Source organism: Vipera berus, assembly GCF_964194415.1.
Source record: "Vipera berus genome assembly, chromosome: 7".
NCBI lineage: Eukaryota > Metazoa > Chordata > Lepidosauria > Squamata > Viperidae > Vipera > Vipera berus.
The window spans coordinates 19243125-19354145 of record NC_138209.1 but is presented as its reverse complement, the minus strand read 5'-3'; the positions used below and the strand labels follow the sequence as shown (position 1 = coordinate 19354145).

The 111021-nt window shown below is 40.5% G+C and overlaps 1 protein-coding gene across 3 annotated transcripts; it reads right to left on the bottom strand.

Annotated features, from left to right (window-relative positions):
- Positions 1 to 6492: 6492 nt before the first annotated feature.
- RAP1GDS1 (Rap1 GTPase-GDP dissociation stimulator 1) lies at positions 6493 to 110715 on the bottom strand. 3 transcript variants are annotated; one of them, XM_081332420.1, is made up of 15 exons: positions 109517 to 110715; positions 67870 to 67980; positions 58492 to 58614; positions 57357 to 57482; positions 44231 to 44377; positions 34929 to 35057; positions 33241 to 33366; positions 29778 to 29921; positions 28751 to 28882; positions 27148 to 27282; positions 23918 to 24043; positions 21854 to 21993; positions 18472 to 18598; positions 16277 to 16405; positions 6493 to 7142 (listed from the first exon to the last, which is right to left on the bottom strand). In XM_081332420.1, exons 1-15 carry the CDS (start codon positions 109518 to 109520, stop codon positions 7015 to 7017), a joined length of 1827 nt encoding a protein of 608 aa, XP_081188546.1. In that variant the 5' UTR covers positions 109521 to 110715; the 3' UTR covers positions 6493 to 7014. The 3 variants fall into 3 exon arrangements, with proteins under 3 accessions (XP_081188546.1, XP_081188547.1, XP_081188548.1); XM_081332421.1 differs by having other exon boundaries at positions 67870 to 67977; positions 109517 to 110360; XM_081332422.1 differs by lacking the exon at positions 44231 to 44377 and having other exon boundaries at positions 109517 to 110359.
- Between the last annotated feature and the right edge of the window lie 306 nt (positions 110716 to 111021).

The window sequence follows — 111021 nt, the reverse complement described above, 5'->3', positions numbered from 1 at the left end:
TCTCGTACCCCCAGTTAAACATTAATCTCAGAGGCTCTATCTGGCAAATAGAGTTTAATTACTAATAGGCCCTAACTAATGAAAAGCTACAATCTTTGTACCATAGAAATTTTACAGCTGGAAGGTGAAGCTTTTTGAAGTAATAAAATAGGTGCCAATTATATCTGTATAGTGTTGAAATACTATAGGTAGTCCTCGAGATATGACAGAAGGTGAAACGTCTCACCTAATGACCCCCCCACCCCTGCTGTCCCCAATGACTCATTAAATGAACGTGTGGGTCGTTAAGTGGAGTGTTGGGTGGGGGAAGCCATTGTAGGCCTAGCACAGGGCCAGTCCTACCTGCCGTGGCCCTCCAAAGGCTCCCCTCACTTCCAAGACGCCCCATGCTCCACTATGTCCCAACAGGCCTTTCCCCATTCCCACTGGGTACTCCCAGACCTTAGGTCTGACCTGCCCCCCCCCCGGGGCCAAATACTTTTCTCCTTTTGAAGTACTACGAGGCCTTCCAGAGTACCGAAATGACTACCTCCTTTGCATGACCACATGGCACGGTTGTGAAAGCTTTTGTCATTTTCTCTAGTTGCGAAAGCTTTTGTCAATTTCTCCAGTTGTGAAAGCTTTTGTCATTTTCTCCTACCACAAAAGTGGCAGCCACATTTAGGTCGCCACTGCAGTGTCCGGGGACACACTGCTTTGTTTTGCTGCCTTAAAAAAAAAAGCTTCTGCAGCACTATGCAGACCTGGCTAAGGCAGCAAAATGAAGCAGTTTTTCTGGCAGCTGCCATTTTGTCCCTGGCCACAATTTGGATCATTGCCACACAACCTGGGTACACACAGCCTGTCTTCCTTTCGCAATGTGAGCCTTGGAGAGCTTCAGAAGATAAGTGTGGGGCACGTGGAATAGACCCAAGCACTGCAGGGTTCCAGCAGGGTGGGATGGGAGACATGGAAGGGTGCTGCAGGGACCCTGTGGTGGGTTGTCAAGGAAAATGATTGCAGGGCTGCTATTACTACAGTTACATTTGCATTGGGAGCACCATAGCCCAGGGCTGCTGCAACCATTGTAACTTTGGCATGGGGTCATATATAGCTTTTGGAATGGGGGTGGGTCTGTAGTAACTTGGAACATTTGTTAAATGAACGCTCTTTTAACTGGCTCAGTAATTGGATCTTTACAGTATTTTATTTATGCCTTTTAGGTTTTGTGGCTTTTATTTGTTTACGATTGTAAGCCACCCAGAGCTACCCTGTGGTAAGATGGGTGGCCAATAAAATTTACAAACAAATAAATGGCCTGTCGTATCTTGAGGACTACCTGTATTTTGTAGCTTTCTTTTCAAATTTATATTAACTCTCACAAGGAAAAAACAAGTACATATAAGCATGTTTGCAACAGGGAATTTTCTGACCAAGCCCCACAATAAAACATGATATATTGGTGAATTTGGGTTATAGTCTGCTTTCTCAATTGAAATAAGCTGGTCTCAAAACGATACACTGTAAAATAGCGAGCGATGGAGAAATCAACAAACTGGAATAAAGGCAGCAGTCATTGCCATTAAACCAGGGGTATTCAACCTTGGCATCTTTTAAGACTTGTGGACTTCATTTCCCAGAATTTCCCAGCTAGCATGGCTGGCTGAGGAATTCTGGGAGTTTGACACCCCTGCACTAAATAGATGTACAGTACTCATGTTTTCAGGTGCCCCTTTTCTTCTTCGAAAGGATGAAGGGGTTTTTAAAGAGCAAGAGAATTCAATATCAAATGACAGCAGTTTTCAGATGCTTATTAAGAGTGGGGAGAAGGAATTTAGAGGAGTTTCCAGCAACCAGCACCATGCAAATATTTGGGAACAGAAAATGCTTGAATGCAGCAACTCTTCAGCGTAAGCTTTGCCAAGTTTTAGTATGTGTCAGTTTGGATGTAAATGCTTAATGTTGAATGTTAATGGTTAAATGTTAAGAAGTTAAAGTTTGTAGCTGCTGTTCATGTCTTCTCTCCACATTTTTTCTAATTGTACTAAATAGTACTATAGTTTTTGACAAGAAGAGTCAAAAGAACCCCTTCAAATGATAGCAGTACACACGTCAAGCAAGTTTGTGCTTCATGCCCAGCTAACAAATTGCACATATGTTATGGATTATGTTTTAAAGAATGTGTGTATCAATGTGTTTGCTTGATGCTAGATCTCCCTACGTATCACATCATGACATTTGTATAGTAGTGGCTTAATCCTGTGTTACAGAAACAACTTTGGGGAGTGGCTTTGCTAGAAAATTCTGTAATTTTTTTTCCTGAAAGATTGTTGACTATTTTGATTTTTATTATTGGTCTAAGCTTTTTCTAAAGAAATGGCAGTGTCTAGAAACTCTCTTGTGTTGCCAAATCCACCTTGGTTGAAATGTGCTAACTCCTGTCCTAACTACTGGTCTGAATCTCTGGAAATCCATTTGCTTTGTCATTATTTTCGAGCCAATTCCTGTTTCTTTAAATTAGGTAGTCTTTATATAGTCCAGTGGTGTGTACATCTCTGAAATGTAAATAATAGCACAACTGTGGAATCATTCCTATACAGGTTTGCACATATTAATATGTATTTTGAGAAAATTGAAAAATCCCATCCATTTAAATAATAATAGAGTTGGAAGGGACCTTGGAGGTCATCTAGTCCAACCCCGTTCAAGCAGGAAACGCTATAACATTTCAGGCAAATGGTTGTCCAGTCTCTTCTTAAAAACCTCCAGTCTTGAAGCATTCACAGCTTCTGGAGGCAGGTTGTTCCACTGATTAATTGTTCTAACTGTCAGGAAATTTCCCCTTACTTCTAGGTTGCTTCTCTCTTTTGGTTAGTTTCCATTAGTTGCTTCTTGTCCTGCCTTCAGGTATTCTCCAAAGCACCTGAAGGCATAAAATACGTATCTATTTGTTGAAACTTAAAAGTGCTTTAATAGCCTGCCATCTAGTGTTTGCTGGGCATTTCTGCAATTTAATAAATTAAGATTTTTTTTAAAAAAATTCTTACTTTAATTCAGTACCTTTGAATATTTACATTTTACTTTTTTTTGCAATGAATATAACTAAACTGGTACAAATACAGTGGTTTCTGTTCTTAATCAATAACCCAGAAAAAAAAATGTTCACGTCACCATTATAAAAAAAAAAAGGATGTGAATGAGGGTATTCAGGGCATATTGTCTTCAATTGCTTGCTTAGTGATACACTTGAGAAAATATATTGGATGGCTGAATAAGCCTGCTGTCTTTGTTCTGAACTGATTACATATCCATGTATCCTATTCCCATACTTTAGTTTTTTTTACTGTGGCTGCTTTCCTGAGAAACAGAATGGCAACTTAAAACATGCCAAAGTGGTGTTTTTACCTTCTTTCTGCCCCCTTCAGTAATCTTGTCCAGCAAGGAGAAATTCAGCTTTGAAATAATGGAGGCCTAAAATTTTATATCTGCCTAGCCACAAGCTCGTCTTGGGCTACATGATATTTTGCTGGAGTTGCTTATTGTGCCTTTTATCTTTCCCATTGATGATACAACTTAGTTCTGTAAGACCCCCAAAGTCTCTCAAGTCTTACGTTGTGGATGTAGATTTCTCTTGATAATATGCTGTTTCAGTTTCTTCACTGGTTCACTGTCAACTATTGATGCTTGTAGGCGCGTTATAATTCTCTCTTAGTCTTTTAAAGTGAAGTGTCTTTATGTTTTCACATTTCTGCCTTGGCTTATTTTGGCACATAACCCTTGCATGTGCATTTTATGGCTGAGAAAGTCACAGGGAAGGCAACTTGCTTGATTCATGAAGACAGGTAGAAAACATCACACCATCTTTTCAAAACACAGGGCAAATGCATTTTAAGGCAGACTGACCTTTATTCCACAATCCTGCCCACTTCTTTTAAACACGAATGAACTTTTTAATGGACTTACTCTGTCGAAATTGTTCCCTCCATTTTCATTCGGAAGACTAATTCCTGAACCTGACACAATCTAAAGGAAGAATGAGGTGTTATTATACCTGAAAAGAAGGATTGGGAGCAAAACAGCCCATTTTAATATGTTTATTCCCAATGGTGTTGTATTAAATTAAGATGACATATGAACATCTGTAACTGGATTGTAGGCCTCAGGTTCTGTCTCCTGAACATTGCAGGGGAAAAAATTAGGCCCTCTACAGACATTTAATCCAGTTTGAAGATGCTGTTCCTATATTCCTGTGCTTTTTTTCAACACTGTAAGCTACATCATGGATGAGAACACATGGAATTTTCAGTATGGGTATACACTGTTTTTGCCCTTACTCATGTATAACTGTTTTCTTCTTTGATGCCTGTTAATTGCGTATCTCGCAGAAAGAGGAGATGCACCCTTAAGTATTGTACAGGATATTCCAGATTCACCTTGTCAGAATGGAAATGTTAATGTAGCTATTTGTGCAGTGATAGAGCAAAAAATGCAGAAAGACCTGCCTAGGGAACATAATTTAAACCTCAAAATCAGTCCTATGAAATCAATTTAGATAAAAATAGAAAACAGCCTTCCCCAGCAAGTCTTTAAACTCTCAGGATTCCTTTCCAACATTCCCAGAGGTATCCCAATTGGAAACTTAATTCAGCATGTAAATGACCATAAAAGTTAGAACTGCCATGCATAGCAGAAGTCTACCTGCAACAAGTATTTACGTTTTATTTTCTGAAGATTGGGGATGACTTAAGTCAGGTTTAGGGATGCTGCATTAACTTCCAACCTTTTCTTTTCTAAAGCATTGCATGTCACAATGAAGGCAATGACTGTAGTTACCACTGTGGTTCTCCCTACTCTTTTGACTATATTTGAATGTACTTTACCTGTGTGGAAAGTCTTGTGCATTGCTGAATTGATTGTAAATGCCAATTACACTTACTGATAATGGAAAGTATTGTTACAAGGAAAGTGCATGCCTGTACAGCTTGACTGAGATTGTGTCATCTCACTCCCACATGCTCCTATTTCATCTCTAAGTGAATATATTTACCTAATTTATCATTTCTTTCACAGTAGAATATGCTATATAGTAGCCATCAGCTTTCAGTGGACAAAATTGAACTTTTACATGAAATTAACACTACTATTTTGTGTTAATTTTTAAGGTATTGAAACAGATTCATCATGCTCTGTCTTTTTTTTAATAGAAGCAAATTTTCAGAATGTTTTAATACATTTATGAACATAGTTTTACTAGTTGTGCAGTATTCTGTATTTTACTTGAAATAAATCATTTTATATGCAATTTGTTAGTATGATTAGTTTTACAAATAAAATGGAGTGACACTTTGGCTCTGTTCCTTGTTCTCATGTATATAAGTTTCACTTAAACATTTCACTGGATGTGTGAGAAAATAAACAGATGCTGAGATGGAATGTGATAAAATACTGCATTTGTGATTTATGAATCTCTGATGGGCATCCTCCTTTGTAAATAATAGCTCCTTGTAAAGAAAAAGTCATATAATTTAGATCCAAGAATCTTTGTTTTCATTTGCAATACATATAAATTATATTCCATTAGATCTCTGGATCAGAACTCCCAGAAATCTTTTGTTAGTTGTTTTGTTGCCTGAGACCTACCAAAACTGAAGTTCAAACAATTTGGCAGATGTTAGATCACCTGCTTTTTGAGATACTAGATGTATAAATAGGCAAAAGAAAATATGTCTGTTGAAAACTTGGAAACCAGATAAATTGAAGAACTGGGTTACTGTTGATGCAGAATTAAGGCACTTTAGGAAAATACAATTGTTCATGATTCTTCCATAAATCCCTAACATTTAAATGCACTCCAGAATAGAACACCTGGTCAGGTTTCAAATTTTGTAATTATGAATGTACATTCTTATAGTTTCTCCGTCAAACCAAAAAGATTGAGTTAGTGGAAGTATTCCCACCATTTGACTGAAAAGAGCTCTTGCATAGGTAGAAAAGCAATTAAGGATACTTAGATAGAACCTATTGATGTAGCATGCTTCCTTTTTGCAGGATCTGGTATAAATATGTTGTTTAAATTATTGCTTTGCCTCTTGATTATGAAATCATTTGAGGTTTACTTAATAGCTTTTTTAAAAGATATTTTAATCCCAACCTGAGGTTGCTGCAGCACTCAAACCAAGTGGCTGTTGCTTAGATTAGTCCAAAGTGAATTAAAATTACTGGCAGACTTCAGCCTCATTTCAAAAGCTTGGAGACAATCCCCAGTGCTCTGCCTTTATGTAGAACAAGAGCAAAACAGACAAGGTGTGGCACAAGAAAATGGAAGTTTTAGAAGGAGAGCAGTGTATTTTGTGTATTTGTTCAAATACTGGCAGAGAGAAGTTAGGCAACAGTACATAGGATGCACACGTACCCTACTGGTACAGCTTACCACAACACACAGCAAGTTTTTGAAGGCTCCGTGAAAATAAACCAGGATACAAAGACAAACCACAGGGGAAAGTGTGAGAGCACTGGATTTTATTGATTTTATCTCTAGGTACCACAGGATTGACATTAGTAGGCAAGACCAGTGAATGAGCAGCAAAATTTCATTTCCCTCTTTCATATCTAAAGCAGCAAAAAGAGGGGTGCTCCCAAGCCTTATCTCAACCGTCTTGCTGCCTCTACTGAGGAAGTAGGGAGTCTGAGGGGAGGTGTCATCACGGTTGTACCACTTTTACATTATTATAGGACTACAACATGCACATTCTAGTATGTGGCCCAAGCAACAAGAATACAAGGAGAACGACAACAAGGCTGCAGATTGCATGTATGCGTCTGCCGTGTGGATAAGAAAGACAGGATCCTATGACAATTGGCTATGGGTGTTTTAGAAATCTTAATTTAGAGAGGTACCTATAACAGTGTGGTGTGGGGATGTTACACGCATGCATTAGTGATGGTGGAAAAAACACGGCTGGGGTAACAGCAGCAGGACAGGACAAGAGGTGAGGTCAGTGACATGATGCTAATGTGGAAGTGGCGCCCCCTTCCTCAGCTTTCCACAGCGAGTCTCTGCTCTGTGAGGGAAGCCTGCTGGGCGACCGTTTTGTTCTCGTGGCTGCGGAGTTTTGATACGACGTCTAGGAAAGTCAGGCTTTGCACTTCCTTGTGAAGAGATTCTGTTAAACAGAGGTAAGATTGTTAACTTCCCTGTTGGGCCTTTCTGGGAACAGCTGCTCTTTTGTCTGCATTTGCTATGAAGCTGAAATGAATGCAGACATTATCAAACCACCACTTGGCTGGTAGAGAAAACGGGAGGGAGCAAAAAGTGGCATCTTTCAAGCAGCTCAATGCAAATTGCTCTTTCCAATTCCTTAAATTGTATAGACAGGGAAGTAAACGAACAATCTGAGAAAAAAAGAAGCGCTTCCATTCCAGAAGCCTACTAAGAATGTACACAAGCTTGTGTTCTAGGAGCTATTATTGCCAGAATAGACAGAAAAACAAAACCCATTTCTTACAATCTATCTTTGGCCTGAATCAGAGTCTACCAGAGCTGGTTATCTTCTTGATGTGTGGGCTTCAGTTTTCCCAATCAGTCTTGCCTGTACCAGATAGAGCAGGTGTTTGGAGCTGCTGTCTTGAGAAAATGTAGCTCGTGTTATGCTAGTCTCGGCTTCATTTAGCCACAAATTCCATTTGCAGGCTGTGTTGTATGGCAGACTAGGATAAAAGCTCACTTTTATTGCCAGGAAGACATGACTTTAGATGGTGATTTCAATTTGACTGGACTGGAATCCATTTGACAGCTTTCTGTAATTCTTGCTTCCCCTGCCTGCCTTTTGGCTCTTGATTTCCTGCCAATCTTCATATTCACCTTTTTCAATCAGTCTCCATATACTAATTCTTTCCTGCGTCACCATGGCAGGAAGAAACCAGCTTAGATTCAAAAGCCTTTTGGTTTACCCAAGAGTTGAATGGAAGGTCTTTTTTTGGCCTAGACTATTTAGCCACATCAAGATATGCCTCTTGTTCTCAGGACAGTTTAATATTCACTGCAGGTGTTCCTTTGACAGCATAAACAGGTTCCAGCAGCAAACCACTTTGCTGCATGAAAGATTTGAGCCTTTTCTTTCATTTTTATATGCAGCATTGATTACAAAGGCTATGAATTGAATGCTCCACTTCCTCCTACTTATTTTAATCTTATTTATTTATCAAATTTAGAGACTGCCCATCTCACAGGGTGACTCTGGGCAGTGTAACTTTATGCTAAATTTACCATTAGATTATCTTTTTCAAACCTAAGGTGCCTGTTGGGAAGAGGAACAGCACAGGCAATAGTATCATCACCGCTGAATCCTGTAGCCCAGAAAGATAAAATAGCAGCAGCAGCTGTTGAAATCGACACATCCGCCAGGATTGAAAGACTGTCTAAAATTCTCCGTATGTTTCTATAGATACACACGTGATATTATAAAGATAACAGAAAAAAGAACTCTGCTAATTATTTTGACAAAAAGGTGGTAGGTCAAGAGGCAACTAATATTTGCCCATTTTGTGGAGAGTGTAAGGAGACAAATTTTCCTTCCTGAACTGCATAGCCACGAAAGCTGCAGGCTTAGAAAAGTCTGGCTAGGAAAAAAAAGTGCTTTAATTTCATCCCTAGGAAGGAGAAAGTGAAGATGACAAAAATAGGAGGGGGTGGAGGGGGCTTTTAAAATGTCAGTGGCTGCTCTGTTTCAGTCCTATGTCGTTTCTTCATAAGGACATTATACTGGGTCCGAGCGTTAACATGAAACTGCACATAGGATGGCAGTCTCCTCTAATACATGGACAATTTACAACTAGATTTCAGTTCTTTGCTATTATGGACATATCAGATAAGTAGTTTAGAAAGACGATTGTCAATAATCCTGTGCTGAAATCTTCTTTTATTCCCAGGAGCCCTGAGCATTTCTTTCAATTTCTCTTGCAATTGTGTTGGAGCTTGACTCTTAGAGGTGACAGATCTCTAGCTTTTGGGATTGCCCACGTTTTCCAGTAAGAAATGTCTAATGGGAAAATGTGGGAAGCTACCCAGGCTACAGACTGCTAGCAAGTGAAATGGAAGACAAGAAATGGGGCGTTGTCTTACCTGAACGCCTTTTCTCAGCATGACGATGGAGAATCCACAACAGAATGGGTTTATCCTTGTCTTCCTGCCCTGAGACCAAGTTAATAAAACTTTTGCCCCGCCTCTTCCTCTGGCCAGTATCCCAGTCTTGACAGAGGCGGAGTCGTTGATGACCTCACAATATGGTGGCTCAAAAAAAGAAAAAAAATAAGTCCCTGAACACAGGACCCGATGGACCTAATGGGTGGGAGTGGATTCTCCATCGTCATGCTGAGAAAAGGCGTTCAGGTAAGACAACGCCCCTTCTCCAGCATGATCGATGGAGAATCCACAACAGAATGGGACATACCAAAGCCTCACTGTCCCTATGGGTGGAAAGCAGTCTGGGCCTGTGTTCCACCATCTGACACTACTCCCTGGAGAACTCCCCTACCAAACAAGGCATCTGCTGAGGCAAATCGATTTAGCTTATAATGCCTCACAAAAGGAGAAGGCGATGACCACGTCGCTGCCCTACAAATCTCCTCGATCGACGCTTGCGTTGCCCACGCCGCTGAAGTCGCCGCACTGTGAGTGGAGTGCTCGGTGATCCGACTAGGAACTGGTGAGGACTGTGCCTTATACGCCTCTGCTATACATGCCCTAATCCATCTGCCAATGGTAGAGGCAGACACTTTCTGGCCCCTTGAAGAAGGTTGGAACGAAACAAAGAGGGCCTCAGATTTGCAGAAGCTGTTCGCTTAATGTAACGACATAAGGCTCTGCGGACGTCCAGGGTGTGCCATTTACGTTCCAAGTCATGAAATGGCTGGAGACAAAAATCTGGCAGCAAAACCTCTTGCGACCTGTGAAATAAGGAATTGATCTTGGGAACGAAAGACGGAGCCAACCGCAGGACCACCCTGTCGGCATGAAAGATGCACAAGTCGTCCCTGATAGATAGGGCTGCCAGCTCAGAAATACGCCTAGCTATGTGACGGCCACTAGGAAGGCCAACTTAAGTGTCAGGAACCCCAGGGGACAGGTTCTGATGGGCTCAAACGGAAGAGAAGTGAGAGCCTGTAGGACCTTGGACAGATCCCTGCACCACGGGCAGCTTGATGTTAGTCGCTCCCTTAACAAAGGAACACACCATGGGATGCTGAGCCAAGGGCGCTGAATTGCCACATGTACTCATTGTGGACAGAGCAGCCACTTGCCTACATATTGTATTGGTTGACAGCCCCTTCCTAAGACCTTCCATCAAATAGTCCAAAATCTGTGGGATGGTAATCAATGCTGGGCTTAGCTGTTGCTGCATACACCAGGTGCAGAAATTTTTCCATATGGAATCATAGATCCTGTTAGTAGAGGGTCTCCGAGATGCCTGCATCACAGTAATGACGTCTGAAGAGTAGGACGCCTGCGAAAGGAGTCGCCACTCAAATGCCAGGCAGTTAACTAGAGCCACTGGGGCTCTGGGTGATGTAGGATTCCCCTGGCTGAGTGATATTTGGTCTGGAGGAATCCTCCATGGAGGAGAGACTGATAGGCCCACGAGGTCGGCAAACCACGGCCGTCTTAGCCAGTGTGGAGCAACTAGTATTACCTCCGCCTGTTCCTGCAATATCTTCTGGATAACTGCCGGGATCAGGGGTAAAGGAGGAAAGGCGTATAGCAGACTTCCGGGTCACGGGCTGCGGACAGCATCTAACCTTTCCGCCCCTGGAGACGGGAACCGGGAAAAGAACCTCGGGAGCTGGGAGTTCGCTGGAGTAGCGAATAGGTCCAACACCAGAAGACCCAACCTCTCCGATATCTTTTTGAAGATAGCTGGATGCAGGCGCCACTCGGAGGGATCCACTGTCACCCTGCTCAAGAAATCCGCCTGATGATTCGCCTGTCCCGAGATATGTTCGGCCTTGAGGGAGGAGAGGTTGGTTTCTGCTCAGGATCCCAACAACTGAGCCTCAGCCATCAGGGACTTGGAATCGGTACCCCCTTGGTGGTTTACGTGGGCTTTTGCCGCCACGCTGTCCGTGAGGACTAGCATGTGTTGACCCTCCACTGCGCAGTGGAAGTGGCGTAGAGCCAGGTGTATGGCCCTGAGCTCCAATCAATTTATATTGTGCCGTAAATCCGACCGGGACCACTGGCCCTGAGCCATCTGAGATTGTAGGTACGCTCCCCAGCCCAACAGGCTGGCGTCTGAAGTCAGGGTGAGCCTGATGGGTTCCTTAAACAAGGTCCCCTTGGCCATCGCAGGGGAAATCCACCACTGGAGGAATGTTAGGACCCGTGACGGAATCCGCACCCTCTGGTTGGAAGAACTGGTGCCCAGTCTCTGAAACGGAAGCAGGAACCATTGCAAGGGCCTGGAGTGTAGTCTGGCCCAAGGAACAATTGCTATGCAGGAAATCATTTTGCCCAACAGTTGAGAAAGCAACGCCAGGGCGACTACACACTCCCTTTGGACCTTGAGAATCAGGGACCGGATGCTGTCCTGACATTCCTGAGAGAGGAAAACCTCGCATTACCTTGTATCTATTACCGCCCCCAAGTGAAGAAGGCGGGTGGAGGGAACTGTCTGGCTCTTCTCGAAATTGTCAGAAAAACCGTGGTCTTGAAGAGTATTGAGAACCAAATCCAGGTCCGCATGAGCCTACTGAACCAAGGATTGAATGAGGATGTCGTCCAGATAACATTGGATATGAACCGGAATGGATCGCAAATGTGCGGCTATCGCTGCCAGGACCTTTGTGAACACCCTGGGAGCCGATGATAGACTGAAGGGTAGGGCCCTCTACTGAAAATGGCAGCCTGCATAACAGAACCTGAGAAATTTTCGGTGAGCAGGGAGGATGGGGATGTGTAAATATGCCTCTGTGAGATGGATGGATGTCAGGAGGTCTCCCTTTCTGATGCCGGCCAATATGGATTGTAGCGTCTGCATCTTGAACCTCCTGCATGTCAAGTGTGTGTTTCGAGGATTGCTCTCCATCCCCTCGAGGTCTTGGGAACTACGAACAGAATGGAGTAGAAGCCCGTCCCTTTTGCACCACTGGTACCGGTTCTATGGCCTGGATGTCCAAAAGATGTTGGATGGCCTCCCTCATGAGACCAATTTTTACTGGACTTTTGGATAATGGACACTGGACGAAATGTCTCTGAATTCCAGAGACAGGCTGAATCTGATGGTGTTGAGGACCCAGAGGTCCGTGGTGGTGGTCTCCCATATGTGTGAGAAGACGGCCAACCTGCCCCCTATGGGAGAGCCCGCCCTGTAGTCACTTGTACCGCCGGAAGGGACGGCCTGTTGCGCCACGAAAGGACCGTTTGGTCTGTAATTGCTGTCTAGCCCTGTCCCTATTTCTGGACTTGTCAAATTGACGTTCTGGCCTGTGAGGAAAAGAACGGGAGGACTGGCCAAACATGGATCTGGACCCTGATCGAAAGGAATACCCACGGTTATAAGTGGTAGCCCTCCTATCCGCTCTTTTGAAAGGGTGAGATAATACCTTGCGTTTCTCCCTACTTTCTGTCAGATAAGGATTCAGCACCTCCCCATATAGCTGACCAGCACGGTATAGGGCAGCCGCTAAGCACCACTTGGACCGGACATCAGCCCGCCAATGCTTAAGCCACAAAAGTCTGCGAGCGGTGACATTGGATGCCAAGGATCGAGACGAAAATCTGGCAGCATGTAGTGACGCATCCGCTGTGTATTCTGAGGCCGCCACTAATTTGCTCAAATCCTGGTGCAAGCGTACCTCCTCCGGTGGAATTCTGGCCTATAGTTGACTGAGCTAGAGAATGGAGGATCTGGCGAAAAAGGAGGCGGAAGTAGCCGCTCTTATGGCCCATGCAGTGGCCTGGTGAATTCTGCGAAGTGAACTCTGATTTCCTGTCTTCTGCCTTCAGGGCCTCAGCCATATCTCCTGACACCGCAGAGGAAGAGAACAATGACATTAATGGATCATCCACAGCAGGAACATCTAACACTGTAGAAGTGTGGGATCCACATTAAATAACCTCTTATCTGTTCCCCCCAGTGGGGGAAATGTGCCTGGTGTCCCCCATTGAGCCTGTATTGTGTCCAAGAACAGGGGAGAAGGGATGTGCTGTTGGATAAAGGCAGGTTGTGAAAAAACCAAACTTGTGTCCTGGCTGGTGGAGGGCCCTTCCTGGAAACTAGAGCCAATTTTTGTAACACCGCTGGCCTTGTGGAACATTGATTTAAAGAGAGATGGATTAAAAAGTCCTATGAAGGGAGGAGGATCAGGAGACATGTCCTCATCCTCCAACAACCCCTGTTCCATCCGATCATAATCTCCTGTAAGTGAGAATCAGCTCCTGAAAGATCTAGAAGGGGAGATCAGCCACTTCTGCCTGGGAGAGGAAAGAAGGAGCCCCTGACAATACCGACTCGGGTCTGGTTCAATGGTGAATCGAAGAAGCTATGCCCTGGATCAGGGCCTGCAATTGCTCTTGCGACAAGACATGAGGTTCTGAGGACCAAGACCCAGACGCTCTGGGCGTGCATGTCTCCTCAGGTCTGGGATGTGTGAGCTTCGATGTTGACAGGGGAATCTGGAAGTCAGATGTCTCATTACAAGGAACCATTTCCACCTGTGCTGTCCCAGTAAATGGAGATAACGTTGATTCTCCTCCTGGGGACACAGCCCCTGGGACAGTTGAGGTAGAAGGAGCAAGCTGTGGACCAAAGACTGAGGTCTCCATGGGAGCAGGAAATGACATTCCAGAAGCCTCAGCACCATGTCACTTTTGTGCCCTGGAGAATTGTCTCTCTAAGGTCTGGTGCCTCCTGCTGGCCTCCCTCTCAGCCGCCTTAGAAGATTTCTTGGCAGAAATAGCCTTGGCCTGTAGTTTGCCGGTCACCTCCTGAGTGGAGGATTTAAACTTCCTTTTCTTGGAAGTGCTGGGGGTGTCTGGAGAAGTTTGAGATGTCAAGTTGTCTGCCATTGTAATCAGAGATATCTCAGTGGTATGCTGAGGGATCTCAAAAACAGATATACAGTCAGTGGTGTACTGAGAGTAATCTCAATAGTAAGGAGCAGAGTACTAAAAGGAAGCAGAGTCCCTCAAGGTAGTAAGCTGCCTACTCGAGGGTCAATCGTGGCTGCAGAACCAAACTAATGGTACTGCCCTCACACACTCAATGCTCCTGATGGCAGCAGGCCAAATAGCTCACTTAGTGACTGTAAGACCAACTCAATGGTGACAGCCAATCCACGTTTCACTTAGTGACGTGTTCTACTTAGTGATGGTCAGACCAAATTAATGGTAACAGCCAGTGCACGTGCAGGTCACTTAGAGACGGCAAGACCAGTTCAATGGTAACGGCCGACACACGTTTCACTTAGTGACGTGTTTCACTTGGTGACGGACAGACCAAAACAATGGTAACAGCCAGTGCTCTTGTAGATGGCAAGACACGCAATGGTAACAAGCAACCCACACGTGATTCACTTAGTGGCGGTAGGCCGATTTGATGGTACATTCAGGCATGTGCAGTATGTTACTTCCTGTGGTTCGACTAATCAGAGTAGTAACAGAATACTTTGAAACTGAATCAGGTTGCTATGCCGTAATGGCTCCAAGTGCAGGGAATGAGCCTGCAGGTTGCATCGATGTTAGGTCCGATTGTTAGTTGCTTCGGATCTAAAACCTTGGTCCGAGTTGCAGCCATTGCTGCCTTCCACTAGTGTCCCAAAACCTTAGGTTCAACAAGCAAAAAACAAGGAAACCTTGTTACTAAAACAAAAGCTGCCCTTCATGTGGCGCTCAAAATGGCGACCGCCGCCTGCAAAATCTAAAAGGCTGCTCCAGCTAGGAAAAGAAAACAAAATAACTGAAATCGCTTGAAAGCCTGGCAAAAAACAAACAAACAAAAAACCAGGCTCTCCCACTCTGCCTAACTCTTCATCTCAACATCACAGTCAGAAGAGAAAAAGAAAGCGGGAAAAGGGAATGAATGAACTACCACGTGGCCTTAGCTTAGGCCTGCAAAGCAGGCTGCCTAAGATTCAAAGCCCCCTTAGCCAGGCAGTCTGAAGTTCCACTAGTGATCACAACCACCTGAAACCACAACAGCTGAAACAAACTATAGAGAGAAAGGGAAAAAAAGGAAAGGAAATAATAATAATAATAATAATAATAATAATAATAATAATAATAATAATAATAATAATAATAATAATAATAATAATAATAATAACAACAACAACAACAACAACAACAACAACAACAACAACAACAACAACAACAATAATAATAATAATAATAATAATAATAATAATAATAATAATGCGACCTGATTTGCCTAAGTACTGAGCCAAGCTTTAAATGTCTGTCAAGATTGGGATACTGGCCAGAGGAACAGGTGGGGCAAAAGTTTGATTGACTTGGTCTCAGGGCAGGAAGACAAGGATAAACCCATTGTGTTGTGGATTCTCCATCGATCATGCTGGAGAATAACATGTTTTCCCTAGGCAACTTTTAATAAAATACTTAGAACTTCCTTGTCTCCTTTGCACCAAATTTCAAAACTAAACGAATGTGAAGTAATTGGAAAAAATTCCAAATGATTTTTCATGGTATGAATTCTTATCACATATTTAAATAACGAGTGTGATTTGTTCACATAATGTTTTGCTTTTATCTTCTGTTCAAACATGACAAGCTTAAAAGTTTAACTATTTCTTTTCCCTTTTTGTCACTGGCAATGACCTTCAGAAGTGGCAATGACCTTCAGAAAAGTATCCTTCCATGTCAAGAACTGTACCCATTCAACTTCATGCTACAGGTTTTTTACTGCAGACAGAAAACACTTACAAGGGCAATGCTGGTAAATCTCCCCCCCCTGGCCTCCTGAATATGTTAGGCTTCTAGTGTTAGAGAAGTCCTGCCTGGAGAGATTTTTTGCCCAGAGAGGGTGTGTGTGTGTGTGCACACACACACACACAGAGAACTTTACATGAGCTGTTTAATTGCCATAGAGTTGATTTCCCCATTATTGCACTTTCAATTCAATAAACTTTAACAAAATTTAAACTGTCACAGAAACTGCCACTAACCCCGGTTTGTCAAAAGGAATATTCCGTGTGTATATTTATGTGTGCAGTTAGCTGTATGTACCCATTCTTGCTCTTAAGACTGAAACAAAACAAACATGAAACAAAACTTGGGAAAACTCACCTGACCCCATAAGTGCACAGATCAGCACCATGGAATTGTACTTGATTTCTGGTGCGCTTCTCTCATCTGATAAGAGCCGGTGTAGAATCTGCACTAACTGTGCACTTTCAAGATCTTTCTCTGCTGTGGCTGTGAATTCAAACAGAGGAGAACTGTAAATCAGACACTGTAGATCAGGGGTGTCAAACTCAATTTCATTGAGGGCCGCATCAGCATTGTGGTTGCCCTCAGGGGGCCGGGTGGGTGTGGCCTGAGTGGGCATGGCCTACTGGGTGGGCGTGGCTAGAGTGCGTATGGCCTACTGGGTGGGCATGGCCAGCTTTACATCGTTCGCATCAAGGGTGCCTACGGGGGCCTGGGCAGGAGTGGGACAGATCTGAGGGTCTCTGGCAGGAGGAGGGTCTCTGGGCCAGGGCCAAGGCAGTGGGGGCCCTTCCCTCACTGTTTCCAGGATGGCTTCGCGGGCCACATGAAACCACTACACGGGCCGGATCTGGCCCCCGGGCCTTGTGTTTGACATGCCTGCTGTAGATGTATTGCTTTCTTCAATTTAGTGTCTCTGTGTGTTGAGAGGGAACATGATATTCTCATTAAGAAGTTAGTTAAGTATGGACTGGATGGTGTATCTTCTTAGATGGCTTCACAGATGGCTAAGAAAATGTACTCACACTACTGAACATTACTTCATTTGTTCCTTATTAAACTGGGATAAAATATGTACCACAGGACTGGCCTGTGTTCATTTTTAGAAATGAATTGGAGAAGAGATAAAAGAAATGCTTACTAAATTTGAATTTGCAAAAGGTGCAATACTAGGTAGGATAGCTCACATTTTAGAACAATGCTTTTCAACTCAAGATACTCAGAAACAGGCCAGGTGGCACAAACTCTCCTCCACAAACTGGCAAAGAGAAATTTTAGCTGTAGGACTCCAGCTAGCACATGGAAGCAACCAAAATATTTTATGGACTCCATGATTGGTTGGAAATCTTGAAGTCCAAGATTGATACAACTTCTGAAAAGTTAGGGTTTAGTAACTGATTTTATTATAGATAGATGATAGACAAATAAACAGAGAGATGATAGAGATAGTGATAATATTAGTTGTCCTATATTAGGAAACAATGTCAATACAAGTCCCACGTTTTGAAAGTGTGCCACATGTGCACAAAGGGGTACAACATACATCATGGCACTCTGCCCATCTTGCAAATATTGACAGACAAACAAGATACTGTTGCTTCAACTCCCAATACCTGCCTATGCATAACATAAGATAGTAAAAACTAATTGCTGGATCACAGTTTTACATCTCATTATAAATGGTAAACAAAATAACTGTGGAAATATGTACTTCTTTTTCTGTAAGTATTGGGTTTTATCTGTTTTCTTCAACAGAGTGACTGTTGAAACTTGAGATGAAAGGAAACAAATTCAAAGTGATCTTGATAGGCTGGAGATCTGGGTTGACAAAAACAGGATGTTATTGAACAGAGACAAATGCACAATTCTATGCTTGTAAAAAGGAAATGCAATATACAGGAATAGAAATGTGCAACAACACCTAGCTTTTTAATAACACATAAGGACCTTAGAATTGTAATTCATTACAATCTGAATATTTCTATAGGAGAAGGAATGGCAGAGCCAGGAGGAGGAGTAAAAAGAGGGATTAGTTTAAAGTCCTCATGCAGCCACAAAGTTGAGTTCCCCTTGACTGCAGCTGACTCTTATTTAACCAGGTGCTGACCATTGAGAAGATTCATGTGCATAGGCTTTTAGCAATAAATCAGTTAAACTGAACCTTCACATGTGGACCTGTTTTTTTGTGTCTGATAAATTTTAGCTGTATGAAATGGTTGATTAAAAGACAACTGAAATTTTGCATCAGTCAATGTAATAATTCCACTGTATTTTACAATAGACGGACTATACTTTGATTACTCTGTAATGTTCTGAGCAGATGTTTTTAAGAAAAATTCAGAGAAACTAAGGCAGGCTCAAAGAATGGAACTGAAGATGAGTGGCAGAGTGGAAGATAAATTCTAGCAAAGATTTAAAGCTATGTATAGGGCCACATCTTCCCACCCATTGGAATATATGTGTACGTGATACTCAGTGACATAATATCATGGCTTAGCATGCACCACTGAAGATGAGATAAATTACGAAATGTTAACCATTGGAATACTTACCTAATTCTAGAGCTGCTATTAATGCCAGAGCAACGAGAGCTTCATTCTGCATTATTACATGTTCACTAGTTGCCATGGTAACTAAGTGTTTAATGCCACCACTCTGAACAATGGTCCTAATTACATCCTTAAACAAAAATAACAGAATATGAAGCAAGATTGAAGTGCTTTACAGGTAAATACAACAGGCCAATTTGTTAATTTTTCATTCTTTACCTCCCGTCGATAGGGCTCGCAACTTGGGCGTCCTCAGTTTTGAAGACCATATAGGAGCCGTGACCAGGGGGGCCTTTGCCCAGGTTCGCCTGGTGCGCCAGTTGCGGCCCTACCTGGAACGAGATGCCCTGCACACAGTCACTCATGCGCTCGTGACCCCCCTGATTGGACTACTGCAACGCTCTCTACATGGGGCTGCCCTTGAGGACCACTCGGAGGCTTCAGCTGGTGCAGAATACAGCCGCGTGGGTTGTGATGGGGGTTTCCCGATACTCCCATGTAACACCTCTGCTCTGCGAGCTGCATTGGCTTCCGGTTGCCCTCCGGGTGAGATTCAAGGTGCTGGCGATGACCTATAAAGCCCTAAATGGCTTGGGTCCGGGATATCTGAGGGAACACCTGCTGCCGGCATCAAGCTCCCTTCGTCCTGTGCGCTCCCACAGGGTCTTCTCAGGGTACCGCCAGTAAAAGATTGCCGGCGGATAACACCCAGGGGGAGGGCCTTCTCTGTGGGTGCACCTGCCCTTTGGAACCAGCTGCCCGTAGAGCTTAGGACTGCCCGACCTTCGCTCATTCCGCCGGGACCTGAAGACTTGGCTCTTTGAGCTTTCTGGCCTGGACTGAGAGTATTAATTGGGGTTTTAATTGGATTTTAATTGGGGTTTTATATTTATTCAACGTCTAAATGTAATTATTTTAACTGTTCTTAATTTTTGTAATTGTTGTATTGTTATTTTAAAAACCTTGTGAACCGCCCTGAGTCCTATCTAATAAAGATAAAGAAGATAAAGATTCTATTTTTGTAAGTTGATTATAATAAACTGCTGTAATAAACAAAGGGAGTGTTACTTAGCCTTTGCCACTAAATACTGGAAAAGATGCCCATGCCCGCAGGTGATCCTTTTATCAGTTTGGTGTCTTCTATTCTACCCTGACCATTAGTAGAGAGTTGCTAGATCTTATGGAATCAGCTTGCCTATTGTCAGATTAATTATCACGGGCCATCTCACTATTCCGGGAAGTGAAAAATTCAATGCACGTGTAGCCACACAATAAGCAACTGTGTGCCTGTATACAGGTGGTCCTCAACTCTTGACCACAATTGAGCCCAAAATTTCTGTTACTAAGTGAAATATTTGTTAAGTGAATTTTGTCCCATTTCACGACTTTTCTTGTCATAGTTGTTAAGTGAATCACTGCAGTTGGTAAAGTAGGGTTAAGTGAAAACTGGATTCCCCAATTGATTTTGCTTGTCAGAAGGTTGCAAAAGATAATCACATGACCCCTGGACACTTCAGCCATCATAAACATGAGTTAGTTGTCAAATGTCTGAATTTTGATCAGGGGGATGCCTCAATGGTCATAAGTGTGAAAAGCAGTCCTAAGTCACTTTTTCCAGTGCTGTTATAGCTTTGAACAGTCAGTAAACAAACTGTTGTAATTTGAGGACTACCTGTACAGGGAAAGGACACTAATTTATTTGTGATTTGCTGTCAAGCTTACAATGCTTGCTTGCCTTGCTTAAGAAAACTTCTTGAGTTCTTCATAACAATATCCTTAAAATTTAATTTTTAATTATTAAGTAATGAGATCAACAACCAATAATGAAGAGAGCAACATAATTGACTATTTATGTTGTGGACCAGGTAGATTCTGCCTGAATTATTGCAATAGATTTTTGTTGTTGTTGTGTTCAGTTCCTAAGTTGTGCCCAACACTTTGAATCCCATGGACTATAGCACGCCAGCCCCCCTGCCCTCCACTATTTCCCTGAGTCTGCCCCTGCATGTCACTCAAGACCATGAGACCTCTTTGCTCAAAAAGATTATAATCATAATCACAATACTAAAGTTGGAAGGGACCTTGGAGGTCATCTAGTCCAACCCCTTGCTCAGGCAGGAAAACCTATACCATTTCAGACAAATGGCTGTCCTGTCTCTTCTTAAAAACTTCCAGTGTTGGAGCATTCACAGCTTCTGGAGGCAGGTTGTTCCACTGGTTAATTGTTCTAACTGTCAGGAAGTTTCTGCTTCTCTCCTTGATTAGTTTCCATCCATTGCTTCTTGTCCTGCCTTCGGGCCCTTTGGAGAATAGCTTGACTCCCTCTTCTTTGTGGCAGCCCCTGAGATATTGGAACACTACTATCATGTCAACCCTAGTCCTTCTCTTCATTAAACATTAATTCCAGCAGCTGTTCCTTATATGTTTAGCCTACAGACCTCTAATCATCGTTGTTGCTCTTCTCTGTACTCTTTGCAGTCTCAACATTTTTTTTACATCATGGTGACCAAAATTGGATGCAGTATTCCAAGTGTGGCCTTACCAAGACATTGTAAAGTGGTATTAATACTTCTTGTGATCTTGATTCTATCCCTCTGTCAAAGCAGCCTAGCACTGTGTTGGCTTTTTTGGCAGCTGCAACACACTGCTGGCTCATATTTAAGTAATTGTCCACTAGGACTCCGAGATCCCTCTCACAGTTACTACTATTGAGCAAGGTACCCCGTATACTATACCTGTACATTTCGTTTTTCTTACTTTTTTCACCACTGAATTTCATTTGGTTAGATAGCACCCAGTGTTCAAGTCTGCCCAGATCCTCCTGTATCTTACGCCTGTCTTCTGGAGTGTTGGCTATTCCTGCCAGCTTGGTGTTGTCTGCAAATTTGATGAGTTCCCCATCTATCCCCTCGTCCAAATCGTTGATGAAGATGTTGAAGAGCACTGGGCCCAGAACAGAGCCCTGGGGCACCCCACTACACACTTCCTTCCATGTAGATGCAGTTCCATTGAGGACCACACACTGAGTACGGCTGATCAGCCAGCTACAAATCCATCTGGTGGTGATGCTGTCTAACCCACATTTTTCTATCTTATCAAGTAGTAGTTTGTGATCTACTTTATCAAATGCCTTACTGAAGTCCAAGTAAATTATATCCACAGCATTCCTCTGATCCACTAATTTTGTCACTTGGTGAAAGAATACAATAAGATTTGTCTGGCATGAACTGTTTTTGACAAACTCATGTTGGCTTTTAGTAATTATGCATCCCTCATCTGGACCAACATAAGAATATAGTCATGAAACCAAGGAGCTCACTGGACAGGCATCACGCTGTTACGTAAGGAAACCTCAAGCAATTCAGTTTTTGCACAAGTCACTTACTTTGGACTTGCTGTGTCGTATAAGAGCAGACAGTAGTCTGTTGGATTCTCCCATCACACCTGCATGATCCTTGGCTTCACACCATTCCACTAGTCTTTCAACCAGCTTGACATTCTTTCCCAACTGCTCGGCAGCTTCTGCTGCATGGATTACAAAGTCAAAATTAATTTTAAAAAGAAAATAAACAAGAAGAGCTCCTTCCTCCCTTGAGATGCTACTTATGCTTCTTTTCGTAAATATAAGAAAGCACTTGGAAGTAGTAGTATTCACCTTTTTTCTCAAATGGCACTTTGTACTTACCTCGGTGAGAATCGGTGCCTGAAGAGTCGGTGTCTTTATCTACAGAAATATGGCTGCTTTACTGATTTAGAGGAACTTGGGATACATTTGTAAAGGGCTGTGAGAATAATCTTGAGGAACTGTAGGAAGGGAGGGGGAGGCAATTGCAGACTTGCAAGATTGATGTCAGACCTTCAGGTGGACAAGATTAGGAGACCAAAATTATAAATACTAACAGTACTTTTATTATAGTTTTACAGTAACATAATCTTGCAAGTGGAAGAGCCTCCCCCTCCTTGCCTTTATCTACAAGATAACTATGGAAGGTGAATTCTGAGACATTTTCTCAAATTACATTTCTGCTTTGGATTCCAATTTCTTTTATCTGACCACTGTCCTGATTGTGTCACTTCTTTCTGTTCTTCAAGGTTATTCCCATAGCTGATTACAGAATTGCATACTATGGACAAATGTCCTTTAATGGCTTTACTGTGAGCCAGTGGTCTAGTGGTTAAGGCATCAAGCTAGAAATTGGGAGACTGTGAGTGCTAGTCCAACATTAGGTGCAAGGCTGGCTGGATGTAATGAAATGTGCGGATGACTTTAGACTAGGGGTGTCAATCTTCCGGCCTGTGGGCCGGCCGCATCATCCAGAAGCCACACCCACCCCACTGCCAGCAATAGCAAAACAGTCCCAATATGTCATGTGACGTCACGAGTTTGACATGGCTGCTTTAGACGATGAGGGAGAGAAGGAGGAGCTCACTGTCACTCAACGATCAGAGAAAGACATTTCAAAGGACCCACCCTAGTTGATCAGACAGTTAAAAGTGGTAAAAAAAACCCTGTACCTTCAGACATGCAAGGTTGAGCCCTCCCAGGTAAAAAACAGAGGAAACTTGAATCTACTTTGCAGTAAGGCTACATTAATAGAATTTTGCAAGCCTGAAAGATACAAACTTCCCACCATTGAAATCTTGCTAGAAAAACTGCAAAGACTTGTCTGGCAGTCACCACACTCAAAGGCCCACACATACAAAAAGGCTTCACTAGATTGTTAGGTAATGCTTGGAGGTAAAAGGAGCTCAGTGTTTAAGCTGAGGATGGTGAATCTGGTCTGAGTTTATATGTAGAAACTTGGCCTAATTTTAAAGTCCACTGACCTAACCACTTTTTTGTGAGGGGCTTAAATTGTAAAGTGTAAACTTAGAAGAACACAGATGGCAATCTTTTCAAGCAAAATATATCTTTTCAAACAAAATATAAACACTGACATCTTACAAGTCTTGCTTATGGGTTTTGGACCATTTTGGATCATTGGAAGACCTGATAGACTGTTCTACAGAAACTGTATCCATGTGATCGTTAAGAGTTGACACTAACTTGTTAACACATAACCAAAGAAATCATCAAAAGGACAGAAATATTAAAGAACTCTGTATGTATTACTTGCGGGAGTTCAAATCACTTTGTTGTAATTAAAGAAATTGTTCCCAGTTTTGCTGAGGTATTTAAAACGAAAAGATGGTTTTGTAGAAGTATATCATAACGCATATATAATGCATATATGACATTCCATGTCATACAATTGCTAAATCTACAGATGAGTCAAGCTTTTAAATGTTGTGCTATACACAACACGGGGCCTTGAAGCAGTTCATTAACTGTCCTCCCTTTGCATATGCATTCAGTTTATTTGAGTTTTCTTTAAATCCTTTTCTTCTCCTGGAGAGAAAAGAAGTAGCAACTGATCAAAAGTTCAACAAAGAAAACAGCTTATTTTACCTTGTGCATCTATTAGCATTCTTAATGTGCCCAGCAGCTTGAACTGAACAGGCGGCATTTCGGATCTGAGAAATTTCAATACTGCTTCTGCCACACCAGCTGACAGCATTTTTGCCTTATTTACAACTGTGGAATAAAAAACAGATATTATCCCAGAAGAATGCAGAGACAATGCATTTAAACTACAGCTGGAAGGTTATTTTGCAGGGAGTTCTCTTCTTTCCTAAAACAATTGAGGATGAGAGTTGGTGAAGATGTTCAAATTGAGATCCAGACTGATTGCCACTTCTTTGATTGAGCAGTGGAAGCGTACATCAGCCACAGGAACCCACATGCATATCCAGAGAGCCTTTATATATAACCTGTATTAAATTAAAAGCTGACCTGCATTCAACTTAATTGTAAAAACGATGAAAAAATTAAGAAAAATAATTGTTAGTGTACATTTCAAAGCCATCCAAATAAATCACATTTTTTCCACGAATGTTAATTACGGTAATACAGTTTTGCGTTGACTGGTGTTCTTGAACTAGGGTCGTGTGTTGGAAAATATGCTTCTTCATATGGATGACAGTCCTAGCAAGTGTAGAATAAAGGAATCACTTTTGACTGCGAATTGGGACAGAAAGAGAACTGAAGCCAAATCTACTAACTTCCCAGCTAACTAGTTAGAACAGTTGTTTCACTGCAGCTAAAGAGCACAGCTCTGGTACAGGACCCTAACACCTGATTTAACTACATTTCTGACTACCGTACTTGCTGTCTGGCAATTCTTGCTATATTAACATCAATAGTAAATGTAAACGTATGTTCACAGTTGCTGAGCTCTCCTGCATACAGTAGCAGCAGTGGCTTGTGTTAACATAGCTTGGCCACATATTATCCTAATATGTAAGATTCGGCTCTTCTGTGTTTCTTTAAGAATGACTTACGTGTGCTCTGCCTTAATGGGACCCAATGGGGGAATATCACAGTGGAGGTAGCTAGTAGATTGATAGCAAACCCTACCTTCCCCCTTCGCTCCTCCCTGCTTCCCCACCCACTCATCTTCTATTCTGACATTGATGTATCATTGTTTTTTCATGTTTTATTCTAGTGTTTCATGACTTTACTACTGTTATGCTTACACTTCTTTTTCATTTCTCCTTTTTCATTGTAAGCTGCCTAAAGTAGACCCACGGTGAGAGAGGCAGCAAATAAATTTAACAAATAAATAGAATAATACATAGCAAATGGCTGTATACTTGTCTCTTGGAATAGTTAAATGTGTGCAAGAATTCCACTTTGTGGTCAAGAATCCAGCCTTTGGAGATTTCTACCTGTCATACTTACATTATGAACTATATTTTGCAATTACCCCACAGATGATACTGTGAAGACTCTGGGCTTCTTCCCCTTGTCTCACAGTGCTTCTCTTCCTCTGCTCATGGTAACCACACCTGTTCTGTTTCTGCACAAGATTCCACCCCCACGTGCAAAGCAGGAGACAGACACTGCTTCATAGCGCATTGTAATTAAAAGTGAGAAGCGAACTGGCATTTAAAATACAGACTAACAAGATGCTGCTCGTTCTGGTGGAGTGTTTCTAGAATCGAAGCTTATGTTTGATTTTTAAGAGAGATTCAGAAGGAATTTTAATACTGCATTTACATTTCTTCTCAGTTATGTTGCTGTTTTGAAAAACTGTGTTAAGTGCAATGAAGATTGAAAACAAAATGTGAACAAAATATTTGCTTATATGCCTGCCATTCTAACAGACCTTAAGATTCCCTAGAAAGTATAAAAATAATCCTAGAAATTATATAATTCCTCAGAGCTAAATAAGAAGAATCTGAGAAGAAATAAAAACATTAGGGTATGCATTTGGCATAAGAGAGAAAAAAACCCTGAAAGAATCCTTCTTCCTTATTAGATCTGGTTAATATTCAAATGAACATACTAAATTCTGTGCCAAGCTTTTACATCATACTAAACCACAGTTTGGTTAACTGTCATTTATTGAATAAGCTGCAATTGGTTGAGTTCACGCAATGCACCAAACTAAGGAAACAATGCCATAGTATTTATATCATACTGTATCAGTTTATATCATATATCAATAATAACAGCCAATATTTAATAATTATCTGGCATTTCCCCACTGTATTTAAAATAGGTTGATGCCATAGGAAGTTCGTCCCTGGAGGCTGAGTGAGTTTGGATAGGAGAATCTTAGCAAGATGAGTTACTATTTCTCCATCAGGATCTCTCTGTGTGTTCCACTGATGTCTCCCGATGAGGAATTACTGCTCCACAAATGGGAGTACATTATACCTCTGCTGTGGGCCAGCACAGGTTACCAACAGATTTCCAGATGCAGTTTAAAATGCTGGGGTTGACTTATAAAGTCCTCCAAAGCTTGGTGCCAGATTATCCATAGGAGTGCATTTTCCTGTTACAATCAACCTGGTCAATTCAGTCTTGACAGAAGAAGCTGATGATGATTCTCTATTTAGGGAGGTGAGGATGGTCAAGGGTCAGGGGTGCTGCTGTCCTTTAAAGTGGTCTCCAAAGGAAGATCTATGGTACATTTTAGGCTTCTTCTAGAAAACGACAAAATGAGAACCAGCATAAGTGGAAATTATGATAGTTCTCATTTTGTTGTTTTCCAGAAGAAGTCTAAAATGTACTTTAGATCTTCCAGAAGGCATTTGGGCAGTGACATCCTCTTGCTAGAGATTTCTGTATTAGCTCTTGTTGGGGCTTGTGTTTATATATTCCTATATTTTATGTTTTAATCTCTTAACTGTACATCTTTGTGAACTGGTAAGGTTGCTTCAGGATTATAGTGGGGTAGAAACATCATCAACACTGAGGTCAGACAATATTTTTATTCTTGTTTTACAAATGCCAACACAAAATATTTAAACAGCTAAGCTCAACCTTTTCCAATCTGGCACTTCTGGTTTGGCCTCCTGGGAGTTGTTGCAATACACATGGTGGCCACCAGGTTCCTAAAGGTGGTAGCTTGTAAGTAACTATTCTCCCACTGTAGCTCTTTGATTTCATTATTATATAATTTATTAGAAAAATGAAGATAAGATTTCAGCCATGAAGAATAATAATGTCCCAAAATAAGGTGGGATTTTCTTTTCAGTAAATAGATACAGATGGTAAACATGATATTTATAGATCAAAGCATCATCCCACTAACTTTGGAATCACTAAGAATGTTGCTGTAATCTGCTTACCAGGAATTGCAAGATTTCGGAGAGCACTCAGTGCCGCATGCTGCACGGTCACATTTCCATCTTCCACATGCCTGTCCAATAAGTCCATCAATTTCTGGACAATGCCATTATCCACCATATGGATACAGTTTCCATCTGCAGAGGAAGGCAGACCATCATCAATTCATGTTTCTTTAAGTAGCATGGCTATTTCTGTACCATGGATTTATCCGATGGCAGAATAGCATTTAATTTAAAAGTATAGTTTGGACGTTATTAATTTAGAAAAGGTTTGCAATCTTTTGTCAAGTCTACCATTGAACCCAAATATATTTACACCCAAAGATTTTACATTTAGAAAAACTTCACTCAATGAGCTTTTTCAGTTGGGGAAACATTAAAAAGGTAAAGGTAAAGGTTCCCCCGCACATGCGTGCTAGTCGTTTCCGACTCTAGGGGCCGGTGCTCATCTCCGTTTCAAAGCCGAAGAGCCAGCACTTGTCCGAGGACGTCTCCGTGGTCATGTGGCTGGCGTGACTAGACGCCAAAGGCGCACGGAACGCTGTTACCTTCCCACCGCAGTGGTCCCTATTTTTCTACTTGCATTTTTACGTGCTTTCGAACTGCTAGGTTGGCAGAAGCTGGGACGAGTAACAGGCGCTCACTCTGCTACGCGGCACTCGGGATTCGACCCGCCAAACTGCCGACCTTCTGATCGACAAGCTCAGCGTCCTAACCCACTGAGCCACCGCGTCCCTGGGGAAACATTAGAAGGGTGGAAAAAGGTGTAACAGGAAGGACTAGCTGTCCACCACCTTCAACAAAATAAGCTCAATATCTCCAAGAAAAAATGGAAACAAATCCTTAATTTCTTCTACTAATGAGGTAGAAAAATTGAAGACTCTTTGAAAGGGGAGGTAAACTATTGAAAAACTAAGCAATTTTGGAATAGTATTCTATGTATTTATCTATGTACCTCTTTAAATCTGCCTTCACACTTATTTCTCTAATGAATTTTATGTTCAGATGTTACTTCTTTAAATATACAGCCAATCTCACCCAGCCTTTGCATAGCTTGCTTTTTGGAAGTATCTCTTCTTTAGTGAAAATATATCCCTTTCTCTCCTTTAACCAAAGATGTACAGAAAGTTCTAAGTTACGTTCTTCTCTAAAAGGTATCACCGTTTTGATAGTTGGGGGACAGCTGGTAGAAAAGAACAGTTATTAAATCCATCTGAGTAATCATCCTAATATTATGAAGTCATTTTACATTTATTGACTGCATTTGAACTGCATCCTAGCATGCCGTTCAAAGGTTAAACGCAGCACTGAGTGGAAATAGATTGTTCCCCATCTAAAACATTAAAGTACTTTTAATAAAACATGTCCTGAAAGCAAAATTTCAACTGGCATTCTGCCTGCCCCTTTACTTAACGGTACCATTTCACCTTTCATTTTATATTTAGAAGACTTCACATTTCATCATGTGCTGTGTAAGTTCTAAGGTAGGAAAACAAATCTTTACATAAGACAGGCTGGTATATGACTCTTTTAAATGCAGCTAGATACACAAATACACAGAGCAACACATTTGTGCTTTAGTTTTAAGTACTAATATTCTCACCATTTCTGGCAAAATTTGCAACTGCCAATGCTCCCGCCAGTTGAAGTTGATGGCTATTAGAAGGGATCCATAAAAGCACTCTCTGGAACACACTGCCTTTTCCTCCTTCAAATAATTTTTGCATTGATTCATCTAGAAGAAAAGCATATGTAGCCAGAAAGAGGGGGAAAAAACCCACATTGCCCATGGTTCATCTCTTAAGTTCTCATCTATAAACCAGACATTGCTTTTGGTATCTTGCAGCTACTTTACTGCGCAGTGATCCCAGAGTCAAGACAAGCTTATAAGAGCCTTGGTGGAGCAGTGGGCTAATGCCTCCTTAAGTAACACCAGCTGCCTGCATTTATTGCAGGTTCGCATCCCACCAGGCTCAAGGTTGACTCAGCCTTCCATCCTTCCGAGGTAGGTAAAATGAGGACCCAGATTGTTGGGGGCAATAAGCTGACTTTGTAATAATGCCGCTTGGGGGTGTGTGTGAAAGCCCTAATAAGCAGGCATATACATAGAATGAAGGCTACTGCTAAGCTTGTAAGCCGCCCTGAGTCTTCGGAGAAGGGCGGGATATAAATGGAATTAATAAATAATAAATAAATAAATAAATAAGCTACATTCACTTCTTTTTCCAAGCTAGCAACATAAAAGTTGCCACACTCTTAACAAACCTAGAAATATTTTCTTGTGTTTTTGATAAACATCTGCATGTTTTAATCTTTTAAATGCACTGTATTTTTATTTTTTGTTGTGTCTGGTAGAAGTTCAGTATTGTTTTTAAGTAGAAAACTGTATTAATTATAATTTTCACTAACACAAATAAAACCAGCAGAGTAAGCCCTCATATCAAGAAAAAGGTTTTAAAAAGTATTTGTTTATGGGAAAAAATGAGCCCATGTTTTTTTTGGACATGGAAGAAATGTTAGGGTTTTCATATTTTTTGGCTTCTCTGCACTCACATGTCCCCTCCCCCCAAATGTAACGTAATAACTGGCCTATAACTGATATGGGATGGAGTGACCCACATCAAACTTACCTCCCAAAAGTAGAAGAACCATGAGATCAGAAGCAGTTTTAAGCTCAGTAACGTCATCTTCTTTGTCACTGTCTACTGTCTTTTGGACTATTTCAAGTAAACACTCTACAAGGCCTGCTTCAACCAGCTGCAGTTTAATGATATCTAAATGATGAATGAGAAAATCCCAACATCCTCATGAAACAACATGTTTTACTACAATATTGGTGCAGACACTATCTATTCATTCAGTTTATTTGGATACTGTTAAAAGTTCTTTAACGACTAAATGAGTGCAGCTGTATAGTTGGAATGAAAAATGAATGAATACATAAAATGTTTTCTTTTCACCACCCCTATGGGTAGTATATGCGTCGGGATCTCTGATGTCGTTCCTGGGATCTGTTGATCCCAGCTTAGGAATTACATCCCTCAGTGTTCCTACCACCACTGGGACCATTTTGACATTTACTTTCCACATCTTCTCCAGTTCCTCCTTCAGGGCCTGGTATTCTCCAGCTTCTCACAGTTCTTCTTCCTGATATTGCTGTCATTTGGCATGTTACATCTACTCCTGTGTTCTGGTCCTCATCTACTACCGCAATGTCTGATTGATTAGCTGGTACCTGCCTATCTTCTGTATCTGGAAGTCCCACAGGATCTTAGTCCTTTTATTCTCTATGGCCTTCTATGATCTCTCATTTGGATTTTGGAGAGTCTAGCCCATATACTGTAAATAGATGTTTTTGTAAACAATGCCATCTACTTGGCTGTGCCATTCAAGATAGTATTCCTGCTTGCATCTGACACCCTCCTACTATGTGATAAACTATCCCTGGGGTCTCTCTGCACCTTGAGTCCTGCCTAGTGTGGTAGACTCAGGCTTTTGTGGATTTGGCATTTAGTGCCTGTTCTTGTGCTGCTATGATCAATGCCTCAGTTCTGCCTTTTAGTCTAGCCCATGGGTAGGCAACCTTGGCTCTTTTATGACTCATGGACTTCAACTCCCAGAATTCCTGAGCCAGCTTCTTCCACCTTGGCTCTTTTATGCTGGCTCAGGAATTCTGGGAGTTGAAGTACATGAGTCATAAAAGAGCCAAGGTTGCCTGCCCCTGGTCTAGCCCTTTCCAGCCACTTGGGAGTATTTCCCAATGTCTGCCAGTTCAGGTATCTGTCATTGGTCGATTCCATGCAGGCTGTTGTCTTGCCAAGGCACTTCCTCTGCCTCATTTACCTCCCAAATCTGATGCTGCCTCAGGTATTCTCTCAGCAGCAATCTTTGGATGTCGTCCTATTGATGTATTCCTTTATGCTCTGGGTTTTGTCCAGGACAGTGGCTTTGCCATTTTATATTGTATCTGTCTCTACCTCTAGGTAGATGATAGTTAGATAGATAGATAGATAGATAGATAGATAGACAGACAGACAGACAGACAGACAGATAGATGATAGGTAGGTAGGTAGACAGATGATAGATGATATAAAGGTAGATAAAATTACTTCACTTAAGGCAATACCTAAATTCCATTACCAACAAACAGGCACTTCGGCAACAATCAGTTGCATAAGATTCTCACAAATAGTTATAGAATTTATTTTTCTGTTAAATGCTTTGCAGGAGAGTTTTCAAAATAATAAGATTACCTCCAAGGTACTTTTTAATAATGCAAAAGCATCTTGGGTGAATTATGGTAATACAAACAGAAACAGATGTTCTGAGCATCTTCCTATTTCTATAGATACAAGTCCTGAATATCAAGTACCTGAGAAATCAATAAGGAGCAAATAATTCCCCCCTGTTTTATTTGGCTCACTGAGCTCCATCAGTCATACTGTTCAAGAAAGAACCACCTCAAAATAAACCCACCAACTTCTGCTCTGTGAAACAGGAGGCCTTGGAAACACGGAGGCCAAGCTTTTCTATTTTTCTCGGATCGGGAGAGAATTTTAATTTTTTTTAAAAAAAAAACCCCTAAATTTTTAAAATATAAATCCGATTTTAGCCTTTTTTTTTATTTTCCACTGTATTACTGGCAATTGTGGTAGGAGAGGAATCTGGGATGCACAAATGAGGAGCAGGTACCCAGATAGAGTACCTGGAGCCTGTCCACATTCATCATACGGTGAAGGGATCAAGTTTTTATTGAGTTCCTATTCTGATTTTAAGGGAAGTTAGTCGTTTTCATTTTTTGCGAGCTATTCGAGGTTTACAATAAGCTATACCGCTTACAGCTGTTGCTTATTATGGCTATAAAAGTCTTTAAAAATCAGTCAACAAATCAATCAATCAGGATTCATATCAGTAAATTGCGGTCTCTTCCATAGAACCAAAGAGCCGGAACAAATCTGGTAGCACTCTGGGAAACTCCTTGTATAATACAGAAAATGCTGTTTTAGGTGGCTTTTTACCCCCATCTTGAAGATCCACAGACAGGGAAAGTGCATTATCACTTTCAGTAATAGATGGCTCTTTTCGAATAGTTTTATACAAAACTGTTCAACTGTGTGGTCAACATTCTGATTCTTAAGATCCAAGTTATCATGTATGGTACACAATGTGTTAAATTACAACATCATCGTGTAGATTTTTTCTTCAATAAAAATACAAGTAGAGTAGTCCTCAACTTATGATCACAGCTGAGCCCAACGTTTCTGTTGTTATATGAGCCATTTGTTAAGCGAATTTTGCCCCATTTTGCCACCTTTCTTGCTTCAGTTGTTAAGTAAATCATTGCAGTTGATAAGTTAGTAACCTGGTTGTTAAGTGAATCTGGCTTCCCCATTGGCTTTACTTGTCAGAAAGATGCAAAAGGAGATCACGTGATCTTGGGACACAGCAACAGTCATAGATATAAACCAGTTGCCAAGCATCTGAATTTTGATCACGTGACTATGGGGATGCTGCAAAGGTCTTAAGTGTGAAAAATGGTCATAAGTCACTTTTTCCATTGCCGCTGTAACTTTGAATGGTCACCACGCGAACTGTTGTAAGTCGAGGACTATCTGTACATAAAACTAATGAGAGTAAGCTTTTATAAGTGCTCAGTTGCACTTTTTACTTTTCAATCTTTTCTGCAAATAAATGTATTGATCAACAAAATAAATAAAAAGAATTAATGAATAAATAAGATTTCAGTCCTACACAACTTGGTAAGATTAAGTTTTATCATAACAACAGATTTCATCCAACTTCTTAAATTTAAGATAAAGCAAGCCTTACAAATTTAAGTTTAAAAGCGTTCTTTCAGTCTCATATACGTAACTATACCAAAAATCATTTCCACTGCATGCCAAACCCATCCCTTTTTCCTTAAATCACTGAATTAAAGTATATATTTGTGTGTATGCACATTCATGTGTAGCTAAATAAATAAAGGGTGTTCAAGCTTCCATAATGAGATGCCTCACCAGCCAGCTTCACAAATATCAATAAAGGAAATATCAATAAATCACTCAGAAATAAAACTGGTACTCAAAATCTCACCATTTTCAGCCAAGGGAGCCAAAACTTCAAATATCATCTCCTTCTTATCATGTTCTATTTGCTTTTTAAAGAGCTTCACAAGTTCTTCTGCAATATTTGTGTAGGCAAACTGTTCTTTACTCGATTCTGTGCAATTAAAAAGCAAGAAGCTAACCACATAAAGGAACAAAAATCAAATGGCAGAATTATTTTCTTTTCAGTTTCTTAAAACAGGTCACACAATGCAGTGATTAATGGAGTTAACTGACTATACTGTCAGGAATAATACACTCCTCTTCTTAAAACTGTCACTAAATGAAAAGAAAAATGACTAGGAAATTTAAGACCTACTGACCTGAATTATTAACAACTGTTTGAAACTGCACTCAGTAAAAGGTGATTAAACCCACAGACATAGCAAATTAGCCTTTGGCTGCCTTCAGACAAATAAGGAAAACTACCCAATGGGTGTATTAGATCACCAAATGCTAAAATTAAAGGTCAGGTCTGCTGCCTTAGTATTTTCATGGCTATAAACTGGTGAAATTTGTTCCATTTCAAAACAGCAAGATCTGCTGTAGGTATTCTGCTCAAACTGCTTTGTCTGCTAACCTAAGGGACAGAGGTAATATTTGGGCTTACTGGACCTCTCACACCTTTTCGGGAGGTAAGGCAACCAAGGTTAAGTTGGCAAATATTTCCACCACCATAGATGGTGTTAATATTTTGTGGACTAAATTTTTTAAAGCCTAGACAGAAGATGACTGAAGCAAAGGAAAAGATTTGAGCAACAGATTGAATTCATTCGTCAGACTCATATTACAATTTACATGGGGAACTCCCTCATTTTTATCCCTACAACACCTCTCCTGTCAAGAAAGGCTGGGTTGGGAGCAAGGAACTCATTCCTATGCTTAAGGGTAGACTTTGATCCGGATCAGGGGTAGGCAACCTTGGCTTTTTTATGACTCATGGACTATGCTGGCTCAGGAATTCTGGGAGTTGAAGTCCATGAGCCATAAAAGAGCCAAGGTTGCCTACCCCTAATCTGGATCTTTTCAATCCCAAACTAGTATCTTAAATACTGCATCACACTGGCTACCATTTTGCTGTGAATGAGGAATTCAAGAATGTTGCAACCACAGGAGAGATAATTACAAAGTAAGGGAGACATCAGTGCCCTGCAATTTAATAAATGCAGGGATATCAGAATTTAATTTCACCAAAATTTTCTTCTTTGAAAGAAATTTCATAAACAACTTCTCTTTCATCACACAGAATGTGAGTCAATGCAACAAGTAACAGTGAGGAATTTGATCCCCTTGCCCACTGCAATACTCTGAAATGTCTTTTCACTTGCAATTTCCTCAAGTTTTTCTATCAAACATCGTTCCATTGACTGAAGAAGGTTGATGACTGTCTCATTCTACGTTTGCATGCAATGCACTTTTAAGTGTCTTATATCATTGTACAAACATGTAAATTCCCAATCGGACAAATCTGCACTGCAGCTTTTTCTTTAGGACATTGTTCTTTTATCCAGTGTACAATAGTTTTTACTGAACAGTGAATAGAATAGGAATGTCAGTAGCAAGGAAGCAGTAAAAAAAATGGGTTTGCTAGAGAAAAACACAAATGACAACAGTAGCACTATTTTTTCCATCCATCCATCCCCATTAAAAATACTTAAAATGTTGCAATAAACTTACCAAGTTCTGCTAGATTTCCAAAGGCAACAAGGCACATTTCAGTCAAAGCCGAATTTTGGCAATGGATGCCCAACAACTTCACTAATGTAGGAATAACTCCCATGTTGATGAGCTGAGACTGCAGAGTATCTAAAGATAAGACAAACAAAAAAGACAAACACATTTAAGAGTTTCACTTTGCAATATAACCTCCAATAACTGGCTCCTTAATTATTGTCCAGTACCAGCAACATGTCATTGAGGCAACTGCAATTGTACAACACAATTATTTATCTTCCTTGTTCTTCAGATGTCTGCTTAGCATTCAGAGCTATCATGGAAAGAAAGAGTTCTATGCATGAGAGAAACTACCTCACAGCATTTTTAGCTAATGACGTTAGTTTTATATAATTTTAATTACATAGTGAAAAAATGTTCCCAAAGCCTAGAAAAAGTAGTTTATGGAGGTTGTCCTTGGTTTTTTTTATTACAAAAGTGCAAGTATTGTGGTCATTTGCGAAATACTATACATTTTAGAGCCCTAGGCATCAGATCTATTAACAAGAAGGTAAGTAGAATTTTTTGCTGTCAACAATCCACCAGTTTTTGCACATTCAAGTTTTTAAGTATTGTATACTAACACTAGGGACGCGGTGGCTCAGTGGGTTGGGACACTGAGCTTGTCGATCAGAAGGTCGGCAGTTTGGCAGGTCGAATCCCGAGTGCCGCGTGACAGAGTGAGCGCCTGTTACTCGTCCCAGCTTCTGCCAACCTAGCAGTTCGAAAAGCACGTAAAAATGCAAGTAGAAAAATAGGGACCACTACAGTGGGAAGGTAACAGCGTTCCGTGCGCCTTTGGCATCTAGTCATGCCGGCCACATGACCACAGAGACGTCCTCGGACAAGCGCTGGCTCTTCAGCTTTGAAACGGAGATGAGCACCGGCCCCTAGAGTTGGAAACGACTAGCACGCATGTGCGGGGGAACCTTTACCTTTACCTTTATAGTAACACTGGGTTGGATCTAGATTTAACTATTTTTGAGCAGGTTCAGTGAAATCAGTGGAATAACACAAACCACTTCCTACTGATGGCAATTATATAAACAACTAAATCCAACCACAATTGGATTCAATTCCTCATTTATTTTTTAAGTTGCTATGATCCTGAGCAAAACTATTATTGGTGCAGGTGAAAAATTTAATCCTTTGCAATTTAGATATGAGATGAATCTATCTCCACATGTATACCGAAATATAACAGAGATGAGAAGTGTGATATTTTATTACCTATTTTCCCACCAGCTGAATGCCTGCATACAGTATGTGGGTGACCTTGTGAAAGATCACAGTATTTGATAGAGATGAACTTTGTCGTAAACAAAACAAGCAAGGTATCAATTTCCAAGTTTGGGTAAACTATTATCTCCTAGTGACATGAGAACTGCTGTTCAGCAAATGTCTATTTAGGAGTCTCCAAATCTCTTTTAAAACTATTGAAAATATATATCTCAGCATTTCACATAACTACATGTGAACCTTTAGCACAATGAAATAAGAATCACATTAACCTTTTGACAAAAAAATATGTTATCCATCATGACATACTTTTTGAAGAATTATGTATAAGGGAGTTTGTTTATTAAAAATTAATACCCATAGGAAGCAGTCTTTTCCCAAACAAATTTTTCTTAAAAAGAATAGCTGGGATTAGAAAACTAATCTGAAAATAATGTTAGATTTCAAACATTATTTGCAGATTACAAATTTAGTCAATGGCCATGGATAATAAGAGTGATGTACGAAGAGTAAATATAGAATTCAACTTTCACCTACAGCAAAGGCAAATATTTTTATGGACAAACAATCACTACACAAATTGCAAGCCATTCAAGAAAAAAGTTCATCGAAGAATAGAAGATGCAAGGAAAAGTACCACTGGGGTGAGGCTACTGTTTGGCAAATTTATAATTAGAAATATATATGTTTACTTCACATTTTTGTAGATATTATCAGTTGAGATATACCATTCAATTTTTAAAAGTTAAAACAAAGATTACAGTCCAAGATGTTGGGGAACACCAATTTAGGATAATATAATTTTCTTATTATTTTCTAAATATGAACACTTTTGTGTTGGACAGCCTTACCTTTTCAATAAATAGAAATGTTGAAATGGGGTTTTTTTTTGAACCAGTTGAAATTATACGTACGGGACATTAAAAAGCACCACCATTAACTACTCGTAATCTATACATCCCTAAATTAATGAACAGTCCAAGAATCCAGAAGAGATGTAAAATACAAGGTCTATATAACACATTGGCTTCCTTCTGGCCTGAACTTTTGAAAAACTTAAAAGAGTGAGTTAAACTCAAGTGGGAACTATGCTGTTGACTCCCAGCTTAGATTGCACTTTTTTTTCCTATTCAATCAGGTCCAGTTCTTGGAGACTGCTTAGACAATCCCCAGAAGTTTCTTTGGCTCCTTGGAAATGGTTGCAGCTGGCTCCTTCTAAGGGCCGAGAGAAAGTAACTGGCCTAAGGTCACACAACTGGCTTGCACCTAAGATGGGCCTAGAAATCATGGCTTCCTAGTTTCTAGCCTGATACCTTACCCTGTACACAAAACTGGCACTCATATTGCATTTATATCAGTCTAATTCATATACTTAATAATCCCTTATTATTAATTCTGGCTGACAGAAGCTTTTGATAGGCAGATTCTTACAATTCAGAGTATAGTCAGTGGAGCTTGCTTCCGAGAAGTCATATTTATTTATTTTTTTAATTTATTTTATTTAGATTTATATACCGCCCTTTCCCGAAGGACTCAGGGCGGTTTACAGGGCATTTAAAAAACAGTCAATACAAACGTTAAAACAAAATTAAAAGAGATTAAATAGAACCCTGAGAAAATTAAAACCCAGTTAAAATTAAAATTAAAAATATTCTCAGCCTGGGCCAGAGAGCTCGAAGAGCCAGGTCTTCAGGTCCCGGCGGAATGAACGGAGGTTGGGGGCAGTCCTAAGCTCCGCAGGCAGCTGGTTCCACAGGGCAGGCGCACCCACTGAGAAGGCCCTACCCCTGGGTGTTACCCGCCGGCAATCTTTAACCGGCGGCACCCTGAGGAGACCCTCCCTGTGGGAGCGCACTGGACGAAGGGAACTTGATGCTGGCAGCAGGTGTTCCCTCAAATATCCCAGACCCTCGCCATTTAGGGCTTTATAGGTCATCACCAGCACCTTGAATCTCACCCGAAGGGCAACTGGAAGCCAATGCAGCTCGCGGAGTAGAGGTGTTACATGGGAGTATCGGGAGACCCCCATCACGACTCGCGCGGCCGCATTCTGCACCAGTTGAAGCCTCCGGGTGGTCCTCAAGGGCAGCCCCATGTAGAGAGCGTTGCAGTAGTCTAAACGGGAGGTCACGAGTGCATGAGTGACTGTGCGTAGGGCATCTCGGTCCAGGTAGGGTCGCAACTGGCGCACCAGGCGAACCTGGGCAAAAGCCCCCCTGGTCACAGCTCCTATATGGTCTTCAAAAGTGAGCTGCGAATCCAGGAGGACGCCCAAGTTGCGAGCCCTATCAACGGGGGGTAACACCTCACCCCCCATCGTTAGAGATGGAATAGTCTGGTTGACCCGAGATGCCGGTATGCACAGCCACTCAGTCTTGGCAGGATTGAGACGAAGCCTGTTTCTCCCCATCCAGACCCGGACCGCTTCCAGGCAACGGGACATCATGGCGAGGGCATCGCTGGGTTGGTTTGGGGTGGAGAAAAAAAGTTGGGTATCATCAGCGTACTGATGATACCCCACCCCAAAACCACGAATGATCTCGCCCAGCGGCTTCATATAGATGTTGAACAGGAGGGGCGAGAGAACCGACCCCTGAGGAACTCCACAAACAAGAGGCCTCGGGGCGGACCTCTGCCCTCCCGTCAACACCGACTGCGAGCGGCCCAGGAGATAGGAGAACCACCGCAAAACAGTGCCTCCCACTCCCAACCCCCTGAGACGCCGCAGTAGGATACCATGGTCGATGGTATCGAAAGCCGCTGAGAGGTCTAATAGGACTAGGACAGAGGAACAACCCCTGTCCCGAGCCCGCCAGAGATCATTCACCAGCGCGACCAATGCCGTCTCCGTGCTGTACCCAGGCCTGAAACCCGATTGGTACGGGTCCAGACAATCAGTTTCATCCAGGAAGCTGATGGGCCACCACACTCTCAACAACCTTCGCCAGAAAGCGGAGGTTGGAGACCGGACGATAGTTATTTAAAACAGCTGGGTCCAGGGCAGACTTCTTGAGGAGGGGTCTCACCACCGCCTCCTTCAGGGAGGCGGGGAAGACACCCTCCTTCAAGGAAGCAGTTATTACTGCCTGGAACCAGCCTCGTGTCTCCTCCCAAGCCGCATAAACCAGCCAGGAGGGGCACGGGTCCAACAAACAGGTGGTGGAGCTCAGCCTCCTCATCATCCTGTCCACATCATCAGGGGAAACAGGATCGAACTCAGTCCAGATAACATGCTCAAGACCGTCCGATTCCTCCACATCAGACTCTGCCCAGTCAGAGTCCAAACCGGCCCGGATCTGAGCGATTTTGTCCGTCAGATGATGACTAAACTTCTCGGCCCACCCCTGCAAGGGATCCTCCCTCACCTCCTGGTTAAGAAGGGAGCGAGTCACCCTAAACAGGGCGGCCGGGCGATTATCTGCGGACGCGATAAGGGCAGAGAAGTAATTAGCCTTCGCCGTCCTCATCGCCGCAAGATAAGACAAATTGCATTGTAAAAATAATTTGTGTTCCTATTATAGGCTCACCTTAAATTATCTGGATTAAGAGAAGTAGTTCTTTTATTTTTTAAAAATGGCAATGATAGTTTTTGCCAACAGCAGGCAAATACAAGCATGATTTAAGTGTTTGGTTCAGCTCTAGAAAATCAACATGAAAAGCCACTCACTGGGATTATTTATGAGTAGGCCTTCTATAGACCTCACCATTACAAAGCTGACAAAGTATAATTTTAGGCAAGGAAACAATCTATTTTAAAGATAACTGTATTTCTACTGTACATGTTTAGGTAAATCAAAATCCATTCTCCTTTAATTTGAAATGCTTCATGTAAATTTGGGATTATAAATTATGGTTCTGTGATAAAGAAAGAAATGGCAGAAAACATAATGTATAGCAAGCAGGATGAATAAGGAATTTCTTTTATAGCAGTTTTCATACTGCCAGGGAAGGCAATTTACAATTTGTAGGATTGGGGAGAGGGAGGGAGAGGGGTGATGAAATTTGTGTCACAATGTTGTGTGCAAACCTTATGTAATGCCACAATGCAAATACAAAAAAGCACAGCTTATATTGTGATATCAGCATGCATGTTTAATATTTTTAGGATCATCATGTAAGAACAGAGACCCATATTTTCAAGATTCGGGATTTTTGTGATGATCAAAGATCAAGAACTGTGTTACTAAAATGTTATATCATTGTACCTACAATGAAGGTGTAATTTCATACTATATAAAAAAGATGGGAAAACGTTAGAAATGCACAACACATCTAAAAAATGTCCTTCCATCCATTGTTTATCCACTCACATAGCTTCATTTATTTGTAGTATTAGAAGTATTAGAAGAGCAACAAAGATGATTGGGGGACTGGAGGTTAAAACATATAGGGAACGGTTGCTGGAATTGGGTATGTGTAGTTTAATGAAGAGAAGGGTGAGGGGTGACATGATAGCAGTGTTCCAATATCTCAGGGGCTGCCACAAAGAAGAGGGAGTCAAGCTATTCTCTAAAGCACCTGAAAGCAGGACAAGAAGCAACGGATGGAAACTAGTCAAGGAGAGAAGCAACCTAGAACTAAGGAGAAACTTCCTGACAGTTAGAACAACTAACCAGTGGAACAACCTGCCTCCAGAAGTGGTGAATGCTCCAACACTGGAAGTTTTTAAGAAGAGACTGGACAGCCCTTTGTCTGAAATGGTACAGGGTTTCCTGCCTTAGCCGGGGGTTGGACTAGATGACCTCCAAGGTCCCTTCCAACTTATTATTATTATTATATCATGTGGCCCTTAATTGGAAGAAAAATGTTTCATTCACCATCTAAGTATTAAGCTCAGATCCATATTTTTTTAATAAAACAGAAGCTGTTTGATACTGCTTTTTTCCAGGATTTTTTAAAACTTCCAGGTCTAATCAACAGTACAGAGGTTTTTCTACTACTTTTCTATTCAAATACAACTAGGTCCAAGACCACTTAATTTTTTTTAAGATTAGCTGGGTATTGCAGCATAACTGCTTAAAATAGGATCTATGTATTATAAAGTTCCAGGAGTATTACTTCATTAGGTGAATTAAGTCTTCACTGTAATTAAAGTAATGCTGTAATATAAAATATTATGACCAATCAAACAAATACAGCATTACTTTAACATCAAGTTTCATTAAAAAGTCAAACCTAGGCCACTTCTTAATTTCAATGGTTCCATATTCTTCATGTCTCACACAAAAGAAAATGTGAAATTCAATTTAAGACGCTGTTGTAAATACAAGTATTTTTCATTTAACAAATACGAAAAGGACTGGCTATTCTGTCACTAAGTAATGCAGTTGTTAAGTGAAACATAATGTGACCATGCTGGACTTACAGTATGGCATAAGTTCCTCTGAGGTCAAGCGAATCACTATGGGTCATAAAGTGCTCTGTGACTATGATTTGCAAGATCCTGCTGGCTTCCACATTGACCTTGCTTACCGGAAACACCGCAATCATCCTAAATGCATGCCAGTTTCCAAGTGCCCAAATCATGATCACTATGGGGATGCTATAACTGCCACAAGTTCTGAGTATGGGTTGTAAAACTACTTTTTCAGTACCATCATAATTTTCAGGCAAATGGTATGTGAGGACTACCTACACTAACTTTACCCTGTGCTACTACATCAGTAACTTTTGAATATCAAGTAACAGAATAATACAAAGGATAACTAAATATACAAATTCCATATAAATGTTTTGAACCTCAATAATACTCATTAGGTCATATTACATAATCCTAGCTGTCATTAGAAACAGCTTTCAAGCAGCCTTGGTAGATAAAATAATTATCAAAGTAGAATGTTGATTATCTTTCTCTTTTTCGCTTATTTTAGATTTCAAAGAACAAAGAGAAATGTAAAAAGGTAAAATATAAACCAATCAAGGCAACATATATTTTCTATATGCGGAGATAATGTGAGTCAAAATCAGCTCTTGAAGAACATTCAATAGCCCAAGTGTATTGCAGAATTCTTCTGCACCAGATAGGCAATGAAGCATCTTAAGAAGGGATCCTTCTGCAGCAGCATACATACACAGAGCTCCAAGATTTTTAAGGCCTGAAATAGTAATATAAATACAAACATATCTACCTTAAATTATGCTCAAGTAGCACTCCACAATCAGGGCAAACCTTCTGGATCCCTGTATCTTGTACAGGTTAGTAGTCTAGTTTTGATGTTTCACATCAAATGCAAATTCCAGACACATTTCAAAGGACACCTTATGAATAGCTTTCTTGTGAGATGACCAGCTTAAAAGATTAGATATAACCATGGATTGCTGTTGCCAAATCTGACCAGTTCAGGAAGAATCAGAGCTGGCATGCCAGCCATAATTGTGTGTAGTCTACTTCTTTGCCATGGTTGTGACACATGACTCCTAGGACAGCTGGTGTTGATTAGATAGAGCTTCCAGATTGTGGAGCTGCTGCAGAAATGGGAGAAGGTTCCAAGTTTGGAAGTCACATTGGTTGCTAACATTGCAATACATAACTGTACGAAAATAAAGCAGTACACCCCAAGTAAAAGGAGAAACCATGAGCAGTATTTTCAGACTCAAATTTTCTAAGTGTGCCTTGCCACATAAACATTAAGAAAACATACACAGTCAAGTGCAGATTTTATTAACTATAATAATTCAGTTGGAAACCTGGCATCCACTAGAGGACTTTCTTTGAAATGTTTCTCTTGGATGGAATTAGTAGTTCATTTAGCGTTATTTTGTGAGGACTGCAATTTCTTTGGGAATTTATATTATAAATCACTTCATTCAAAAAAGCTCTCATAGATAACTAAATGAAATGAATATAATGATCATCCTCAGGTTTGGGATGAGATGAAAAGCAAATTTATTTGGGCCATCTAATCAACTATTAGTTGGAAATAATGACTCCCTCATTCAAGAGAAGTTCAAGAAAATCCAGTAAGTTATTTCAGGGCGCGCGCGCGCACGCGCACACACACACACACACACACACACACACACACACACAAATATTTAAATTGAAACAATGTTACAGGTAAAAACATGTGAATGAGAAGAGTTAACAGAGTGAGAGATGGCAGATTGGCAGATGACACCTACAAGAAAGGGTATAGAAGTTTAATATAAGTTTCTTAAGGAGAAAACAATGTATTATTATAAATATTCACCTTTGTGTTTCCATATAAGCAAGTTCCCAATACATAAGACACCAGTCAGGTTCTTAATGATTCCTGGCATCTATGAAACTGAGAAAGAGTATCGAAAATGTGTATCTGTCCTTTATTTCTCTTCTTCTCAAGTGCCAATTTTGGCACAAGTGCCTTTTAAAAACCACCCCTTGCCCTCGCTTTTGCCTGGAACAAGGACTCTATATATAGATCCTTGTGTACCAAAAAACAGGGAAGGGAAGAATGAACAAAACTTATGTTTGCTCATCTAACACTTTGAGGCTTATGAAGTTTGGAATCTAAGCGCAACATAGGCAGAGTTTTAAAGGAATGTAAAATTATAGTCACCACCATAAAACATGAAAGTTCTTTCTCATGTTTTGTGGTGGTAGTGTGTAGAAGGACAATTACTGTTGGACAAACCACTGCACAAGCAAAAAGCTCACTTGGCGATGTACATTATCCTAGCAATTAGAAGCTGCTATAAAATCTTTCTCCCATTCACTCAAGCTGTCACTTCCATTAAAAAGAATGGGAGTACCTACTTTTCTAGAAACTCCCAGCACACAGAGAAGGACATGGAAGTTTGAATTGGACATGTATGCATTGACTTTTTTGACGATACATATCAATGTTGCAGTAATTTAATTAATAAAATCAAAAACACCATTTCACTTAAAATCAAGGTAATTTCTTTTGGTTTTTATTAATTTATTTATAAAATTAATTGGCCGCCCATCTTTGTTTTTCAGTTTATAAACCCTACACTTATTTTTCTAATAGGTGTCTAGATAGATAAAGGTATAGGTAAGACAGTTTTTTAGCATATTTGTTTACCATTCTCATTGCTATAGTTCACCAGCATGCCACAAAAGACAGTCAAGAGCTTCTCATTGGCTGGATCTGTTTTACTGCCCAGTGACCTTAAATGGTCTATTACAATCTGTGCCCCACCTGCATGGTCAACAGCACTTCTGCCCTCATCTGTAAAACAAAGAGTCAAATTAAGAAATAAAATTAAAAAGGCACTTAAGAGTTCCAAACATAACAATAATCATAAAGAAAATAAAGGTCTTGGATTATTAGTGCTATTGTAAATGTGTTGTGCAAGAACGTTTCAGTAGGATTTCACATAATTTATCTATGACAGAGATGCTTAGGATAACGTCAGGGACTATAATATCATGGGAAAACACTTATCTGTTCCAACAGTTTGTGTTCTTTTCTTTCTGAGCAAATACTCATTTATTAGATTTATATGCTGAGTTTTGTTCATGATTTTCAGTCACAGCACCTTCCTCCCATTCTCCCCCCCCCCCAAGAAGTACTCTGTGAGCTAAATGAAAATTATTTGATCTGATCCAGGAAGTCCATGGGTGAGAGCAGAATCTAGGTCTCTCTGCCGCCAATCCAACAATTTAATCAATACATCTCAATGGCACTCTGAAGGTAGGGAGTCAGGAAAGGGAATGTCTTCTTTACAAGGAAACAAAATATTAATCAATACGTCTCAATGGCACTCTGAAGGTAGGGAGTCAAGAAGGGGAATTTCTTTTTCACAAGGAAACAAAATATGAAGAATTAAATCTCCTGAAAGGCATATATTTTCCTTAGGTCACCTTGCATAACTCCTATTTTATCACAGATATATCACAGGGCATATCTCTGGATTTTGGGAAGTCAATTTTACTCAAATAATATTAACATTTTACAAAATCCACCTAGCCAATAAAAAAGGTAGGTCAATCAAGAAGAAAATTCCTGCAAAATCAGATAAGTTTATCTGTAGATAAAACATTTTGAAATATTGTTTCCTTTAACAATTCCTGATGGACTACATGTGTTTGGACATACATACATACATAAGCAGCTGCTTGCACCTGTATGCCTGTTATGTGAAAAAAATGCTGATGAGCTCCATCGCCAGATCAGATGACCAGTGTTTCTAATGATTAGCAGCTAAAGGGCAAAGACTGTTTTAATGGTATTTATTTGACAACATTTATATACATCCCCAATTTAAAAGACTCTGATCAATATACAAAATCACAATACATTAAAAACGCTTTCCAATAAACATAAAAACTAGATGATTGCCATACCACCTCACAAAACAGTGAAGATCTGTTAAGGCAAAACGATTGTTCAAAGCACACCAAACTGTCAGAAGTAAAAATGATGTCTTTCTGGGACAGCGCTTTTCATCATGAAAAATCCAATTCTGAGAAGGTTTGTTTTCTAACTTATACTTCTCTTAACTCCAGGAGCATGGGGAGAGGGGTAATAATTAAGCTCTCTCTAGAAGTTCAGATAAGACAACTAAGATCATGCTCAATATGGTGGCCCCTGATGTATTCTGACATTATGCTATATAGGACTTTATACATTATAACTAGAACTCTGAAATGGTCTTGGAGTCCTCTTCCAAAGAAAATGCAAAATAAAGCAACTGCAAAAGTGCATTTCTTCTACCAACAGTCTGGTCACTGTTTTTTGAACTCACTGTCACTTTGGGATTGCCTTCAAAATGTAGAACATACTGCAACAATCAAATTACATGATGACCAAAGAATGAGCTACCATTGCCAGAAATTCTCAAAGTTGTGTATGCACAGTGGTAGTGCTGGAGGCTACATCCAGATTCAGAAGTTAATGCTTCTCTACAGAAGGACAAAATTCTACCACCTTCCACCTTGAAGGTAGTATATTGCCGCTCAAGATGCTATCCCTCAATTCAGCCATATTAAACAACTTCAACCCAGTTTCCAACCTTCCCTCTTTAGGGAAGGTGGTTGAGAAGGTGGTTGGGAATTCAAGATACAGGATCTTAGAAGGTGTAGACTATTTAGATCCCTGTCACAGCACAGAAACAGAATAGGTCGTTCTGGAAGATGACTTTAGTCAGGAACTACATGACTATATAGTCATGAACTTCTTTGTAGGCCTATAAGAGGTGTTGGTGGCATTTGACAATGCTGATCATGGTATCTTTCTGGCATTCAGCATAATCTGAAGTCCAACTGTCATGTTTTCCAAAAGATAAGCAAATTATACTTTAGAATGCTTTGTTTTCTGCTTTATTTATCCAATCAGCTGTTATTTACAACTGCCTGCATTTGCTTGCCACCTACTCAATCCTTTATTCTATGGTATAAAGAAATCTAGCAGCAGAGCAAAGGTATTAGTCATTGTTTGCCAGTTCAGCCATTGTACCATAACATAATTCCATTAACTATACTTTGCAAAGAGTTCTTCAAATAGGACTTGATCCTAGTTTGCTATCTAACTACAAGTGATTGAAAGTTAGTCTTCCATTTGTTGAAGCATATTGTAGCAATATTTTTAGAAGAAATAATTTATGCTTGGACCATATAACCCCCAAAATTATACATTATTTGATTGCTGAACTTTTTATGGATCATATAATCTAAAGCAGGGGTGTCAAACTCAATTTCATTGAGGGCCACATCAGCATTGCGGTTGCCCTCAGGGGGCCGGGAGGGTATGGCCAGGGTGGGCGTGGCCTACTGGGTGAGTGTGGCTAGAGTGCGTATGGCCTACTGGGTGGGCGTGGCCAGCTCTACATCGTTCGCATCAAGGGTGCCTATGGGGGCTTGGGCAGGAGTGGGACAGATCTGAGGGTCTCTGGCAGAAGGAGGGTCTCTGGGCCAGGGCCAAGGCAGTGGGGGCCCTTCCCTCACTGTTTCCAGGATGGCTTCACGGGCCACATGAAACCACTCCGCGGGCTGGATCTGGCCCCTGGGCCTTGTGTTTGACATGTCTGATCTAAAGTAATGTATTATAATATTTTTATATAATCTAAAATAATGTATCATAATGTTTCTAATTTGTTTTGTAATATGAATACAATATATTGAACATTAAAATCCCTTCTCCCACACAATAAAGTAGTGCCTTGCAATAGAAAATTTTGAGGCAATTCATTTAACACAGTCCATTAGCAAAAAAAGAAAAATATATAGTAGGATGTAAGGAATCTGTTTGGTTCTGATAGACGAGGACTCAGAGTGGTTTAACAAAGAATGAGTTTATTGAATACACAAAGTCAACTGTCTAACTGTCAAATGTTGCAACCTTTTATATGGGAAGTATGTGAACTGTAACCAATCAATGGAGTCTATTTTCCCGCTCCTAGGTTATTGCAACCAATGATTGCACCTTAATTTCCCGCTCTAAATCCTGCTATGCTGCAATGTGTTTGCAATCTGTTAAGTACCTTGTTAATAACTATTTACATACACAACACCCCTTACCCCCCAGTTGATGTTATTTCTTTACAAAATCCTTTAAATATTTTGGTGGCCTATGTATTCTAGAAGGGTATCTGTTACTCTGGCTGCTAGGGACCTCTCTTCCTGCTTGATTGCTTGGCTGCATGTCACTATTGGACCTGGGCTCTGGGTTGCTAGGCTCTGATGTTTCTCTGCTGCTGTTTTGTGTATTAGTTTGTGTTTGCAAACCAGTGGTCACTGGCCTACTTCGCAGGGGTACCTCCCAGCCGATTTGACTAAATTGATGTTGTTGTTGTTGGGAACCAGGGGATGAGATGTTTTGCCATTCCTCTACCACACTATCAAGCATGTTGTTATCCCTGAATCTGGATGTACTGTTTCCCCCCAATATGTTTTGATCCCCCTCTACCGGCAAGCATCCACTGGATCTCTTCCTCAGCTGATCTATGTGTCTTTTACAGATCCTATTTCCTTCCCCCTCAATAGTGTACGACAGGGGACCTAAGATTTCAGTCACCACCCCAGGAATCCATTTATCCCCTTGGCCATAGTTTCTGGCCCAGATCAAATCCCCCACTTTAAATGTTCTGTTAGGAATGTCCCATTCAGTGTTTGATTGAAGTCTGTCAGGGTGTAATCTGTCCAATTTGGTGGTTAGTTTCCTGCCCCACCTCATTTCAGCTGGACTTTTTCCTGTAGCAGAACATGGGGTCGTGTGTTGGGCCAACAAGAACTCGGCCAGTCTCTGATGCCAGTCGCCCCGAATGATTCTTTTTAAAGCGTCCTTCGTGGTCCTCACGTTCCGTTCAGCCAAGCCGTTGGTGGATGGGTGGAAGGGTGCTGATGTCTTATGCTTAATCAAGTTGGCCTTGAGGAAATCCTGAAATTCAATAGATGTGAATTGTGGCCCATTATCAGACACAATTAAATCCGGCAACCCATGAGTGGCAAAGAGGCCCCTTAGTGCCTGTATTGTTCTTCCTGAAGTTACTGAACTGACTGGTACTACCTCTAGCCATCTAGAGAAGCTGTCAACCACTACTAGAAATGTTAACCCTTGGAAAGGTCCAGCAAAGTCAATATGAATCCTGGACCAAGGATTCCTAGCTAACTCCCACTTATGCGTACGGATGTGTTGTTGTTCAGGCCTAGAACGTTGGCACAGATGGCAATTGGCAACACATTCCTCAATGTCGTTGTCCAGACCTGGCCACCACAAGTGACTCCTAGCCAACGCCTTCATCCGTACTATTCCAGGGTGTCCTTCATGTAATTCTAGTAAAATAGCTGATTTGTGAATTCCTGGAATAACCACACGATTTCCCCAGAGTAAGCATCCCAAATGAACTGACAGTTCATCTTTCCTTCTAAAATTGGGACTGTATTTTTCGTCCGGGTTGGCGTTTGGCCACCCACTCATGACCCAGGCCAATACTCTCTTTAAGGTGTGATCCTTATCTGTTGCTTCAGCTATGTCTTTAGCCGTTAGGGGTAAATCAGGAATATCCTGTAGGGACATTATTTGTCCCACAGGTGCAGGGTCCTCCTCTGTTATGCTTAGGGGCAATCTGCTAAGGGCGTCAGCGTGTCCCATGTCCTTGCCAGGTCTGTATTGGAGGGAAAATGAGTATGCTGAGAGGAAAATGGACCACCTCAGCGTTCTGGGCGACATAATTTGGGGAGTCTGTTTATCCGTGGTAAACAGTCCCAACAGGGGTTTGTGGTCAGTCAGTATGGTAAAGTTCCTACCATAAAGGTAGTCGTGGAACTTTTTTACTCCTGCCACAATTGCTAATGCCTCCCTGTCAATCTGAGCATAGTTCCGCTCTGCCTTGGTTAGTGTCCGGGAGTAATATGCAATGGGTCTTTGTATTTCCTGGTTGTCTAAGTGGCTGATCACAGCCCCTACACCGTAGGGCGAAGCATCGCACGCCAGGAAAATCGGTTTGTTTTCTATAAAGTGGGTTACAGTTGATTTACTGGAAAGAATGTCTTTTAACGTTTGGAAACTCACTTTGTGTTTGTTCAGCCATTGCCAGGGCGTCTTCTTATCTAAGAGTCTGTGGAGGGGTTCTGCAATGGCAGCCTTGTGTGGCACAAACGTGTGGTAAAAGTTTACCAAGCCAAGGAAGGCCTGTAGTTCCGCCTTGTTCCTAGGTTCTGGGGCCCATTTAATTGCTTTAATTTTGTCAGGGGTAGGGTGGATTCCACTTTTGTCAATCCTGAACCCCAAAAAATCAGTGGATTTAACCCCTATACTACATTTTTCCTTTTTTAGTTTCAATCCAGCCCTCCTAAACCTGCCCAGTACCTGTTCCAGCCGTTCTACTAACATTCCTTCATCTTTTCCAGCTATCAGGACATCATCAAAGTAAGGGCATACACCAGGTATGCCCTTTAAGGTCCTCTCCATCACTTCTTGGAAGATGCCTGGAGCAGCTGCAATACCAAATTGCAGTCTGTGGACCCGGAACGCCCCCTTGTGGGTAACGATCGTCTGTGCTTCTGCAGCCTCTTCAGAAACAGTCAATTGTAAGTACGCATGCGCCAAGTCTAACTTGGCAAACATGGCGCCGTCCTGGATCGTCGCGAGGACCTGCTTCACCGTCGGGACCGGGTAAGCATGCTTTTTCATTCCAATGTTCAGGGTGGCCTTATAGTCAGCGCAGATTCTCACATCCCCATTAGGTTTTAGGGGTGTGACAATCGGCGTTTCCCATAACCCACCCTCAACAGGTTCTAATACCCCTTGGCCTACAAGCCGGTCGAGCTCGGCCTCGATTTTTCCCTTTAAGGCGAAAGGTACCCTTCGGGCCTTAAGCCTGATTGGTTTTACTGAGGGGTCTAGGTTAAATTTAATTGGGGGCCCCTTGTACTTTCCCAAAGATCCATCGAATACGTCTGCAAATTCATTGCAGACTGATTCGAGGGTCTTCTTCTTAATCACTGAATTTATCCCCCCAATCCAAATACCCAGGGCAGGGAACCAGTTAAGTCCAATTAAACTAGTCCTATGTCCCTCCGTAACAATTAATTCTAAGACCCCCTTAAATCCCTTAAATTTAACGTTAAGGCTGGTCTTCCCTTTTATTTTTATGGGGCTTTTTTGGAAGTCAGTTAATTGAATATTTGTTGAACTAAGTGGAATTCTCCTTCCACTTATTTGCTCAATCCTCTCCAGGGTTTCAGTGGAAATTATTGACACTGAAGCCCCTGAGTCTATTTCCATTCTGCAAGGGACTCCTTGCAGCTGGACTGTAACTTTTAATTTCCCTACTGGAAAATTGTGACTTTTCCCCTGTCTCCTCCGGTTGACTCGCGCCACCTCCCCTAGATTTGGGATTTTAACCCGGGGTTTAGGGGTCTCCTTGCCACTGAAATTAGGGGTTACCTTACCCTCGGGCCACACATCGACTTCGTGAAGGCGGTTGTCGCGAGCACGGCTCCTACAGATGGCCTGGATGTGGCCGGTCTTGCCGCATGCCCTGCACTTTGCGGTTCGGAATCGGCAAGAGGCGCGGGGATGGTTGCCGCCGCAGCTGCCGCACCGGTTCTGGTTGTTGATGTCTCGCGGTTTGGTTGCGGTGTCCCGCCATGGTCGTTGTGCCCCCGTCGCTTGTCTTTGCGGAGTTGCGGTTTGTTGACGGCGGGCAGGTTCAGGCCCTTCACTTCTGGGTTGTCTTGGCGCCAATTTTCCGAATCGCCTGGAGACTTCAGCGATATCTTCCTCCCACTGCTGGTCCACCTCCCCGCAGTCCACATAGCCCTCTTGGTTGATCTCGGACGTTGCTGCCATGCTGCTGCGGGGGGGGTCGCGATACCCGGTTGACTCGTAAGTTAAAAGTTCGTCGATCACTTCCTGTAAATCGCCGGTGGGTTTGGCGATTATTCTGTTTTGTAGCTGCTCATCACGCAAGCCCAGTACTACTCGGTCCCGAATTCTAATTTCTAAATTATCGTATTTACATCGTACTGCGGCTTCCCTGACGGCAGCGACAAACTTTTGTATGGATTCTCCCGGTCTCTGGTTCCTCTTCTCAAAGATGCGCCGCCAGAAGAGTTCAGATCTCCTGGGCGTAAAGTGGACCTTTAGTTTGGCTAGGAGGTCGGCATAAGGCACGCTTGAGACCGGTTGCGGTTGACACAGTCCGACAGTGATTCGGTAAACCGGTGTGCCACAAATCGTCAGTAGAGCTGCCGCTTTTTTACGGTCGTCTGTGATTCCGTTCACTAACAGGAACCCTTCGACTTGTCCGATGTATTCTTCCCAATCCTCGGGAAAGTTTGGGTCGAATTCCTTCAATGACCCGATTTGCGCCATCCGGAGAATTTTATTCTGCCGCGGCCGCTCGGTTGACTATGACTCGTTCTGAATTTGCCGCCTTTGCGCGACAATTCCGCCGATTCTCTGGTCTTCTGTCTATCCCACCTTCGTCGCCAATTGTTTGGTTCTGATAGACGAGGACTCAGAGTGGTTTAACAAAGAATGAGTTTATTGAATACACAAAGTCAACTGTCTAACTGTCAAATGTTGCAACCTTTTATATGGGAAGTATGTGAACTGTAACCAATCAATGGAGTCTATTTTCCCGCTCCTAGGTTATTGCAACCAATGATTGCACCTTAATTTCCCGCTCTAAATCCTGCTATGCTGCAATGTGTTTGCAATCTGTTAAGTACCTTGTTAATAACTATTTACATACACAACAGAATCTCTGCAATGATTATTGTGCATAAAAATTGTTATGAAAGGTAAAGAGATTAACAACATTGTCAAAATCCACATGTATGTCTTTCTTTCCTCCCTAGAAGTAAAAAGCTTTGGATACAAGAGCTATGATACACACATGAGCTCCCAAAACAAAAACAGTTCATATGTACAAACACATTTTCCTCTCTAGAACAAAGGAGAGGTCATCTGATTTCTGTTTTATCTGATTATACACAAGGGTGCAACAAAATATCATCTTTTTTCACCACCATGTTTAAGGCATTTCCATATCAAATGCTACATACAGATCTTATTGTGATGAACTGGGACCAAATGACTCGGCCATGTCTTGCTGCAGCAAACACTTTGAGGGATCAGACACTGGTTTTTAATGGGGCAAAAATTATCCAGGGAGGAGCCTCAAGCTAATCTATGTTTTGAAAGGGGAGCTGTAAAGATAGATCAGTAGCGTGGAGTTAAAAATATCATATATACTGTCTTAAGTATCCTGGACAGAGAATTGGATAAAAAATGGTCAAGCAAATAAGCATTCCAGGAAACTAATGCTTATTCCTACGATTTATATTATATTACACCGATATTCTGCAATTAGAACCCATCAAAATATACATACATTTTTGTTACCATAAATGAACTGATTTTTAAGAGACTCCTTGCAATGCAAATTGTGTATATGTAAAAATAAGCTGAAAAAAGCCACATAGGTTGCAGGTATTTGCTGGGCTGTATGTAAAGTACCCAGAGATTTGGTTCTTATCACAGGGGTCCCCAACCTTGGCAACTTTAAGACTTGTGGACTTTAACTCCCAGAATTCCCCAGCCAGCCATGCTGGCTGGGGAATTCTGGGAGTTGAAGTCCATAGGTCTTAAAGTTGCCAAGGTTGGGGACCCCTGCCTTATCATATGATATACAAATCCACACAAAAACAAATCAACTGCATATGAGATCCAAAGACTAGGTGGACTCTTTGAGGTCTTATAAATAACAGATATTATTGTTTAGGGGAATTTCCCCCTCTTCCCTTTAGCCACCCAGAGCTGCCTCCTTCTTGCAGGTGATGTGAAGTAAATATGCCTGCAGGACTGTTTATTTACAGAACTTGACAGTGAGAAAACTCACCAGTGCCTTTTTGGAGCCACTTAATCTAAAATTAATCAAAATTAATTTGGGGAGAGAAACTGCTGGAAATGCTGATTCTGTGACTATGTTCCAGCAGTCTTCATCCTTTAAGAAAGGACAAACCACACTGTAAATTCAGGGTGTCACAATTCTAATTACCGTCTCTCTCTCTTCTCCATGCATAAAGTACTGGAGAACTGCCTGCTAAATATACCCACCACATCCCAGTCAAAACAAGTTTGGAACATGTTGTTTTGTCTTACTCTCTGTTTGTCTATTACCTTGTCAAGTTCAGTGGCAAAGTAAACTCCCACGTAAAACATTCCCAGTTTCTGTAATAAATTGGAAGGTGTTGCTGCCTTTCAAAATATACAGGATTTTTTTTTTAAAAAAAGCAAAAATGTTCCACTGGCTGCAAACCTAACAAACAAACTCTATTCACAACAGTTTGCATCACAACTGTTGTCAATAAGTCTTCCTTAGAAACAACAAAAGGTTAAATGTAGCATGGTCCTGTTTGCGTAAGAAAACCCAGGCATAAAATTATAGCATTTATACATACAAGGCTGCTCCCCTTATGCCGGCTGAACTTGAAAAGCTAACTGAGGTTGCACCTGATTATTATTTAGAAAGGAGATCACCAGGAAAATTCAGGCTGTAGGATAAATGGGGAAGTAAAAATAAAATCCCTGAGGCAATAATAAACTGTACCACTACTAAGAAAGAAAAAGCAAAGGTTGCTCATGAAACCACTATGTGTTGAGATGACTTAAAGGATGCTTTATTTTGATTTTGCTACTACTACTGCTTTTCTGTAAGAGGATTTACCAATTCAATTCCAACATCTTACTCTTCAGGACTGTTTTTCCCTTGCAATAACTTAAAACCATAGCGATCATAAATCACTGTATTTGATGAAGTTTCTTCTCTTTCTCTAGGAAAGTCTTTAGGCAATAAGACATAACTACTGTATTTCTGAACTTGCTTCCAAATATTCACTGGAGTTCGCTTTACAGATTTGTTTGCATACTTAAATGTTTAGGTGCTCTGCATACTCTATGTACTGCAAACATCCTGCTCATAATCACCTTATGCAAATTATGTGAGTCCATCACCTCTGAAGAACATGAGCTGGAGAAATCTGGTTTAAGAATTCCAAGAGCAGTAACACAGACAAGAAGATAATCTCCTCAGATACGTTTTGACCCAGATTCTGAATTATTACCTGCTTACTGATAGATTAATTAAAATGGCTGAAGAAGAATCCATATAAGAGTAAAGCAATGATAATCAACAGCCTGGAATTTAGGCAGTAAGCTGGTTTATTAGACAGACATTGTAGGGTTTCATCACTGACTTAACTATCTTGTGCCATGTAATCTACCATGGCAGACATATAACTCGCTAAGACTAAGCCAAAGGGTGGGTAGGTAGAAGTCTCTGTCTTGTAGCTGGAGCAAGGGTCTGTTTTATTGTCTTCCACTGTTGTAATGGAATTATAAGATAAACAACAGTATATGATCATTTTCTTATCATACAATATAAACATTAAACTGTCAAGAAGTTCTTTATTGGAATAGTCAGTAGATGTATTTCAAAATATTCATTGTTACACAGGTAATAAACTGTTCAAAAAGAAATAATATGTCATCTCTACCATTTTGCTGTCTCATTCACTAGGGGACAATATATTTACCACATTTAAAATAAAGCTGTGACCAGAACAATCTCTTTATAGTTTCACTGTTAAAAATGATGCAATTTTAATTAATGTAGTATTTCATTGCTATCCTGGCAAAGAAGAAAAATAATATTAATTGCCAAGGGCACTCTTAGCAGACAGTCAACTCAGTATAGCCAACAACATAATGTAGCCTTGGCTACTATGTGCCACGTCAACAAACTTATAATTGTTATTAAAACACTAACACTTTTATAACTTTAGACATTCATGAAGGGGTCTCTCATGTTAGGTATGAATGAACAGACCAATTATGAATTATATAGAAAGCAACTATTCTTAACAACAAACCATTGAGGAAAACTTTATATGTGGGTAATAATGTAACTGAAGTTATTTATCTCCATTTATGATGCTTAGAACATATTATTGTAGATAAACCAATTTAGACTCGTTAGAAGCAAAACTTCTCTACTTCTATTTTCCTTATTCTGATTTTGCACAAATAAGGAAATAAACATTTGCTTGGAGCATTCCTGAATTCCCATTATTTTATAGGAGCTACGGTAGCACAGTGGTTGGAATCCAGTACTGCAGGTTAATTCAGCTCACTGCTTGGAAATCGATCCTTACCAGCTCAAGATTGACTCAGCCTTCCACCCTTCTACAGTCGGTAAAATGGGGGCAATATGCTGACATTGTAAACTGCTCAAAGAGTGCTGTAAAGCACGGGTCTCCAAACTATGGTCAGTGGCCCGTTACTGGTCCGCGGTCTGTTGGCCACCGGGACCTGGAAATAGTTGGCGAGGCCCTGCCCCACTCACAGTAGCACCACTGCACAGGCACTAGTGGCCCCATTTGTGCATGTGTGGGGATGCTAGCACCACCGCCAGCTTCACATGAACACTGGCGGCCCATTTGCACATGAGCACAGGAATCAGCACATCATGGGTGTGTGTGGCCCACTTGTGCATGGCCCACTTGAGCACGCACATGCACGCTAGTGCCACCATCATGTACATGCCTGTTGGCGCATGAGTGTGCAGGGCTGTGCGCTTGCACATTTCCCTGCTATTCCCTTTCCTTCTGGGTCACAAGCCAAAAAGGTTGGGGAAGTCTGCTGTAAAGCACTATGAAGCAGTATATAAATCTAAGTGCTATTGCTGTTACTATTCCCAGCTGATGTCATAATCCTGTGATATCCAAATATGCCTCTATAGTGGTAATTAAAATATGTCTCTATAACTATTACAATATGTTGTGTATGACTCTAAACGGTAATCAGAACAAGAAAACAACAAAATAACCAAGAACAGATGTATATATCATGCCCATGTTTGTAAAAAAAGTTATTTCTGAAGTCCGAGAATCTGTATGCTTCTTTTTATGTATTAGTAAACATTGGTTTCATCTCTAGACAAATATAATTATGAAACATATTTCTACATGTTAAAATACACTAAACATCAGCTGCAGTTTTATTCTTGTTCTGATGTTACAATTTTATATTTGAGCCTTCTAAATATTTGCCAACCTGTTCCATTCATAATAAAATTCAGCATATATTTTTTGTGGTTCCTTTCCTCCAGCAAGGTAAAATTGGCAGTAAAAACATCTACAAATAAAGTATTTTTTGACAGTGATATAGCAGTTATATTAGTGTCTACAGTCCCTCTGATAATTATCTGCTTCTATGTCTGAAATTTTTATTTTTATTTTATTTTATTTACATGGCTAACTGAATTTTCTGCTAAAAAAGCAGAACTGATAATAAAGCATATACACATGAGAATCTGGATTCATATTTTGTAACATCACATATGATGATCAGTGGGAACCTAAATATGGCAAATTCCATCCAGTTTTATTTTGTGAGTTGGAATAAAATTGCATTGCATAACTCTACTGATTTATTTATAAAAATAAAATTTGGCAAGTCTTCCACTACAGAAAACTGTAAAACAAGTAAACATACAAGACAATTTCTCTAGCTCTGTCTTCAGATCTTTAGGATATTTGTCAAGGACTTGTCTGCTTCCATTTAAATCAATGAAAACCTGTCATATAGGACAACACCTGCTAATGTTTCAGAAAAATTTGCACAAAAGCTCCATCAATACTACAAAAAATGAACAGGTAAGATTTAAAAATAAAAATATTGATATTTGAAGACTTACGGCTGTCGTAGCATATGTTGCCCAAGGCACGCCCTGTTTGAAGAAGCACCTCCTGATCTTTACAGTTTAAGAGCTGAACCAAAGGTGGGATCAAGCCAGCATCTACACATGGATTCCGCATAAACTCTACAATCCATGGAAAGAGAAATGAAGATCAATTAAAGACTATTGCCTAAGAATTATTTATTGGTAAGTTTGAAACAGCTGTTGTTTTAAGATGAAGTTCAAAATTTAAGCATTGTAACTTTTACCCCGAGACTCTCACGTTTAGACAAAATGAGGATCTCTTATTCCTTCTTCATATTCGCAAATCCTTTCATCCCTTTACTTTCAGTGAGTCTAAGTATGGCTAAATCTGAATCCAACCCATAGTAATTTACTGCCTGAAAACGTTTGGGGGAATTTTCATTCTGAAGTATGATTATTACTTGCTAGGCTTTCAGTATATACCTTGATAGTAGAGTAGGGTCCGTAAAGCAGTAAATGTTCAACGTGATCTGCATACAGAATGAAATGGTAATCTTTGTAACCATTATAAGTCCTCAATAAAGGGGTAGATTTTAAAGAAAGTAATGAATATGCACCTTGCATAAGGTTTTGAATTTATTTTTATGACCCTGAGAACTCCTAGGAATTGTACTGCTACATTTTGGCAATAAGCCAGTGATTAATAGCAATGCAATTGCCCATCTTTTGGGGCTAGAAAAAAAATGAAAAAAATAAAATAAAAAATCTGGTACATATGCCTTGTTTAGTTTTAAAACTTCAAATACCATGACCAATTCCACCTCATATCTTTCATCCTTAAGGTGCACTCTGGCACAGTCTTGTCTTTTTCATCATTAGAATACTTCCCATATATCCTGACTTTTTGCCACTCTTTGTATTTAATGTGGGCTCAATGCTCACTCTTGCAATTAATACACATTTCTGAAAGTATGTTCTTTTTGATGGCACTAGTTATTAGTATAACATAAAGATTGAACTAAACAAAAACAGTGGAGAGAGAGAGAGAGAGAGAGAGAGAAATGGAAACATCCATAAAATGAAAACTTAAAAAAAGTAAAACATACTGACAACGTGAGCTGCAAAACTGAAGATGTTCCAGCAAAAAAGGCTTTGTGGAAAACCTCACCATTTTTGGCTACTTCTGCTATGACGTTAGCTACTTTTGCAGTGCAGGAAGACTGCGGAGTCAATAGGCTTGCAAACACCGGGAGAGTGCCACTTTTCTGGATTTTTTCACTTGTCTCAATATCTGAAAAGAAACATATACAACACAATATTTTATAAAAGAAGATCACTGTCAGCTCTTTAAGGTTGTTTTCACCAAGAAACCGACTCCACAAGATATAAGCTTCATTAAGAGGCTATATTAATAAAATTTGGCAAATCTGATTGTGTTTTTCTTCATCTCCTTCTTATATCCCACTAAGTGAGGAGCCAGTCTAAATCTTTCCTAAAATTATCTCTTTTCCAAGGGCTTAAGGAATGCTTCTGCTATTTGTTTATGTAATGATTTCTGAATATTTCCCTTTCCATGATTCTCTGAAATACAAAGTACAGAGAAGAGCAACAAAGATGATTAGGGGACTAGAAGCTAAAACATGTAAGGAACGGTTGCTGGAATTGGGTATGACTAGTTTAATGAAGAGAAGGACTAGTGGGGACATGACAGCAGTGTTCCAGTATCTCAGGGGTTGCCACAAAGAAGAGGGAGTCAAGCTATTCTCCAAAGCACCTGAAGGCAGGACAAGAAGCAACGAATGGAAACTAATCAAGGAGAGAAGCAACCTAGAACTAAACAGAAATTTCCTGACAGTTAGAACAATTAATCAGTGGAACAACCTGCCTCCAGAAGTTGTGAATGCTCCAACACTGGAAGCTTTTAAGAAGAGACTGGACAACCATTTGTCTGAAATGGTATAGGGCTTCCTGCCTGAGCAGGGGGTTGGACGAGAAGATCTCCAAGGTCCCTTCCAACTACTACTACTACTACTATTATTATTGCCTCTCCCCTCCCATCTTTCTCCTTCCCTCCCATCCATCCATCCTTCCACCATCCATCAACTCACCTACCTACCTTTATACAGAATGCTACTTTATATACCTAATGGACTCTTTGTACCCCAACAGCAGCTTCTCCAGAGAAAAGAAGGGGTTGTTTTTTTCCCATCAACTTCAATTATTGTAATGAAAAGTACTAAGGATTGATATCAAGACCCATCTGCAGAAAGGTCTCCCAACTTATCACTGCAGAAATAGTAACACACCTCTTAGCTTGGATCAACATTATAGACACCTATTTAAGGAGTGGTCAATGTATAAAACAATAAAGCATGTGAAAAAGGCTGGTTCTCAAAAGATCACAAATGATCTCATAAGAATTCAAACGACTCTACTGTACTATTCTACCTATGAGATTTGAAAATCTTGTAGCATTAGGCAACTAGGTATTTATAGCCGCTATGAGTCTTAGCCAAGGAATATCTCCATCTGGACACAAGTTTGAGGGAAATACATACATGGTAACATTCCTGAAATATAAAGTCTATATGAAGCATGCAATTCTGCCCCCAAAGCCAGAAACTCACTGAATGACTTTGGATAAGTGTTATCTCTCTGCCTTAGAACCTCCACTTCATTAATTTAAAGAAGTCAATATTGAGTATAAGGATTCAGAGTGAGCGCCTGTTACTCGTCTCAGCTTCTGCCAACCTAGCAGTTCGAAAGCACATAAAAATGCAAGTAGAAAAATAGGGACCACTACGGTGGGAAGGTAACAGCGTTCTGTGCGCCTTTGGCGTCTAGTCATGCCGGCCACATGACCATGGAGACGTCCTCGGACAAGTGTTGGCTCTTCAGCTTTGAAATGGAGATGAGCACCGGCCCCTAGAGTCGGAAACGACTAGCATGCATGTGCGGGGGAACCTTTACCTTTACCATTTTAAATCTAAAAAAAATTAACAGCCAGAATAAAAATAGTGTTATCAGGGTACCTGTCTACCAGAACATCAAGAAATAATTTGAAAACAAAATTAGGATGCTTTGCTCTATAAACATCATCTATTGAAAAATACCAGAAAAAATGTTAGAAGCTAAGACTGCATCTTCTGTAATCTACTTACAAAAGAGACACAAAAGCCTAAAAAAAATGCTTTTGCAGATTCCAGTCTGCTTTAAATAATATGTCATTTTTCTTCCATTTTTCTACAAAATCAAGACCAATGTAACACCTCTTCAAGTTACTACTGTCTGTTAACCCAGCATCCATGTTATGACCAGGACATGTATTTCCATATTTATTTTTTTTGGGGGGGAATCAAAATTCTACCCTGTGCTATTGTTTTATTAAATTCACTTCTGATAGCAGTTGTTTAATCTTATTTTATCATACCAGAGATCAGCTACAACATTGCTGGTGCTCTGGCTTTTTAATTAAACTTGCGAAGTCTTTCTTCATTAATTTAAAAGTATCAACAGTGATCAATATTTCTTAGTCAGCACTGCAAATATTTGTCCACAAAGATTGATCAACATAATGAAATCTCAACAGTACTACCTGTTCAATATATCCTCTATTTCAAATCATCTAACAAAAGCTACGAATGCCTTAGCACAGCTTACTCCAACCTTTTTTGGGGGGAGAGGGGATGGTTTTGCAAAAGGGGCAGGTGTGCACGCACATGTGCAGTTTCATTTGTGTGAATGGCAGGTGTGGGTGCCTGCCGCTTGTGCAAGTGGGGCTGCAAGTGCCGGCCCCTGCTTCCTGCGCACGTGGGATTAAGAGCGTCAGCGTGTGCATGCTCACCCATCGCTGGTGCAGCCTGGTTCCAAATGGGCTGCGGCCCAGTAGTGGGCCTCAGCCCAAAGGTTGGGGACCCCTGCTTTATCATGTGAAATGAATATTATATAAGCAAGCATGATAATCAAAGGCATGTAACCTAAAATATTCCATGTTGCTCATAGTCACTGCAGTAGATGAGTAACTACAAAAATGTGCAGTTATTAATTTGGGATATTACAATACCTAACTATCAGCATGTTACCTTTTGAGCTTTCATCCAGTACAATTCACTTTTAAGAGCCTAGTATTATTTACTTATCAATTTACTGTACATACCACAGTTCAACTGCTTTTTAAAACTAACTAGACAACTTGTGCTCCATTGGCTCATTTCATAGGGGTCTTTGCAAAAAGTGCCATTCAGATTAGAAGAGGTGCGTAGGGGCAGCATGTGTCACTTGAAAATGTACAACAGGTGCTGCATGGGTCACAAGTGTTGCATGGGTCATGAGGGGGCAGAAGAGGTTGGGGAAGGTGCATATGTGGGTTGCACAGATTGAAGGAATGTATGTGTGGTAGTATGGGCCTGCTTCTCCCTTCCCTTTCCAGCAGGCATGTCAGTGGCTGCTGCTGGGTGGGGGAAAGAGTAAGGGATTGCGAGATTGGCTGGGAAAATGTCATGGAACATTGAAAATGAAGATCACATGACCACAGCAGTGGCCCAGCAGTGCAACAGCAGCATAGCATTGAAGTAGACACAAGTTTCCCAAATTTCATTCTCTTGGGAATCATGGCTCCTGGAATTTGGACACATTCTATAAGTTAGCCCATTTGAAGTACCTTGGTTCAAAATTGTTACTCTATGATGCACTGTTTTGCTCAGTTAAAGGTCATAATAACAGGAGTTTTAGCAATATATAGATAATAAAAGTAGTAAACAGCATCAAAGCTAATGTAACCAATAACATGAAATAGATTTCCTTGATGTAACAGAAGATATTACAAAAAGATATCATTTTAGTCTATTATAATTTTCTCCAATTCTTCAAACTGTTATGTGACAATGCCAGGCTTTCTGGTGAAGTTATTATTTAATTTAATTTAAAACTGAACTAGGTCAGAAAATAATGTACTAAGACTTCAAAGAAATTAAAAGAGACTATGACTCTAAACAGAAGAGAGGAAATGTTACAATATGTTGCAGTACTTATTTATTTTATTTATTTATTTGTTATATTTTTATACCGCCCTTCTCCCGAAGGACTCAGGGCGGTGTACAGGGCAATAAATACGAAAACAGGATACAAAAGTTAAAAGCGATTAAATAAATGCCCAAGGTTAAAACAATAATTAAAATGTATTAAAACCCCAACCCTAACCCATCAGACCAGGTCAGACTGCTCAAATAGATACGTTTTTAGATCGCGCCGGAAGGAGCGAAGGTCGGGGGCCGTCCGGAGCTCAACCGGCAGGCGGTTCCATAGGTCTGGCGTGCCCACAGAGAACGCTCTCCCCCTGGGGGCCACCAATCGACATTCTTTGATCGGAGGCACCCTGAGGAGGCCCTCTCTGTGGGAGCACACTGGACGGAGGGAAGTTGACGCCGGCCGCAGGTGTTGCCGTAGGTAATCCTTGTCACTTGTACAAATTAAATGTGCAATGCTTTCATTTTCAATACTAAAGATTCCCCAAAACCTATTACAGGAATTATTAGTCGAAATGCACAATCACCCAATGTCACCATGCTCTTCACTGATTGACTTTTATGTTTAACGCAACTAAAACTAAAGCATCTGAAAATTGAGCAAGCTCTAGCAGAAAATTTCAGAGAAGGGGCTTTACTGATTTAGTAGATTTTGCACAAATTTAAGAGATGCGGCAAGGTGTCATTTTATAGAACAATCAATATACTTTGTAACAGAGTCTAAAATTTGCAAGCATAGGAGTGTCTGTTTTGGAGGGAAGAACTAGAGGGAGAATTAACACTCTGAATCAGCTTAAGAATGTCTATTTTTGAGTCTGGAAATTAAGGTTGGATCCCTTTCCTAAAAGTTTTTTATTGTATTTTTTTTTCTAACCCACAAGCTTTCCTCTTAACGAAATCTGGTGATCATTTATCTTGTCAAATCCATGGTCATAACATGGAAAAGCTTTCAAATTTTGAAATCAAGGGTGATGTATTCAACTTGAATTGATTAAAAATAGATCAGAATCATCCTGAGGAATCATGTTCCGGATAAAAGCTACCACATATACTGTGCAGCCCAATAGTATTTTTTACAATAAAGCAAGATTCTACCCTACTTCCTAATAAAATTCAAGGACTATTTATACTGTTGCATTATATGTATTATCCATTTTTCTTCAGAGTATTCAAGACTGAATGCAGACATTTCCCTTCACTTTTATTCTTATGTTTGCAATAATCCTACAGAGAGAATAATTTGCTCAAGATCACTCATCCAATGCCAGTTCGAACTTAATTCTCCCAAATTCCAATTTAACCTTATAAAACAGAGGTTGCCAGCACGATGCCTTCAGGCACCAGGAGATCCATTACTTCCCCACGTCACCTGAAAATGAATACTGTACTCTCTTATACACACATAGACAAGGACAGAAATTTCTGAAATTGACAAACAGCAAGGTTTTCCATGATCCTGCGTAAGACTCACGGGGTGACAGATCTCACATTAAGAGTATCAATAACTTGTGATCTCAAATGACATTTTAAGGGAATGGGATTCTTGAAGTATTATGCAAGCTTCAATGTTTGAAAAGATTGGTAACCTCTAATCTATGTGCATGTTTTGATTTTATGAAGCTATTAAGATTATTCGTAATGCTAATGCTACATTTTACATAACTATGCCATATAATTTTCCAGAGCTACATTACTGAGATTTGAAGCTGACATTTCAGAGAAAGCTTTTCTATACTGCTATAGAAAAAAAACAGCCTCTAAAGTAAGTTTCTTCATTATCCTCAGTTCACTGTGAGTCATTCTTATATAAGCAAAAGTTGAAACTAGAAACTATACCACCACAAGAAAGCTTCATCATTAAGCGGGCATACATTTTTATTCTGCTCAAAAGATCCCTCGCACAAGAATTTTCTCCTATATACTGGAATAGACGTGCAGACAAAGTTAGGAACAAAATTACTCTCCATATTATCACAGCAATATTTGTGCAAGATATCTTGCTCCAATTCAGATTTTTTAAGTCAGTTTACTGATATCAAATATATTAGTGGACTCTGCCTGGATCCTGAAGGTTGAGAGATCCAAGATACGAATCATATGAATTGTAACTCCAAATTCAAATTTAATCTATTTGCAACATTATTACCAAACCAAATAATTTAAGCAATCTGAATTAATAACTTTAAGAGAGGGAAATTGTAACACATTTTAAAATAGGAGAAAATATGCTCATCTTCTGTAGCAACCCAATTATTAAGTGTCCAAGACTACTTTCTATATATCTCTTGGGTCTTTGATAGGAGAGGATCCTTGAAAAACATACTTTAAGGATGTTTTTCACCCATTCAAATGGCTTACAAGGTAATGAAATATAGACAGGTACATCTCAACAACCCCCTGTCCCTTTATGAACCTGAGGCCCTTCTTACCTTTCAGGTTTTGTCATGAGTGAGCACATAGGTCCCAGAAAACCTTTCACAAGGCTTGTAGGGTATGTGTTTGCTCTTTCAGCTACTGAAACTTTCAGTGTCTCCTAGTTTATTTGAACTAATTGTTAATTTTTAATATACCTATGTACTAAGGTTAGAAGGGGACGCGGTGGCTCAGTGGGTTAGGACGCTGAGCTTGTCGATCGGAAGGTCGGCAGTTTGGCGGGTCGAATCCCGAGTGCCGCGTAACAGAGTGAGCGCCTGTTACTCGCCCCAGCTTCTGCCAACCTAGCAGTTTGAAAGCACGTAAAAATGCAAGTAGAAAAATAGGGACCACTACGGTGGGAAGGTAACAGCGTTCCGTGCGCCTTTGGCGTCTAGTCATGCCGGCCACATGACCACGGAGATGTCCTTGGACAAGCGCTGGCTCTTCGGCTTTGAAACGGAGATGAGCACCGGCCCCTAGAGTCGGAAACGACTAGCACGCATGTGCGGGGGAACCTTTACCTTTAAGGTTAGAAACAATTTTAAAATCTGAAATGTTAAAATATGGGGCAATACAGTATTAAATGATAGTATGACTATACTACTTAGAAAGCTACCTCTGACACACCCTGTCAATTCTAATAATCTAATATTTACTTGAACTGGGGGGGGATAGTACAGGAGCCAACTCTGAACCCTACCAATGACCAGGTGACCTTGGCAGTGACATCTCTGATTATTTAAGATATTTAAGGTTATTTAAGTTATAGAAGCCCTTTTAACTTCCTTCCATGTTTCATTAAAAACAGAACCATCCAAATGAATAAGATTAATGGTTTTGCTATTTCAGATTAGTTTACAATACCTCTGTCCTTGCTAACCAAAATTTCAGACTTTGCTTTTCCACTACCACAATATTTTCTTGTATAATTTATATATGAGACACGGGTATGATCAGGGTAGGAAGAACTATCCCTTTCTGATTACTTATCCTAGTGCAGGAAGTTATCTTCCTAGAGAGAGACATTATCAATCTCAGTCTATTGCACAGTACTTCTTAGGCTTTCCCATAGTCATATTTAAAAATGTCTTTGTGACTCTTTATTCTAGCAGACTTAACAAACCAAGGACTCAGATCACCCGATCAGAAAACTGCTACTAAACTCAAACTTCTAAAATAATTTCTACCTTCTGGGCTGTTGAGGGAAGGCAATTTGCAAGCATTTTGTCAGTAGGGAGAGGTTGTTAAATCCTTACATTTTATATGTATTTCAAAGAGAAGGTTACTTTGAATCCTATACTTATTATTTTCAAAGTGAAGAATAGTAATCTATCATTTGAATTATTTATCATAAACCTAATTTTTACTTTCTATTACTAAGTATTTATTCACAGAACATAATATATAATAAAACATGCATAATGAATAGGTATACATATTCTGCCTCAGGTGATAAAACCACTCACTGAAGTATGTTTTTCAAGGATCCTCTCCTATCAAAGAACTTCCTTTGTTACACACAGATCTTTAAGATGTGTGGTGATCAACCAGTTATCTTTATCAAAATGAAAAGGAATATCTTTAAGTATTTTTATTTATTTGAAGAGCAAGATAGATATGCTCTTGAATATATGATCTGAAGCTTCCATTTGTTTTGATTTCAGAACTCTCTTTGGGATTAATTAGGAACCTGTAAAGGACATTCTCTCTGGATATCAATTGCAGCATCTCTAATGGGGAGCGCTTGCTTTATATACATTAGTTATATTCAGTTGACATCTGAGCCTGTACTCTTATTTCATGACTTCTGTAATGAAGAAAAATCCTGGGGTTATGGATACTCTCCCAAGGGAAATATGGTTGTCTCTGCTGTCATTTACCTTCTTGTAACTGGGTGAGACTGAGTGTCAAAAAAATTTAGTTGCCAGTGTTACTGATCTAATATATCCAATGCTTATTTTTAGATTTAAGTTTCAATGTCCATTGTTTTATTATCATATACAGTACTTGTTATGCAGTGTATCTATATGCTCACAGATATAACTCCATGCTGTTCCTCAAGACAAAAAAAATGTGGAATGTAGATATTTTATAGAAAGTAAAACAGAAAGAGCCCAGCCTGTCCAAAAATTTTTTCAGATTTCAGCAGTTTGCATTTGGAATGGGTAATGATACATTGGATCAGCCTCTAAATTGTGAGGATATTGACTTGTATTTCAATTTCTAGAGGTATTATGCCACACATCTGAATGCTGAGCACAAATCAATACATAAATGGAAGGAAGTAAAGGTGTGAGTTTAAATGTGAAATAAAGAACTATAATATACCCTGGGTTAAAACTTAACTCTTTATTCCAAAGATATTTAAAGCAAGGTTACTCAACCGCTGGGCTGCAGCCCATTCGCTCACTTGCTGTTTGTGCAGAACCATCCCTTCTCCTCCCCACCGCCACTGCCAGTCCTCAAAGCTTGTGGACCGCTGATTTAAAGTCTGTACTTGACACAGAATGAGATAGCAAAAAGAAAGCTAAAAGAACGAGATGACTTGGCCAATTATAAGGTTTTCAATACAGGACATTGCTGTTGGATGGATGCTAATAACTTTATTTCTAGCTCTTGATTGGAATTCTCCTTGTACGGTTGCCAGCTAGACGCCTGTAGAAATCATTTTAGCACTGTTCTCATATATCTATAAACTGATATAATCATTAGATGCCTGGATCACAGAAGCATCAATTACAGAGGTATAATGGTTACTGTGGAACAATCCTTGTTAATAACAGCTTCAAGTTATAAAGGGTTTTTCTTTCTTTCTTTCTTTTTTGAGAAAACGTGGCTGGAATCTACTTTTTAATCTTTTCAGGAACAGTATATTTTTGTTCCTTCAAAATGTTTATTTTTTTCTGCTTTGTTCTGGGTTTTTGTAGTATTTCTGTGACTACATTCTCTTTTTTTAAATCCTTCATCAAGTTCTGCTATTGCTGTCCAAACAGTTATTACATCAGTTCCATTTATAGTTTTTCTTCCATTTGGTACACTTATTGCTTCCATAATCATTTATTGACTGAATTGTATGATATGAAATTGAAGGGAACAACGAAACTTACTGTTCTGAGCCAGGGCTTGAAGGAGACAATCCAAACACCCCTCCAAGCTATCAGCTCTGCTGTCAACAGCTGTTATCTTCAGCTTCTTCAAGGCGTCACTTAGATTATCTGCTTGGATAACACAAAAGAGAAAAGCAAATTCAGCGCTATGGCCTGTCAATTGTACCTTATGGAATTAAAGTACAAATCAGCAAAGATAAGGCAAGGCCAAGAACGGTTCTGACAAGGGACCATAACTCTTTTGTCTCTCTTGTTCTCAAATGCTGGCAGGGCACGAAGCTAAAAAGAGTGCACTTCCAAAGCAGCTTTTGGTTTCATACTGTAGTGAAAACATTTAAAAAACCATATCTATGTCCATTTTTCTCTAAAAGTAACAAAGATAAACTCATACTGCCTTGAGAAACTGCAATTTGGCTAGAATCAAACTGGTTTTTTTTGGCTGAGAGGATTTTAAACCATGTGTCTCCAATACAAGACACTTTGGATTTTATTTCATTCTCATTTTTTCCAAATTATTTGTTAATTATTATATTTTCCAATTTCCCTGTAGGGGTAGGGCAGTTCAGAGAGGGGATCCTGCCTTGTTATATTCAAGTAACAACATTCTGTGGGGAGAAAAATGCTGATTGGCCCTAGATTACAACTATTGCAAGGTCAATATATACTTGAATCTCTATTTCTTTGATTTTATCCAATACCTTAATCACCACATCCCATTAATTCTTACAGAGTTTCTTGAAACACCATGGTAGAAGATTTTCTACGACTCCAGAGAAATTGTACTGAATAAACAATCGTCTAATCCTCTTGGCTTTACTTTATAGCACAAAGATACCAAGAAGCCAGAGGCTATAAGGATCTGGATGGGAACGAACTGGCTTTGACTCAACTCTGGCAAGATGGAGCAGCTCTGAGGTTTCAGTCCCCTGGGTCCAGATGATATTTCATCTTTAGCTCTGGATGCGGTGTCACTCCCCCAGTCTAAACTGATGCACAATTTGGGGGGTCATCTTAAACTCACAGCTCCTGCTTAAGGATCAAATGGCAGTCTGTGATGGAACATGCACTTGCAGGAGCAGTAAATGTAGTTTTGATAACACAGTTTTCCCAGAGAGATCCCAGAATAAGAGACTGTGATGTTCAGAGTTGTATGTGGTTCATGGCTCAATGTAGCATGTGAATCAAGACACCACTACAAATTAACCTTACGGTTGCATCTACAGATGACATTATAAATGACTCAAAATGTAAACTGTTGAATCTATGGGATTCCAAAGACTACTGCACACAATCATTTTTTAATATGGGAATGTCATCTGCAACATCTCCTTTAGGTTACATGTTCATAGTTCATCTATCTTGGAATTTCCTATGGATTATAAAAATATAGCAAACAGGATTTGGTTTCGGATAACTGAATTACTTACAAGAATTGACCAACAATAATTCACTAGTTAGTACTTGTTATTTGAGGGAGGAAATACCTCTGTTTGCTGACTTCACACAATGAGTATTTCTTTTCCTTTCAATTTCAATAGAACTTTCTTCCAAATAAGGAGAGTTAGGATTACAGGCTTTATAGGCATGGAATCTGAATTATTCCTTGTGTCTTTTTAAAAAGACCAGACCACATGTAACGATAGTCACCAACTGAGAAAAAATTAAACTGCAGCTGTTAGCACTTTTTATGTTTCTTGAATAAATAGAATGTATGACAGTGTTCCTATTTCCAGGGACTGCTTTACCAGGGACCTTAATGTAAAACCACAGAAAAGTCCAACTTGAAACCAGCCATCTGCTTTGTTTATTTCATCACTGAAACATCAGTATTTTTTTTGAAAAAAAATATTTTCCTTCCCACAATGGTCTTCCTTATCTCATGAGTTAAACTGTGCACAATTATACAAATATTTTATTAGGTTTTTCAACTTATTAGGTAAAGGTAAAGGTTCCCCCGCACATGCGTGCTAGTCATTTCCGACTCTAGGGGCTGGTGCTCATCTCCGTTTCAAAGCCGAAGAGCCAGCGCTTTTTCAAGGACGTCTCCGTGGTCATGTGGCCGGCATGACTAGACGCCACAGTCGCACGGAACGCTGTTACCTTCCCACCGTAGTGGTCCCTATTTTTCTACTTGCATTTTTACGTGCTTTCGAACTGCTAGGTTGGCAGAAGCTGGGACAAGTAACAGGCACTCACTCTGTTACGCGGCACTCGGGATTCGATCCGCCAAACTGCCGATCATCTGATCAACAAGCTCAGCGTCCTAACCCAATGAGCCACCATGTCCCTTATTACACAGTCTTTAATTCCCTCTGGTTAAAAGGCAGTGCAGAAAGCCTCTCCTTTCTTCCTATATTAGGTTATTGATATCAAGAAAAACCTGCAAAGATTTGGAAAGATTTGCATACACACTTCCTTTCTAGTACAATTCTAAGAACGATTTCCTACCTGAACATCTAATCAGAATCACTTTCGGTCATTATTTCAAGTACACCTGAAATTCTATTTTGCACTTAGCTGGATCTAGCAAGCCTTAAATCTGATATCTTCCTGTAATTTACTTTCTTCCCTATTTCCTAAGCAGTCATATAATGATATAAAACCAAGACCACAGTGGATACTCCTCTTCTTCCATTAAGGGAAACATAATTGTAGGTACCTTGCTGATTTAAACTATCAAGAATATATATATCTATTTGTTTTTATTAAAAACTATTTTGTTTTACCATGAGAACAGAATTTTCATCAGCTACAGATTCAGAAATAACTTCGCATACAATCTAGTTTCACAACAGTCATTAATACTAAGAATATTTCTTTGGCAGTCTATGTGGATTCCCCATCTAATGCTGTAAAATGAAATGTTCCTATTTCAGAAAAGGAGAATTACTCCTTTATAAAATTTATAAGAACATCAAAGGATAGATTACATTACATGAATTCCCTTAGGTAAATAAACCTGTCTGGATTTCATATATAAAAAGAAACTCTTCAATTGTTTGGATTTTATCCTTAATTTTTTTAGAAGAACTGAAAGATGATCCCAAGCACTTCTTAATAGAGTCATTTACTTATGTCCAAAGTGTTAGTTATAACAAGGATTAATCTGGAGTCTAGCATAGCATATTTACCATAGAAATGTCTGAAGAACTAAGTCTTATTCAAGTGAGTCTTTTTAGAAAACGTTTTTATGGTGCCTCAATGATGCTATAGTTAAACTAGAACTGATGAGGTAAGCCATTTTATCGCCAACCCCCTCCCCATTTCAGAGATGACTGTAAAATTATTTTAAGAAAAATGAAATTACATATCTGAATATTTGTTAATGTTTGAACATTAATATTTTCCCCTTCTTGCTTGATCGCCTCTTTTTCTGCTTATTAATATTTCAATATATTTTCATGCACCAAATCCATTCATTGTTCTTCTAGCCAGTTACATATCTTAACATTACTAGTCAAAAGTATAATTCCAGAAACCAATGTAGATGCTACAATTTGCATTAAGTACTCTAAGTGTAAGATGACTAATTTATGCATGAGTTAACTGTGATCAAATCTGCTTTCCCTGTATGGGTAATATATCCTAAAGACAGCATCAGGATAATGCTGTTAATTAACAAAACAAGCAGACATTCTTGAGTTACATTCTGGAAGTTTCTTGACAATGGAGTACAAGAACAATATTTGTATTAAAATTAAATTCTTCAGATTTTTTAATCTAAAACCGTAATTTCACAAAAAAGCTGAATTATTATTTCAACTGCATGCAGAATTATTTTTGAAATATTAGCAACATTGCCAAACTATTATTTTACAGCTAAATTTTAAGATTGGATGGTTGGGTCAGCCTCTAAATGCCCGAGGAAATGTTTGGGAGTTAAACCATCTGTTGCTGATGGACGTGTTACTTACTTTCACTACTGGCACCTGTATGGGGTACTTTTGTCACTTTCTAATCTTACATCAGTGCCTGAAAGTTAATGCACCATTGGACCCATTATAATATAAAGCATTTTTCCTCCATGTCTAGGTATCTTCTACATGTGTAGGAATTTGGTAACCTACATATCTGGGATGGTGCCAGCTTCAGAAAAGTGAACTTAGAAAGTCTAAGCTAAAACACAAACTACATGTAATATCCATTGTAATTTTTTTCCAACGTTCATAATGACTTTATATCGCTTGTGAAATCAAAACCCCACAAATCATATTATTTGTTTAGTTTATTTGTAGTAGCCAGTTTATATAGCTTAGCATTTTATCTGTATTCCATTATTTGCGATTTGTTCAATGACTTGTACTGAAATAAACCGTAGGTTATTCTAATGAACATACTTGTTCTTTTCTTTTCCTTGCCTTTTGCAGTACAATAATACATAACATTGTGACCAAGAAAAGGCTCATACTGTGAACAGTGAGTGCTTCTAAACACATCCCATTCCTGCAAAAGGTTTTCTGTGCCCTCCTGTTCTCCCTGATGGACACAGCAGAGAGAGAAATAGAGTTACTTCTTTTTAAAAAAATGTGCAATGTGCAATAATAGGCAGAAATATAATTATATCAGATATCTTTGGATTTTTCTATCAAGATCGTCACTTTTTTTCCAGACAGTTTATGTTCTTAGAAATGTCAAGATAATGTTCCAGTCTCATTTCTGAATTGAGAAGCAACATAGCTATATCTGGCTTAGCTTTATCTGCCAAGTTGACTGTAGTGAATTCTTGCTTAAGCAAACTGGAACACTTTGAAAAAAATTGGATGTCAGAATTTATCAGTGTTATTAGGACAAAATTATTTCTCCTTTCAAATAAGCCTGAGAAAATTAAAAATCTTTTAAGTAGTTTAGCTTAATACATCCATTTCTTTTTGCTTTTTAAACCAACTATATTGTTATGTTTCGGGTTCGGACGAGCAGGAAAGACACCAGGCAGATGAGTAAAGAAGAACTGTAGTTTTATTCATAACTATAACCAGGGCTTTTTTTGTCATAGAACGCTCAGAACGAAGTTCCGGCACCTTTTTCGGATGGAACCTTGTAGGGTAGGCAAGGCGGGTTGTATGACATGTGTGAGTTCCAGCACCTTTTTCGTTTACAAAAAAAGCACTGACTATAACTGTACTGAGGGTTAGGGGTATCCATGCAGTCTTTATATAGTTTCCTATAGACTTAACAACCAATCAGATTGAACCCATCATTCCCGCCAAGTTGACTGCAGCCCGGACTGGAAAGTCCCATCTGTGTTGCTGGAGAACCGTTAGCATTCCAGCATACACGTGATAAGGTCTTCCCAAAGCTCAATGCATAACATATATAATATCAAAATTATAGTTTTCATGTTTATTTACATTTTTCTCATTTATAATCTCAGCAAAACATCCATGCCTCATTTGTCTTCATGAAACCCTCAGAAACAACAGTAGACTGAAATTGAGTGACTACTACAAGATCTAAAACTGAGGTGTCACTCGCAATGTCACGTGATGTGTCACAACGTATCGTGACTTTTTTCCATTGCTGGCAATGGGGTGGGTATGGTTTTGCCATGATGCATCCGGCCTATGGGCCGGCAGTTTGACACCCCTGATCTGCAAGCTCTTGATTATCAGAAAACATATAACCTCATGAGACGCCTATTTATATAATAAAATGTTAAATTTAATTTGTAAACTTGTAGTTTAATTATCTATAATTCATTTTATATAGAACTCTACTTTAAAAATAACAAAAAGTGGTTTCAGGGAATATGAAATCCTTAATAGGAATACAGTTAGAAGACAAATTTGTGTAGATTGACTAAAGGTCTTTGCATCCATTTATCCAAGACACCTGAAGATCCTCGCTAACTAGTTTTCAAACTTGATTTGATCACACTTTACGCATTCTAACTTAGTTTTACTGTACACTTTACTGTTAATGGAACCAATTTGGTTTCTGACATTATCCTTTTTCCTCTGACTGCAAAAAATATGTAAGTTATCAATATTATTTTTAATATTTTATGCTAGTAACATCAACTGTAAGTAAATTGGCTTAGTCAAACATGACATTTTTAAACCATGGTTTTAAATTTGCTTGTTTCAGTGTCATTACAGCTCAGTTAAGACTAGTTGTAATTTTTCATTGTTTGGACCAATCATTGTAATTGTCAAGCTTCACACCAGGTACCTAAGCCAAAATTACAGCTCTTGGCTAGACTTGGCAGAAAACTACTAGTACAACTCAGCTTGATTAGAATCTGTATTGCAGATAGGCTACAGTTTTCATTTCTTCCTTCCATTGTTCTAAATTAAGGAATACTTGCCAGGTCTTTAAATGGACCCAGGAGGTGGCAAAGATATGTTAAATCAACATCCATCTCTAGTCTTTTCACTTCTGGTACTTGCAGCGACTTTCCATCCTGAATCCTTACAAAGGATGAATTCACTTGAAGATGAAAAGACAGTACTTTGTAAAGGAATGATGACAGAGAAGTGCAGAAGAAAATAGCAAATATCAAAAGCCCTATAAGTATCTCCAGAACAGTTACAACCAAAATTGGCTTTCACATAACTTTTCATCTTAATTTAAAATCTGGTTGGCAGCATATTTTTAAAAGATAACTTTCATAAACTGATTTTAACCAACTACATTATATTTTGCTTTAATGTAATGTAATATATGACTGTACAGGTTGGACTACACATTTAAATAAATACATTCAACATAACATTGGTTAGAAGGTAAATGGAGTTTTTATTAGCACTAGCAAACCTCTGGAGAAGCAAAAAGCATGAACAAATAACTAATTGGGAGTCTGGGAATATTTTTTTAAACTGTTATTGGTGATGAACTAAATCCAAGGTAATTTAAAACATGCAATCACAGCTAAATCTAAATTTGTATAAATGTGCATCTTAGGCATGGCATTAGTTTAATTCAATGGTATAAACATCAGAATATATTTATTAGGGAAAAATATATCTGCTCTGTGTGTCACAGTAATATCTTATCGGAAGATAAATAACATTAAATTATCTCAAGCAATTTGATCGCTACATCAGTTTTCTTACTGAATGAATTATGTATATATAAGGAGTAAAAAGACATCAAGTTTTTGAGATCCCAAACGTTGATATAATAGATTATGATGCCTGAATAATGGAATTAATAATATGCTATCAACAGTAGATTCTTACTGCCTGTACTTCTGCAAACACTTTTCTGCAAAAGAGAAATATTTCTTTTTAAGGCCCTTAAAAATACAACAATATGAAGTTGCTACAATTCAAGAAACATCTTGGCATGAAAATTCATAAGCTCCAAAGGAAAAAAAAACTAACAACAATTAAGGGTTACTTCTCTCTTATCATGGGAAAATGTGCAATAAGGTCAAAAATCATATAACTTGTTTTTAACATTATTTTAAACTGGAGTGAATATGGACTGAAGGTAGACTATTTTGTTACTAGAAAGACAAAAAAGAGCATACTGCAGCAAAATGCTCAGTGACCATATCTGCCCTATTCCCACAATCTCTAAACATTCTAGTCCTATACTCTGTATCTAGCATGCAGGTTCCCAATATGAACACATGGATACCAGTGATGTCCAAAAAACGTCTCAACAACCATTTGATTCTTTGCCTCTCCTGATTTTTTTTTAAATGTGGGTGGCTGTTTGGAAATACCCACACCCTCAATAGATAGATAATTCTGTGGGAATGGGTAGAAGGGAAGGTTTTTACATTCTGGTAAATAGGTGATTTTCAATAGCTGCACCCACCTTTGCAGCATTTCTTTCTAGAATACATCCTGTGTCAAGAATTATTTATGATTGATTCATAATAGATCCACACAGGTTTTTATGGACTTCCAACCATTTACCAATACCAAATAAAATTACTTTTAGCTTCATGTTTCTCCCTGAAAAATGTGAGTTGAAAAAAAGGACGTTGTCTCAATTCCCTTAATCGTTTAAAATCTCTCTCTATTGCCATTAATTACTGTTCATCTATTTTTATTCGACTAGAAATGACAAGGCTATATTTAAAAGAAAAAAAAAACAATCAAAATACTAATAGTATGAAAACTGAACTTCTGGAAAAGGTTATTGGGTATAAAATTAATTGTTAACTAAGGAAGGTCTGTGGTTCATTGTCTTATAGAATGCACTTCTTGTATGGTACGACTATTTACTAAATCCAGTTATGGTGGCCTTAGTATGTGTGTACGTGTATGGTCATATCAATATATCAATGAAAAATATTTTACAAGATAAGCAGTAGCATTACTCATTCTCACCTGTTTAAAATTTTAACTAATTTCTATATAAGGAAAATTCTACAGCAGGCAAAGCAGGATACTTGGGAGTAGGGAATCACTTGCTCCTTCTGTTCAAAAAGAGGATGGTTAGGACAGCCTGCACTTAAGATCTTTCTGGGGAAAACGATTTCACAGTTGAAAAATGGACCCCCCCAATTTGGGGTTTGCACAAGTTAGAAAAATTACAAGTGGTCTAGAATAAATTCTTAACCTTACCCCCATGTATACTAGCACCAATATTGAGATTAGAAGTGGCCTTCCATCAATAAATATAAGGGTAAAGAGAGCAATAATCATATTGGAAACTAGTCCTCATGACCAATACTTATTTGGCAAACAATACCCACAATTTAATAGTAATAGATAAATTTGTTGTCTAAAACTTCTCTCTTAATTCTTACTAGATCCGAGTGATATAAATTATTATATACTTTTACAACTATACATCTATATACTATAAAAACACACTATTCAACTGCTGAGTGACATAAATTATCATATCCTACTTATTTTTAAAAAGATTTTAATCCAGATAGAGGGCATATATGAAAACTTAGGTTGACTAAGTTATCTAATTTTTTAAAGATGGACGAGGAACTTCATTATTATTTACAGTCTTTTACATTCCATTCTCTGAGATAAGCTTTTACAGAACTTAGCTTTCAAATAATGACAACAGCCCACTTGGATGGAAGATATAAAAGATGAACAACTACACACCATTTATGCATTTGTAATAACTCACATGTGGAAGATGTGGCTTATTACTTATTACACTGAAAATTTTATCAGGAACCTAAAGCTAAATTTATTAAGCCCTTGTTAACCCAACTGAGTCAGTTTAATTTAAAAGAAAAAAAACCCACACTATTTTCTATTGTCAGACATAGATGAACAAGTAACAAAACAAGTACTTTTGTTTGCAATGGCTGCAAAGAAGAAAAATTGTGTTGTAAACATTAAGATATATATTGGACTAATATGGACTGCTATAATTTTATATGAATTTTGCTAAAACCTATGGTTGCAAATAAATGTTTCAATGAATACTTGGATTAATGGTTGCCAATTTCAGCTCACTATAACCCAGATCTCCAGAAGGTATTAATCCAAGATCCCACAATCACAGAACTTGCAATAATATATAATAAAGTGAGTTTCTTAGACACTTGGAGTTAAAGCTGTTTAAAGCATGGTAACTGAAGTAACATAAAAGCACTTGCAATAAAAATCAGTTTTGTAGTAAAAAATTACAAAAATCACTACAAATCAAAGCCATGTGAAGTGTACATTTGTGTATCATGACAGCATTACCAATCTTGGTTGATTTAGAAAGATAAAAAGAGCAGTGCTTTAGACACAGACAGACAGACAGACACACACACACACAGCCTGCCCCAGGCTAAGTATTGAGTTCAGCTTCAATGTGACTTTTCTATTTATGTTATATATAGACACTAGCTACAAGAGACAACAGAACTGTAGTGCATGCTCAGAAAATTACCTTCCTCTCAACTGTACAGTAAAATGTTATGATTTCTCATTGAGTGCTATGAAAATATAGAGCCCTATCTGAAATTCAGAATATCATCCAGCAAAAATTAATTCCTGTGGGAAATAATTAAGTACACACGCAAACCTTTTTGCTAACATCAACAAAATCCAATGTGCTTCTGACTGATTGGATTTTGATTGGTTGCTATCCCAGGCATTTCATTCAATCCCAGGAACAAAACAGCAAGCAGAATGTCCTACAAAAGAAAAAAGAAAAAAGAAAGCTATCTCAAAAAGAATCTTGGCTTGGCATAAAGGTAGTTCTGCAGCTGTTGGCTCAATGTTCATAGCTAAAAAAGCGCAACAAAGGCCTTGTCTAGGTTTTCATATTTTTGTTCACCAAGGTGACAGTGTTATATCCTCTCTTCCACTTTCTGGCAAGCATGCTAAGTTCCAACCTTGAAAATTTGGACAAGGAATGTTTTCAGATTTGTACTTCAGTATCAAGGTGTTCAGACCATCTGCAGAGTAAAACCAGCAACCAAGCAATTATTGGTAAGTATAAAATATAAGATAGATTCTTCATTTTTTCTTAGTTTCTACTTTTAATTTTTTCAAAAAATTCTTTCTTAATATTAAATATTGTTTTGTTAAAAATTAGTGAAGATTAATTTAAAAAAAAAACACCAAGCAGAAATCTCTGGCTCTATTAACTCTTGTTTTGAGAGCTGCCAGTTGTAGAGATCATTCTGCTAATTTTTCACATGCTGCATAAGCTATATTCTATCAAAACAAACCCTTTTTGTCTCTATGGCCTGCTTTGAGGAGCACTGATAAACACATTATACATATCCATTCATGCCCGGCTTAAATTAATGCATGGAAGAGGTATACAATATACAAAGGATTCAAACGACTACATATCATTTTAAAACTGATAATAATGGAGAGACTTTCCCCTAAAGCCAGGAAGGCATTATATACTACGCGGCTGAAAATCCAGCAAGGATATACAGTGTCTACCTCACTAAATCATTCTAAGAAGGTGTCAAAGAGATATCTCAATGGCTTTTAAATTGACTAATTTTCCTCTCTATCATAGATTTCACATGAAGATGTTAAAGGTTCTGCATAATCTTGATCTAATCTACCCAAAATACCGTATTTTCCGGCGTATAAGACGACCCCCGACTTTTGAGAAGATTTTCAAGATTTTTCATCTTATACGCCGGAAAATACTTACATACCAGTTGCCAAATGTCCGACACAAGCCCGATTCAGACCCATCTGATGCAGATGGTGCAAAGCCCTGCCGGTTCCCGCCGGACAGCTCTGCCGGTGCCGCCTCGAGAGGGAAGGGCGTGAGGTGCCTGCCACGGCTCTCCGAGCACTCCTTAGCATCCGGGGAGCGCGCGCGTGCGCAGGACTGCCCTGCCGGCTCCCGCCTGACGCCGGACGGCTCCGCCGGTGCTGCCTCAAGAGGGAAGGGCGTGAGGCGCCTGCCACGGCTCCCCGAGGACTTCTTAGCAGCCGGGGAGTGCGCGCATGCGCAGGACTGCCCTGCTGGCTCCCGCCCGACGCCAGCCTGCCCTGCTTCCTCCACAGTGAGAGGGGAGGGCGTGCCTTCCCGGGCTCGTCGACTTGCAGCCACGCCGGAGCCGAAAGGGGCTTTTCCTTCCACCCACCCTTTGGAATAAACGCAAGAGCTCCCGGGGTCTGGCGTTTGCAAGGGGGAGGGGAAGGGGCTTAGAGGCTCTTGGGGGTGGGAAGGGAGAGTCACGTTGGAGGAGGGACTGGACTAAGGAGGCTTGAAGTTGCTTTGCAAGAACGGGGGCGCTCGATTGATTTATGTACTATTTTCCGGCGTATAAGACGACTGGGCGTATAAGACGACCCCCCAACTTTTGAGAAGATTTTCATGGGTTAAAAAGTCGTCTTATACGCCAGAAAATACGGTATTGCTTTCTCCTTTAACATCTAAAGGGCATGAATGTCTTTGGGAGAAGTCCTTGTGTGACCATTCTACTATCAGAGACACATTTAGTGGGAATCTGGGCAAGACCTTTCTTAGTTGTTCCCAGATTATGACATCCTTTCCCAAAGCGGTTTAAGGTATATTTATTTGCTATTCTTCTGCCAGCAGCAATATCCAGAGAAGTATTTTTGCATTTCAGATAGTCCAGCAATATTTAATGAGCCATTTATTGGGAGAATCAACAGATATATACAAGTCCATTTTTAAACAAAAATGTATGACACATTTAATGATGAGGTAACGCAGCAAAGAAGTATTGCAGATACATTTTGTCTGGATCCCAAATGGAAACGGTTAATCAATTTAACAATATATTTCTTACAGCATTGAATAAAAGAGCTGAAGATTGCAGAAGCCAACAAATTTTACTTTTAAATGTATATTTTGTTCTACTAAATGTACACAAGGATTATATATGATAATTAAATTTTCAAGCCAGAGTGACTTTGTGTTCCAATCAAATGACAAAATGTAAAAAAAAAAAAAATCCCATTTATATCCCGCCCTTCTCCGAAGACTCAGGGCGGCTTACAATTTAAGCACAAACCAAAGTGCTTAGCAATAGCCTTCATTCTATGTATATGCCTGCTTATTAGGGCTTTCGCCGCCCCCCCCAAGCGGCATTATTACAAAGTCAGCTTACTGCCCCCAACAATCTGGGTCCTCATTTTACCTACCTCGAAAGGATGGAAGGCTGAGTCAACCTTGAGCCTGGTGGGATGCGAACCTGCACTAATTGGTCTTTAAATCCCCAATATTAATCATACATTCTTTTACTGAAACCCAAGTAAATCAATTTAAAGGAGACATTAGCTTCTATTACTTCTATATGTTTCCATTGACATTTTAGTACACATTTACTGCTGAATGAATCATCTTTTTCCAATAATTAAGATTTTTTTTTAAACCAGAGTGGCTGATAAAAGTTGGCAACCTATTATTATAATTTCAAAACCCATTCAGCAGAAAACAAAGCAAGCAAGAGATCAGCCAGGGCAACAAAACAGTATTAGAAATGTTCGGGCATTGCTAAAGTTTGATTTCTTTTTATTGTCACAAAAATAGTGCAATTTAAAGATATAGGCCAACACTTCCATTAAGATGGGATTTTTATCAGGCACTCTTGTCTTGTGGTCAGTACAAAGACTAGGGTCAATGGTTTTAACCAATGTTTCAGCTAAGCTGTCCAACTTCAACAAAACAAAGCAATCAATTTGAATGACAATGGATTAAAATAAAATAAATTATATAATAGGTTAATGTGAATAAATGAAAGCCTAAGTTTATTTCAGTGGTATTTATATATTGGCACGTTAGTATGTACGCATCTCCAAATAGTTCCTTGAGTTCTACAGTAATTTACAATACAATGCAAAGCAGCCTTCTCAACCAGAATGTCTTCTAGATATGTGGAATTTAGCTTTCATAATTCCCAATCAACATGACTTCTGCTAGGAATTGTGGGCCCTGAAGACATCCAAGGTTGCAAAAATATAGAATACTGATATCAATCTGAATAGTCAAAAAAGTCTTTGGACAATTGGCACAGTCTAAGATGTATGGCCACCAAAAGCTTTGACAAAATACTTTTTACTATTGAGAAAATTACATCGATATGTCCTACAAAGTCACTAACAGGCAAGCTTGAGGGAGATTTTACATTTCAGCACACTTGATTACAATTAAACAGTTGCTAAAGGCATTCCCCCTTCAATGGGCAATGTTCACCAATGATGAACTTTTATGAGATGGGGATTTCTTTTTATGAAATATTTCCATTCTATTTCTCATCTATTTGCAAATAGTTTTAGAGTGTAACAAAGTTTAAAATCGTATGAATGTATACGCATATAGGAGGGATTAGCCTTGTAGTCACTTTGGGAAACTGGTATACAGTACTTCTAAATTCTGAAAAAGATAATCAAGCAATGAATCAGCAAACACCTAGAGGCAAACAAAGCCAACATGGGTTAAAACAGATCATGCAGACAAATCTTATTGCATTATTTGACCAGGAGACAAAATTAGTGGACCAGAGGAATGCTGTGGATATAATTTACTTGGACTTCAGTAAGGCATTTGATAAAATAGACCACACTACTACTTGATAAGATAGGAAAATGTGGGTTAGACAGCATCACCACCAGATGGATTCATAGCTGGCTGACCGGCCGTACTCAGCATGTGGTCCTCAATGGAACCGCATCTACATGGAGAGAAGTGTGTAGTGGGGTGCCCCAGGGCTCTGTTCTCAGCCCAGTGCTCTTCAACATCTTCATCAATGGTTTGGATGAGAGGATAGATGGGGAACTCATCAACCTCCCTGAGCAGGGGGTTGGACTAGATGAACTCCAAGGTCCCTTCCAACTACTACTACTATTATTATTACTATTACTTGTTAAGAAATTCCAAAGGCTATTTTTAATACCCAAACAAGTTTAAGCATGGACATAATCATACACTATTTCTTCTATCAATATATATTTGAACATGTGTATTTAATTTTCCCTCCTTACTATCCAGCCAAAAGCTACTGTGCTATTTCCGCTGTGAACGTGGCTGTTATCGCCCACCTGACAGGTGCTAAATACAGCATTCAACATGGAATTAATAATTTGTGCATATGTTGAACAGATGCATAAAAACAAATTTCAAGAAAGGCAAAGTTTGTCTTACGGATTCAAAATAAAAATCAAGCCCAGGTTTTTAAGAAGAAAACACAACAGGTATGTTATCTACAGAAATATGATGCCAAGATAGGAAATTATTTTCCCCCATTGCCATGAGATCATCCACATTTTAAACTAGTTTTTCCCAACTTGCAGCACCACCTGTATACAACAGAATAAGCCTGGAGAAAATTCAACTTGCTTATGTTATGTGAATAGTCAACAGGTTCAGTAGACTTAGAGGCCATAGATTTATGCATCGTTCCCAGGCACTTTATTCCACTGCTTTTCCATAAGAATGCACTTCTCTCAGGAGGCTACATTATTACATTATTATTATGTATTACAAGAGAAGGCACAGTGGCTTGGAGGTGAAGACTCTCACCTCCCACTTAGAAGATTGACAGTTCAATCCTAGGTAGCAACAGATGTTTCTCTATCAGAGAAAATATCTGCTGCGAACTCCATTGGCATCAGGGAGGGCATCTGGCCAGTAAATGCTCAGCTCCATTCAGAACTGTTTTTATGAGTTGCATTGACAGACTGATCCAGTTAACACTACAGAGGCATTTCTTAGCCAAAGGAAACGAGACAGTGAATCGTTTCTCTAAAGCTCTAAACTAAAACTCAGTGGTAGAAGGTATGGCTTTTATATGTACACCACTAAATAAATAAAGTCAGAGGAAAACGTTTCCACTCAAAATGGAGAACCAATCTGATGATTATTTTTCAAACTGGAATAGATGCAGGCATTCAATCTCTCTTTTTTGTTAAAATAAAGCCATTTAGATTGCCAAAGGGATATTTGCTTATTGCTTTAATCCAACCCCGATCTCAGAAAAACTAAGTAGGGTAGGAAAACAAAACAAAAACAGAAGACATTGATAAGTGTGATGCTTCTTATATTCCTAAAACAAAACTATACAAATTGGGTAACATTTTAGTCAGATGTGGCAGGGGGCACCTTATAGCAAGGAAAGTAACAAGAGTGGGACTGCAGCATATCATGAGGTTTGCAAGGGTTGGGAATAAGAGAAGATCATTTTAATAGTTTAAATAAAATCTTGAAAAAGCAGACAAGTGTATTTGTTCCTGATGGTTTATACCAAAATTTTAGTGGCACAGCAAGAGGGCGTACAAGAGAGAGTTAGAGACCCATTAGCAAAAGAACAGCTACCTCCACTTAGGATGCTATGGGAGTGAAGCTTGTTCAAGTTCTAGACTTGCCCGCTGTCTTCTTTCTTCTCTCTAATACTACCCAGAGAGACTCCTACTTATTGTTATTAACTACATTTTGGTTAATTTCAGACTTAAGAACCAAGTGAACTCATATAGCGCTCAGCTATTGATGTAGGTTGAAATGTAACTGAATTGTCTTTACAAAGACAGGCGAGAGACCATAGGCAAGGTTAACACGTTTATTTGCTTCAGCTCCCGGCAGCTGACTGTCAAAACAATCCGGGCTTATATAGGGAACTGTCAAACAGTGTAGCCAATCAGGTAGCGGTAATTTCCCCGCCGTTCGGGAAGCAGCCAATCCACTATCAGTATTCTGACAGCTCTGCGGCTGTCAGGGAATTCCCTTCAGCTGAGCGCTTAGCTCAGCTTGGAGGACCGGGTTGAAGACTCCTGGATTTGACAGTTCCGAGAACTGTCAAATCTGGCGCGTGCGCGTTGGCCCCCGGCAGCCCTTTTGACAGCTGTCAACGGGAATGGCGGCCGGCTGGGCGGTGCGCGTGCGCCGTTGCTTCGGGCGGCCATTTGACAGCTGTCAGCTGTCAAATGTCGGCCGGCCCGGCTTTCTCTTGCGGCTTGGGGACTACTGGTTCCCGGATATGATTCACCCCCTTTCCCCCCCCCCCAGAACAGGTATGTTATGTATAACAACATTTGAACATTTTAAAACAGTATGGTTAACAGGTTCTTTAACAGATGGTGGGTTTCCCTTCCACTCGAAGTCCGTGAGGTATGCGGGGGGTTTCCTGGCTCGGCCGGACCGTCGGGGACAGGGGGTGCTCCTTTCGGATTGCGTGGCTGGCGGGGTTGTTTCTAGGTGGGGCTCTGTAGATGGTTGTGGGTCCTGGGGGAGGAATTCATCGGGACCGGGGAAGTCGGCTGTCGAAGGCTCATCCAGAGTTGGTTGCGGGGAGGGGTTGGGCAGTGACCTGGGACGGAGCTGATCCGTGTGTCTACGATGTATGAGTCCTGTTCCAGTGTCCACTGTGTAAGATAATGGTCCAGTTTGGTCCATGATAACCCCCTGAACCCACTTATCCCTTCCCCCATAATCTCGGGACCAAACGTTTTGTCCTTTGGAGAATGTTTTTGGCTGGGAGCTTGGTGTCATTTCGGCTGCTAGTCTGTCGGGGTGGAGTCTGTCGAGTCGTGTCACCAGGCGGCGGCCCCATCGAAGTTCGGCCGGGCTTTTGCCGGTGGTTGTGCAGGGAGTAGAATGGTGGGCTAAGAGAAATTGTGACAAGCGTCGGTGCCAGTTTCCTGAGATGATTCTTTTGAGGGCGTCTTTGGTGGTCCTCACCATAACCTCTGCAAGGCCGTTGGACGACGGGTGGAAGGGAGCCGATGTTGAATGCCTAATACAATTTCTCCTCGTGAAGATCTGAAAGTCATGAGAAGTAAATTGAGGGCCATTGTCTGAAATGATGACGTCGGGGAGACCGTGTGTTGCGAAGAGTCCCCTGAGGGCTTGAATGGTTGCGGCAGACGTTGTACTGTGAACCGGGAGAACCTCCAGCCATTTAGAATAACTATCTACAACTGTGAGGAAGACCTGTCCTTGGAAGGGCCCGGCATAATCAATATGGATGCGGGACCAGGGGTTTTTTGTGAGTTCCCATTTATGAATTGGGGCTCTGGGTTGAAGTGGGCGGGATTCTTGGCATAGGTAGCAGCCAGCAATGTATTTTTCTATGTCTTGGTCTATTCCTGGCCACCAGACGTAGCTGCGTGCCAAAGATTTTGTCTTTACGATGCCAGGGTGGCCCTCATGTAAGGTGTCCAGTACTTTTGGCCTATGTTTGGTGGGCACGATTACCCTGCACCCCCAGAGTAAACATCCTAAGTGTGACGTCAGTTCATTTCGCCTGGAGAAATATGGCTGAAACTCTGTGCCTGGGCAAGAGGTTTGCCAGCCTGTATGTACCCATGCTAGTACTCTGCTAAGTGTTTTGTCTGACGAAGTTGCAGTGGCGATATCTTTTGCTGTCAGTGGGCATTCTGGGAGCTCTTGAATAGCTAAGATGTTGCCTGCTGGGGCTGGGTCAGGCTCTGTGTGGGGTAGGGGTAATCTGCTGAGGCCGTCAGCGTGACACATTTGATGTCCTGGCTTATATATTAGTTGGTAGGAGTATGCTGTGAGGAATGTTGTCCAGCGCAACATCCTGGGAGATAAGATTTGGGGGGTCTGACGGTCCCAAGTGAAAAGTCCTAACAATGGTTTGTGATCAGTGTAGATCACGAAAGGGCGACCATAAAGGTAATCATGAAATTTTTTAATTCCCGCTACAATTGCCAGGGCCTCTTTATCTATTTGGGCATAGTTTCTTTCCGTTTTGGAAAGAGTTCTGGAGTAATATGCCACCGGGGACTGGTTGCCATCGTTGTCTAAATGGCTTAAAACTGCTCCAATCCCATATGGGGATGCATCGCAGGCTATGCATAAGGGTTTGTCCTCCTGGTAGTGGGAAATAGTTGCGTTGCTGGAAAGCATTTGTTTAAGTGACCTGAAACTGTTTTCGTGGACTGTAGTCCATTGCCAGGCTGCCCCTTTATCGAGCAGTCTGTGGAGGGGTTCTGCGATAGTTGCCTTCCCTGGTAGGAAGGCGTGATAAAAATTTAAAAGTCCAAGGAAGGCTTGGAGCTCGTTTTTATTTTTTGGGGTAGGGGCGGCCTTGATAGCAAGGATTTTTGCGTTTGTGGGATGAATTCCCTGCGAGTCGATCTTGTAGCCTAAGAAATCTGCTGACGGGACGCCTATAGAACATTTTTCACGTTTTAGTTTGAGCCCTGCTTTTCTAAATCTTAATAGAACTTCCTGTAGTCTGTCTGCTAAGTTGTTTTCTGATTCCCCAGCGATGAGTATGTCATCGAAATAGGGGCAGACACCTGGGATTCCTTTTAAGGTTTTTTCCATCACCTCCTGGAAAATGCCAGGGGCTACAGAGATGCCGAATTGGAGGCGGTTTACTTTGAAAGCGCCACGGTGAGTGACGATGGTTTGTGCTTCGGCTGTTTCCCGGGTGACCGGTAGCTGAAGAAAGGCATGCGCTAGGTCGAGTTTGGCGAATATTGAGCCGGACCCTATTTCTGACAGCACGTCCCTGACAGCAGGCACTGGGTATGCGTGGGGATTTAACGCGCGGTTGACTGTTGCTTTATAGTCCGCGCATATTCTCACGTCACCGTTTGGTTTAACTGGTGTCACTATGGGGGTTTCCCAGGTTCCACCGTCTGTTGGTTCTAGGACTCCTAGGCTGACTAGGCGGTCTAATTCTGCTTCAATTTTTTGTTTTAACGCAAAGGGGACCCTTCTTGCCTTGATGCGGATGGGTCCTACCTCCGGTTTTAATTTGAGGTCTATGGGGGAACCTGTATATTTGCCAAGCGTTCCGTCGAAAACGTCCGCGAACGCCTGGCAGACCTGCTCTAATGTTCGGGATTGAATGCGGTTGGTGCCCTCTAGGTGGATGCCTAGAGCCTCGAACCAGTCTAACCCGATGAGGGTGGTCCTGGGAGCCTCAGTGATTTGGATTGTTAATTGCCCCTGGAATTTTTTGTATTCTACCCTTACTTGTGCCTGTCCCTTTAAGTGGATTGCGGCCCCTTGGAAGTCTGCGAGGAGTATTTTGGAGGGCTGCAGGGAGATACGGCGTCTGATTTTAAACCCAATCTTTTTGAGAGTGTCCCAGGACATTATTGAAACAGAGGAGCCGGAGTCAACCTCCATTTCGCAGGGCACTCCTTGAATTTTGACCCAGATCTTAATTTTGGGCTGTAAATGGTGGATGGGCGAAATTTTTTGTTGGGCCCGTATTGACAATACTGAGGGCTGGGGATTTTCCCTGGCAAAAAGGGGAACCCTGGTCCTACCTGCCGGAATCTCCTCAAGCTCGTGGAGGGTTTCCCGGTTCGAGCTGCGACACGCGGAGCGAATGTGCCCGGTCTTCCCGCATCCGTGACACCTGGCATTTCTGAAACGACATGTGGATCTGGCGTGCGCCCCGCCGCAGCTGGCACACTTAGGTTTTTGGCCTGCGGAGGTGGGTCTTGGCCCGAGGGTGGCTTGTCTGAATGGTCTGCGGTTCTTCCCGGGGTCGGTGCCCATTTTGCTGAATCGGGACATGATGTCGTCGATGCCGGTGAAGGATTCGGGCTGTTCGTCGTCTGGTTCCCCAGCGTAGTGGACTGACCCGGCCGGGCTGTTTCTGAACGTCGGGGAGCCTTCACGGTGGCTATCCTCGTATGCCATGATCTCTAATGTGAGTTGGGCGAGGTCTAACGTGGGTCGGGCTACCAATTTCCGCTGGAGCCGCTCGTTGGAAAGACCGACGATGACCTGATCTCTGATTCGGTCTTCCAGGTCGGGAAATTGGCACCTGCGGGCAGCGTGACGTACCCCCGCGATGAAGGCTGTGGTCGTTTCGCCCGGTTGCTGTCGGCGGCGGGCGAAATGGAGGCGCCAGTACAGCTCGGACCGCCGGGGCATAAAATGCTTGCTGAGGCGGTCGGTTAGTACGGCGTAAGGGACGGTCGCGATGGGGTCTGGGCTGCAGAGCCCTACAGCGATGTCATAGACGGCAGGCCCGCTGAGGCACAGGAGGGCAGCAGCCTTGTGGCAATCTTCCGTTATCTTGTTAACGACGAGGTAGCCTTCAACTTGCCCCCAGTGCGATTCCCATCCCTCGGGATGGCGGACGTCGAATTCTCTGACGTGGCCTAAATTTGCCATGGTCGGGATCCACGGTGCTGTTCAAACTGCCGAAGGGTTCCTTTACCCTCGTTGTGGCTTCAGCAGTGACTTTCAGCGAGAGGGATCGGAACTCCTTCGCTGAGGCTAGCTCAGCAGGCAGCTCTGGGGCACCGGAATCCCACCTTCGTCGCCAGGTGAATTGTCTTTACAAAGACAGGCGAGAGACCATAGGCAAGGTTAACACGTTTATTTGCTTCAGCTCCCGGCAGCTGACTGTCAAAACAATCCGGGCTTATATAGGGAACTGTCAAACAGTGTAGCCAATCAGGTAGCGGTAATTTCCCCGCCGTTCGGGAAGCAGCCAATCCACTATCAGTATTCTGACAGCTCTGCGGCTGTCAGGGAATTCCCTTCAGCTGAGCGCTTAGCTCAGCTTGGAGGACCGGGTTGAAGACTCCTGGATTTGACAGTTCCGAGAACTGTCAAATCTGGCGCGTGCGCGTTGGCCCCCGGCAGCCCTTTTGACAGCTGTCAACGGGAATGGCGGCCGGCTGGGCGGTGCGCGTGCGCCGTTGCTTCGGGCGGCCATTTGACAGCTGTCAGCTGTCAAATGTCGGCCGGCCCGGCTTTCTCTTGCGGCTTGGGGACTACTGGTTCCCGGATATGATTCAGTAACCATTATCCAAGATTTGAAATTTGATTTAGCTAAATACTATATAAACTACAAAGAAAAAAAATGCTTTTTATCCACCCAAGCATTTGAAAGGATTCAACAATTTAAGTGAGAAAATTCTTTCCTACTTAGACTGCAACCCTTCCCAAGGAAGACAAAACTGTTCTGAAAATTGTCAGTTATTCTGTGTCTTTTTAAAAATGTGCTTCTGTCAGAGAATACTATAAATATTACCTTGCTCCTTACACTTTTATTCCTTCACATTTGTATATAGTAATTTATATTAAACAAATTTGGACTGCTAACAAAGAATTAAGTTTCTTCAGTGTATACAACTTCGTAGTCATTGTTTTATCATTTTGCTAAGCAGTTACATACTGACATTTTAAAAAGAATACCGTATATACTTGAGTATAAGCCGACTCGAGTATAAGCCGAGACCCCCAATTTCACCCCCAAAAACTGGGAAAAGTTGTTGACTCGAGTATAAGCCGATCCGCCGTTCTGCATGCCTCGGAGGCTGGATCCGCGCTCTGCAAGCCTCTGCCGCCAGGCAGGTCTCCGTTTTGTTCTGGGACTAGTTCCCTAGCCTTTTGGAGCTTTTGGTGTTCGCCCATCAGCTGTCTACGGGGAGGCAACAAAGCTGCCTCTCTAGGCTTTGAGAAAAGGCCCCTTGCACAAAAGGCAGCTTCAGGACGAGCTTCCAAAAACCCTTTCCTTCCTTAACGCCCTCCCCACCTTCCCCCAGAAAGCCATATTTCTTTTTTTTTATTGAAAATTTTTATTGAAGTTACAATATTATCCCCTCCCCAACCCACCCCAGAACCCCTCCCCCTCCCCCATATTTCTTCAATAACAAAAACATAAAAAGCTGGTTGGGATGTACTCGCTGATTTCCCCCCCCCCTTTTTTTAGATGCTAAAACTAAACTCTCCCTCTGCCTTCCAACCAATATCCCTTTTTAAAATCTTACCTTGGCTCCAGATGGAAGAGTAGAGGAACTAAGCTAGTAAGGAGAGAATTTTTTTCTGCAACTTTTTACTCCTGAAGTAGTAGTAGTAGTAGTAATAGTAGTAGTAGGAATAATAATAATAAATCCCTAAAAGTTGTGCCAGAAAATGGAGGACGCTGGGTCTTTGCAAGTTTTAGCTGTCTGTCAGACTGCCTGAAAAGGGCGGCCTTCAGGCAGCCAGGCGGACAGCTAAAGCTTGCAAAGACCTAAAAGTTGTGCCAGAAAATGGAGGACGCTGGGTCTTTGCAAGTTTTAGCTGTCTGTCAGACTGCCTGAAAAGGGCGGCCTTCAGGCAGCCAGGCGGACAGCTAAAGCTTGCAAAGACCCAGCGTCCTCCATTTTCTGGCATAACCTTCGGAGATTACTTTAAAAAAAAAAAAAAACTTCAGAGGAAAAACAGCTGCAGAAACATTTTGTCTCCTTGCTGGCTTGGTTCATCTACTCTTCAGCCAGGAGGGAGTCCAAGGCCTAGAGAAGGAGAGCTTTGCAGCATCCCTATGGACAGCTGATGGGCAGACAGCTGATTAGCGGAGAAGGCTCTGAAAGTAGCACCAAAGCCTCGGCCGCGCACAAGTCCTCGGTAAGTTTTTTTGTTGACTGGAGTATAAGCCGAAGTAGAATTTTTCAGCCCAAAAAGTGGGCTGAAAAATTCGGCTTATACTCAAGTATATACGGTAAATAGTGGTAAGCATTCAAATAGGCCAGTGTTTTTTATTTGTCCAGTATCTATTAAAATAATCCTGGAGAAGACCTATCCATGTGGTTCCTACAAGATGATACTGATGGCACATAATTAATCCATTTAAATATTATTGCCTAGATTATTTATGCTATCCAGCATCACTTGTTGTGAGATGGAGATTTATCTATATAAATTAGACAAATAAATTTATCTATTTTCCCCCTTTTTTCTAGTTTTCCATCTTCTAATACCCACATTCATGCTTGTGCTTTGTTCAATGATGCTGCTCTGCATCAGCAGTCCTCTGCAGCTAGTCATTATCCAGTATCCTTTGATACTGCTTTCCAATCTATAAAAGTCCCCCTTCTGATTGCTATGTATATATAATGTACTGTGCCACCATCTTCCCAAAGATTGTAAAAATAAAAACAAGCCACTATCCTGCGATTGATATCCCTCTTCTAGCTTTCAGTATAATTCAATATCCCCCCAGGGACTGCCTTTTTCCACCCGTCCAACTTGATCTAGCAGATTGGGCATGCTGCAGCTCCCAGCAGCGAAGGAGCGTTGACTGGCAGAGACTAGAAGATGGCCTTTTTCCGCAGTAGCCCTTGCCTTATGGTATATTCTCCCCTTGGAGATCAGAATGGCCCCAACCCTGTTTTAGAGCTTCATAAAGCTCTAAAAACTCGTGTTCCCGAATCTGGGGTGCTGAATTTGCTAAGTGCCCTGTTTCCTAGCTGGTCAAGTATCTCAACTGCTGTGCATATTTATTTTGAACAAACATTTTTCTTTAGTTTTTTTATCATTTTAAAATGTTTTATTGTATTTATTCTAGCACATTTTTTTAATTATAAACCGCCCCGAGTCATTGATTGAGATGGGCAGCTATAATTGAATAAATAAATAGCTCTTATATAAATGGACAACGAAACTCAAGCATCACTAATGCACACTATCTTAAGCTATGGCATAAAACAATAGATTTTTCTGGCATTGCTAAAGTTTTATTTGCTTTTGTTTTCACCAAAAAATAGGCCAATTTAAACCTGGTAATGAAGTATCTGCAGGAAGAAAAGCAAGCTCAGAGAAGTGTATAATCTGATCTTTTTTTGACAGACTAATCAGCATTTGACAAAATTTCTCATGAAACTGATAATAATGACATAATGAGAGGCAGACTGTACTGCAATTAGAACTAATTGAACCATTTTATCTAAGTGTATATCTATAACTTTGTACCAAGAAGAAAGTGGTAATGACTTCTATACTACAAGACTCCACCCTAGGTTTTCCACTATTTGGACTATTTATGAATGGCCTGGATATGGAATTGGAAATCTTTGAATGATTTGGATAAGGGTTTAGGTTACTAGATAAAATGGATTCAACAGTAATGTATTGAAACTGCAGTCATACTACTTATCTCCAGTGTATTGAAATTTGATTCCTTTCTGAAAAACCTTACTAAGAGAACTGCATAGACTTATCCAGGCAGTCTGTAAGAAAAGAAAAAAAAGAGAAATATTTTATAACACTTTTTTCATAAGTTCGCTAATCTTCTAATCAAACATTTGGATTTTGGACTTCTGGTTTGTCATCGTGGCCACCGCAGCCACTGGAAGGCGAGCTCCGTCTTCCGCATTCGGTTTTGCTCTGCCAGGGGACCCTGGAAAGGGTTAAACGTCACCCTGTAGGGGCGCCGAGCAAGGAGGGGACACCACTTGCTCATGGGAGGGCGGCAGCCCTTCCGCTCGATTTGAGGCAGCCCTCAAAAGTGGTGGAGGAAAGACCAGTTATAGCAAAATGGCCCGTCACTAGGCTGCAGCAGCCGAAGTCAAACTTACCACCAAGCATTTTGAAAGCAACGCAGATGAAACTGGGTGAGTTCCGATCTTCTCTTTACCCTAAGTACTTTCTTTTCCTGTAAAAGCTGCCTGAAGTATCTTTCCCCCTGCGAGGAGAGAGGGAAGGGAATTTCTATCTCACCCTCTAAGAAGAGCGGCGACTGACTATTCAGGGGAATTAAACCACTAAAAGAACAACTTTAATTGGATTTATATGTTCCTGAAACTTGGGGACCAAAAATTTTCCTATTTTTATTGGAGAATTTGCTTTTATCTACAAAAAAGAAATAAACGGCATCGGTGACATCTTATGGCAAAGTTTGGTATTACAACTTGTTATTTCCTAAAAGAGACTTGGCTCGAAGCCCAGACGTTAGATAAGACTCTTCTGGCCTTGGCACCACCTGTGAGAAACTCAGCTGTAAGAGAACAGCTGGGTGGCATAACTGGCCTACTTGAACTATGAATGTAAACCTTTACTGACTTTCAGAGTTATATGTGGGGAATTGCCTTCCTATCTCTTTATTTGAAGAATATTGGTTAATATATGAGATGATGAAATACCTTGGACTATAAAATCTTGCTTGACAAACAATTTCTACTATAAAGACTATTTATAAACATGTGAAAGAGATGGATGAAGACCAGGAAACAATCCTTTTCATGTTGAAAGCAATACATGAAACCATTCTTTCAGCTTGTGATAAAATAAGACCTAACATAAAATATCAAGATGCCAGCTTAGATACACAAACCCAAACTTTGACTACAACCAAAGAACTAACAGAAGATAACAGAAGAAGTGGAACAATAAAATATTAAGACAAAGGACTCAATTGACCAACAAATACAGTTAATGGAAAACCTAGAAAAGAAAGTGACAACAATGAAAATGGAAGAGACTTTCTATATAAATCAGAAGAAACTTGAGAAAGAAGAACAGATTGAATGGAAGATAAACATATCAGGGCAATTATGGGGAATTGGATTAATACGGAGACAACTTAATGGATACAAATGGGCTAGTCCTTCCCAAAAAATGGCAATTAAATGGTCTCCTTTATTTCAAATAACATATATAATAATAGAGGGAGATCTATTTTTTTATTGAAAAGTTTTAGAGTACATTTTGTCTTTAACAATCCCCCCTCCCCCCACCCCTACCTATCCCTCCCTCCCCCTCCCCCCCATTTCCCCCTCCCCCCCGACTTCCCAGAGCTAAGTACAAGGTATAAAAACAAAGAACAAACATAAACATCCATATGCTAACAACAATAAACTCTTAAATCTATCGCTCTCTAGCTCATATAAATTAACTACAAGCAATATTAATATTACATATAAAAAGAAAAAACAAAGAAAAAAGAAAGGAAGACTTATTCAAATGCTAAGTGAAACTTTCTAGTCTCATATTTGTTCTGGATATAATCAATCCATTTTTTCCACTCCATAATATAACGTTCTTGCGAATGATCTTTCAGGTAAGCCGAAATCTTTGCCATTTCCGCCAGGTCAGAAACCTTTAGAGTCCACTCTTCTATAGTCGGCAGTTCCTCCTTCTTCCAATATTGACCTATTAAAAGTCTTGCTGCTGTAATTAAGTTCAACATCAACTTAGTGTCCACAACAGTAGCATCTGTAATTATGCCCAACAAAAACAATTGCGGGCAAAACTTTATCCTTTGCTTGAAGATCTTCTGCATATTCCACCAAATTTTTATCCAAAAAGCCTTAACCTTCTTGCAGGTCCACCATATGTGAAAATATGTTGCATCTTCGCCACCACACCTCCAACATTTTGGCTGATAGTTCGGATACATACTTGCAAGCTTTTTAGGATCTAAATGCCATCTATAAAACATTTTATAAAAGTTCTCTCTTAGGTTTTGAGCTTGTGTAAATTTAACGTTCCTCACCCAGATCTTTTCCCACGTGTCCATTGTAATAACTTCTTGGATATTCTGGGCCCATTTTATCATACAATCTTTAACAAGTTCTGTTTCTGAATCAATTTCTATCAATGAAAGATATATCCGTTTGATACGTGCTGGACCCTGATTTCTAATTTGCTTTATCAAATTTTCATCAGTCATTGCAAAACCAATTTTCTGATCTTCTTTCCACCTGGCACGTAACTGAGTATATTGAAACCAAGTTTGAACAATCTTCTCATCTCGCAAGAGGTTGTATGGCTTTAAACACTAGACATTTCTTTCCAAGCTTAAAATCTCCTTATACGTAGTCACATCATGTTTGAAACCAACATTTATGTTTTCTATTGCGTGTTTTGGAATTGCCCACAACGGCATCTTGTAATCTAACTTATGTCTATACTTCTTCCAAACTCTCAACAATGCCTGTCTTAAAATATGCACTTTAAACACATTATCTACCTTCTTATCATACAACAAATATGCATGCCAGCCAAATAACAAGTCATGGCCCTCAAGATTTAATAATCTCTCTTGTGTCAAATTAATCCAGTCACTTATTCCTGATAACGCAGCAGCTTCATAATATAATTTAAGATTAGGCATTTTAAGACCACCTCTTTCACGAGTATCCTGCATAATCTTAAGTTTAACTCGTGGCCTTTTCCCTGCCCAAACAAATTTATTGATACCCCGTTGCCATTCTTCCAAATTAGAATCTTTTTTAAGAACCGGTATCATTTGAAATAAAAATAAAAATTTAGGCAGGACATTCATTTTCACTGCTGCAATTCTTCCCAGCAAAGACAATTGCAATTTTTCCCAGCTCTCCATTTCTTTTTGAATTTTTCCCCATAAATTTTCATAGTTATTTTTATATAACTTTGTATTAGAGGGTGACAAAATCACCCCCAAATATTTGACCCTTTTAACAATCTCAAATCCAGTTAATCCTTCTAAAAGGGCCTTTTGCGATACTGTCATATTTTTGGCCAGAATTTTAGTTTTTTGTGCATTAACTTTAAATCCAGAAACCTTCCCATATTGCATTATAATCTCCATCAGGTCCACAACAGAGTTTTCTGGCTGGGTCACCGTAACAACCAGATCATCTGCGAACGCTCTCAGTCTGTAATCCTGATCTCTAATTTGAATACCCTTAATTCTTTCCGAATTCCGTATTTTTACCAATAATAACTCCAATGTTAAAACAAATAATAAAGGTGATAACGGACACCCTTGTCTTGTGCCCTTCTCAATATTACATACCGGTACTTCAGTCAAACTATTGTTAACTATTATTCGGGCGGTTTGTTTTTGATATAATGCCCTAATTGGTTGCAAAAATTTATCCCCAAAATTCAGTTTATCTAAAACTTTCATCAAAAATTGCCAATTCAATTGATCAAAAGCTTTTTCAGCATCTAGAAAAATTAGCGCCGCAGGGATCTGGTTGTTCCTTTCCAAAAACTCCATCACATCAACTATATGCCTCACATTATTTTTCATTTGCCTACCACTAATAAACCCAGTTTGATCCCCATGAATCACCTGTTGCAGAACCCTCATCAATCTGTTAGCTAGCACCTTGGCAAATATCTTGTAATCTGTATTTAAAAGTGATATCGGTCTATAGTTTTTTACTTGAGTAACATCTTGATCTTCCTTCGGAATCAAAGAGATAAAAGCAGTTCTCCAAGACGGAGGCACCTTTCCCCCTCTCTGAATTGTCTGAAACAGTTCCTTTAACGGCTTTATCAACTCCAATTGTAAGTTTTTGTAGTAAGCCGCAGTCAAACCATCCGTGCCTGGCGCTTTATCCACCTTCAGTTCCTTAATTGCTATAAGAATTTCTTCTTCTGTTATCAATTGATTAATCTCCTCCTTTTGTGCTTGCGTTAAAACCGGGATGCTAGCATTCTCCAAATATACATCAATGTCTTTTTCATTAATCTTCTCCTTAGCATATAATTTAGAATAAAAATCCACAAAGGCTTCCTTAATAAGATCCCGTTGAAACACAACCTTTCCCTTATATTCAATTTTATCTATATTAGAAGCCCTTTGCTTTTTCCTTAGTCTGTAAGCTAGCCATCTACCTGGCTTATTAGCATTGCAAAAAGTATTATGCCTAGCAAACCATAAATTGGTTGCCACTTGATCAGCCATCAACTTATCAAATTGTCCTCTTAGTAGATTAATAACCTCCTTAATCTTCACATCCAATGGGTTCAAAATTAGGGCCTTTTCTTTTTCCCTAATTTCATTCTCCAGTTCTTTCCTTCTAACTTCCAAAGTACGTCTGCATTTATTATTCATATATATCAACACCCCTCTCATATAAGCCTTGCTAGCATCCCAAACCATGTCCATAGAGGTATCCTTATTCATATTAATTTCAAAGAAATCCTTCATCTGCTGTTTGCATTCTTCCACATTTCTCTGATTTCTAAACAAATTCTCATTTACGCGCCACGAGCGCCTATCCCTATTGTCCTTAGAGGGAGATCTATTTGATGCACTGATATGGAAGCCTAGTTGGCAAAGAAAGAAAGCCAGAATAAGGCTGAAGAAAATTGGGGTTTTGATTTATTAGAGGGGATTTCATATTATTAATTAGAAGATTAAAGGGAGAAGCTATAAGGGGAATTCTGGTCATTAGATTTAAAATATTTGGAAATTAGTTGAAAATTAGGATTTTACCTGTTTAATATTTAAAAATTAGACCTAAAAGAATTTTTTTTATTATGAATATGTTCAATTTATTAATCCAGTTAATATATATATATATATAATGGTTTTGATTTATTAAAGGGGATATTGTATTATTAAGTAGATCAGGGCTTTTCAACCTTTTTACCCACTGTACCACTTTTAGGATAAGGCAACATCCCAGTACCACCAGTCGCCTAGCAAGGTGTCAAAAGCTTGATGACCCCCCCAAAAAAGGAAAAAAGTGATGAAGTACAGGTAGTCCTCAACTTACAACAGTTCGCTTAGTGACTGTTCGAAGTTACAATGGCACTGAAAAAAGTGCCCCCCAAGGCACAGCCGCGCAAGACACCTGCCCGCTCTCCCGGCGGCGCTCTTCCTCCTATCTGAGGTTTTCATTGTTGTGAGCATTTCTGTTGAGGATGGCAGTGGGGGTGGGGTGGGGTGGTGTTTGGTTTTTATTCCCCCCATCTGCTGGGTGGTTGCAGCAGGTTTTGGTCACTTCACATGACCCTGGGACACTGTGACCATCACAAATATGAATCAGTTGCCAAGCATCTGAATGTAAATCAAGACTCTGGAGATGCTGCAACATTCCAGCTGATTGGCGCTTCTTCTGGGTTCAGTAGAAATGACAGGATCAGCACCAAGCTCCAGCTACAGCCTGGCGCTGATCCTGGCGCTTCTGCTGAGCCCTGACAGCCCTGAAGAAGCACTGATCCTGGCACTTCTGCTGAGCCCTGACATGCCCGAAGAAGCGCTGATCCTGGTGCTTCCGCTGAGCCCTGACATCCCTGAAGAAGCGCTGATCCTGGTGCTTCTGCTGAGCCCTGACAGCCCCGAAGAAGCGCTGATCCTGGTGCTTCCGCTGAGCCCTGACAGCCCTGAAGAAGCGCTGATCCTGGCACTTCCGCTGAGCCCTGACAGCCCTGCAGCTTCAGCCATCTCTTACTCAGGCTTGTGCGGTGCTGCCATTCCCTTCCCCTGCTACCACTTTTCTAGGATGGTCGTGTACCACCTGCCAGGTGCCAATGTACCACAGGTGGTACCCGTACCACTGGTTGAAAAGCCCTGAAGTAGATGATTTAATATGGTGGGAAAGAGATAACTTATAGGAAATAGAACAAGAACAAATAGAACATTTTATCTATTCAAATAGATAAAATGTGTATTTTGGATATTAGATTCTGTTATGAATTGAGATAAAGGAAATCTTGGTTACCTAAAGCCTGAAAATTATAAATATTAAAGGTTAAATTGGAATACTGATGAGAAACTAAAAATTGGGAAAAAATTAATAACAGGATATGGATTGTTTATGAAGATTGAATGTAAAAAATAATTAAGATATACATATAAGCTAAAATTTATTGATAAATGTATAATATTAAAGGAAAAAGAGAGGAAATATTTGATGTTGTAACTTGAGTTTTGCACTAAAGATTTGTTATCGAACTATCGATTAACCCAGCCACATTGCTTTTTAAATACTTACAATATAAAATTGGAAAATTAATAAAATATTATAAAAAAAACCATTTGGAATTTGGAAAGAAAATAAAGATCCAGCAGAATATCTACACAGATTCAAAGTCATTTTCCCTTCATATTTAATGCTCACACATTTTGCAACCTCTACCCAGTTGCCCATATGACCTTGATTCTTTTAAGTTTTTTATAAATATGCATGAAGCTTGCAGTTAAAGAGGGATTAACAAAGACATATTCTCAATCATTTTGTAATGATCTAAAATTATTTGATCAGACTGTATAACATTGGAAGGCCACCGGGAGAAGTTATCTTTTATGGAGGTTATGGTGTCACATGGCAGTGATATATTTGCTACAAAGAAAATTATTGAAATAATGGGAGGTTCCATAGAGGATTGATGTTAACACCTGGAGTGGGTTACCCCTTAAGTATTGTTAATTCTTATAGTACCCTAAGGGTTTGTAAAACTGAAATCATCAGCTATGATAGAAATAAATTGCTGCCATGTCACACTGCTATCTCTATAGAAAATTGACTTGTTGATCTTAAGAACATAAGCAGTGACCTGATGGATTGAATGCCTGGGCCATCTAACTCAGAATAATTCTATTCCCACAGTGGCCAACCAACTGTATCAGGAAGCCCACCACTTACCCCCAGATGACCTTTAGAGGCAGTCACGCTGTCATCAAAGATAATAGCCACTGATCCCTATGATTTTCAATAATGTTCATCTCTATAGTACAGCTGATCCCAACAGACTCTGCTTGAAGGATAGTTGGTTACAATGATGAGATAAAATATATTTATTAAAAAGAAATCTGTTTTGCTGGTGTCTTTTCCAAATCTCTCATCTTTCTAAATTTTCCAGTGTTATTTCTGTATTAGTCTGTCTTTACTGTACTCAAACAGCTCATTAAAAAGACAACGTGAACTCTGAGGTTATTTTTGTTTCAAAATGGAGAGTATATTTTCTTCTTACAATGCCCCTACCAATTTTAGTCTAATACATTTCATGAATTTTCCCTTTTTTCATCTTCTAGAATAGCAGACTACTTACATCAATTTAAACCACCTCCTCCCCTTCCTCCCTTATTTATGCTCAGAATACATTTAGGACTAATAATACTAAAGTGTAAGACATTCGAACTCTAGGATCAAGCTTCTGTAGGATTTCTCATATTAGTCATGGTGTGTTTGAGATCAGAAAGCAGATAGGATGCAAGCACAGAGAATCCACACTACCTTTCTAAAACATTTTCTCATTTGTTTTTTTTAAATTCATCATACAAAAATGACAGAGCAAATAACTCTGGGGTAAAGTTACAGAACAGTCCTACAGTGAAAGTGCATCTTTATTTATTCATCTTATAGAAGAAGTTGGTTGCAAAAATTACCTTCCATAATTTTCCAATGAGTTTGGAACAACTTGTTTTGAGCTCTTTGTGTATTTACAACTTTCAAGGTTTTAGATCAATTCATCAACCATTATTGTTGGAATTTGAGGATAATTTTTCCATGATATAGGGAAAAAGTATCACTACTATATAAATAGTATCCACAATATTTTTTATTCCTTATTCATATTTGTGTTCTATTTTTTTTAAAAAAAGTTTATTTCATATTTATTAACTTGCATCTGATCTCTATCTCAGTTAACAGAGAGTATGTTCATAATTACATGTTTGAGCAGTGTTCACTTTCTTACAAAATAAATCTGATATAAATTTTTAAAAAGTACCTTTAAAATGATTTTTATCCTCCCTGAAGTCAAGTGGCTTGGAGGTTGTAATCCTAATTATTTTACATTGCTCACAGCCAGGTCTACAATTTGTCATTTTTAAAAAATAATCTGTGAAAGGGATTTGATACTTCATTAAAATTGAACCTAGTAAGTTTATTTTGTTTATTTATTTATTAATGGGATTTATATCCCGCCCTATCTCCTGAGGGACTCAGGGCGGCTAACAACAACAAAACGTAAAGGTCTCTGTACAGTAAATTAAAAATAAAAATTTGAAATAAATTAAAATAAATTAAAGAATAGAGTTAGAATTGTAAATATAATTAAAATCCCTGTCAGTCTAGGTCAGCCAGGTGGAAAAGGAGTGTTTTGAGGCCGCGGCGAAAGGACTGGAGATCTTGGGCCATCCGAAGCTCAGGGGAGAGCTGGTTCCACAGGGCTGGCGCTCCCACAGAGAAGGCTCTTCCCCTGGGGGTCGCAAGCCAACATTGTCTAGCCGACGGTACCCTGAGGAGGCCTTCTCTGTGTGAGCGTACTGGGCGATGGGAATTCGTTCCCGGCAGCAGATGGTCCTGCAAGTATCCCGGGCCTAAGCCATGTAGGGCTTTAAAGGTAAGAACCAGCACCTTAAATCTCACCCGGAGGGCAACCGGTAGCCAATGCAGCTCACGTAGGAGGGGTGTAATATGGGAGTATCGGGGTGCTCCCATCACTACCCGTGCAGCTGCACTCTGCACCAGTTGAAGCCTCCGGGTGGTCTTCAAGGGCAGCCCCATGTAGAGAGCATTACAGTAGTCTATACGGGAGGTAACGAGTGCGTGGGTGACTGTACGTAGGGCATCTCGGTCCAGAAAGGGGCACAACTGGTATACCAGGCGAATCTGGGCAAATGCCCCCCTAGCCACGACTCCAATATGATCTTCAAAACTGAGTCGTGAATCCAGGAGGACGCCCAGGTTGCGTGCTCTATCAACGGGAGGTAATATCTCTCCTCCTATAATCAAAGATGGAACCTCTTGGACTAAACGAGATGTCGGTATGTAAAGCCACTCAGTTTTGGCCGGGTTGAGCCAGAGCCTGTTCTTTCCCATCCAAATCTGTACCGCTTCCAGGCAACGGGACATCACATCGAGGGCATCACTGGGTTGGTTTGTGGTGGAGATGAACAACTGGGTATCATCCGCATATTGGTGATACCTCACCCCAAAACCATGAATGATTTCACCCAGCGGCTTCATATAGATGTTGAACAGGAGGGGCGAGAGCACCGATCCCTGAGGCACCCCGCAACTAAGGGGCCTTGGGGTTGACCTCTGCCCCCCTGCCAACACTGTCTGCGAATGGCCTGAGAGGTAGGAGGAGAACCATCGTAGAACGGTGCCTCCTACTCCCAACCCCTCAAGACGACGCAGCAAGATACCATGGTCAATGGTATCAAAAGCCGCTGAGAGATCTAATAAGACCAGAATAGAGGAGTAACCCCTATCTCGGGCCCGCCAGAGATCATTCACCAGCGCGACCAATGCCGTCTCCGTGCTATATCCGGGCCTGAAACCCGATTGGTACGGATCCAGATACTCAGTTTCCTCCAGGACCAAAGGGAGTTGCCGTGCCACCATGCTCTCAATGACTTTCGCAAGAAAGCGAAGGTTGGAGACAGGACGAAAGTTGTTTAAAATAGCTGGATCCAATGCAGGTTTCTTAAGGAGGGGCCTTACCGCCTCTTTCAAGGCGGCAGGGAAGTACCCTTCACTCAGTGAGGCATTGATAACTGCTAGGATCCAGCCTCGTGTAACCTCTCGAGACGCATACACCAGCCACGAGGGACACGGGTCCAATAAACACGTGGCGGCACTTAATTTCCCCATGATCCTGTCTACTTCATCTGGAGTCACAGGATCAAACTCTTCCCAAATGTTCTCGGCCAAACTCATCGTTTTCCTCTCGTCAGATACTGCCCAGTCAGAGTCCAGACCAGCCCGAATCTGAGCAATTTTGTCCACCAGGTATTTACTAAATTCCTCGTAAGTTTGTTGCAAGGTGTTGCAGTGTTGATGTAATACTGACCTGCAATTTCAAAGTCTTTTGCATCTAAAAAACTATTTATCAAAAATCAATTTTGTGATACAATACAAATAACAGAACCAACAAGAATGAATTCTGACTGCAGCAGGGTATAAATGTAAAGAAAATTAGTTTAAAAAATAATAATAAACAACTTGTGATTAAACAGAAACAGAAACTATCAAAAAGATTTTACCTCTCTGTTGTTTGCAGAAAAAAAATATCCCATTAAAATAATATAAAGCAAGGCAAAGAATGACAAAAGAGAAAGCCTTAGAACTGCAGCATACAGAATATGCTTTTAAAATACGCTTCAAGTGTTTTATCCATAGTATTATTCTATGCTTTAAAAAACAGTTCCAGCTTTCTCCTAAGCTTTGTTAAAAGGAAAATTAATTTTATAAGTTTTGTTAAAGTTAAAATTAATTTCAAAGTGATTTTAACAGCCCCCATAAACTAAAAGATCATCTCTGCATAATTTCCCATGCTATGACAAATATGTCTCCTGAAAGCAATTATTGTTCCTGAACTATATTCATTGCCACTGATCTATTTGCAAAATACAGCTTTTGTATTATAATTCAATGCAATGTTTATACAAATCTGAAAAACTAGATTTTTTGCAGGCCAAAAATCTTATCTGGTACCCTTTATTTCAGTTCTCTGAAACAGTGTAATATTAATGTCTATAAAGATTACTTCAGAAAAATGACAGTAAAGCTAATAGAACTGCAGAGCACCCACAGACTGCTAAGTAAATATATTAATATCACACATCTTTTTATTAGGAGAATATGAATTTTTATAAGCTCCACATGAAACAAAACTATGTACCTGACCCCTTTAGGTGCAGAACATTCAAACCATTTAATCATGAAACCGACTTAGCAATTTGGTGCTCACAGAAGCAAATGTTTGATGCTTCGACATGATTTACCAAGTGGGCAGAGAGTCACAAGGAACACTTAGTTCTGGGGGTTTGGGCGAGAGAATCAGCCTTAATATATTGCTGAGGCTTTCCAACAAGTGCAGAAAATAAATCCTGTAGAAAACAGATAGGAAGATTTAACCGGAAAGATGTTGCATAGAAGCTTCAAGCTAGATTTTCTACGTTCATTATATTTTATTGTAATTTTTTAAAAGTAGTTGTCACAAACGCCTTTTCGTCTTCTGCAAATCAGACTATAGTGTGGTGTGTTCCCTGCTGACAGAAAACAAGGACAACTGCAAAGATTCCTAGCTTTGATTCTTGGGAGATTTCCTCAGGAACAGCAGGAGCGCCTGTAGAATCACATACGGCCAACAGTGCAGTGGCCTTTTCTAACCTTTTTAGTTGTCTCCTTGCTCATCCTCATCTTTTTCTCTCCTTTGCAAGCAACAGTGTCACAGCAAAACAACGCTGTGAAACAAGGCATCCAACGCATTAAGCAGCAATGCAGTATCTATGAAGCTGGCAAAAGGTAGCAGAATAATGACTCTAACCTTGCAATTATATTAGGAGGAGGCAGTCCCAGCATGAAAAAAATCAACCTAGGTTCCCAATGTCATCGGCAATTTTTATCCAGCAATTATTGTCACCAAGCCTTCAGGGGTTTCTTGGCTTCCTTTGCTTAATCACTTGTCTCACATTTTCTCTGCCATCTTTGCCATCCAACTCCTGCTTTAATTCTTGTTTCTCTGAAAACAGCCTGCTTCCCAATTCTTGAGACTCCATATTCTATATGCAGAAAATTAATTCATCCTGTTCCATTAGGCCCCTGTTCCCATGCTATCTCCCCCTCCCCCCTCTTTTGTCATTGATAGGTTGTCTCCTTTTATGGTAGTATCTGAATGTTTTGACTTTTGAATTTTTTTCTGGTAACTTCTTATGAATAGTCAAACTGGCTGAAAGTATTCCAGATGAGCATTTTTTATCAAAAGAATATAATGACAAGGGAGAGTTTTTAGGCAAAGGAAAGACAAGTAAACTATGACTAAGCAAGCTTTGTGACTTGAGTCAATGTCCAAGTGAATGTCCATTATGGCTGTTTGTAATTGTAATTTGCTATTTAATGTGTCTGAATGCAGCCAGCTTATGCAACAAATCATAATTAAAACAAACTATGGTTCAGCATACATTAGCCCAATCTAAGCCAAAACAAAAAGGTTATTTGGTGTGTGTGTGTGTGTGTGTATTGCTAGTATCTATTGGCCAGGGTATAGGCAAACTAAATCAGTTAAAACAGCATCACCTATTGATAAAAAAGGAAATACTATCTATCAGACACAGGTACATTAAAGTAGGAGAGGGAAAAGGGACTATTTTAAAAAGAGAGAAACTTCTTAGAATGTAAATAGACACAGGAACCAACATCATAAATTATCCACAACGTGAAGAGCAGTTACAAGGTTAATGCAAACAATAGCTCCTTTTCCTAAAAAGCTCGCAGTCTAATTTTACAATACTGCAGTCCCCATAGAAATATTTTAGCAATAGTGATAGAAATACTTGGAGTTGGCTGTAGGACTGCAGTCAAAATCTGCACCTTTCTACATGATTCATTGCAATTAAAGGCAGCATCTTTATATCTAAAATTAGATTAATATATTAAAAGAGATTCATATAATAAAACAAGGTGTACAGCTAAGTGCCAAAAGTACTTACAAATGTATTAAAAAAACTGTGTATATATTAATGTATTAAGCAAGCTGTGTGCTCTAATATAGAAAGATAAGACTATAGTGCAACAAATATGAGGTAATTCTGATTCAACAGCCGGCCATCAGGACAAGTCCTATCCTCCATTGAAAATAAACCCTTCGGGAACACTTTTATCATATGAGTGATTTACACCACAAATTAAAGGTAAAAGAAGCATGTTTTTGTTCCTGCTCTGCAAAATATAGGCAAAAGGAGCAGACAGATTCATTCAATTCCAGCCAAAACTTCTAAGTGGATCAAAGAAATTAAAATAGCTTTTGTGTTTTTCTCCAGACATCCTTTAAGTGACCTAGCTGGATACTTTATTAGTACTAGGTTTTTTAGCCTTCACAAAGGATTCAAGATTATGATGCCTTGAGCAGGTAAGATTTCCAGGGTGAAACAAGTTATAGAAATAACCAGAGCATTCTAGGGATATTTCATTTCTTCTTGGAAACTGACTCATCTGTACTTTCACAACCCACTTTGCAGTATAAATTAAAATCCCCAGGAGCCTTCAAATGGAGTCTGAAACAGTAACAATGCAAGAAACTACAAGTATGAAACAATACATACTATGAAATTACTAATAACAGTTAGGAACAGGATTTAATCTGGAACATTAAAAACCTTTAGATTTTGGGAAAAACCATTCCATAAATTGAAAATATCTGGCACTGTACTGGATAATGTTTGTGCCACAAAAAGACTGAACTATAAATTAGCCAACCAAGCTAATATGTTGTGCATCTACAACTCACGAGTGTTATCTTATTGTTCAGTATGTACAACCCCAGAAATTTGGACCTAGTTGGAACTGAATGGTATAGAAATAGATTAAAATAAATAGAACTGAGTAAACATGGGAAAGAGGTCATGTAAACACAGCATCAGGCCCTCTACCCATTTGCCCCTTAATGCAGCACAATAAAGCCATAACAACATTCTCCCTTGTTCGTTTGATGTTGCTTTCATCTGATTGCCATCTCATAAATCAGGCAAACGTAAGTCATCATAAGCTGTATCTATGTAACTGCAGTATATTTTCCTTCTTCATCCAACACAGTCCTACAAATCAATTTCAAGGTGTATAAAATCTGTAATATTTTACCACCAATTACCCTCAGGGTAAAATCTAGTAACCACTAGGACTTTAGTCACATGTTTCCCTGAAAATAAGACCTGGTCTTATTTTTATTTTATTTTTTGCCTACAAAAGAGGTACCAGGTCCTATTTTTGGGGGGTGGGTGTCTTTTCCACTCACCTCGTGACGGCAGCACCAACAGTCCCACCCAGCCGGCCCATTTCATCTGCGGTCGAAGGAACAGCTTCATTCTGCAGTTGAGAATGGAGCTCTGGCCTGCATTTCCAAGTCAGAGGCCTTTTTGGAAGCCCTGTGCAGCCAAGAACCAAGCTACGGATTGAATCCACAGTGAGGCAAGTGTCAATCAATTGGGGTCCTGGCTGCAATGGTAAGCTCCACCCCCCCTCAGCTTGATTTTTAGGCATGCGCCTCACCCCAAAATTAAGGCTTATTTTGGGGGGTAGGGTTTATATTAGACCCACCCCCAAAAAACAAACTAGGGTTTATTTGCGGGTAGGTCTTACTTTCAGGGAAACATGGCAGTCAGCTTCCAACTACACTGTTGCTCTCCTAGCCGTTATCATCTCCTTCATGACATCACTTTTTTGAATTCTTTTCATGACATCACTTTCCTTCTTCAGTTGTAGACATCAGCTTCTCTGCAGGCTTCCAATAGTGGCAGATCACCGCTATTTCAATTAAACTTTGTATTTGCCACTTCTTTTCACTTCCTAGCCCTCCTGCTGAATTAAGAGAGGCAGTTGTCCAGCTACTTACTAGTCATGGTGAAATATACCTCCTTTCTCTCAAGCCTTCTTTAGGGTTGGCATTTCTCTCTTATATATGGATACACAAATGGGAATACCAGACCAGAGAAGCCAAAGAGTCCTAAAATCTCACCCATCCTATATTTGCAATTTAGCTCTCTGAATGGTGATATTTTGTTAGGGATGAGAAAAAGAAAAAAAAACAAGTTAATTTGTCTAATTATGAGTGGCGCACATGCATGCAACATTCTTCAGCAGATACTTGGTACAGAGGTAACAGAGGCAGGGCACAAATTAGCAATAGGGACAGCCAAGGTCTCCCAGTCACTCCAGAAGCAAGATGGTTTGTGGAGTTCGAAAGAAGCTATATAATATTTTATGCTGCAAAGTGAGGCAATGAAAAAAAACATTTTCACAATATGCAAGGAACTGGCTTCCCTCTATAAACGTTCTAGAACTCTTGGTGTGAAATTTAAGAATCTCCTCTAGTACATCTCTTAAAGCCACTAGTGAGACTGCTCCGATTTGTTTGTCATACTAACCCTCAACTATCAACAGAAAAAAGAGGCAAAAAGAGGTTTGGCATATAGTACTCAACCTGGGAGAAAAAAAATACAGCAATGACTAATGAAATGAACAGGCCACATTTCTTTTTAAAAAAATACGAAGTCCTGGTATTTCAAGGTAGATTATTTTGGTGGCACTGTTTGCTTAAAATGAGAGATTATAATATTGTATTAATCATCCTCTTTTTTTCACATATACACAACACAAAATATTTCCTGAAAGGACAACTTATGTTTACAGGTAAAGGGGCAGATAGGGACGCGGTGGCTCAGTGGGTTAGGACGCTGACCTTGTCGATCAGAAGGTCAACAGTTTGGCGGGTTGAATCCCGAGTGCCACGTAACAGAGTGAGCACCTGTTACTCGTCCCAGCTTCTGCCAACCTAGCAGTTCGAAAGCACGTAAAAACGAAAGGAGAAAAATAGGGACCACTACGGTGGGAAGGTAACAGCGTTCCATGCGCCTTTGGCATCTAGTCATGCCGGCCACATGACCACGGAGACGTCCTCGAACAAGCGCTGGCTCTTCGGCTTTGAAACGGAGATGAGCACCGGCCCCTAGAGTCGGAAATGACTAGCACACATGTGCGGGGGAACCTTTACCTTTACCTTTAAAGGGGCAGATAATAAGTCCTAAAATAAGCAAATGGCATGGAGCTATTATATGTATTTCTTTCCTTAGTATATTTGAATAATTCCAACTATATTGAAATTCAAGGTGACTTTAGACTCCATAACCAGATGGATCCCCTTCCAGGCATTGATCCAGACTAGGCCTCCTTACAGTAGTAGTTTGATCCAAGTGGGTGCATCATGTGCTCACTGGTAAAACAGTCCAAGGAACTTCAGCACAATTGACATTTTGGGCGAGTGTGGCCTGGAAATGCTGAGTTAGTAAGTTGTATCCCCGACCAGTGCAGCTTTTTCCTTAAGACATTTAGTAAAGTTTAATTGTTTTACTAAATGACAATGCAGTCGTTTCTTTCTGCCCATAACAGACTGTCCTGTCTGAAGTAACCCGTTCTTCTGCCTTAGTAAGAAAATCTAATGATGTATACAAGAGCCCTGTAAAGACCGCTGCATAGCAAGCTACCTTACTTAGTGCAACATACAGTGAAAACAAACGCCCACAGTGCTTAGGAAACAAAAGCCTTCTACCTACAACCAAACTGAGTTTACTTCAGTGAAAATTATGTCCAGCTCAGATAAACCAAGCATGAAATAACTGGGAACTTGGCAACTGATTTTGGAAATGGTAATTCATTAGAAATGAATTGAATTTGGAAATGGTAACTCGTTAGAAAACTGGGGTGCCTTGTTTACAGTTAAGCTCTCCGCCTTTAAACGCTGCTGGCGGGACCAAGAAGTCCAAGACCTCTTTCCCATTCAAATGTCCTTCTTTCCGTCTTGGAAAGACCTTCGCAGCTGCCACCTCAGCGACCCCCGGGTTTACTAAGGTCACTCATGCATGGTACCTGCAGCCTCCTGTCCCCGTTACGGACATCCTGGCCGAGCAGCGTCACAAGAAAAGCCGGCACTTCCCTGAGAAAAAGCACATCGCTTTTTCCGGCTCCCCCGCGGAATCCGAAAGCGAAGGGATGTGCGGATGTGGAAGTTCCAAGTAAGTCAGCTTCCTTCTCCCGTTGCTCGGACATAAGAGCGAGGAGGAGAGGAGCAAGCAAGACCCCCCCCCCAGGGTTTTTTTTGATCCATGGAGGATTTATTAAAAGAGAGAGAGAGAGAGAGAGAGAGCGGGAGCGCAAGGGGGCGATGGGGGAAGAACACCCCGACTTGCTACAACGCCGCCGTCCTATTCCGCCCCATCCGCCCCTAAGGCGGGTTTGTTAAAGGGCTGCCGGCTGTCCCTCTAGCCGCGCAAGCGAGGACATGCTCGAGGGATGCTTCAGCGGACCTTGACGGAGCCCTGGAGAAACGAAATGGACCTGCCGGGCTCAGGACGACTTACCCATGTTTCGGCCACAGGAAAAGGAAAGAAGGCGAGGAGGCTTTTTTCCCCTCCCGGCGGCGGTGGCGGCGGCGGCGGCGGCGGCGGCTTCTTCTGCTCGTGGACTGCTTTGCTCTCCGCCTCTCCCGCGCCAGGGAGAAACAGGCGGGGCCCGGCGGGGCTAGTGCAGCTGCTTGCGGCCAAGAGGCGCAGGGCAGGGCAGTGGCGGAGGCGCGGGAGGAAGGGAGCAGGCAGGGGCAGCCCGAGCGCGCCGTGTCTTTCCTGCCGCGCCTGGCTGCGTGTGGCTCTCTGGGTGCGCTTGGGTGCACGCGCGCCGCCGCCGCCGCCGGGAGGCGAAGGGGTTGCCCGCGCCCGCGCTGTGGCTCTCAGCTGCAAAAGGAGGCGGAGAAAGAGGGGAATTTTCCGGGGTGGTTGCGCGAAGGCAGGAGGGCTGGCGCGTGCGCCGCCCGGCCTGAGGCCGGTCCACCCTGACGGCGCCTTTGCCTAAAGGGGAACGAGGCGAAGAGGTTTCCGCGGCCAGGGAAAAGGGAGGCGCGTCCGTTGAATCTGGAACTCGGGCGTTTGGCTACACGCGGGCGAGGCCTGCCGTGAGAAGCGCAAAGCTTGGCAACACCCAGAGGAGGAGGAGGAGGGGGGAAGCCAGCACTCCAGCTGGAGAAAGGCAGCGGCGGCGGCGTTCAAGGCGGGAGCGGCGAGCGAGTGCGCGAGCAGCGCGTCGGGAGGCAGCGAGCTTTTCCGTATTCGCCCCGCCGCCACACCTGACTTTGGCCGGCCTGAGTGGTCGTGACGTCCGGGGTGGGGTTGAATGTTAGCATACGTTGATATTACAGGAATGCAACGGAATTCTTCAAAAGAAAATTGCTTGATGATTTTTATCTTTTTTTTTTTAAAAAAAGTATTAAAATAACTATTCTCTGTTTACTCGCAGAACCCACGGTAGGATGCAGGGGGTGAAACGAATCCAAAAAACAGGAGGAAACACCCCCCCCCATAGCAAACGATGGGTGTGGAGGGAACATTTTGCCGTTGTGACCTCAAAGCTTGGATGAAAAACTAGATTTTAAATTGGTATTTTGCACAGCAAAGGAACCCCAGCCAGAATGTCCCTCTTCATTGCACATTGAATTATGCCAGGATCCTGTAAACACCTGGCTTCACATACATGTATGAAACCAAAGAAAGCAAACTACTTTGGGGCTAAAGTATGCCCCAGGTGGTAACATTGTGCTCCTAAGGCACAATCGGTTTCTAATTCAGTGGGAGCATACAGGATGGGCATTTTGAATTGTTTTAAGTCTCTTATCATTGGGACAGTGGTGCTTTCCATACTGAAGCTTCATACATGCAACATGCATTCGTACCCATTATATTATTGCGTATGATATTGTGCAATATCTTGACTGAATGAACCTTTATTATCAAAGTACAACATGTACTTTGTTTTCCTCTTTTTATCCTTCCGTTTTGTTTCCAGACATACTACTGCAAATTAACTATGGATATAT

Coding starts and splice junctions, on each gene's coding strand:
- RAP1GDS1 (XM_081332420.1), bottom strand. Junction 44,378..57,356: donor CAACATATGCTACGACAGCC/GTAAGTCTTCAA, acceptor TTTGTTTTACAG/ATGAGGGCAGAAGTGCTGTT. Junction 16,406..18,471: donor AATAGCAGCTCTAGAATTAG/GTAAGTATTCCA, acceptor TTGAATTCACAG/CCACAGCAGAGAAAGATCTT.